At 37.4% G+C, this 132,867-nt stretch overlaps 4 protein-coding genes across 5 annotated transcripts; 3 read left to right on the top strand and 1 right to left on the bottom strand.

The window, feature by feature from the left end:
* The first annotated feature begins 2,615 nt into the window (after positions 1 to 2,615).
* On the top strand, positions 2,616 to 14,590 carry LOC127426504 (eukaryotic initiation factor 4A-III-like). The gene is made up of 12 exons (XM_051673363.1): positions 2,616 to 2,866; positions 5,044 to 5,116; positions 5,192 to 5,258; positions 5,334 to 5,396; positions 5,478 to 5,610; positions 6,015 to 6,095; positions 10,838 to 10,979; positions 12,603 to 12,741; positions 12,821 to 12,936; positions 13,041 to 13,148; positions 14,045 to 14,172; positions 14,374 to 14,590. Exons 1-12 carry the CDS (start codon positions 2,713 to 2,715, stop codon positions 14,388 to 14,390), a joined length of 1,221 nt encoding a protein of 406 aa, XP_051529323.1. The 5' UTR covers positions 2,616 to 2,712; the 3' UTR covers positions 14,391 to 14,590.
* A 9,960-nt stretch (positions 14,591 to 24,550) lies between these two features.
* Positions 24,551 to 39,097, top strand: LOC127426498 (opsin-5-like). Its single transcript, XM_051673357.1, has 7 exons — positions 24,551 to 24,757; positions 24,863 to 25,163; positions 30,581 to 30,786; positions 33,383 to 33,482; positions 33,592 to 33,696; positions 34,110 to 34,333; positions 34,772 to 39,097. Exons 2-7 carry the CDS (start codon positions 25,037 to 25,039, stop codon positions 35,258 to 35,260), a joined length of 1,251 nt encoding a protein of 416 aa, XP_051529317.1. The 5' UTR covers positions 24,551 to 24,757; positions 24,863 to 25,036; the 3' UTR covers positions 35,261 to 39,097.
* Positions 39,098 to 39,615: 518 nt separating this feature from the next.
* On the bottom strand, positions 39,616 to 102,020 carry LOC127426476 (striatin-like). 2 transcript variants are annotated; one of them, XM_051673328.1, is made up of 18 exons: positions 101,644 to 102,020; positions 73,989 to 74,092; positions 70,755 to 70,828; positions 69,289 to 69,370; positions 63,590 to 63,766; positions 61,475 to 61,610; positions 60,921 to 61,083; positions 53,666 to 53,776; positions 51,969 to 52,112; positions 51,751 to 51,887; positions 48,755 to 48,930; positions 48,614 to 48,661; positions 47,494 to 47,615; positions 47,121 to 47,288; positions 46,867 to 47,013; positions 45,283 to 45,384; positions 45,106 to 45,192; positions 39,616 to 43,310 (listed from the first exon to the last, which is right to left on the bottom strand). In XM_051673328.1, the coding sequence occupies exons 1-18, from the start codon at positions 101,851 to 101,853 to the stop codon at positions 43,141 to 43,143; spliced, it is 2,358 nt and encodes a 785-aa protein (XP_051529288.1). In that variant the 5' UTR covers positions 101,854 to 102,020; the 3' UTR covers positions 39,616 to 43,140. The 2 variants fall into 2 exon arrangements, with proteins under 2 accessions (XP_051529288.1, XP_051529289.1); XM_051673329.1 differs by lacking the exon at positions 53,666 to 53,776.
* Positions 102,021 to 106,729: 4,709 nt separating this feature from the next.
* Positions 106,730 to 108,503, top strand: map1lc3c (microtubule-associated protein 1 light chain 3 gamma). The gene is made up of 4 exons (XM_051673387.1): positions 106,730 to 106,819; positions 106,902 to 106,957; positions 107,023 to 107,129; positions 108,008 to 108,503. The coding sequence occupies exons 1-4, from the start codon at positions 106,759 to 106,761 to the stop codon at positions 108,168 to 108,170; spliced, it is 387 nt and encodes a 128-aa protein (XP_051529347.1). The 5' UTR covers positions 106,730 to 106,758; the 3' UTR covers positions 108,171 to 108,503.
* Positions 108,504 to 132,867: the final 24,364 nt, after the last annotated feature.

Below are 132,867 nucleotides of genomic sequence, written 5' to 3'. Positions count from 1 at the left end.
TATTTGGAAAGCTGTTTTGAAAATAAAATTTAATTTTGCCATTACGTTTCGTACATACTTAAATATAAAGCTTAAATACCCAAACTGGAGTTGAAAGTGGTAAATATTCTGTCTGACTTTTTTCTTTAAACATGGTCAAATGATTTGGACTGGAATTGTTCCACTGAAAAGTTTAACACATGAAAGTACTTTACAATCATTGTTTTGCATGTCTAAATCCAAAATTGCAATACTGCTGTGTTGCATTGATATAATTTATTTACTTTGGCACAAACAGTGGTCAAAATGGTTTAATTTAAAGGTAAACAGGTTCCTGTAGCTCAATTGACAGAGCAAGAAACTAGCAGCAACAAGGTCATGAGTTCATATATATATTCATATGTATATTCATGGGAGCACAAACTGTTGATACATCGAATGCTTTGGATAAAAGCGTCTGCCAAATGCAAAGACAAGTGTATCTGCTCCTACAATGAAGGGCTGTATTACATCAAAACAATAACAACACGTTTTTAATGAAGTGATTGACATAACACATTGGAACTTTTAATATATTTACAGTGTAAATAAAAATTTATGGAAATGAATGATTGAACTATTTTGTAAAATAGCTAGAAATTTATTATTAATCATTGTTTTGTACTCAGTTTGGCTATGGTCAGAATAGCATACTAGCATAATATTCGTAATATTCCTGTAGAGTAGTACCAGAGATCTTCTATACTGAGATACTTTCCCATAGGAGAGAGCGTAACGGTCAACTTGCGTGTTACGACAGTAAGTCACCGTTAGCGGATACCATACAAAAGAATGTGGAGAGCCGTAAACTGACACATATCTGTCGCAAAATTGTCCGTGACATCTCTCACAAAACAGCATTTTATCGTAGTAAACTCCACACATAGTTCACTCCTAAAGGATTGTTTAGTGTAAACACATGTTGGACATTAGCGGACAGGCGGTCAGTTCATTAAGTGATGAGCTGTTTCCTCACAAAAACAGTTTATTCAGCACACTGAAGCATCACGTCCATAGACATCCATAAAAAAAAACGGCCTCCAGTCTCCTCGACAGTGTATAGCCCATAGAATGTCTCTGGTAGTACCTCATTATTTGATTGCACTGCTAAGACGTTTTTATAATAAATAATAATAATAATAATAATAATAATAATAATAATAGTATATATATATATATATATATATATATATATATATATATATATATATATATATATATATATATATATAATCATATTATACATACTGTGTCACATATTACATTGCAAGAAATAGTAGGCGGTACAGAGTACATACTGCGAATATGCAGATAGTACAAATAAGAGTACATACAGCAAAAACATGTCAGGGGCTTACAGGAAAAATTACAGGAAAAGTAATATAAATAAAAAATACATTAAATGAAAAATTTAAGCATAATAAACAGTTATTGAGTTCGTATTACTTTCAAATTCCTACTTTTAGAGATAGTTTTCAGATACGTTTTAATGTCAGTTTTAAATTGTTCAATCCATTTGACTTTATGTATATAATAACGAGCTCATACTGCACACTTTGAGTTTGGGATCAGCCAGCTGTTTAACAGTGACGGTCAGCTCTTCAGATATGCAGAATTTTTAGCGGAGTATAATATCCCAGTGACTCCCAGAGACTTCGCTATAGTCATGGATGCAATCCCTTCTGGCCTCTGTATGTTTTTCATAAATATTCACTCTTTAAGGCCAACAGTTCCCTAAAATGAACCTATTGACACACCAATTGGTAATATATGCTTTATTAATAAAAAAATAAAAAAATAAATAAGAAGCCATAAAATAAGAACTGTTTTCCTTGAAGAAATGATCTCTGCCCCTCCTGTAATCTCATATTGGAATAGTTTATTTGATAATTTAAACTGGAAAGTGATTAGGTCCATGCAACAAAAACCTTTTCTTTCAAATAAGGTAAAATAAATATCTTTTAAGCTAATCCATAATATTTACCCTGTCAAACAATTTTAGGGAAAAGATTTAGGCTTGATATTGACACAAATTGCTCCTTTTGTCAAGTTGATGTTGAGACTCCTCTTCATTTATTTTGGTCCTGCAATTATACCGTGCAAGTTTGGAAAGACATTAGTTCTTTTATTTCCAATAATGTCTTACACGGCTTTGTGATGTCACCCAGAAATGTTATTTTTGGATTTTTTTAATGCTGATCCAAATATTTGCTTTATTATAAATTAAATTATTTTTCTATGCAGATCGTATATTCACAAATGCAAGTTTTCGAATTGCAAGCCTGTCTGGTATTCTTAAAAGAATGTAAACATTATTTGAATACTATATCACTTTCGGTTAACAAAAAAGCAATCAGAACATGTATAATTTATTCTCTGTACTGGAATTGTAAACTTTGATTTAATTTATCTGCACTCTTTTCTTTTATTCTCTTCAGTCTTTTCTTTTTCTTTCTTTTTTTCTTCCTTTTGTTGGTTAAGTTATGATGTTAATTATTGTCATATGTTTCAATTAAGCAAAAAACAAACAAAAAAAACAACAACTACTTTGCGTTTGGGATCAACCCGTGTTACGTCACGGCGCGTCTCGTCTATTGTGCGTCACAGCTGCGACACACGCGGCGCTCTTCTGTTCGGCCTGCAGACACGGTTGATATTTTAACGCGTGTTTTTCTATCCAGATCTGTCCTAATCATGACTGCAGCCGCCGCTCCCGTGAGGAAGAGGCTCCTGAAGGAGGAAGACATGACGAAGATCGAGTTTGAGACGAGTGAGGAGGTGGATGTGACGCCGACGTTTGACACGATGGGCTTGAGGGAAGATCTGCTGCGCGGGATATACGCCTACGGTATTAAACACTTCAGTACTGCTTATTAAGTGTTGTTACGCGTCTTTTTAATTTTAAAAGGGTCTGCGCTCGATGTAAACACTGTTGGATTAAGTTACTCTGAAAAGTAATTGATTACTAACTACTAATTACATCTTCTACAGTTTAATTAGATTACTGTACTAATTACTCTGTCTGAAAAGTAATTGCGTTACTTATTACCTATTACTTTTTCTATTAACATTTTTTATTGATTCCTATATTAACACATACAAGCAAGAACATACACAAACAGAATCAATACTTAACCCTCTCTATTACTACCCCCCCCCCCAATCCTACCCAAAACAACATCCCAGTGGTCCCACATAATTATAGACACACAAAAACAAATAATAAAAAATAAAATAATTAATAAAATATAATTATTCACACACAAACTCTACATCTCTCTCTCCACTGTCCCTCCCCGAGAGCCCTCCACAAATATTTGCCCCATTTTCCCATAAACAAGTCCAAATTACCCAATCCTCTAGATACCCCTTCTTCAAACGCTGCCACCCTCCCCATCTCTGTACACCACTCTAGAAATGATGGCGCTCAGTCAGACTTCCAACCCCTTAAAATGACTTGTCTGCCAATAATAACACTTGTTAACCCAATTTGTCCCCCAGATTTATGACAGCTCTGTCACCCAAAATACAAAGTCTGGGGCAAAGCAAAACTTGAGTGCCCAAAACATCAAACAAATAGCTTTGCACCTTCATCCAAAAATCTTGAATCTTAACACCCCCCCAAAAGACATGAGTTGTGTCTCCAACTTCTGATTGGCATCGCCAGCAGTTGGGTGTGTCTTTAAGACCAAGCCTATATAATCTAGAGGTGGTCCAGTAAAATCTATGTAGAACCTTAAATTGCATAAGATGAACCCTTGCATCTCTAGATGCAGACTTGACATTTTTTAGAATCCTAGTCCACACTTCTTCCTCCAATACCAAATTCAAATCTTTTTCCCATAATCTCTTGATAGAAGCTAAAGCTCCATCCCCCAGACTCTGAATTAATAAGGAGTAATACACTGATGCCTCATGACCTTTTCCAAAAGCAGTAATCACCTCTCTCAGAGTATCTGCCACTTTAGGGGGGTGTATGCTGCTCCCAAAAATAGTACAGAGCATGTGGTGCAGCTGTAAACACCTATAAAACTGAGATCTGGGAATCTCAAAATGATGACCCAGATTCTCAAAAGATCTCAACACTCCACTCTTATATAGGTCACCGAGTGTATTAACCCCTCTCACAGAAAGGGGACTTATTAATACATAATTTTGGGTTCAGCCATAGGCTCGAGGCAACATTTAAATAAACGTCCAAATTAAACACTCTGGCCACTCTTGTCCAAATCATGTGCAAATGTGAAATAACGGGGTGTGACTTAACTTCTCCGATTAGTTTAATAGAAAGGGGCAACAACTTCCTGTTCAATAGAAAACCAGGGAGGGGCTCTCTCAGGTGGAAGCGACCAATGAGCCAAAATTCTGAGACCGAATGCATAATAATAAAACAAAATCTTGGGTAGGCCTAGCCCACCTTTGTCAATTGGCCTATGTAATTTGTTGGAATGTAGTCTGGGACGTTTATCATTCCAAATGAAGAACTTCGCTACCTATTACTTTTTAAAACCCTTATCAACCTCGACGGGATGAAAATTAATTTAAATTTCTATTTTAAATTCACTACTGTTTTATATAGAATGATACAGTATTTAACGCAGTTACATCAGAAGTAACTGTAATTAAATTACTGAAAAGTGTAATCCCTTTCCTTTTTTTCAATGAAAAAGTAATTTAATTACTTAGTAATGCATTACACCCAACAATGGATTTATTCTCTGGGGACATTCACAAAGGTACAGTTATTCTTAGTATTTTTTTGTTTTGTTTTTTTTTAGGGATAGGGTTAATTTATAGACCTGTATTATCTTTTTTTTATGTAAACAATAGCCGTCTTTTGTCCCCATGTAGATAAACAAGCTTGTTTAACATGTTGGAGTGTGCATCTATCTGTTGTATGTTCATATTCAACACACATAAGCAATGTGAGTTTGTCAAATAGTATCTTATTTAATTCGTATTTGTTCTGATGTCTTTCCTTCATGATGGAATTGATCTTGATTTATAACATTGTTTATTATTCAGGTTTTGAGAAACCATCAGCGATTCAGCAGAGAGCCATTAAACAGATCATCAAGGGACGAGACGTCATCGCACAGTAAGTCATAACGCTTCTATTATGATTTTTATGTCATTTATTTGAATAGTCTAACACGGTCTGTCTTCTCTCCAGGTCTCAGTCTGGTACTGGTAAAACAGCCACATTCTGTATCTCAGTGCTGCAGTGTTTGGATATTCAGGTATGTCAACGGTTTGACACTTGATGATGTGAACCTGCTTTTCATCTGCATAACTTCTGTTCAAATGGATTGTAGGTTCGAGAGACTCAAGCACTGATTTTGGCGCCAACCAGAGAGTTAGCAGGACAAATCCAGAAGGTAAAATACGAACTGTCGCACTTTTACACTGCCTCCTGTTGTCTGGCTGTGTTCAGTGATGTCACTTCCTGTGTTCTGCAGGTGCTGCTGGCGTTGGGTGACTACATGAACGTGCAATGTCACACCTGTATTGGTGGCACAAACGTGGGAGAAGACATCAGGAAGCTGGATTACGGTCAGCATGTGGTGGCTGGAACGCCCGGAAGAGTGTTCGGTGAGTTTGTTTCTGTTCATCTTGTCAGTCATTCATTTAAAGAGGCCATATTTTTTATGTAGCTCAACAATCTAATGGTGAGAAATGGATTAGAATCTCTTTTTGATGATGTTCATCAAGGTTTCATTCACCAAAAACAGTCAGTGTAGTATTTTATGATCCTTTTCCACCCTCTCTATTGTGTTTACAATTTAACAGGCTGTTTATGCAACTGTACCTTTAAGACTTCTATATGCAAATTACCTCTCTTAGTTTACATTGATTCTTATTCTTCATAAAACAAATTAAGTTGTCAGTTAAAGTTAATTATTACTATTATACATTATATAGTTTTCACTGTAATGTACAATTACATTGTGCTTGATTTTGTCACTCTGATGTGGTGATGATAAAATCTTTTCCAGACATGATCCGCAGAAGGAGTTTGAGAACTCGTGCCATTAAGATGCTGGTGTTGGATGAAGCGGATGAAATGCTCAATAAGGGTAAAAACTTTAAACTTGTAAAAAAATATTTCAGTGCAGTCACAAATGTGAACATTTGAGTCACTCTTCCAGCTCTAAAACAACAAATTATTCTCAGCCGGTGACGGCACGCACAGTTCACTGATTGCCGGATGTATATTACACACCTATTTCTCAATCACACGTCCAATCTGATTTGCTGACATTTTGCAACTTCCTGGGCACTCAGTCCGCCTGGAAACAAATTTGTGGATGTCCATGGATTTGCCAAAAGTTGGTAAATTAAATATCAAATACAGTTATTTATATTCCACTTTGTTTTCTGAGCTATCACAGAAATAATCAGTACCTGTGTCATTGACAAATAAGGTTATCCGAAGTGATAACATTTTTTAAATATATATTAAAAGAAATCTAGATTAACCCTTTAAGATCTGAAGGTGTTTTTGAAGATTCTGTTTCAGTGGCATACCCAAAATTAAAGGAGGGTCAAGTGTTTGGTATCATTGTAAAGAAAACTTTTCAAATGTTTTAAAGATTATATATTATGATACATTCTGAGACTCTAAGCCTGAGAAACTGCTGAGAAATCACAAACAATTTAGACAAAAATATACTTTTTTCCTATTTGACATTATATATCTCTGGCTCTGAAAAACTGCTTTTGTTCCCAATCATGTCAACTGTATCTGAGAAAAATGTTGTGTTGATATGACAAAGCAATCAAAAGTTATAACATTATAAATAAAATTTATCATAGTGTACAAAAACGTCTCCAAACAAATAAAACATAATAATTGTACATAAGAACTAATTACACATGCAAACACAACAATGACTAAAGGTTTGCATAGCATGCAGACATGATTTTAATAATGAGATTTCACAGAATGAGTTTCATTCTGTGTCATTTGAGTCATCATTGAGTCTGTGTCATGTATTTGGCGCCATCTCCTGGTGGTCATTTGTAACATTGTGCTTCATGTGGATTATCTAATGATCTATACATCTGATTATCGTGTGTGTGGGCTCGTTTGGAAGATAATCTCGTCTTATGATATTTTGTTCATTTTATTTTTTGTGAAGTTTTGTGAAGAAAATGCGGCATATAAGCAACACCAACATAATTGTCAAAGACATATACTTATCTATTACTCGCTATATTTTTGTCTGTGAGTAAAACATATAGGCTGGTTGTATTTTACTTTCCAACAACATATGACACATGACTATTTGATCAGTTTGATGTTTTTACTGATTGCAATTAAGGTTGCAAAGGGGCAGAAACTTTCCAGTAAATTTCCGAAAACTTTCCATGGAAAGTAAAGCTGGGGAATTTTGGAAATATTGGAAAAAACTTTGGGCACTTGGCTATATGCTGCTGCATCTTTGTGGCATTCTTAACATAGATCTTTGCACAGTATTTGCAAATGTACACAGCCTTTCCTTATACATTGGCTGAGGTGAAATGTATCCACACATCAGATGGCGCACGTGGCATTGTTCTGTAGAATACGATTAGAAAAAAAGCTTGTAAAAAACACTAATGCAATGCCATGCACAGATGTATAAATAGTTAGCTAAAAAATTGAATATTCTGGAATGGTAAAAATATTTTACAATTGATGAATAGATGAACACTCCTCAATCAGCATGCTAAATCAAACTATAACCTATATTCTTGTATGATAACAGAAAACTGGCTAGCAGAAAAAACAGCATCACAGTTGAGCTAGCTAGCACCATGATAGCTAACCTCTTAAATTGTCAGTGAAATGGTGTTAGCTAGCTTACATGTAGCATATCTGATTTACTGGCTAGCTAGCTATTGTATAAACACATTTTGATTTAGTATTTGCTAGTTAAACTTTAATACCATAGATCATACCCAAGTCATCAAAACTTACTTGACTGGATGTAGTCCTTGGGCTCAATGCAGCAGTGTGGCTTCAGTAGTCCTGCTGTAGTAAGTAGTGTGCTGTAGTAAGTAGTGTGGCTTCAATAGTCCTGCTGTAGTAAGTAGTGTGCTGTAGTAAGTAGTGTGGCTTCAGTAGTCCTGCTGTAGTAAGTAGTGTGCTGTAGTAAGTAGTGTGGCTTCAATAGTCCTGCTGTAGTAAGTAGTGTGCTGTAGTAAGTAGTGTGGCTTCAGTAGTCCTGCTGTAGTAAGTAGTGTGGCTTCAGTAGTCCTGCTGTAGTAAGTAGTGTGGCTTCAGTAGTCCTGCTGTAGTAAGTAGTGTGCTGTAGTAAGTAGTGTGGCTTCAATAGTCCTGCTGTAGTAAGTAGTGTGCTGTAGTAAGTAGTGTGGCTTCAATAGTCCTGCTGTAGTAAGTAGTGTGCTGTAGTAAGTAGTGTGGCTTCAGTAGTCCTGCTGTAGTAAGTAGTCCTGCTGTAGTAAGTAGTGTGGCTTCAGTAGTCCTGCTGTAGTAAGTAGTCCTGCTGTAGTAAGTAGTGTGGCTTCAGTAGTCCTGCTGTAGTAAGTAGTGTGCTGTAGTAAGTAGTGTGGCTTCAGTAGTCCTGCTGTAGTAAGTAGTGTGCTGTAGTAAGTAGTGTGGCTTCAGTAGTCCTGCTGTAGTAAGTAGTCCTGCTGTAGTAAGTAGTGTGGCTTCAGTAGTCCTGCTGTAGTAAGTAGTGTGGCTTCAGTAGTCCTGCTGTAGTAAGTAGTGTGGCTTCAATAGTCCTGCTGTAGTAAGTAGTGTGCTGTAGTAAGTAGTGTGGCTTCAATAGTCCTGCTGTAGTAAGTAGTCCTGCTGTAGTAAGTAGTGTGGCTTCAGTAGTCCTGCTGTAGTAAGTAGTCCTGCTGTAGTAAGTAGTGTGCTGTAGTGTGCTGTAGTAAGTAGTGTGCTGTAGTAAGTAGTGTGCTGTGTGCATGTGATTGAGGAATGCACAGGGTAGAAATTCAACTGAATTTGCATTAAATCTGGTTGTTTTAACCAAGATTATGCTGCAAGATGTTTTTTTTTTTTCAACTACATTTAAGTTCCCTGTTATAGGCTAAATTGCAATTTTGCAAATTTCCAGTTTATTCCCGTTAATTCCCATGGAAAATTTCCAACTTTGAAAATTCCTGGAATTTTGCAACCCTAATTGTAATAATATGTGCAGTGCAAATTATTTTGATAAATGATCAAAACAGAACTCTTCTGATTTGTCTGCAAATTTCAAAGCACTTGTTCAGTTTTGGTCATAATGTCTACATGCATTGTAATGTAGAGCTTCTAAACTTTCAAACGATACTAATTTTGTGTTGGTCAGGACTGTAGTTATTCATGTTTTGACAAATTTTCTCGCGGGGTCATTCGAGGTTAAAAAAATAAAAAGAATTTAAGATGGGACTTTTATCCATGAAGAATTGATTGATATGTGAAAAGTGGGCTAACTATTTGGCTATTGATTAACGCTAACCAATACGCCATGCCCTTGCTGACATCAGCCGATATGGAAAGTCGTTTCAGAAGAGGAGTCACGTGTCAAGTTCATAGACCTGTGATCTGTGAGTTCATGTTGATGTATCACGTATAGCATTTTCTACAAAAAAAACTTTAAAAATGTCATGTGGTGTAACCATCAAGTAAAAGCTTTTAAAATATAGTTTTAAAATAGATTCCTTGCACCTTGAATACATGAGTACACAACTTAATCATTCATTTAAAACAGTTTTCAAACACATATTTTAAGGTGAAAAATATTTTTTACAAATATCATGAATTTTTAAGTAAATAATAAAGACATTTTCTCCTGGTTACACCACATGACCTGAACCAAATGTGCCTTTTTATAAGAATAGAAAAATATTGATATTTAATGATATGACAGAATAATGATTTGTTTTCAAAACTTTACACACAGTCTTGAGGCTCTTCTCCGTTTTATGATTTTTGTCACATGACAACAAAATTATTAACCACATGTCTGATTTGGTGGACAAAACTTTTTCAAATATTAATATTTTAAAGTAAAATTTTCACTGCTTATTTTCTTGATATTAATAAAAGAGTATTCAGCACAACTCATGCCAACATTTCTTGTCAAGATTTCAGCTTTTAATGTTTTTTTTTCTTTTTTTTTTCTCCCCCAACTTGAAATGCCCAATTCCCAATGTGCTTTAAGTCCTCGTGGTCGTGTAGTGACTCGCCTCAGTCCGGGTGGCGGAGGATGAATCCCAGCTGCCTTCACGTCTGAGATGTCAATCTGCACATCTTATCACGTGGCTTGTTGAGCGCGTTGCCACAGAGACATAGCACATGTGGAGGCTTCACGCCATCCACCGCGGCATCAGTGCCCACATCACCATGCGCCCCACCGAGAATGAACCACATTATAGCAACCACGAGGAGTTTACCCCATGTGACTATACCCTCCCTAGCAACCAGGTCAATTTGGTTGCTTAGGAGACCTGGCTGGAGTCACTCAGTACACCCTGGATTCGAACTAGTGAACTCCAGGGGTGATAGCCAGCGTCTTTTACCACTGAACTGCCAAGGCCCCGTTTGTACTGTATTTCTGAATATTAAATGCAATGTTTACACACATTTTCCCTTTTATGTGTGTTTTCATAAAACGGCTCACGGAGACTGCCACGTAATTGAGTACTTTTTTTGTGCTGGTCTTATTTTGGTGTCCATTTAAATCCATTTAAAATAAAATGGCACAAAGTGATCTGTGATTAGTCAGTTTCTTCCTGTCTAAGTGGGTAGTTTTTGACCAGTTTTTTTTTGTCTAATTACCCCAGACTAACGTCTCCTGTATATTGTTTCTTTCCGCAGGTTTTAAGGAGCAGATTTATGATGTGTACCGATATCTGCCGCCCGCCACACAGGTGTGTCTCATCAGTGCTACGCTCCCACACGAGATCCTGGAGATGACCAACAAATTCATGACCGACCCGATCCGGATTCTGGTCAAACGGTGAGTCACGCATGTGTGCTTTCATACAGCCTTACAGACAGGACGAGTTTGAAAACATTCAAGTCAAGTCGCCGCCCTGCACACATTTAAAAGACTCAGTCGCATGTTTTCTGTCATGATGTTGCACACACTACACAACTGATCTCAGATTGGGAGCATTAATAAGACCGTTCTTTTCCAACTGAAGATATGATCTGAAAATTTGATCTGAGATTGTGTCACAGTCTAGTTGCTGACTGGATATATTAGGCGACGAGATGTGGAGTGATGTAGTGTGTGTTTGGTTTCACTTTCATGAGTGACTACTGCTTGGAAACCGTTCATATGAATAGATTTATTAAAAATAGTTTCTGGGTGATTCTCACGAAACATGTGAAGTAATTTCTTGCAGGAGATTTTCATTTTGCAGATAAAAAAAAAAAAAAACCACTAAGCTTTTTTTACATTGTGACATTATTTTCACGATAGTTACACACATTTAACCCCCCAGTGTTCATTACTGCAATACAAAAAAGATGGTCATTATGATACTCTTATTACAGAAACATAAAATGTTTCAATTTTAAAGTATTTGTACATAGTCCCTGGGTGGTTCTGCTTTTCATTTTTTCTGATTTTAATTGAAACCAAAGTACTTTTGAACTGTAATGCAGGTAATAAAATGACTTGCAGTAAGGAGAATCATCACTGAAAACACAGGAAATGAAAAAATGTAAAACGTCTGGATTCATTCCTGCAATACGAATTTTTACATTGAGATTATTTTCATGACAGTTGCACGCAATTTACGCCACAATTCTCATTACCACGACACGAAATGTTTTATTTTAAATTATTTATACATCATAGTAGTACTCCATTGGTACTGATTTTAATAAAAAAAGATTTAAAAAAAATGGTACAACAGCATTTTGTTTACTGTAACAGTAAAAATGACTGTTATGTAATAAGAATCATCATTGAAAACAAGGTGAATAGTACAACTAAAACATTCAAATGTGTTACGGTAATGAGAATTGGGGGGAACATAAATTTTTACATTTTGATATTATTTTCATGACTGTTACGCACAATTTACCCCACAATTCTCATTTCTGTAATGCGTAAAAAGATGATTTTCTCATTACCGGAACAAGAAAAAATTATATAACATTTAAATTGTAAAGAATTTCTCCAACATAATAGTACTCCCCCTCGTTACTATTTTAATTTTTTTTAAATTGCGACTTTTTTACTGTAATACATAAAAAATGACTGTAAAGGTAATTGTCATTGAAAACAGTGGGTATAGTAAAAGTAAAATGTCCAGATGTGTTACAGTACTGAGAAGTGGGGGTAAAATGTGCTTAAATTTATTTAAAAATAAATAATAAGATAATAAAATAAGATTATATATATATATATATATATATATATATATATATATATATATATATAAAATTTATTTATTTATTTATTTCTTATTTAAATACTCTCTTCTTGTTTATGTTAATACATTTCAATGCAGAATTTTTAAACTGAAGCTGTCCTGCTGGAAAATAGTTTCACTTCCTCTGCCTGTGTGTGTGTGTGACAAATAAAAGACTTTGACTTTTGAGTTGATGTGTTTCTTGTTGTCGACAGTGATGAGTTGACACTGGAGGGTATCAAACAGTTTTTCGTGGCTGTTGAACGAGAGGAGTGGAAGTTTGACACTCTGTGTGACCTGTACGACACGCTCACCATCACACAAGCCGTTATCTTCTGCAACACCAAACGCAAGGTCAGTCCCTCTCCAGTGACCCCACAAACTATCTCCATAAACCGCCTGTCTTGTTTTAAGTGTTTAATTTCTGTTTCAGGTGGACTGGCTGACAGAGAAGATGAGAGAAGCAAACTTCACTGTGTCATCAATGCACGGAGACATGCCACAGAAAGAGAGAGAATCCATCATGAAAGAGTTCAGATCTGGAGCCAGGTGAACTCAGACTGACCACAACTACCCAAGAGAAAGTGACTGTTATCAACATCATACATTGAGTGTGTATACTTCCATTAAAACTTGTTTGTTTGTGTGTGTAGTCGAGTGTTGATCTCCACAGACGTGTGGGCCAGAGGTCTGGATGTTCCTCAAGTTTCTCTAATCATCAACTATGATCTGCCCAACAACAGAGAGTTGTACATCCACAGGTACAAACACAGAGAAACCACTTCACCTTATTCAAAGGAATAGTTCACCAGAAAAAAAAACAATCACATTTGATACTTTTCGGATACACCTGAAAATCACTTTCAGGCAGTCTGGGTAAAAGACTGTGATTGAGATGAAAGTTTTCACTCTCTCGCATAGCAACACCTAGCTAAGTGATAAAACATGATAGCAACATGCTAAACATGATAGCAACATGCTAGCGCCATGTTAAAACATGCAAGCAACATGTTAAACATGCTAGCAACATGTTAACGCCATTAAAACATGCTAGCAACGCCTTGCTAAGTGATAAAACATGCCAGCAACATGGTAGCGACATGTTAAACATGCTAGCAACAACTAGCTAAGTGTTAAAACCTGCAAGCAGCATGCTAAACCTGCAAGCAACATGTTAAAACATGCTAGCAACACCTAGCTAAGTGTTAAAACATGCAAGCAACATGGTAGCGACATGTTAAACATGATAGCAACATGCTAGCAACATCTAGCTATGTGCTGAAACATGCTAGAACCGCCTAGCTAAGTGCTATAACATGCTAGCAACACCCTCAAACATGCTAGCAATGCCTAGGAACATGCTAGCAACACCTGGTTAGTGTAACTTCAAACTTTTAAAATGAGTTTAAACTTTCAAAACTAGTTTAAACTTTTAGACAAGACTTTTTCAAGCCAACCTCAAAGTTTGTTTACAAACTTTATTATCTAGTTTAGTTATTAATCAAGTTTTTATTAAATTGCACAGTGATAACTCTGACATTACATATATTACAATTTCAATTTCTGTCAAAGCATGATTTTCTGTAAAGCTTCTTTGAAATGATGTGTGTTGTGAAAAGTGCTATACAAATAAAAATGACTTGTCTTCTCTCATCAGGATTGGTCGATCAGGTCGTTATGGCAGGAAGGGTGTGGCCATCAACTTTGTGAAGAATGATGACATTCGTATTCTGCGTGATATTGAGCAATACTATTCCACACAGATTGATGAAATGCCCATGAACGGTGAGTTTCATCACATCTCCGCTGTATTCTTCAAACATCACTAGATTATCTGTAGAATTTATTACATTAATAACAAATGTGCATCTCATTTTCAAAGTATTTAATATTTTAATATAAAGCCTTTTGATAATTCTGCTTAATGTATATAAAATGTTTTCCTCATTGTATCCAGTATATTAACTCTAACATTTTATTTTTCAGTGGCTGACCTGATTTGAGGTGTTGGATATGGGGTGAAATGATGCAATAACAGTTTTTCATTCATCTTGGTCTTTTTATTTTCCTTTTTTGTAATTTCCTTTATTATTTACTCTAGTATTTGAAAGCGTGCTCCGATGGATATTGTGTTCTAAGTAGCGGTTGTTTTACATCATTGGATTTTGTAAATAAAGAGTCTTTGTTGCCATCTTTGATCTAATCTGTGTTTTTAGTATATTTTTTTTCTTCCAATTCAAAGACATGAACAAGGCAATGTGACAAAAAGAGAATTCATAGTGCAAAAAAGTGTACATTTTGTAAACTAAAGTTTAAATGGATGTGCAGTCATTATTTGTGTTTCAAAATACAAAATTCAGATTTTAAATATTCACAGTTCACCCAAAAGTGAAACTTGTAATCATTTAGACACCCTCATGTAGTTCCAAACCTGTATGACTTTCATGTAAATAGTTTCTTGCTTCTCAGTAAATAATGGAGAATTTTATTTAGGAGTGAACTGTTGCTTTGATGGTATAATATGATCATTTCAGATTATCTTACTTTCCATTTGAAAGAGTATATTGTCATGCCAAGTCTGTGCGGGGGTTTCAAATGGAAATGTTTTGATACCTGATTTCAATTTCAACAAAAAAATCCTAGATTGGAGCTGTATTGTGAAAACAGAAACCGCTGGAAAAAAAAAACAAACATTTAACTTTTTTCTTATTTGACATTATATATCTCTGGGTGTAAATAAGATAACTGCTTTTGTTTTGTTCCCAATCATGTCAACTGTATCTGAGAAAAATTGTGTTGATATAACAAAGCAATCAAAAGTTAAAGCATTACAAAAAATAATTAATCATAGTGTCCAAAAACATCTCCAAACAAATAAAACATAATAATTGCACATAAGAACTAATTACACATGCAAACACAACAATGACTAAAGGTTTGCATAGCATGCAGACATGATTTTAGTAATGAGATTTCACAGAATGAGTTTCATTCTGTGTCATTTGAGTCATCATTGAGTCTGTGTCTCATGTATTAGGCGCCATCTCCTGGTGGTCATATGTAACATTGTGCTTCATGTGGATTATCTAATGATCTATACATCTGATTACCTTGTGTGTGGACTCATTTGAAAGATAATCACCTCCTCTAAGTAATAATATGTGATGTTTTATGTTCCGTTTATTTTTGTGAAGTTATAAGTGAAAATGCGGCATATAAGCAACATCACATAACTGTCAAAGACATATAATTAGCTATTACTCGCTATATTTTTAGTCTGTTAGTAAAACAAATATGCTGGTTGTATTTTACTCTGAGAGCTTTCCAATAACATGACACATGACTATTTGATGAGTTTGATATTTTTACTGATTGCAATAATATGTACAGTGCAAATTCTTTTTATAAATAATAAAAACAGAACACATCTGCAAATTTCAAAGCACTTGTTCAGTTTTGGTCATATTGTCTACATGCATTGTAAAGTAGAGCTTCTAAGCTTTCAAATGATACATATTTTGTGTTGGTCAATGCTGTAGATATTAATATTTAGATTTTTTTTTCCTCACGGGCCTATCTGAGCGAAAAGGATTAAGAAAGTTTCAAATACAGAAAAGTATTTTTTTTTTTTTTTTTTTTTTTTTTTTTGGTTCTTGGTTTAATATCTACAAAAATAATGTGTTTCATCCACAGTGAGCATCTCAAAAGTTCTCGAGCTGCTGTAAATTCTGTGTTTAAACTCAAATTCACTGTGAAGGAAATCCTTCAGTCCACCGTCTCAGTGTCTTGAGGTTCATGTCTGAAAACCTCAGAGAAAATGATACTGAACTCACTTCTCTGTCTTTCATTTACTTTAATAGATAATTTATTTCTTTTGTATTGTCTGCTTGACTGTACAGAGTTCAATCCTCTTAGGAGGTTATTTACAGCTGACAGCAGATTACAGACAAAGACCGCTGATCTGGATGCAACATTAGATTGACCTTTAGCACAGTTTCAGTGTGTTATTGAACCGTGTTTGGCGAGTAACTAAAGTAGAGATGCTGCTGAACTTAGTTCAGCTGTTTTTGAAATACTGTACTGTAACTTGTCCATTAACGAGCTACTTTTACCAACAAATAGTGCTGTAGCAGAACAAACTCAGTGTAGAGTTAGAAAGTCCTGTTGGTTTTAGAGTATCGGTTTGACAAACGAACGATTTACTGATTCAAGTCTCTGCACAGAAGTCCCCACGCTACATTCAATTATGAATTATATAATCTGACTGGAAACCGCTGTTCTTTTTTTTTTTTTATCCCCTTTTCTCCCAATTTGGAATGCCCAATTCCCACTACTTAGTAGGTCCTCGTGGTGGCACGGTTACTCACCTCAATCCGGGTGGCAGAGGACAAGTCTCAGTTGCCTCCGCTTCTGAGACCGTCAATCCGCGCATTTTATCACGACTCGTTGTACACGACACCGCGGAGACTCACAGCATGTGGAGGCTCATGCTACTCTCCACGATCCACTCACAACTTACCACGCACCCCACTGAGTTCGAGAACCACTAATCACGACCACGAGGAGGTTACCCCATGTGACTCTACCCTCCCTAGCAACCGGGCCAATTTGGTTGCTTAGGAGACCTGGCTGGAGTCACTCAGCACACCCTGGATTCGAACTCACGACTCCAGGGGTGATAGTCAGCGTCAATACTCGCTGAACTACGCAGACCTGGAAACTGCTGTTCTTAAAGCCCTTTAGGTCTGAGGGAACCCATGACTCAAATGCTCATTTTCTTCCAAGTTTTAGGATACAAACTTGAACAATATCAGCCAAAAACACTGTGTAAAGACTTGGAAGCTGCAGCATTTCAGTCTTGATAAATTGGTCTCTCCCTGATACTAGAGCCAAAGTGGAGATGGAATAATGGATATTATGGCACAGTGACAACAAACGCTCTCATATTCGGCAGATACACGTGACAGGATGAGCTGTATCCATGGAGACTGAAGCTGTCGAATTCATTTTAATTGTTTAACATGGACATCAATTTATTGACTCTACCTTGCACAAGCTTTTAAAAGTGCACAGTGTTTGTGAAAAGAATCATATAAAACCTGATTTTATTTTTGGGGGTTATTTTCTATGTGCAAATCATCCAAACAAGTTTGCTGTTGAAAGGGGTCATGATATGCATTTTCTTATTATTTTAGTACATTTTTTGAGGTTCACTTGTAATATCAGTACAGTTTTTTGCACAAACACAATCATATATTTGTAAAACACCATCATCCTGACCCTCTGTCAGAAACACTTTGTTTTGGTGCTGCTGCTCCTGTAAGACTTGACAGTACACGCCCACTGTTCTGATTGGCTCTCTGCTTTTGACTGAGCTGCTCTGTCTTTGCCATCTCACCACTACTGGTAAAGGTAAAGTAGGCGTTGATGTGTTGTTGTGGAGGCGGTCAGATGTAAATATCCACCACAGTGTGGAAGCAGAGAATGAGTCGTTTTGACAGATTGGTTTCAACAAAAGCTGTTTTTTTTTCAGTGAGGAGGAAGTTTTGAGGTCTGAAACTTACAGTATGTTTTTGTAGTAGAACGACCTCTTATATGTCAAAAGATCAAGGAAAATTTGATTCCTCATGTCATGACCCCTTTAATGCAAGTGTGCTACTGCTTTTTTTAAGTGGACAGACTTTGAATTTTCACCTGCTGTAAAATATGCAAAACCATTCCATAGACACAATAAAAAGAGGGACTCGAGTCATATCTAGGAAGCAGAATATCACTTAAGAAAAACAATTATAAGATTTCAATTTCATAACAAAATTTCATAAAATTTAATTGAGCAATCTTTAATAAAAAAATAAACGCAATATTAAAATTTCTATAATTTAATAAAAAATTAAATGTGACGGAATTTTGTTATGAAACTGAAATTTGTAAATCTTAAAAATAGGCTAAAATATTTTTTAAGTATGTAGCAACCCTAGCATGGTGGTGGTGTTTTGCACAGGTAAATACTAACATATTTTCTTCAGAAAAAGCAGATATCTAGTTCCAGGTTTACTGGCATTGGTAGCAATCTGATTTGTTTTAAATAATGAATGTACAAATTCATTTTAAATTAATGTTTTTTTCTATAATAATATTGTAGTAACCATGATTGTTTTATGATAACCGTTTTATTATTATTATTTAATTAATTTTTAAAAATGTTTTATGGAAACCATGGTTTACTATAATAATATTGTAGTAACTATGAAAAGTATATTGTATCCATACAGTAACCATGGTTTTACTATAGATTAACCATGGATAACGCAAACTTATTGTGATGGAACCCAAATCTTACTGCGAGGGAACGCAAATCTTACTGCGAGGGAACGCAAACTATTGTGATGGAACCCAAATCTTACTGCGAGGGAACGCAAACTATTGTGATGGAACCCAAATCTTACTGCGAGGGAACGCAAATCTTATTGTGATGGAAGGCAAACTATTGTGATGGAATGCAAATCTTATTGTGATGGAATGCAAATCTTATTGTGATGGAACGCAAATCTTTTTGCGAGGGAACGCAAATCTTTTTGTGAGGGAACCCAAATCTTATAGTGAAGGAAAGCAAACTATTGTGCAGGAAAGCAAACTATTGTGAGGGAACCCAAATCTTATTGTGAAGAAACGCAAACTATTGTGAGGGAACAGGACTGTGATGCAGGACTGTGTACTTACCGTCTTTCATCAGGGCACAAACTACAATCCCATGAAGCGTTGCGAATGATGTCATTGAATAAAAACGATGGGAATATATAAAACTATTGATTTTAGGTTGTTTATTATAAGTATAGAACCAATTTTACGTTTATTGCAAATATTCCGATATGAACAAATATATAAGTAGTTTAAGGATGAAGGTGGACCAACTCAATTATGTCATTCACAGTGCATCATGGGAGCGCGCGGTCACTCAGAGGCACATTTCACGGGTTTCGTTGGCTGTGGTTCTCTGATTGGTGGATCTTTCACTGCTGTACCATGGGTAATGTAGCTGTTTACCATGAATTCTGCTATCAAACACGATTTTTAAACAATTAAGTTGAAATAACGCAGACGGATGTCTTCAACAGAAGCATTTACCATCGATGAACAACCTCGTAGCTCACGGTAGGTCTGTCTTTAAAGTTTAATAAGTTATTGTTAAAATCAATTCATCTATGGGATAAAAGAATGGTATTTTTACTTTCGAAATTAAAAGAGTGCAACAGTGCCCACCCACATTTTCAGCCTTCTTGGTTCCGGAAGTATTTTTCCTAAAATCCTCCATAAAAGAGTTATGAGCCATGAATCAAACCAACCAGCTCCGAGGTGAATCACAACATCACAAACTTTCAAGTTTTTGAAAGTGGGACATAAAGACGAAGATTCAAGAAATGAATGAACTACAATCCCATGTAGCATTGTGAATGATCTAATTAAATCGAATTAAGCACAATGGAAAAAGATAATGATTTGAAGTAGTTTTTAAATAGCGATTTTCCGATGCATCGTGATCTTTGTTTAAACGATCTCGATATCGATTCTTAAATCCCAAGATCGATCTTTCACTTTATGGGTGTGATTTTAAGTAAATCACTCGCATGTGCAACCAAATCTTCGCCTCAGGAAAAAGACAGCAACCGTTCAGAACAAACGCGTTCTTGCGCTACAAAAGCAAGATGCAGCGCTACGACAAGAGCAGAACGCAGACACGCTTTTAACATTTAAAGTTCTTTTTAACTTGACACAGCATCTAAACATGCAGCACTCCTGTGAGAGATTCTAAAAAACAGTAAAAGTGACATAGTGGTCAAAAACATCAATCAAGCAAATGTTTATGAAAAACTATTCAAAAACAGCGCGCGGACGCAAAAAAACTATTGGTATGAACAGCCCCTTATTCTAATGATAAAGTGCCAACTTAAGTTTCTCAAAGTTACCTCTCAAAAATGCAGTATTTTGTTTCAGTTGATTATAGGTAAATATCCACTTTATCGAGCGCTGTTTGTTCATTGTTCTTAAATATGTAAATATTGCTATTTTACTGTGTGAGAAACCGTTTTAAATGATTCAGTGAGAGAGAGGTCTGAAAGAATTGTACTGAATCACAAATCGATTCAGACTATTTTACAAGCCCATTTGGCCAATTCACTGACTTAAAGAATGATACATTCGCGAATCGTGCATTGCTAGTTTTTTTAAACATTCAACAAATTACGGGACACACCTCATGATTGCTGAAATATTCTCAGAGAAAATTATTTTCAGGTCCGTTGGAGAGCTTACGGCAAGCACAGTAAATACAGGCACCACTGTCTCACGCTAAATGTCTGTGATTCGCCACTGGCCAGTAAATGTTCATATTTCACTCAGCAGTGATTGAGTAGTATAGTGGAAAAGAAGTTATCAGCACAAAGTCATTTCACTGCGTGTTGAGAGGAAAAGGTTGGTTTAACTCGTTCTGTGTGTCCAAAGACAAGATCCACATATCCATATGAATAATGTCTCTTTTAATATCCTTTCTGTTTATTACAATCAGTTGTTGATAAAAAACAACAAAAAAAGAAACATTTAATTCTAATCACACATGGATGCACTAAAGAAACCACACATGTCTTCTCTTGTTATAGGCGTGTGATGAGGAGGGCTGTGAGGACACACGCCCAGCCCTGAATTGGGCTAATCAGCCAAGAAGGGGATAAAGACGAGCAGGAGGCGCCAGTTCGGGAGAGAGCCACATGCGGCCGCTGTGTGTGTCTATATATTTGTGTTTAAGTTGATTTGAGTTCATTTATGTTATTGAAACTTACGTTGACTGTTCTGCCGGTTCCCGACTCCTCCTTGCCCATCCCTTACCCGTTACATTGGTGCTGAAACCCGGGAAGGAGGAGGGATGCGCTGTCGCTGAGTCCTCACCGTGGCCGTCTGCTTGGGGACGGAGGGGTCACTACCGGCTGGCGAGAGTCGGAGGAACCGCTGTCATCCGCCGAGAAAGGGGAGGATCCGTTCCATCCGCCAGGAGTCGGTGGACTCGTTGCCGTCCGCTGGGGGAGGAGCGAGCTGTCGTCTGGCAGAGGTCGGAGGAGTGGCTGAGGACCATGTGATGGCGTTTCCAGGGACCGGCGAGCCAGTTTTTTCTCTCTGTCTCTCTCCTCTCTCTCTCTCTCTTTTGCTCCACCTCGCTCTTTCCCTCTCCCCTTTCCCTCCCCTCATCTCTCCCAGGGCTCCAGAAAGGTGAGGAAGACCTGCCGGCAGGCACGGCCAGAAGGGCAACTCCTCCCCCCAGGAAGGGAGGGGAATACATCATGCAGGGGTCAGGTGTGACAAAGAGGAGGGCGGGGCCAGGCCGTGAGGACACATGCCTGGCCCTGAATCGGGCTAATCAGTCCGGAGGGGGATAAAGACGAGCCGGAGGCGCCAGTTCGTGAGAGGGAGAGAGACACATGCAGACGCTGTGTGTGTGTGTGTGTGTGTTTGTGTTTAAGTGGATTTGAGTTAATTTATGTTATTAAAACTTACGTTGACTGTTCTGCCGGTTCCCGGCTCCTCCTTGCCTATCCCTTACCTGTTACAACGCGGTAGTCTTAAAGAGACACTACAGATTTATCATGTGTTCTACATATCAATGTAAATATTGCATAATGTGTACTTTTTACAAGTAAACAAAAATGTTTATATTCAACATAATATATGCAATTTCAAGATATTAACTGATGGAATACACTGAATTTGAATATTTTTCAAAAGCTAAAATGTGACCAATTTGATGAAAAACCGATGACAAAATATGATTGGTAAAAAAAATTATTTTCGAATTGAACTTAGAAGGGTTGCCTAGAAGGTTCCTTTATAATTAAAAGCATTAGCTGAGAGAGAGCGTCTTTTATAAGTCAACAAAATGAACACTGTAACAGAAATGTACCCATATGAAGCAATATCGAATCGAATTGAATGAAATCACGATCGGAATCAAATCGAATTGAGAGCTTGTGAACTGGAATCGAATCTGGAAATCTGTATCAATACCCAGCCCTATTTTTAAGTAGTTTGAGCCCATGGGAGTTGATGCCCTTAAGGTTGAGCTTGACATTAAGTCTTCACGTCCCGGTCAAAGGCCTCCTCAAAAGTGTGTGCCGGCAGTGTTTCAGTCCTCCACAATCCACTGCAAACTTTATACCCTCCAATAAATTGCTGATGAATTAAGTCCCATCCTACATTTTGTTTGTGTTAAATATCCAGTTTCACTTCAAAATACCCCTTATTACGGCTTTAAAATGGGTTGTGAACATCTATTAACTTAAAATTGTATTGGGTGGGCAAATGCTGAAGAGAATTATTCATCACTGTACCTGAGTCACCACTTTAACTCTTAAACAAATTGATTGTATGTCAAGTGACTAAACAAAACACTTCATTAAGTGCAGACAGTGAATAGAGGTTACCAGATAAAAACGCTCTTACAAAAGCCCAAATTGAGCAAAAGGACAGAAAAACAACCCAACAAAAGAGAAAAGGCTCTTTAATTCATCAGATGATTACTCATTGAACAATATGGTGCCTGCTGTAACTGTAAACAACCAGCTGGTCTACAATCTCCAACTTTACCATAATCTGCAGCTAAAGGCTTTTTAACTAAATAATTTGCTGTGATTAGTGGTGTTTGCTTAGGCAGCATCACTATTACCATTGCTCATATACAAAGACCAGAATATCTTGGACTCTTACCAGTGAGTAACCACCAGAATCACTCAGAAAACCTAAGCAGCTACAAATATAGCAATGCTTTGTGGAAAATGTAAAAAGGTATTGCTAGTATTTGTCTGGTAGGTTAGAACTCTGTGAGCCTGTTTGAATGTGTCTAGCAGAGATAATCCCATAGCCTTCTGCTCTTTACATGCACTCATTTACTAACAGATCCTATTAGTCGAGAAAAGTCCACTACTGACCGAGACTCTAACTGCTCGACGACCCTCACAAGCCCTCCATCATGCCAGCTGTAGTTAAAGTCCTGTTCATTTTCACCTCTGAACACACAGGTCTGTGAATGACTCGTCAACTCAACACCAGTCAGAAATACTTTTGAAATTACCAGCGTACATGTCTAACAGTTTTTTTAATTTCAGGATGATTTCCACTAATACTTCCAGTTGAAAAGTCAATGATGCATCTAATGCATCTTTGGTTAAATTTAAAGATATGTAATATTTGTGCTTGATCACCACTAGGCCCTGACCTCCGGTTCAGCACCATGGACAGCGTCAATAATACTTTATCTTATGTTCACTTTAAGTGACCCAAAAATTATGCACATAACCAAAAATCATAAACATAACTTAATGTGACCTTGTTTCATTCAAAAGGAGAATCTTCATTTCAATACAATTAAAGTGAAAGGTGACTGGGGCTGTGAAGTGAGTGCTATATTCCAAGTCTTCTGAAGTCATTTGATAGCTTTTTGTGACAAGCAGACCAAAATGTAAGTTGTTATACCCTGATATTCTTCTCCTCTGCCATATAGCTCTACAATCTCAATCACGAGCCACCTGAGAACATGGCCGGATTTAACCTCCTGCGACCCTGAGTACACATGCGTTGACGTTGTATTTAGGTTGCGCTATAAGCAACGCTAAATTTAAATTCCTTTAAACCGACTGATCTCAGTTCAGGAGACTCTGTGCTGTCAGTAAAGGGTTAAACTTTCGACATGCAGAGTCATGTGACAAAACAACATGGTGCCAATCACAGCAGAGTTTGTCTTTGGGAGAAAAGCCAACAAAACTACATCTGGTCAGAAACCTAATTAAGTTTTTACATTGAAACCTGTTTGAGTCAGAAAGATTAGAGTCTCTAGTTTCATCTGATATGCCACTTACGCCACACTGTTAAACACAATGTACACATGTGTAATTAAGTGCATCTTTTCCTTTATTCACTGGGTATTTCACATTGAAAATCAGTGGGTTCATCCAAAAGCTGAATAATGTGTCTTTCAGAGGCTTTATATGGAGTTAGGATGAAAATAAGGTGCATTTCAAACTGTTCTGAGACCAGTGCAGATAGACAGCACACCAATGAGAACCAATGTGTTCGCTATCACTGACATCAAACCTGGCTAAAAGTGTTTTAAATGTTTTTTGTTATTGTTATGGTTCTTTTTTGAACTTTTGGAAAGTTTTAGCCACCATCATCTCCAGCGTAGGACTGGGACCACTTTTATGATTCTTTATTTGGTGCTTTTTTTTAGCATTTGACAGCTGTAGTCCCCATCCACTTTCATTGTACGTTGTAGAGAAATATGTTGTTCTACAGAAGACAGAAAATCAAACGTGTTTTGAACGACACGATGGTGAGTAAATAATGACAGAAAATACATGTTTGCATCAACTATTCCATTTTGCCCTGTTTAAGGAGATATCTGTCTACTTGATTCTTTGTGTCGCGCCTCTGACAGGACGTGGATTTACTGTAACGTCACATCTCGCCGGTGGGGTGTTTATTTTTAAACGGATTTATTCGGTGGAGCCGGACGGTCTCTCAGCGGGAGATTCGAGCAGAACAGCTTTAACGGAGCTGCAGGAGAAGACTGTTTCCTTCATGTGTCATTAACTGATCGTTGAGTCACAGTATGTCTCTGAAGAACACGTTTCAGGTGGTGAACATCCCCTGGAGGAACAATAACTTAAGTGTGATGAGGGACCCGCCTCTGTCCGATCAGGGAGACACCATCATCGGGATTTACCTGCTGCTGCTCGGTAATTACTGCACAATCTGTCTGTCTGTCTGTCTGTCTGTCTGTCTGTCTTTCTTTCTTTCTTTCTTTCTTTCTGTCTGTCTGTCTTTCTTTCTCTCTCTCTTTCTGTCTATCTGTCTTTCTTTCTTTCTGTCTTTCTCTCTTTCTATCTGTCTGTCTGTCTGTCTGTTTTTCTCTCTCTCTTTCTTTCTGTCTGTCTCTCTGTCTGTCTGTCTTTCTTTCTTTCTGTCTGTCTTTCTTTCTCTCTTTCTATCTGTCTGTCTGTCTTTTTTCTGTCTCTCTTTCTTTCTGTCTGTCTTTCTTTCTCTCTTTCTATCTGTCTGTCTGTCTTTCTGTCTGTCTGTCTTTCTATTTTTCTTTCTGTCTGTCTTTCTATCTATCTGTCTGTCTGTCTGTCTCTCTTTCTGTCTCTCTTTCTATCTGTCTGTCTGTCTTTCTCTCTTTCTTTCTGTCTGTCTGTCTGTCTGTCTTTCTATCTGTCTGTCTGTCTTTCTCTCTTTCTATCTGTCTGTCTGTCTTTCTTTCTGTCTGTATTTCTTTCTCTCTTTCTATCTGTCTGTCTGTCTGTCTGTCTTTCTCTCTTTCTATCTGTCTGTCTGTCTTTCTGTCTCTCTTTCTTTCTGTCTGTCTGTCTTTCTTTCTCTCTTTCTTTCTGTCTGTCTGTCTTTCTCTCTCTCTTTCTATCTGTCTGTCTGTCTTTCTGTCTCTCTTTCTGTCTGTCTGTCTGTCTTTCTGTCTCTCTTTCTGTCTGTCTGTCTTTCTTTCTGTCTCTCTTTCTTTCTGTCTGTCTGTCTTTCTCTCTTTCTTTCTGTCTGTCTGTCTTTCTTTCTCTCTTTCTATCTGTCTGTCTGTCTGTCTTTCTTTCTGTCTTTCTGTCTGTCTGTCTGTCTTTCTATCTATCTATCTGTCTGTCTGTCTCTTTATCTGTCTGTCTGTCTTTCTTTCTCTCTTTCTGTCTGTCTGTCTGTCTTTCTCTCTTTCTTTCTGTCTGTATTTCTTTCTCTCTTTCTATCTGTCTGTCTGTCTTTCTATCTGTCTGTCTGTCTTTCTCTCTGTCTCTCTTTCTTTCTGTCTGTCTGTCTTTCTCTCTTTCTATCTGTCTGTCTGTCTTTCTCTCTTTCTATCTGTATGTCTGTCTTTCTTTCTGTCTCTCTTTCTTTCTGTCTGTCTTTCTTTCTGTCTGTATTTCTTTCTATCTGTCTGTCTGTCTTTCTTTCTCTCTTTCTATCTGTCTGTCTGTCTTTCTGTCTCTCTTTCTGTCTGTCTGTCTTTCTTTCTGTCTGTCTGTCTTTCTTTCTGTCTGTCTTTCTATCTATTTGTCTTTCTGTCTCTCTTTCTGTCTGTCTGTCTTTCTTTCTCTCTTTCTATCTGTATGTCTGTCTTTCTTTCTGTCTGTCTGTCTGCCTTTCTTTCTTTCTTTCTGTCTGTCTGTCTGTCTTTCTATCTATCTGTCTGTCTGTCTCTCTTTCTGTCTGTCTGTCTTTCTGTCTCTCTTTCTGTCTGTCTGTCTTTCTCTCTTTCTATCTGTCTTTCTTTCTTTCTCTCTATCTGTCTGTCTGTCTTTCTTTCTCTCTTTCTATCTGTCTGTCTGTCTTTCTTTCTCTCTTTCTTTCTGTCTGTCTGTCTTTCTCTCTTTCTATCTGTCTGTTTGTCTGTCTCTCTTTCTATCTGTCTGTCTGTCTTTCTCTCTTTCTATCTGTCTGTCTGTCTTTCTTTCTATCTGTATGTCTGTCTTTCTTTCTCTTTCTTTCTGTCTGTATTTCTCTCTCTTTCTATCTGTCTGTCTGTCTGTCTTTCTCTCTATCTGTCTGTCTGTCTTTCTCTCTTTCTATCTGTCTGTCTGTCTTTCTTTCTATCTGTATGTCTGTCTTTCTTTCTGTCTCTCTTTCTTTCTGTCTGTCTTTCTCTCTTTCTATCTGTATGTCTGTCTTTCTCTCTTTCTGTCTGTCTGTCTGTCTTTCTATCTATCTGTCTGTCTGTCTCTCTTTCTGTCTGTCTGTCTTTCTTTCTTTCTGTCTGTATTTCTCTCTTTCTATCTGTCTGTCTGTCTTTCTCTCTTTCTATCTGTCTGTCTGTCTTTCTATCTGTATGTCTGTCTTTCTCTTTCTTTCTGTCTGTATTTCTTTCTCTCTTTCTATCTGTCTGTCTGTCTGTCTGTCTTTCTTTCTATCTGTCTGTCTGTCTTTCTTTCTATCTGTATGTCTGTCTTTCTTTCTGTCTCTCTTTCTTTCTGTCTGTCTTTCTCTCTTTCTATCTGTATGTCTGTCTTTCTGTCTTTCTCTCTTTCTGTCTGTCTGTCTGTCTTTCTATCTGTCTGTCTGTCTGTCTCTCTTTCTGTCTGTCTGTCTTTCTTTCTGTCTGTCTGTCTTTCTCTCTTTCTATCTGTCTGTCTGTCTTTCTCTCTTTATGTCTGTCTGTCTTTCTTTCTGTCTCTCTTTCTTTCTGTCTGTCTTTCTTTCTTTCTGTCTGTCTTTCTGTCTGTCTTTCTTTCTGTCTCTCTTTCTTTCTCTCTTTCTTTCTGTCTGTCTGTCTGTCTTTTTGTCCTTCTTTCTCTCTTTCTGTCTCTCTTTCTTTCTGTCTGTCTGTCTTTCTTTCTCTCTTTCTGTCTGTCTGTCTGTCTGTCTTTTTGTCTTTCTTTCTTTCTCTCTTTCTCTCCATCACATGTAAATTGATTTTATCTACAGTAAAGTACTTTGGCTATATCATGGGACAGTAACCATTATACCTACAATCAGGGGGGTTGATTGTACCCCACCCCCCCAATGTTCAAGCCAAATCTACGCCCTTGTGTACAATGGCTTTTTGATGTATTTCTTTTTACTAAATGGTTACCGTATTCATCTACCATGGTACTGTTTCAAAGAATACCATGTACAAAAACAACATCAAACTACTTTTTGTTAGTTATTTAACTTGTTTGCCAACCACAAGTGTTTGTACAATCAAAAAAAAAAAAAAGAAAAAGAAAAAAAAAAAAAAGAAAAAGATTTTTGCTGCTTGTTCAATTTACTTAATTAAAATGAACTAAAGCAACACAATTCCAGAGCGTTTTGTCACGACTTGATTTCATTGCGTTCTACCCTTACCATTTGAGTTGGGACTACATGGATACTTTTTGTGGTGTTAATGTAGCTTTGATGAATTTTAGAATGCCAATATTAATTATCTATGTGTAGTACAAGATTAAATGATTTCCATTTCCCAGCATGGGAGTTGATAGGGAGAATAAATGTTAAAATTAAGTGTTATTTTGTGTGTTTTTGTGTAAGATGAATACTAAGGGGGATACTTTGTTATGTTTTGATTTAGAAGACTTTCTGATATGTTTGAGTTTTGGGTGGAGCTTGAGCTAATGATGAAGATAGGTAGATGTCGCACATGAAATTAATTAATCGCTTCATTGAGAAAATGCTGTGCTAACCATAACATAGTTACTAACTCTGTAGTGCTTCAAACCAGCATGTACAGTTGAAGTCAGAAGTTTACATACACATTAGCCAAATACATTTAAACTCAGTTTTTCACAATTCCTGACATTTAATCATAGAAAACATTCCCTGTCTTAGGTCAGTTAGGATCACTACTTTATTTTAAGAATGTGAAATGTCAGAATAATAGTAGAGAGAATGATTTATTTCAGCTTTTATTTCTTTCATCACATTCCCAGTGGGTCAGAAGTTTACATACACTTTGTTAGTATTTGGTATCATTGCCTTTAAATTGTTTAACTTGGGTCAAATGTTTTGGGTATCCTTCCACAAGCTTCTCACAATAAGTTGCTGGAATTTTGTCCCATTCCTCCAGACAGAACTGGTGTAACTGAGTCAGGTTTTTAGGTCTCCTTGCTCGCACATGCTTTTTCAGTTCTGCCCACAAATTTTCTATTGGATTGAGGTCAGGGCTTTGTGATGGCCACTCCAATACCTTGACTTTGTCCTTAAGCCATTATGACACAACTTTGGAGGTATGCTTGGGGTCATTGTCCATTTGGACGACCCATTTGCGACCGAGCTTTAACTTCCTGTCTGATGTCTTGAGATGTTGCTTCAATATATCCACATAATTTTCCTTCCTCATGATGCCATCTATTTTGTGAAGTGCACCAGTCCCTCCTGCAGCAAAGCACCCCCACAACATGATGCTGCCACCCCCATGCTTCACGGTTGGGATGGTGTTCTTCGGTTTGCAAGCCTCACCCTTTTTCCTCCAAACATAATGATGGTCATTATGGCTAGAATTCAAATTTTGTTTCATCAGACCAGAGGACATTTCTACAAAAAGTAAGATCTTTGTCCCCATGTGCACTTGCAAACTGTAGTCTGGCTTTTTTATGGTGGTTTTGGAGCAGTGGCTTCTTCCTTGCTGAGCAGCCTTTCAGGTTATGTCGATATAGGACTCGTTTTACTGTGGATATAGATACTTGTTTACCTGTTTCCTCCAGCATCTTCACAAGGTCCTTTGCTGTTGTTCTGGGATTGATTTGCACTTTTCACACCAAACTACATTCATCTCTAGGAGACAGAATGTGTCTCCTTCCTGAGCGGTATGATGGCTGTGTGGTCCCATGGTGTTTATACTTGCGTACTATTGTTTGTACAGATGAACGTGGTACATTCAGGCAGTTTGGAAATTGCTCCCAAGGATGAACCAGATTCGTGGAGGTCCACAATTTGTTTTCTGAGGTCTTGGCTGATTTCTTTTGATTTTCCCATGATGTCAAGCAAAGAGGCACTGAGTTTGAAAGTAGGCCTTAAAATACATCCACAGGTACACCTCCAATTCAGTACACCTCCTATCAGAAGCTAATTGGCTAATTGTCTAAAGACTTGACATCATTTTCTGGAATTTTAAGCTGCTTAAAGGCACAGTTAACTTAGTGTATGTAAACTTCTGACACACTGGAATTGTGATATAGTCAATTAAAAGTGAAACAATCGGTCTGTAAACAATTGTTGGAAAAATTACTCGTGTCATGCACAAAGCAGATGCCCTAATTGACTCGCCAAATCTATAGTTTGCTAATATGAAATCTGTGGAGTGGTTAAAAAATTAGTTTTAATGACTTCAACCTAAGTGTATTTAGCATGCCAACATTCACTTTCACTAGTTTGTACATAAAGAAATAAAAGAGATTTATTTGTTGGATTTACCCAATTCAACTAGGTTATTTCTACTCAGTGTATTTGTGTTTAAATTACATAGTAATTTTAAGTTAAGAAAGATCAATTTAAACATGTGGATCCACTGTTAACTGAATCAAGTTCTGCCAAAGAGCTACTTTATGGAGTGTATGCTTAATGCAGATAATAAATTGGTTAGAGAGTAAATAGCTATATGAATTTATAAAAGTAGACCATTCTATAGCATTTTCTGGACAACAGTATATAAAGTAACTGTTGTCTGTGTGTGATTTTACAGGTTGGTTGTCGTGGTTTGGCAACAGCATCGTGATCTTCGTCCTGTTTAAACAGAGGTCTTCTCTCCAGCCCACTGATTATCTGACGCTGAATCTCGCCGTATCTGACGCCAGCATCTCTGTATTCGGATATTCCAGAGGAATCTTCGAGATCTTCAATGTGTTCAAGGATAACGGATACCTCATCACATCAGTGTGGACGTGCCAGGTACAGTATTTCATATCTAGCAATATTTACTCTAGTGAATAATTCCAGATATGTTTATTTTGAAAGTACATTTCTATACAGACACTAAAGTCTTCACTACAAAAAGCTATTGAACAGGTCCACTTTTATTGGCCAGTTCATGTAACACATTTGACCTATATAGCTCATGTATACCTATATATTTGTCCCGTATATATAGCTCACTATATGGGGTCATGATGTGAACCTGCTGTTGATTGACACTGACTTGAGAAGAATACATAGGCGCTTTTCCACCATCGGGCTGAACAGTTAACGGTTCTTTTTCCACAGCAAATCAGGATAAGAATGGACTGACTGAGAACGGTTGTCTGTCCTGATTCCGGTAAAGTAGCCATGCTGAGAAATCCGGGCCGGGAACGGTTTGTAATCATACCGTACCGAATCATGCTCAAGTTACTCAACATCATCAGAACCGCTTGGCCCGATGGTGGAAAACAGCTTCAAATGTTTCAAGCACTTTTTCAAAGTAAAATAAGCATTCTTCCATTCAAAAAGAATTTTGGGCTATTTAATGGCTTCTCAGCAAAAAATGTAAAAGTAAAAAAATAATGAAACGCACAACAATTATTGAAACAGCAGACAAGATGGAAAAGGTAACATAAAAAAAATGCCAAACTATTATTTTGACCAACAGTAATTATTGAATGGTGTAAAATGGCAACATGTAAAACACATGTGACAACTTGCCCCAACCTGACATTTATGAAAAAATACTCTTGTCCTTAAAAACTAAATCTTTCAGTCTAAATCTACCTTCATTATATAGAAGTTATATATTATATATATATACATTCATGAATGTATTCCAGTGTGGATTTATTATGTTCACGTGTTTACCCAAAATACAATATTGGAATTGTGATTCTGAGGATAAAAAAAAACAAATATTTTTTTTTTTCCAACTAGGCGTTTGAAACCAATATACAAAACCACTGCTAGAGAAATATGGATTTATGACCCAAAATGATGTGACAACACTTGGGACATGGAGCCCTGGTATATAAATAAACCATCTCTCTCTCTCTCTCTCTCTCTCTCTCTCTATATATATAAATAAATAAAGCCTATAGAAATCTGATGTGTTCAACTCAAAAGATGTTCTCTATTTAAAGATGATAATGGACATGAAAGCCTGTGACCCTGAAACCTCCTGTGCCTTTTTCAGTCGTTTTTTTCCGAACACTGCCTTCGAGTCCATCCTGTGAAAACACGCTCGTTAGCAGCCGTGCTTAACATGAGCTTAAACCCATTTGGAGCTCCACACATGCGGGAATGAAGGTGTGGAAACCTCTTTGTACAATTGAAGTAACATTAAGAAAACTATTATTTCTCCTATTACATCTCTGACTTAAAGGAGAGGCTATTAAAAACCATTAACTAATTTCATAATTGCCAGAGTGTCTGTTGAAGCACAAACGAAAATAAAAGGCAGTGATGCATGTGAGGGTGTTGTGTAATTTTAGACTATTTTACTGCTGTCATCCACATTTCAGTCGCATACTTCCTCATGTAGTCATCAGCTGAAATCGCTATGTGCTTACTGAGATTTGAATCACTGCCTCCAGTGGCCAAAGCTGGAAGTGTTGTTGTATTTACTCTACCCCCTTACCCAAAACCCAACCCTAAACCTAAGTGTCAATGGAGTAAAAATGTTAATTTAGAGCGAAAATGGAACCTACGAATTGAGCTCATCATGATTATGTGAGCGTGATTGTTTCCATGAGACTAGAACCAGTCTCAAAATTTACCAAAACGCTATCAGAAAAAGTGACCGTTAGTCGATTTCAGGGTACATGAACTTTCGGAAGCAAAATGTTGATTTCTCGTGTGATTGTTATGTTGTATCGGAACCAGAATTGTTAAATTCCTTATGATTTATGAACTTACAATGTGTCTGTTTTAAAATTAACTTAAAGGGACAGTTTACCCAAAAATGAAAATTCTCTCATCATTTACTCACCCTCATGCCATCCCAGATGTGTATGACTTTCTTTCTTCTGCAGAACACAAATGAAGATTTTTAGAAGAATATTTCAGCCCTGTTGGCTCATACAATGCAAGTAAATGGTGACCAGAACTTTGAAGCTCCAAAAAGCACATAAAGGCAGCACAAAAGTAATCCATAAGACTCTAGTGGTTTAATCCATGTCTTCAGAAGTGATATGTTAGGTGTGGGTGAAAAACAGATCAATATATAAGTCCTTTTTTACTATAAATCTCCACTTTCACTTTCAGGATGTGAAAGTATGTTGGGATATATAGTGAAAAAAAAAGACTTAAATATTGATTTGTTTCTTTAATGTGCCTCTACCAAAGTCATTTAATATCCTGAATGTAGTTCATTTAATTTATTAATGTCATTTAATCTACAACACTGATTCTGATTTTAGGAATAAACAAATAGGAATAAATAGTGTTGTAGATTAAAGAGTACAAGTACAATCCTTATTCTACAATCTTTTTTTTTTATTTTTTTTTTTTACAGTTCTTCCAAATTAATTAGTTTTTAGAAGCTGTTCTGTTTTATATGACCAAATGGGTTTTTTTCTCTCAGATTGATGGTTTCTTTACGCTGGTTTTTGGTCTCGGCAGCATCAACACACTGACTGTCATCAGCATCACCAGATACATCAAAGGATGTCACCCAAATAAAGGCAACGACACTTCAATTACAGATTAATAATTTCACATTTTACAGGAAATGACGCAGTATCTTCAGTGAATCTCTGTACTGATATGAGGCTCTGTTATATATGTTTCCAGCACACTGTATTAGCAACACCACGGTGATGATATGTGTTATTTTCATCTGGATCGGAGCGATATTCTGGTCCAGCGCACCCATCCTCGGCTGGGGCAGTTACACAGGTCATTATGACATCATTCGTGTCACATGTAGCCGGGGGAATCGCACGAAAACATGTTCAGGTCACATTTTACTCTTAATGAAAAAGAAATATTTTTTTTTTATATTTTAGAAAATGAGGCGTATTTTAGGACCATTAAGATATGTTGCATTATGACATAATTTTCATGATAATTATCCATATTTCACCCCCAACTAAGCAAACTATCATTTCATATTTTTTCTTTTGATTTTGGGGTGAAATATGACCTGGACATGTTCTAGACAGGTTTTTTTGGGGATTCCCCCGGTCATTTGTAGGGCATCTGGTTATTAGATCCCTTATTTCCATCATAAACGCATAAAGTCCATCTCTCAATTATATTTTCTGGACCTCATCATAAAGATAATTCAGTTTTCTCACTTTCTTTGACAGACCGAGGATACGGCACCTGTGAGATTGACTGGGTGAAAGCCAATTATTCCACCATCCACAAGTCCTACATCATCTCCATCCTGATCTTCTGCTTCTTCATACCAGTGATGATCATGTTGTTCTCATATATATCGATTATAAACACGGTGAAACGAAGTAATGCCATGTCTGCAGAGGGCAACCTCACAGACAGACAGAGAAAAATTGAGAGGGAAGTCACAATTGTGAGTTTGACTCGACCGTTTGATATTTTTACCTTTGTGTTTATTATGCATGTTAGATACACTACTAGTCAAACGTTTGGACACACCTACTCATTGTTTATTATTTATTTTTATCACATTTTTGGAAAAAGTCAACAAAACTATGAAATAACATAAATGGAAGTAAAAAAAAAAATATTAAAAAAAATTCAGATTTGAACTTGCATCTGTAGATTCCAGCTTTAAACACTTAATGAGGAAATTCGACATTTTTCATAAAGAAACTTTTAATCCAAACATTTGACTGGTAGTGTACTTACAAAAATAAAAATAAAAAAACCTTTCAAAAATGTTTGTGCCAGAATTATATATTTTAGATAGATTTCTCTCTTATGCAAACATACAAAACAAAAACTGAAAAAATCTTTAACTTGTGCTTTGGTTCTATTTATGTCTCAGGTTTCTATTGTGATCTGCACGGCTTTCATTCTCGCCTGGTCACCGTATGCTGTGGTGTCCATGTGGTCCGCGTGGGGTTTCCACGTGCCGAATCTCACCAGCATCTTCACGCGACTCTTCGCCAAATCCGCGAGCTTCTACAACCCGCTCATTTATTTTGGCCTCAGCTCCAAGTTCCGCAAAGATGTGAGCATCCTGTTGCCCTGCGGCAGTGACGGCAAAGACACCGTCAAACTGAAACGCTTCAAAAAGATCAAGGGGAAGGGAGACGCAGCGTCGGCTGGTGCCCCATGGAAACGCCTCAGAGCGGACGGCGAGGAAAACCACGGGCTCCGGTTACAAAAGAATAAGAAAAAGTACCAGCCGGGACAGGAGCCGCCAAACCCCGCCCCTAACCCAGATTCAGGGGTGGGCAGTCATCATGAAACTCCGCCCCCTGTCAACAAAGAGGTGTTTTTCATTGACGAGTCCGAATGCATCAGACTGTAGATTATGAGTGACATACGGATGTTCCAGTTTTTTCTTTACAAAATGTCATGCAATGATTAGCAGCTTAAAAAGCCATTTTTGTAAATGATGGATGTAAATGTGAACTATTGTATGCTTTTTAAACAAACGGTGTACATCAATATTAATAAGGACACTTTTGTGTTGATATGCAGTTGACTTAATAGCTGTCTAGTAATGCAGAAACGAGATCATAAGAGATTCAGCAGTCCTGAAAAATTGCTGATAACTTGCAGAAAATTAAAGAAGGTATTGAGTATTATTAAGGGCAGCATCTTTTTGTGTTTGCATATATTCCCGTAAATAACAGGTTAAATCAAGCAAAGAAATAACCAGTCTCTCAGTTTCCCAGTATCAGTCACGGACGACACTGGAGTGAAAAACAGCCACGAAAAAACAGAGTACGCTCACAAACAGAAATACGTGACTTTGCAAACCTTAAATAAAGCACTAACGCACAAGAAAACACAAATCAATTAAGAATGAGCATGGAAAAATATGTTATGGGGTTTAATATAGTAATAAGATATTTAGAAAACATTCCAAGAGCCATTTTCATTCCATGATGAAGTGATTTATTATGTATGACGATATTGTATTTTTGGCGTCAGGAACAGGATGCATTCGCCACAGTCACTGCTCTCCATTACATCAAATTGCAGAATGACGACCTTTCAGTCACCTTGACTCATTCATTTAATACTTTAGGGTGGAGAGACACACACAGAATATTTCACCTGATAATAACAACACTCAGGAAATATTTTACGCCGTTTTATATTCCTTTAATGGAAACATACAGAACCAGTAATGATGAAAACAGGAAATCTTTCTCTTTTCATTCATGATAAACTATTAAATATTCCCTGCACAAATATAATCATTTATCAATGTGTCCTTCAGTCAGTTTGATAAAGCAGTCACACTTTATATTAGGTGTCTTTAACTACTATGTACTAACATTAAATACAAGACTCTGTATTTACTGTGTAACTACATGTTGTTCTGCAAAACATTTTCTGCTACTGAGGTTGAGGTATGGGTAGGTTTAGGAGTAAGGGTAAGGGATGGGTTAGGGGTAAAGTTAACAGTGTAACTACAAATGTAATTAAATGCAACATGTATGTACATAATAAGTACACTGTATCAAATGGTTAAATATATAGTAGTTAAAGACACCTAATATAAAGTGGGTCTGCTACAGCTTCTGAATCTCTTAGTTTGAGTCCATTTTTAGTGGAATTGTATCGGATCCGTCACACGGAGGAAACGGCCACAATACTCATCGCAATATAAGCACAGCATTTCTATCCAATCTACACTACGCAAGAAACAAATAAAGAGGGCTCGGAGACTTAAATTAGGTTACGTCGGCTAAATATAAAATGAGTCCAAAGTAGTATATATATATATATATATATATTTTTTTTTTATATATATATATTTTATATATATATATATATATACACACACATACTCAATAGAGTCCAAGTGGAGGACTGTCAGTGGAAAAATCAACATGTAGTTTGCAACAGTATGTTAGAAGTATGAACTAATTAACTATTTAAAAAGACTTTTGTTGCACTTTTTTGTTGTTTATTCATTACACAATGAATAAACGAATGTCACACCTCCCTACATACACTGTGCCTACTCTAGACCTTATTCATGCCAGTGCCATCTTTGATTTTTAATGAGAATGACAACGAGGCTAAGGTCTATGGACTTCTGATTTCAGGTCTGGAGATATTTCATGTATATTATAATAAAAATACACTTTCCAACGGTGGTCCAACAAAATAGTTTGATTTCGCTGTACTATTAGTCTGCAACCAAATGTATGTATTGAATGTATGGTAAACAAATGGCAGCAAACTTTCATTTTGAAAGGGAAATCAATGAGTTTATGGTGAAAGGAAGAGTCGTGTCATTATCAAAGTCAAAGTCAATGGGTGGAAGTCCAGACCCCCTTTGAAAATATCTGGGCTACAGCTATTTATCCTCTTGAGACCCGGCGTCCACATGCGTGGACATTAAGTTTTGGCTTCGCTATAGGCTATGCATAATTTAATTTCCTTTAAACCGACTGATCTCAGTTCAGGAGACTCTGTGCTGTCAGTAAAGGGTTAAACTTTCCATGCACGAAGTCATGTGACAAAACAACATGGCGGCAATCGCAGAGGAGTTTGTGTTTGGTTGAAACGCCAACAAAACTACATCTGGTCAGAAACCTAATTAAGTTTTTACATTGAAACCTGTTTGAGTAGAAAGATTAGAGTCTCTAGTTTCATCCGATATGCCATTTATAAAATTTCACAGATTTATCACGAAACGGCCACTGTTAAACACAATGACCACGTACATGGACTACAGGCTCATTTCCCTTAAAATATCCTTTATTTACTGTGCATTATCAGAGGCTTTATATGGAGTTAGGATGAAAATAAGGTGCATTTCTAACTGTTCTGAGACCAGTGCAGACAGACAGCACACTGGAGGTTAAGTCATTCACTAAATAGGGAGCAAGGGAGCATCCTATAACTCTCTATGCAGTTAAGTGCATTCACTCCTAAAATCTGATCAAAAGTTCAGTTTCAGGCTGCAGATGATGTTTGGATCACTCAACATGTTTGACAGACATGAGACAATGATAATCAGTACATAGATTCAGAATTTATAATGTGTAATTTTATTTTAACATGGTTGGCAGTGATTGGATGATGCTGGACATTACTTTGAATCTGAATTAATTATGCTAATTTCTGATGTTATGTCTGTAACGTCTCAAAAACATGAATAATCAACACTTCTGGAAACATCATAAACTATTTGATGAAAAATATCTGACTTTCTATAGCTTGATATTAATAAAAATTTCACAACATAGTCCCGCTGACCACATATGAGGACATACATTTTTAGGAAAACTGTTTGGTCTATTTAGCATGTTTCTTTGGGGCTACTAGTTACTAATGAAAAAGGGCAATGGAAAATGCACACAGCAGACACGCTCGGGTCTCAGAAGGTTAAAAAGTAGTGGATATTTAAGAGACATTTGTTTGTAAATTGGACTACACTAGTCATGTGTTTGAGGCTGGGAATTGAGGGGGGCCTAGGGGAGGTCCCGGACTCCCTGTAAAAGTTAAGGGACCCCTCAAAGGCCAAAAAAAAAAAAAAAAAAAAAAAAACTTAACTTGGGGGCTCCCTGGTGTTTCAACAAACCTGGGATATGAGAAACAGAAAACTGGAATTATTTTTAAATGATTGTGGTGACAACGCAACATTGCCCATGATCTGTACCAGTTTTCATAATGAAAATGTACTTTTCTTTTCGTCTGAAAATACGAAAAACTCACAAGTGCACCTCGTTTTCTGAAGGAATTTACAGACAGTGACTGAGTGACTGGTTGAGCGATGTTTTGGCGTTATTTCACAGTACGCGCCCTTATGAAAATGGAGAGTTCATGGCAAATTTGCCGCTGATAATTTTCACTTGCAAATGAGCTTTGTGGCAAACTTAAATTGTCCATTGTTGCCAAAGGCTTCACCACTACCGGCGAAGAGCTGCAAACGTCTGGCAAACGTTTGCGGCGAATCAAAAGCTCATTTGCATGTGAAAATAACGAGCGGCAAATTTGCGGCTAGTTTAGATTTTTTGTAAGAGTGCTTTTCATGTCACCACATTCAATTTAGACTGCAAGCTCACAACTTAGGTAAAATATGATTTCTTTAGATGTTGTGTTTGCTGTTAAAAATCTCTTAAAAAGACAACTGTGTAACAATGCAGCAACTCTATTAAAAACAGCAACTTCTGCCATTAAATACATAACTCTGAAAACAGCGTGGGACATACAGCTTTGTTTGAGGTGTAGTTTACTCAGTACCACTAACTTTTGATTTCTTTTGAGTTGGTTCAACAAACCACACTAACTTTGTCAAATCCACTGACTAGTACCAAAGTCTCTCTAGTGAGTCAGTCCACTGCCGGTCATCTTTGGGACGCTCTCAGGAGGTTAATTCGTTATGCCAGTGCAGCTCCTATCTACTTGAATGGAGAAAGACCAAAATACACTAATCTCTGTTCATGCCAAAGACTGTCTCAGTTTAGGTGTTTTAGATGAATACATTTGAAATACAGTTCTGGATTAACACAGCACTGACTGCTGTGCACAGATCTAGTTCATCATTTACCAGCATTGACCCACATGGGCTTTTCAGTATCTCCATCTAGTGGTTACACAGATCCACTACACTATTATAGAGATTCATTTTGGTTATTTTCCTGCTGAAAAAACAAAAACAAGGAAACAGATCAAATGACTAAGACCAAAACCACATGAAATAAAACATATTCTTTTTATTATTGTATTATATTGATCCATCTGAGAACAAAAAAAAAAAGAAAAAGAATACAACAAGAAATAAAGAATAAACTGTAATATCCATAATAAAATATGTACAAGAGTAATATAACATTTATTAACACAATCTTTCCAGACGCTCTCTGTACAACCAAAAGGTTAAAAGTTCAGCGACAGTTCTATACAGGCGGACTCTGGACTATATCCAGATCACGAAATTTCCATTATGACATCATAATCCAATCGGTCCAATCACATTTAGAGTGTCTGCATGCAAGATGCGTCTAGGTCAAGATCCACGAATGACGCAAATTCCCATATGAGCAGTATTTTCCCCACCTTGACAGCAGACCAATGTTGATATCTTTCGTAAAAGGGACAAACAGACGTTTAAGAGTCATCTATATCCGATATTTGTGAGTTTATTGAAGCGCGTCAATCTATCAGTAACCAAAGAATCAAACCTCTGTCCGTCAATCATATTAATAATGCAGTGTTCAATAGCACTTGAATATCTTCAGTAGCTGCATCAGTTATACAGGTCCCATCTCTGACCAGCAGGTGGCGCTAACAACACTCCCGCACAACTATCACAAAAATTGGTTAATATACACTGTAATCTGTTCATAAATAGACTGATCAATACTTTAAAACTATACATATTGAGATTCTCTTATATATCTAAAATTAATATGCACCAAAATGAACGAAATCAGAAAATATATTTAGCTTGTACGAAAACACGGATAAGCGCCCATTCACACGGTTCCCTATTAACATCCCGAACCACGAGTTTAAAATCAAACGTGCCTCAAATTTAAAGGCACAGTTCAGCCAAAAATAAAATGGTCATCATTTACTCGACCTCGTGTCGTTTTAAACCCCTTTGACTTTCCTTCGTTCGTTCAATAGTAGTTGATGATGATTTTAAATGCCAAGCTTCAAAAAGGACAAAAACAATATAAAATATAATAAAAGTAGCCGATTCGACTCGCAGTGCGAACATGCAAAAACCTCATGTTACGTTTCATTAGAGAAAAAAAGTCATACGCGTTTGGAACAATGTGAGGGCAAGTAAATGACGACAGGATTCATTTTTAGTTGAACTACTCCTTTAACAACATTTGGTAAAGTAGCAAACGTCCGTCATTTCCGTCCGTCGAGATTTACAGACCTGAAGGAATCACACAAACACCCCAATAGTTTTGTAGTGCTTATGTCATCAGTTAAAGGCAAAACAATTCCCAATAAGAGCAGAAAATCTTTATTCTAGCAGTTAAAAACACGCACGCCTAGATAGTTCAAGTAATCACAAATTCAAATAAAACAAGAAGAATTTAACATAAAAATAAACCTCGACCTGCATGAAACTTGGGTTACGATCTATCTGCAACCTCGGTCACCAATCATACAATAAAGAAGACTAGTATCTGTTCCAACAATTACATATAAAATATATATTTAAATGAACTAAATCTAATCCATAAACCACCACTTATGAAGATAGAGAAGGTCAGATCTGGAAAGTAGGAAACGGATGTACGCACAAACGATATTAATGTAAAAATAATTGTAACTGAATGTGCCGGTCATCCTTTCCTCAGCTCTGACGCTAAATTCTAGGAATCCGTTTGGCTTTACGGGTAAATAAAAAAAGATGAAAAAATAAATATTTCGTTAAACATCAGACAAATATAGAATTTTGAATCATTGTACCTCAAGTACAGCTTGTCGAAACGCAAAACACATTTGGGTTAAGAGTTTTCTGCGTAATCAGATCACTTTGTGTCTTAAAACAAATATTCGAATATGGGTTTAACTCTAATAAAATGATCTCTATTAAAGATTTTATGGGAGATAATCTCGTCTCTAAGAAGAACAATGTTGGCGTTACACAACAGAGATGGGTTACAAAATCTGTATTAAAACAAACAAACAAACAAAACACACTGAAACGTTGAAAAACAGGTGAGGCATTCTTACTGTGGCATGATGACAGTGTAAACGTACATTTTTATTGGATCAAAAAAATAGCCGTTTTGAGCTTAAAGCACCTAAAAACAAGCTTCATATTACTAATCTCATGTAACGCTTCAAGTCAGCAATAAACTGAAACTTGCATCGTGACGTTTAACGGTTTTGGGGCGCTGTTGGTTTAATCTCACAAACCCTGTAAAATAATGTATTTATTATCTGCTATTTTAACTATTGTTAAAAGAACTGAAGTCTATTTTTGTACCTTTAAGATTTGTTGCATGATGACATTATTTATATGACAATTCAAGCACATTTTTACCCCCACATTCTCATTACTGTAATGCAGATTTTTTATTTAATTTGTTTAATATTTATCCATAATAGTGGTATTCATTGTACTGCCTTTCATTTTGCTTTTTGCATAATTAAAACTTTGTATTTTCTTTTGAATTTGGGGTGAAATATGACCTGGACAAGTTTTTAAGAGATTCAATATTACTTTAAATATACTGGACTAAAAACGTATTTTTATTTGGACATGAAGCATTTAGAAACGTGATCATGTTGTGCACTGCAATGGTATAAACGTTAACATGAATCGTTTTTAAAATTGAATCTGGTTTCTTTGTAACGATGTTTGTCAGAAAAGATTCTACACTGCATTTTTTTTGTCCTGTTTTCCAGTAAAAGTATTTTAAAACAAGATACAGTTACTTGAAAAGCATAATAAACATCAAATCTAAACATCAAAAATCGACAAAATTTGGTGCAGTGTATTTCGGAAATGTTGGACACAACGAAACTAAAACGAAAACACACAGGATATTGAGATCCAGTGTCACGTCAAATAAACCCTGTGTGAGAAACTTGACTGAACTTTTACATTCGGTATTAAAATCACTAAAGGTTCCGAACAGATTTGTCGGAAAAATTCACAATAATTTGATGCATTTGGTAACTTTATACATCAAAGATACTACTCTACGTTTTAGTTCCCTCTTTGAATAAAGCGTTGAACTGTTCGCAAGACTGTTTGAAGCAAAAGGCACATCATTAAAAAGGAGAAAACTTAAGACAGACAATCGGAGAGGCTGTAACTGCACACCTCAAATACACACTCGTATGTCAGGAGAAAATCAAAACAATAAACAACTTAACGAAAATGACAGAGGAGTGGGAAGCGCCCAACTTCCTGTGAGGAGAAAAGGAGTGGCCCATGTTCGGTGGAGGGGTGTTTACGGGGTGTTTCCGAGATGTTTTGGGGCCTTGTTTGATTAAGGAACCCGAATGATCCCCTTTATCACCCCTAAAAGGGGCAGAAACCGCCATCCAAACCCCACCGACCGACTGGGGCAGAAACTCCCCTCTGGTGGGGCACAAACTCCCCTCTGGTGGGGTATCAGTTTTCTTGCCCGCATGTACCCAGGCCAGCCCGGATGAGGCGTCGGAAAAAGTCAGGGGTTTACAGGGGGGAAAGAGGGCTTTAAAGCAGTCCATTGAAGCAGTTTTGGTCAAGGTCAAAGGTCATACGAAAACTTTGGCGAGGGCGTCAGCCCCCGCGCTTCCGATGTAGCACTTGGTGGGGTGAAACGCCACGTCGTTAATGGACTCGTCGAACTTCTTCCTGTGAGCCGTGAACTCCTGAATGCAGGTTTTGCTCTCCATGTTCCACAAACGCACGGAACAATCGTGACCTGAGGGAGAAAAATTTGCATTACGTGTGTCGTTGATCTGGGACTTGCGAGGTATGCTGAAATATGTAGGATTTACATATAGGACTGTCAACAGATTAAAATCAATTGTGATTCACTCTCATGAGTTTATTTTGAAATGTAGATTAAAATGCAGAATTTGCTGACATTTTCCTCTAAATACACATTTTTATTAGGGATGCACCAATGTGAAATTTTTTGGCCAATACCGATTTTGACTAAAAACTATAGGCCTATAACGATACCAATATTTTGCCACTTACCTTATTTTTAGGGCAGTCAATTTAACGTGTTAATTCAGTGCGATTGATTATAATAAAAAATAATGTGTTAAAAAAATAACGCAATAAATCATGTCCCCTCCAGGGGGCAGTAAGTGAAACTCCAGCTGTATAGGCAACACACATCTTATACAGAGAACAAACCACACTCACCGACAGCAGACAGCACAAGATGAGAACACGTTCTTGCATTTAAATACAGCTTGATGGAGCGCAAATCTGAACGCAGGGATCTCAAGATATGTTTTTCTAAGTTTCATACTATACTTAACACAGCGACCTAAAAACAGTACATTTATGACGCAACACAACCGAGATGCTCCAAAAGCGTCCGTCTGATGCAGGTGTACATTTACGCGTCCTTAAACAAGCTCTTATAATAAATCTCAGACTGATTGATGAATTCAGTTGCAAAATGGTTTGCTGTGAACTGAAGACCAATGATAGACTTATGTTCAATAATATGGAAATAAGCTTCATTTTTATGCCAAAATAATTAAATGCATTTTAATTATCTGTATTATTATTTTTTATAATATAGATATTTAATTTATAATTATTTAAATATAACTATTTATAATTATTTCATCATTATATATTGAATTACTGTTATTTGAGGGGCTTTCTCAGCAAATATTTATATATGTAATTAATTGCGATTAATTAATCGGCACACCATGTAATTAATTCGATAACAATTTTAAATGATTGACAGCCCTACTTATTTTGTCATCAGAGTTTTACTAAGGAATGCTTAAAAAAATAAGTACAAAAGCTTTTTTACTGTTCTAACAATTGTTTTTGCAGTTTAAAACGCATCCTTTTAATGTGTAGTGATTGTGCAAGGCCATATTTCAATCTTAATTCAATCAATCATACCAATGTCTCAGAAGTCCAAGTCTGCTGGTTTCAAAGTGTTTTGAATGGTTTCCCTCATCATAGGTAAGTGCCGTTTTCACAACCGTCATGTCCGTTTTTTTCCGCATTAACATTCGACCGAGACAAAATAAAAGGAGTGCAAACCCTTCTAGATATTATGGCTATTATTATTTCTGGATTGTGCATTTGAGTTCAGAGTTTTTACAAAGTGCGTTACTAATTATTATAATCTGTTTGTTTTTTTTATATCGGCATGTTCATGCTCATTACTGATATGGTTTTAAATTAGTCATTAATTGGCAGATAAATATCGACAACTGATACATCGGTGCATCCCTAGTTTTTTTTTCCTCTTTCAAGTAAAGGAAAAAAAAATCTGTGATAAATGTAACCTATAATAATAATAATATATAATAACACAAATTGTTAACTGATAAATGAGATTGTGTAATTGTTGTGTATTGTGTGCTGGTACTCCTATTCCGAGCAGTTTTCAGAAATCACACAAAACAGAATGAAACAACTGGAACATGAAATTAGATATGTTAATAATAATATCTATTATATATAATAATTAGATAACATTCATCCAGCATGACCTGTGCTCGAATACTTACTACCAGACATCAAATAGAGTCCGTTTGGATCCACCGCAAGACTGGTCACAGCGTCCAGATGAGCGACCATAGAGTGAATCAACTTGCCTAAGAAGAAACGTCAACATACATCAATAAAACAATAATCAGAATCATTTTGCACCAAAGTGTGAACTGTAAGCAACCCATTTCCGTTACCTGTGTTATTGTCGAAGAATCGTATGTGGCGGTCTTCCTGTGCCGTGATGGTTATCGGCAGTGTTGGGTGACTGAGAACTTTATTGATCTGACACGGCACATCTGTGGACCAAAACAAAACTTAAGGTCAAAAAGGATGCTGTTTTTACTAGGGATGTCCCGATATCAGAATCGGGTCCGATACTGCCCTTATGTACTGTTATTCGTAAAAATGCTCCGATACCAAACATTGATACCATCTGACATATGAATGTCATTAAATAAACATTCAGTGCACAAATTAAAATCATGTCATGTCCTATTGAGATTATTTAACAGCAAAAGCTGCGATTTAAAGTGATAAATATATAGTTTGCACGTGCAGTGTTTTAAATGTGAGTGCTTGTGAATGTTTTGAGCCAGTGTTGTGCTGACATAAAAACACAAAGTGTTCATACCTTTCAGAGATCCTTGACTCATACATGGAAAACACAATTATGAGCATTGCATGCTCTTTTTGTAGCAGATGACAGCAGGCAGAGCACTAATTCACTATGTAGCGCACAGCACATACAGACTACATATTTAAGATTGAGAAGCTGCCACCATTACGTCAGAACTCCTTGGTCAAAACAACACAGAAACACTTCAAAATAAAAGCTTGATATGGAGTTGGTATCGGATTCGGTATCGACGAGTCCTAAAAAAAGTAGGTACTCGTACTCGTAAAAAAAAAAGGTATTGGAAAATCCCTAGATGTTAATGTATAATCAGTGATTGATTATTTGTCGTTAATAATTTTATCACGCTGTCTATACAGTCATCGGCCGCTAGAGGGTGCACTGCCGCTTGAGCGCTTCATGTCACATCCTGTCAGCATCACAGAATAAAACACAGCTTGTAAAGATGAATCTGGTGGTCAATTTTATCATGGAGCATTTCTCTATAGATGAATATAACGTTTACTGCATACCAGAAGTAGACCGATATATACATTTTACCGATTAATCGGTGCCAACAGTTACTTTTTTGGAACTATCGGTTATCGCAAAATCAACACCGATAGTTGCAGATAGTTTTTTGAAGCGTTTCTCTATAGATGAACATAAAGTTTACTGCATACCAGAGGTCGACCGATATATCATTCTTACCAATTAATCGGTGCCGATAGTTTATTTTGGAATTATCGGTTATCTGCAAAAATCAAAGATAGTTGCCGACAGTTTTTTTTTTAAAAATTTCTCCATGTTCCTCTGTGGCCAAAACCCTTCATCTGGTGAATATATAGGCTATATAAAGCTTAATTTGGTGAATATTTACATATAGATATATGTTATTAACACTGTTGGGTATTACACAACATTTTAAGATTAGATGGTCAAATTCTGATTCAAAGTACCACACTTTTTCATTTTGTTTAATTCAGTCTTCTGACTGAAAATAGTAATTTGAAATTTAATCCAAATGAAACTGTGCTCTAGCCAAACACCAAGTTTCCAGCATCAAATCATATTTCTGCTCTCACTGCATCACAGCCAATCAGAACATATCTGATGTTCAGTGTACAACAGTGTGGCGCTCTGAAAAAGAAGCATTCTTTCGTACCAGGTTTGCCTGTTGCCTGCGACTCGAGCTCCAGAACCAGCTGTCGGGTCTCCATGTTGAAGATTCCCATCCTACCATTACTGAACGCAGTCACCATGTGAGCAGGATCACTGCACACAAGATCCACAGACGACGGGATGCCCATTTCTGCATAAAAGTAACAGATAAATGAACGAGACAATATTCAGTGGACATTAAAATGTCTTTTAGATCCCATTTATGAATGCAAGAACACGTCCTGTGTAAACTCGTACCTTTATTCTCGTTGAAGACGGCTGTGGCAGGCGCCGTATCGGCAGCGTTCCACAATCTCACTGTTCCGTCAGCTGAGCATGAGAGGAGCCTGTGATGAGCCGAGCTGTAGACCACTCCCCACACAGCGTCTGTGTGACCGCACAGTGCCCCCCGCAGCACAGACGGCTCTAATACACAGAGACATTTTTAGGTTAATAGATCAAATATTTAATCACGAATAATCTCAGAATATTTTTCTGAATATTATCTCAAATTTTAAATCGCCTCTGAATACATGTGTCCTCATGTTCCCTTAAATACATTTAATAGTGGCAGATTTAACATCATGCTAACTCATAACTCATTAAGTAGCACATCTGAACAGGGATGTACCATATGAGTCGTAGGGGTCGATGTTTGGGTTTGGAGTGTTCCAGCTCTGAATGGTTCCATCCAAACCGCCACTGAAACACTGATCTCCATTAGAACTCATCACCACACAAAGAACCGGACCCCTACAGATGAGAACAGCACAATAACATCAGAACTCAAACATCTAACCACATTTACAACTGTGTCACTTCACCGCCTCAAATATAAAACTTGTGTGACTGTCAAATATGGGACAGCAGCTTTTTTATTCCTGCTAACAGATTGTAAATAGGTGAAAGAGTCCAAATTGAATTAAATTCCAGATAGAGTTTATTGTGCAATCAAAATCCAATAAAAATGAAGATTTGGTGCGCAACGCGGGAATTTTAACTACAAACAAACCCAAAATAAACCGGGGACTCTTATTTTGAAATGTCTGTGCTTCCAGCTCACACAAACACACAAGAGAGCCATTCAGGGAGAAAAACTTCAGTAGTTGATTTTTGCCGTTAATGATAATTCCAAAAGCAACTATCAATGCTGATTAATCGGTTATGCATTTGAACTCCAAAAATCATTGTGATGTTAACAGTGTTGCTTAATGGCGCCTGGGTAGCTCAGCGAGTATTGACGCTGACTACCACCCCTGGAGTCATGAGTTCGAATCCCAGGACGTGCTGAGTGACTCCAGCCAGGTCTCCTAAGCAACCAAATTGGCCCGGTTGCTAGGGAGGGTAGAGTCACATGGGGTAACCTCCTCGTGGTTGCTATAATGTGGTTCTCGCTCTCGGTGGGGTGCGTGGTGAGTTGTGCGTGGATGCCGCAGAGAATAGCGTGAAGCCTCCGCGCGCTATGTCTCCGTGGTAACGCGCTCAACAAGCCACGTGATAAGATGCGTGGATTGACGGTCTCAGATGCGGCGGCAACTGAGATTCGTCACTACGCCACCACGAGGACTTAGAGCGCATTGGGAATTGGGCATTCCAAATTGGGGAGAAAAACGGGAGAAAATAACCAAAAAAAACCCAATGTTGCTTAATTTTATATCACCAGCAAAATCAACACAAATATATTGTGAATTTTTTCATATCGCCCAGCCCTAGTCATAACATAATTAATGACACCCAAAACCAACACGTACCTGTGAGCCCTGAATGTGTAAATGGGTTCCACGTCCAGAGCTGTACACCTGAACAAACAAACACAAGGAGACGTGAACAACGGTTTATATATACCACTAACTCAACAAAGAACAGTTTACAGAGAGAGAGAATGTTCTCACTTCTTGGTCGGAGCAGTTTTCTGTAGATTCCACATTTTCAGCGTGTGGTCTTCAGATGCAGTGATCAGGACGGGCTCCACGGGGTGAAACGCCAGACCGCGAATGGAATCAAAATGGTTCCTGAGAGTGAATTTGGGGTTCCAGGTCTTACGCAGGGTGTCTTTGTTGTTGGTGATCTGTGAAAACAAGAAATTATTTGGGCTTAGATTTAACACGCTAGTAGGGGTGGGCAATATGACCAAAATATTAAGTCACCGTTTTAATCTAAATAATGGTTATGATCTGGGGTTGCTTCAATTGGTCAGGTTGAGGCTCAGCAATGTTATGAGGCAATAAAGTGAAGTCAGCTGACTACCTGAATGTACTAAATGACCAGGTTATCCCATCACTGGATCTTTTCTTCCCTTACAGCATGGGCATATTCCAGGACGACAATGCCAAGATTCATCAGGCTCAAATTGTGAAAGAGTGTTTCAGGGAGCATGTGGAATCATTTTCACACATGAATTGGCCACCACAGAGTCCTGACCTTAACCCCATTGAAAGTCTTTGGGATGTGCTGGAGAAGACTTTACAGAGTGGTTCAACTCAATACCGTCAATACGGCCTTTAGCTTTGATTACGGCGCATATTCGTCGTGGCATTGTTTCTACAACCTTATGCAATGTCACAACATTTATTTCTGTACAAATCTTGTATTAATGACGGGTGAGTCAAACCACTCTGTAAAGTGTTCTCCAGCACATCCCAAAGAATTTCAATGGGGTTAAGGTCAGGACTCTATGGTGGCCAATTCATGTGTGAAAATGATTCCTTATGCTCCCTGAAACACTCTTTCACAATTTGAGCCCCATGAATATTGGCATTGTTGTCCTGGAATATGCCCGTGCTGTCAGGGAAGAAAAAAATCCATTGGTGGGATAACCTGGTCATTCAGTACATTCAGGTAGTCAGTTGACTTCATTTTATTGCTGCATAATGTTGCTGAGCCTCGACCTGACCGATTGAAGAAACCCCAGATCATAACACTGCCTTAAATTAAAATGGTGACTTTTTTATTGGTCAGGCAGTGTATCACACAATAGTATTTTTTTTCATGGAAATCAACAAAAATGGTTTTTTATATTAAGGTGCTGTAAGCGATTTTTTAATAGAAAGGTATGGAAAAATGTTTCCTAGCCCTTACGAAAATCGTAAACCGCAAACTTGCGGCAAATTGTCCATTGTTGACAAAGGCTTGCCGGAGGTTCACCACTACCGGTGAAGAGCAACTTCTGGCAAACATTTGCGGTGAATCAAATGTTAATTTGCATGTGAAAATAACGAGAGGCAAATTTGCGGCTAGTTTAGATTTTTTGTAAGAGTCTCCCTGAAAGACATGAATGAAATAAGTGTTGTAAGATATCTCAACGGTCTCTGTGACAGCTCTAGACTCTGTAAACAGAAAACAAAAATGTGTCTGCGGGCACATGCGCGCTTTCTGCCTGTTAATCATTTTGCGTGTTCTCATAGTATTATAGTTGCAGTGAATTATTGAGGCTTAATGCCATTTTTATGCCATGTTGTTCATAACAGTTGTCAGTTGAGGGCGCTACTTTAATACTGTTGTTTTTGACAAACGCTTCTGCTCGATGTCGGTCTCAATAAAGCTCATTTGGTATCTTCAGAGTTTTTGGGAAGAGGGGTGTGGCTAATTTAAAGGCTCAGTTTGTAGAAATTCTAGAACAGCTAAAATCACTTACAGCAGCTTTAAATAACCATATTGTAATGCCTATTTTTGGATAATCCAGTGGGTCAATTAAATATTTAATAAATGAAAACTACTTCCTCTTATATAATTTTCTCTTCATTTGGAACTTGACAAACATAGTCAAAGTAAGTTCCAAACAAATACTCAACCTGGTTTCAAATCAACCCAACCATTATGCTAAATATCTCGATATCGAGAGAAGCCGGATTGCATAGCGCGATCCCGCTCTGCGCTCTCCTGTCTCTGGAGCACAAATATTGGGAAGCCTGCTGGACTTGCGTGTACTTGCATGCTCCAAAGATAAACACAGATGCGAAACAGACTTAACACTTATGAATTGCCAAACTCATTGAATTTGTCAAAAATTTCAAGGCTGGCAAAAGCCTGTCTATGTTTCAACAATTCTCTCAGTCTCACTTGAAGCCAACTGATAGATATGCATACGCCGCACACATGGATATTTACATATTGCTATATACACAATGTAGCAAATCTCTTTATATCATCACAGCAATATATATTGTCATATCGCCCATCTCTACACGCTGGCACACACAACTCAGGATGCCACAAACTGGAGACACTGGCTATGTTCATAATAGCATCCTACTATACTACTCATGCTATTTCTGCAGTGTGTAGTATGTATACTGTGCATCGTATGCAAACTGACTTCCACTCTTTTCAACCAAAGAATTTCAATGACTTTTCCAGTTGCTTGTGATAACTGGATAAAAACAAGGAACACAGCCACTGTCACATCACTGCCATGACAATCCTGCTTCCACTGACTGAGTGTGTATGAGTGTTAATTAAAGATTGTGTTTGTATATTGACTTTAGCAAGTGCAGCATGAATGAGTCTGTTCAAACAAGTTCAGATCTATCAGTGTTTGTTCAGTGTTGGTTACACTTCACAGTTTACCTCACAAACACATGTGACACTATTCGGTTGGTAACATTTCAAAGGCACCTGATATTGTATGTGCCACATTTACATTTAGAGCACGTCAGTGATTTTACATACTGGCTCATTGCAACATTCAATGAGCCATGAGCCATGAGCCATGAGGCATGAGGCATGTTTCATGTGTAAAAAGACTCTAGAGTTGCAAAATATGGGCCAATACATATAGCCCAAATTTTTAGAGAGGCTTAACTTCAGTGCCTACTACACGTACATCTTAATTCCATCCATCCATCCATGTTATATGTTTTAGTGTTTGAATTGAGAGTTCTGTACTCACGTCGTATGACAGATTCTCTGCTTCGTTGGCGACCGTGAGACCGGCGAGCTCTCCGAGACCCAGTTCACTCTCCAGCGCCTCGTCTGTTCCCATAATAAACGACTTTCCAGAGGACGGAGGGAACGTCAGGGCTTCAACTGCAATACACAATTTACACTCATAAATACAAATCCACATCCACACAATGACACATTAACAGCCAGTTCGGTGATAAATACCCTCGTCTGTGCGTCCAATCTGATGCTCATTGAGGCGGGGCAGACTCGGGCGGACAGGAGGTGCCACCGGCGGCTGAATAGATGACAAATCCTCAGCGTCGCGAAGATTAGCCAACATATCCTGCAGTTTACACCTGTTTGGCCCTACAGCGAGAACAATAAACATATTTCATCTAGTTCATATTGTATATTTGGCCGTTGTTGTGTCAAATCCAACTCCCCAATTGGACCTCTAAATGGGATTTATTGTGCTAATAAAACCTATGGTGGTACCATGGTACAGTAATGGTATCAGATGGAAAAAACATGGTATTTTGATAAATATGATTACCATATTTATGCACCATTGTATTTATATGGTACTTCCAAGAATGCCATGGTACGACGATGGTGCTACCATAGTACCTTTAGGCAATGTTTGGTTAGTGTGATTAGAAATCCTAAAATACTGTTTGTTGATGTGGTCTTAACAATAACAGACAGCCTACTTTGGACCCCCCTCAAGTCCAAAGAGGACAGCATTTTGATGGAGGCTGGACTGGGCACAACACCGGATCTGTAAAACCCAAAACTTCTAAATGGAATGACAGAGTGAAAATGAAGCACTGGAAAATTTTTAGAAAAGTGTGATAATCGAAAGGGTAAGCAAGCAATCTCTATTTTAAAATCCATATACTCTTACAATGGAAGCAGGAAAGAGGTGGAGTTTGTTACACATGGGCATGTCCAACAGAAGAAGGTGGAACAAACAGCCACGCCTACTCTAGGAGCACCAATCAGAAAAGAGAAAGCATAAAACCCATAGAAAGTCAACAGAAGACCAACTAAATGTGCATTAAGGCGTTGAAAATCAAAATAAACATCGTAGGTTTCAAGAGAAGAGAAACGGTGGAAAGAGTACAATTTGTACAAAGCATGATGGGAAAAGAGATGAGTGTGAACAAACAGACTGCAGGTGCTGGACACGGTTATTCAGAAAAGCACTGAAGAACAGAGGAATGACAGAACCGAGAGAAAAGATGAAAAGGGGGGAAATGACAAGACAGTGACAAATACAAACTAAAGAAACAGCGTCAACAGAGGAAGCCATTAACACACGTAAAATGAACGAATGAGTGTTGGTAAGAGTACTGAAGAGAGCTGCTGGTTTTGCGTTTTTATTTTTTTTTTGTCAACCTAACGAATGATTTCAGTTTAGTACTTAAAAGAGAGGAAAGAAAAAAAGATACACAACCAGTCAAAAGACACAGCTACTCATTCTTTATTCTGTCATTTTAATATAATAATAGTATAGTCATTAATACTACGAAATAACAATTTATATCAGTCTACAAAACTTTTTCAAGCATTTTAGCATAAGCCTTTAGATCAAAAGGTTTTTAAGATCATGAGAAACATCAATTTAGTCAAGTGTGATCAAGCTTTTGACTGGTAGTGTACATTAGAAGAAATTAGTGATAAACCGATACATCGGTCAGGCCAATTAATTGACCAATATTTGCCTTTTAGAGATTATTGGTATTAGTCGATAAATGCACCTTGACAGCCGATTAACAAAAGTGATGTTTTCTATTTTCAAATATTTGTAATTAAGCATTTCGGCCATTGAAAAACCGATATCAGTTCACCACTTGAAGTAGAAAAGTAAAGGAGTAAAGAAAGAAAGGAGACAGCGAGCGAGAGTCCGGGTGACTTACTCTTCACCCCTTTCTTGCCCTTGCGTTCCTTCCTGTACTGCTCCTTGAGTTTTGAGATTAGACCTTCATCCACGTCCCAGGCCTCAGACAAAGGGCTCTGCTCTTCCTTCTCTACACGGAGGAAGAGGAGGATATGGAGGGAGACACCGTTATACGCCCTCATTTCATTACGATACCAGTCTAACTGCTACAAAATGACACTTGACGATAAACAGACAACGCGACTATATATTGTGTTGTCTTTGCTGTTTGGACAAATGATAGTACTCCCTTAAGAATAAATTGGCTTTCGAACTACTACTTAGAGCTAGGCCCATTAATCGGTAAAACAGATATATCGGTGTTGATAGTTGCCTTTTGGAACTATTGGTTATCAGCAAAAATCTATGCCGATAGTTGCCAATAGTTTTTTATTTATTATTATACCTCCAATACATATAACCCTTCATCTGATGAATATACAGTTTAATCAGAAGTTTACATACACCTTAGCCAAATACATTTAAACTCAGTTTTTCACAATTCCTGACATTTAATCGTAGAAAACATTCCCTGTCTTAGGTCAGTTAGGATCACTACTTTATTTTAAGAATGTGAAATGTCAGAATAATAGTAGAGAGAATGATTTATTTCAGCTTTTATTTCTTTCATCACATTCCCAGTGGGTCAGAAGTTTACATACATTTTGTTAGTATTTGGTATCATTGCCTTTAAATTGTTTAACTTGGGTCAAATGTTTTGGGTATCCTTCCACAAGCTTCTCACAATAAATTGCTGGAATTTTGGCCCATTCCTCCAGACAGAACTGGTGTAACTGAGTCAGGTTTGTAGACCTCCTTGCTCGCACACGCTTTTTCAGTTCTGCCCACAAATTTTCTATCGGATTGAGGTCAGGGCTTTGTGATGGCCACTCCAATACCTTGACTTTGTTGTCCTTAAGCCATTTTGCCACAACTTTGGAGGTATGCTTGGGTCATTGTCCATTTGGAAGACCCATTTGCAACCGAGCTTTAACTTCCTGGCTGATGTCTTGAGATGTTGCTTCAATATATCCACATAATTTTCCTTCCTCATGATCTATTTTGTGAAGTGCACCAGTCCCTCCTGCAGCAAAGCACCCCCAAAACATGATGCTGCCACCCCCATGCTTCATGGTTGGGATGGTGTTTTTCAGCTTGCAAGCCTCACCCTTTTTCCTCCAAACATAATGATGGTCATTATGGCCAAAAAGTTCAATTTTTGTTTCATCAGACCAGAGGACATTTCTCCAGAAAGTAAGATCTTTGTCCCCATGTGCACTTGCAAACTGTAGTCTGACTTTTTTATGGCGGTTTTGGAGCAGTGGCTTCTTCCTTGCTGAGCAGCCTTTCAGGTTATGTCGATATAGGACTCATTTTACTGTGGATATAGATACTTGTCTACCTGTTTCCTCCAGCATGTTCACAAGGTCCTTTGCTGTTGTTCTGGGATTGATTTGCACTTCTCGCACCAAACTACATTCATCTCTAGGAGACAGAATGCGTCTCCTTCCTGAGAGGTATGATGGTGTGTGGTCCCATGGTGTTTATACGTGTGTACTATTGTTTGTACAGATGAACGTGGTACCTTCAGGTGTTTGGAAATTGCTCTCAAGGATGAACCAGACTTGTGGAGGTCCAAAAATTTTTCTTCTGAGGTCTTGGCTGATTTCTTTTGATTTTTCCTATGATGGCAAGCAAAGAGGCACTGAGTTTGAAGATAGGCCTTAAAATACATCCACAGGTACACCTTCAATTCAGTACACCTCCTATCAGAAGCTAATTGGCTAATTGTCTAAAGGCTTGACTTCATTTTCTGGAATTTTCCAAGCTGCTTAAAGGCACAGTTAACTTAGTGTATGTAAACTTCTGACCCACTGGAATTGTTATATAGTCAATTAAAAGTGAAACAATCGGTCTGTAAACAATTGTTGGAAAAATTACTCGTGTCATGCACAAAGTAGATGCCCTAAATGACTTGCCAAAACTCTAGTTTGCTAATATGAAATCTGTGGAGTGGTTAAAAAATGAGTTTTAATGACTTCAACCTAAGTGTATGTAAACTTCTGACTTCAACTGTATAGGTGATAAAGAGCTTAATTTGGTTAATACTTAAATAAAGATCACTGTATCTGAGCCAAGTCTCAGTCATTTCAAAATAAATTTCCCTGGTGTGGTTCGGGATTGTTTATAGTTAAAAGTCCCACGTTATACACAAATCTTCATTTCATTATTATTATTGGGATTTTGGTAAACAAACAAAAAAAAAAATTATTCATTTTGGTCTTGTAGCCTTTGTGTTTGTGCCTGTCATAGTAAGGAAAGTCTAAGAAATTTTCACATTCTATAAATCAATTTTATAAAATATCAGCCAATTAAGCATCCTTTTCCACCACCTTAGTTGTCGGTATCGGCAAAATCCATAAAAGTCGGTGTCGACTTCTAGTTTGAATGCATAACTTCCATCTCAGATAAGCCATGCAAATTTTCTTTTAAACATCACTGTGAAGCCTAATTTATTCAATGGAAGAAGCCAAACTCTTTTCTCCTGAACGAACAAAAGCACCCTAGGTGAACGAAGCCTGCATTTATACGTGCAGCATCGTTTTAAAATGAGTTTGAGGAGAATAACTAAATAAAGAAGGTCTCGTTCAAACCACACCCACAATACATTTTAACAAATCGTCAACATTTGTCAACTACCCGAGTTCTGTTAGGCCATTAACTTCAGGGATGTGCTCTAACTAAAAAATATCCCAAAACGAAAACCTTGGCAGTACAAAAATGTCAGTACAGTTCTTTTTAGACGATCAACCGTTTTAAAAGTGCTTAAGTAATACAAGTCTACCCAACCGTTCTCAGCAGGGTGATAAATACGGAGGAGCGGCTTTCAATATTCCAGCATGATTTTCTATGAGCGTAATCCCGAGTTTTTAGCTCCAGAAAGCCGACTGATCCGTAGAGGGAAGATGGACACGTGAACAGTGTTTTTGGGCAGAAAAAAATCAGTCCAATTCTCTTCAGGGACTCAACAGTACTGGGATCAGGAGGGTAGGGAGTGTACAGTAGGGCTGGGCGATATGGCCAAAAATATTATAGCAATATTTTTTTTCATATCGTTCCATATCGATATTTATTACGATATACAATGGCAAGAAAAAGTATGTGAACCCTTTGCAATTACCTGCATTTCTGTATAAATTTGTTGATTAAAATCTGGTTGGTCTTTATCTAAGTTACAATAGTGAACAAAAACAATCTGTTTTAACTAATAACACACAAACTATTGTATTGTTCTTGTACATATTGAATACATCATTCAAACTTTCACAGTTTAGGTTTGGAAAAAGTATGTGAACCCCATAGGCTAAAGACAACAAAAGCTAATTAGAGTCAGGAGTTGGCAAGCCTGGCATCCAATTAATGAAACGAGTTTGGAGGTGTGGGTTTGAGCTACTTTGACTTATAAAAAGCACTCAAACATTTTGAGTTTGCTATTGACAAGAAGCATCTGCTGATGTGGACCATGCCTCACAAAAAAGAGATCTGAGAAGACCTACGATCAAGAATCATTGCTGTGCATAAATCTGGAAAGGGTTACAAAGTTATCTCGAAGAGATTAGATATTCATCTGTCCACAGTTTGATAAATTGTCTATAAATGGAGATGATTTAGTACTGTGGGTACTCTCACTAGAAGTGGCCGTCCAGCCAAGATGACTCAAAGGACACACCGCAGAATGCTCAATGAGGTAAAAAAGAACCCTAGAGTGACAGATAAAGACTTGAAGGAATCATTGGAACTGGTTAACATCTCTGATCATGAGTCTACTATACGGAAAACATTAAACAGGTATGGTGTCCATGAAAGGACATCATGAAGGAAGCCGCTGCTTTCCAACAAAAACATTGCTGCACGTCTGAAGTTTGCCAAAGACCACCTTGACACTCCACAACACTACTGGGAAAATGTTTTGTGGACTGATGAAACTACGGTTGAATACTTTGGGAAGAACATGCAGCACTACGAATGGCATAAAAAGGGCACCGCATACCAACATGAAAACATCATACCAACGGTGAAGTATGGTGGAGGGAGCATCATGATTTGAGGCTGATTTGCTGCTTCGGGGCCTGGACCACTTGCCATCATCAAGGAAAAAATTAATTCCCAAGTTTATCAAGATATCCTACAGGATAATGTCAGGGTGGCTGTGTGCCAGCAGAAGCTCAGTAGAAGTTGAGTGATACAGCAGGACAATGACCTTAAAAATCGAAGTAAATCTACTACAGAAATAGAAAATCCACCTTTTGGAGTGTCCCAGTCAGAGTCCAGACCTTAACCCAATAGAGATGATGTAGAATGACCTCGAGAGTCGTTCACACCAGACATCCTAAGAATATGTCTGAGCTGAAGCAGTTCTGTAAGGAAGAATGGTCTAAAATTCCTTCTGAACGTTGTGCAGGTCTAATCCGCAGATACAGGAAACACTTGGTTGAGATTATTGCTGCCAAAGGAGGATCGACCAGTTATTAAATCCAAGGGTTCACTTACATTTTCAACAGCACTGTGAATGTTTAATGGGATGTGTTCAATAAAGACATGCAAGATTATATGTGTTTGTGTGTTGTTATCTTAAGCACATTGTGTTTGTCTATACTTGTGACTTTGATGAAGACGAGATCACATTTTATGACCAATTAATGCAGAAAACCAGCTAATTCCAAAGGGTTCACATACTTTTTCTTGCCACTGTATATTTCATACCATTAATTGAGAAGGAAATGCATTCAAAAAGTTTGTTAGAGCTCAAGAATGAATGTAAACATAACTTGTTTGTCCACAAGTAAACTCCACAGGGTAAGCTACCTTTTAATTTGAAGTTCAAGAAGTACAGTCAGTTTAGTATTTATTCCTACATAAGGTGCGTGACCTCTTTTCGCCACAATTTAATCATCTTCGCGGATATTTGATACTCCTCATGGTCATTCATTTTTAAGTTTCTGCCTGACGCGTGTCATTTCCGTAACATGTACATGACATAATTGCTGTAGCTGAGAAGTCATAACTTCCACTGAAAGACTGTTTTGCCTGTGTCAAAAAATAAGCGGATGTAACAGCGCTATGTATCATGAAAAAGCATTTAAAGAAATAGTACAAGAATAAACAGCAACAGTGTTGATGTCGGAGCTGCTGTTGTGTTCAGTCAATGGCTGTCCTGTATGGTACATAACGATATCATATTAGCCAGATAGCTAGATAGCTAATACTTCTTAAACAGCTGATTTCATAACTGTGATTCAGCTAGATGTGTGAATAATTTAGCTGACCTGCTTGCGTTTTTAGCGACACACACCTAATCGTCTACATGTAGAACATAGGCTAAATATCGAAATTTACTCAAAAGCTTATAATCGATATCAAGTATTTTTTCCCCCGATAAGTATCGAGATAGTTTTATCGCCCAGCCCTAGTGCATGGCACAGATTAACCAGTGTGTGTGAGGAGAAACACACGAGGAGACAGAAAATCAAACACAATGTACAGGAACACTGTGCTCCAGACATTAACACTCGAGTGCATTTGATGTCGTGCAACCATCCTGAATTCACACATTACACTTGTAAACAATGAAACGAGCCATGTGTTGAGAAACACATGCCCTAAACTGTGTCCAATGGTAAGACAAGAAAAGACAAGATTAAAACCACAAAACATCCTCGAAACTTTCTAAATGTCTGGAAAGATCTTGCTGCAAGACAAACAGCACGAACAGTAATTCTCCAAGACCAAAGCTCTGTGGCAAAACCTAGTGGGTGAACCTGACGAAACCTGTCAATGTTCTGGTCGAATACAAAGCAGTACAAAAAAATATGAAAATTATATTCTGCATAAAGAAAATGAAGCACTTAGATTTTTGGCATTGTCAAACTGCTTTCAGGACACTGTATCCAGGCACGGCTCGTCTATATGGGCAGGTAGGGCAGAGCCTGCCTAAATATGAATCCACTTGAAAACATAGATCCATACAATAAACTGCCAATAATGTAATTTGTTTTCCATTAAATGTGTTCAAAATGTTGACATGTGTATTTAAAAGCAGTTTTTATCCTATTTTTTAAGTTGTAATGTTGCTGAAACCTCCATTACACAGTGTTTGAAACAGATATTCAAGCATTTGGGGCAGAGAGTCTGCTACCCTCCTGAACTCCACAGCGCCCCTCAGATTTTCCAATGGAAATCTGTGGTCAAATATGGTACTGCAATGAGCCCTCATTGAGACCCATAGGGACAGAAATAAATCTGTGGTTGAAAAATGCACAGACACCACATGCGTTTGTGTTTGAACAATGAGTTGAACAAGATGAATAATGTTGGGGGGGGGGGGGGGGGTCTGCCCCACCTATATCTGTGGTCACGAGCCGCTACTGACTATATCACTTTTTACCACCTCATTACCGTAACGCATCCGGATGTTTTACTTTTAATATTTCTATTGTTTTCAATAAGGATTCTCATTACCGTAATGCAGTCATTTTTTTATTACATGTATTAAGTATTCTGTTCAGTCATTTTTGTGTGGCTTAGGCTGAAGATCATTCAATAATTTTTTTTGGCAAGAGAAGTAGCGAAAAAACCATCGCAATCAATCATGGATGCCACTGTAATAGGTGGAATTCTAATGTAAGTGGTGCATTCAAATGATCATAAGGAGAATAATCAGAGGAAGTAAGAACAAACATTTCTAAAGTTAGAAGCAAAAGAAAAGTGCATTTTTGAGCTGGTGGTGGTGCTATAGAGTTAAATCAAGAAACCCTACCCTTGTCTGTGGGCTTGTGCGCGTCTCCTGAGCCGGCGGTACTGTGCAGAACAACAAAACGAACTGTGATTGGTTGTTTACATTCCTCAGACGGCTCCAACAGGTGATTCACGGCAGCCTTGAAGCTAGCTAAACGAATCGGCCAAACGGGAAAATTTATCGGCCATTGTCAATAACGTAAAAATACCAAATATCGGCCGATATATCGGTCGACCACTAGTTTCATATGCATTAGGATGCTATCTTAGAAGGCAGCAGACAGCAAGTCAGCTCACTAGGTTTTGATAAAGAACTTTGGTCTCCACATAATTCTCCTGCTGGGATTTCGATATTTCAACACTATTTCTGCTCTAGTATTAATGAAATCTCTTTCCGCATCCATCTGCACAAACAGCCGTTGCACGGATGCAGTTCTTACCCCAGTCAGGTCTGTCTGCAGCGGAGGGCGTTTCAGATGGGCCTTCCATGTCATCACTGTTAGCTAGAAAATCAAAGCCTTTCAGGACTTCCTCTGTGTCCAGATCATCACTCATATCTGCTGAGGAAGAGGAGGGCGAGGGAGACACCTTCCTCCTCACCATCTACACCAGAGAGAGAGAGAGAATTGGACGATAGGAAATGTGTTTCTGATGACAGCTGGTGTGTGTCGAGTTCTGGTGTAATGCTGTAACTGTCATGTTCTCTGTGATCCAGTGTCCCGCTATGAATGATTCGTCCAAGGGTGTAGGTTTGATTTGAACATTTGCTTTTGTTTAGAAAGAGTATAAAATAATTATTTATGTAGGACTTATTTTCATTTTTGGGAGAAGTATCCCTTTAATAATATATAATAACTTTATTTATTATAACTTTTATTAACAATATTTTTTATCTTTGACAGCGTTTGGTCCCTACTGTTCATAATCAAATCTACACCCATGATTTCATGAGATTCTTATGAAGTTTTCTGAATGTGTGATGGGGTTTACTTACGGTTGCAAGGTCAACGATAGTCTTATTTTGTCCCTCGCTATCTTCATCCTCATCTTCATCGCTGAATTCAGCTGCTGCTTTCTCGATGAACTTGAAGGCTTCCAACACCGTAGTAGAGTCCGACATCTCTGGTTTACTGTGGTGGAAAGGGTAGAAGTCCAGACCAACAACGAGTTAGAGATACGAGATATTCTCTAGACAAATGAGAAAGTCAACTGTCGACAGTGAACAAACCTTCACATATGCAGGTTACTCAGACTAGTTCTTACGTTTCATCTATCACATCCTGAGACTAATTCATCATGTTACCAGTTCACATCTCACACAACCTCTCAATAAGCTAATATCAGATAATATATCTTAAAGGGATAGTTCACCCAAAAATGAAAATTCAATCATTGTTTACTCACCCCTGTGTTGTTATAACTCTATATGACTTTCTTTCTTTTTCTGAACACAAAGGGAGAAATTCTGTAAAAATGTTGTGCTCAGTGATGTCATACAATGGCGGTTTATGGTGACCACCTCTTCTAGCTTCAAAAGAACACAAAAGTATAATTCAGAAGTCTAATAAATTATTCCATGAGACTCATGATTGTTATGAAAGCATACGATAAGATTTGGTGAGAAACAAACTGAAATCTAATGTATTATTTACTGAAAATGTTCACTGACCGTTGATCTCCTGTGTGTGTTCATGCGAAAAATCCTTTTGTTTCATTTCAACGTGACCACCAGCGATATTAACAACAGTAAACACAACACAGCTGCACACAAAACAGAGAACAGAACTTACAAAACATGTCTGAAGAGTTTGTAGTCGAAGAATTGATGCATTTCTATGCCCAGCCTTTTTTTTTTAAACTGGAGTCCTCAATCAAACAGAGAGATGGGGCTGAAGGTAGCTACAGTCACACCGTGTCCTACTCAGACGGCAAACGACACACAATAAAAGTTATCTTTTCTATGTTAATCAGAATTTTTTGTCCAAAGCAGCTGCGATGAGCAATGGGACATTCTGTCGATCGCTTGGTTTCTATATTTGGCATCACGCCGTGTAACCCTGTCCGCTATGAACTGGCACTGGTCCAAAATGCGATGTGTGGTGCGAGAGCGATGTGATCGTCTGTGTTCCACAACTGCTTTCATGTGCTTGAATAAGGTATAATGTGCGAGTAAGGGCAGCTGGTGGAGTTTGCCCCCTCAGGTAAGATGGTGCCCCCCTAGGGAGTTGGTGCCCTACGCAGACTGTGTAATATGCGTATAGGGTGCAGCGGTACTGGTGGCTACCTTCAGCCCCATCTGTCTGTTTGATTGAGGACTCCGGTTCAAATAAAAATAAGGCTGGACATAGAAATGCATCAATTCTTCGACTACAAACTCTTTAGACATGTTTGTAAGTTCTGCTCTCTGGTTTGTGTGTAGCTGCGTTGTGTTCTGTTGTTAATACCGCTGGAGGTCCTGTTGAAGCAAAACAAAACGAGTTTTCATTTGAACGCCCAACCTCACGAGCGGCAGCGTAACTACTGTTGCTCTCGTGTAAAGATCTCTAAAGCTCACGTGCAGGCTGTCTCATGAACGCACACAGGTGATCAACGGTCAGTGAACATTTTCAGTAAATAATACATTAGATTTCAGTTTGTTTCTCATCAAATCTTATCGTATGTTTTCATAACAATCATGAGTCTCATGGAATAATTTATTAGACTTCTGAATTATACTTTTGTGTTCTTTTGAAGCTTGAAGAGGTGGTCACCATAAACTGCTATTGTATGACATCACTGAGCACAACATTTCTACACAATTTCTCCCTTTGTGTTGCGAAAAAAAAAAAAAAGAAAGTCATATAGAGTTATAACAACACAGGAGTGAGTAAACAATCACTGAATTTACATTTTTGGATGAACTAATCTTTTAATTGAATACAAAATAGTAATATTGGACGATATAAATTCAATAATAAAAAAGAAGCTAGTATCGGCCAATATATCTTCTCTGTTTTTTTGTTTATTTGTTTTTAATGCAACTATCAAGCGATGTATCTTCACTGATGAATAATTCAGCCCTTGATACTCTGCTGGAGAAACTCTCATGAGCACCAGCTGACTCACTGACCCGATCATGGTGGTGGTGCTGTCCTTCAGAGAGGAAAGTTCGGTTCCGTTCACCATGGGTTCTGGTTTCTTGTCTCCAGGTCTCTCTCCGTTGTCTCCTGTCAGTCCGAGCAACGCTTTGACTCGCTGTGACTTCACATCAAGGATGGTGTCGGTGTATCCCACCTCCTGCAGGTACCTGAGCGAGACATAAACGACAACAGGGGTGAGAGTGACGTATGATCTGGAAAATTATGGGTTATGTCACATTTCCATGTGTTGATTTATGTAACATGCGCTCTGCGCTGGAGAGGGTAAAGGCTGTTATTTTCCGAACACTTCAGACTGCACTTTAACTCACTGAGGGGGCAGTTTGAATTTATATTAATGCATTCAGTTAATATTTATTCAAATTAATAATCCAGCAACAATAACCGTGACGCTAATGATTTCAGTTCCTTTAACACAGCGAGCATCAAAAGAGCATAATTGTGCAGCTCATATTTCACCTTAAAATAAAAAATAAAAAATACGAAATTATATTTTGCATCAAGAAGATTCAGTCTATTTTTAGGATCAATTTCCCCAAGTCGTAACCACAACAAAAGCGTGACATGTTACACAAATAAAGACGGCAAACGATCTTGAAACATCTCAATCGCTCTTTCTTCAGGAGTATTTACAGTACCTCTGATGAGTTAAATTTGAAACTACAGCATTTAAGAGAGATCCACCTGTCCATCAAGACAGTTTGCGTATCAATCACATACCTTGTGTTTTGTAAGACCCTGAACACAACTGTCCTGTAATTCTGTGCTAATGTTCTTGTGGTCTGTTTGCCGGTCTTGACAGAAGATGTTTGATGGAACAGAATATGACAGAAAAGAGAGCGAAAGAGACTTGTGCCCGCTGTACCAGTCTCTCTCCAGCACAACAAACTGAATGAGCTGAAACAATCCAGCATTCATTCAGACTTACTGTCTCTGACACACACACACTCGTTTACTTAGCCGTCTAAATGTGAACATACCATAGACTTTTTATATAAAGCTAATCGTAAGAACTACAGGCGAATCCTAAACTTAAAAGAAAACTATTTGCATGTTTAAAATCTGTTATATATGAATTGTTTTTCAGATGAGCGCATCCCAAATTGGAGATTTTCTTCAGATTTAGCTCACTTCTGTACACAAATTATATCCAGCTAAACCCACATACACTCACTAGTAAATAAATATCTTTTATAAGATCATGTACAGACATCCAGCACTAAATCATTCAACACAAATGCGTCTTTTTGTTCTGTTTTTCTCCTTGAACTACTGTTGAGTCAATGAGTTCAAAGGGATCACAAATGAATTACTCCTAACAACCAGTTATTTTAATGAATCAATCAAAAAGACTCACAAACTCATTAGTTCGAATCAGTCTAATGAATCACTCTTCTGAATCAGTTAGGGTGTTGAAAATGCACATTCACAAGAGTTTTGAGGTAATAAATGGTATTTTACTTACTTAAAACATTAAAATATGGTACTCTGAAATATTAGCATTACCATTCAAATTCTAATGAGGAGCTAGCTGCCTCTCTACTGAATCTATGGCGCAAAAAACACCGCGCAACCTGTGTAGTCCGATTCCCGAACGAATGACTCTTAAGAGCTGGTTCTTTTGAATCTACAGTGTGACCAGTGAAGTCCGATTCCCAAATGAATGACTCTTATGAGCTGCTTCTATTGAATCTACAGTGTGACCAGTGAAGTCCGATTCCGAAATTAATGACTCTTATGAGCCGGTTCTTTTGAATCTACAGTGTGACCAGTGAAGTCCGATTCCCAAATTAATGACTCTTATGAGCTGATTCTTTTGAGTCTACAGTGTGACCAGTGTAGTCCGATTCCCAAATTAATGACTCTTATGAGCTGATTCTTTTGAATCTACAGTGTGACCAGTGTAGTCCGATTCCCGAATGAATGACTCTTATGAGCCGGTTCTTTTGAATCTACAGTGTGACCAGTGAAGTCCGATTCCCGAACGAATGACTCTTATGAGCTGGTTCTATTGAATCTACAGTGTGACCAGTGAAGTCCGATTCCGAAATTAATGACTCTTATGAGCCGGTTCTTTTGAATCTACAGTGTGACCAGTGAAGTCCGATTCCCAAATTAATGACTCTTATGAGCTGATTCTTTTGAGTCTACAGTGTGACCAGTGTAGTCCGATTCCCAAATTAATGACTCTTATGAGCTGGTTCTTTTGAATCTACAGTGTGACCAGTGTAGTCCGATTCCCGAACGAATGACTCTTATGAGCCGGTTCTTTTGAATCTACAGTGTGACCAGTGAAGTCCGATTCCGAAATTAATGACTCTTATGAGCCGGTTCTTTTGAATCTACAGTGTGACCAGTGAAGTCCGATTCCGAAATTAATGACTCTTATGAGCCGGTTCTTTTGAATCTACAGTGTGACCAGTGAAGTCCGATTCCCAAATTAATGACTCTTATGAGCTGATTCTTTTGAGTCTACAGTGTGACCAGTGTAGTCCGATTCCTGAATGAATGACTCTTATGAGCCGGTTCTTTTGAATCTACAGTGTGACCAGTGAAGTCCGATTCCTGAACGAATGACTCTTATGAGCCGGTTCTTTTGAATCTACAGTGTGACCAGTGAAGTCCGATTCCGAAATTAATGACTCTTATGAGCCGGTTCTTTTGAATCTACAGTGTGACCAGTGAAGTCCGATTCCGAAATTAATGACTCTTATGAGCTGGTTCTTTTGAATCTACAGTGTGACCAGTGAAGTCCGATTCCGAAATTAATGACTCTTATGAGCCGGTTCTTTTGAATCTACAGTGTGACCAGTGTAGTCCGATTCCCAAATTAATGACTCTTATGAGCTGGTTCTTTTGAATCTACAGTGTGACCAGTGTAGTCCGATTCCCGAACGAATGACTCTTATGAGCCGGTTCTTTTGAATCTACAGTGTGACCAGTGAAGTCCGATTCCCGAACGAATGACTCTTATGAGCCGGTTCTTTTGAATCTACAGTGTGACCAGTGAAGTCCGATTCCCGAACGAATGACTCTTATGAGCTGATTCTTTTGAATCTACAGTGTGACCAGTGAAGTCCGATTCCGAAATTAATAACTCTTATGAGCCGGTTCTTTTGAATCTACAGTGTGACCAGTGAAGTCCGATTCCGAAATTAATAACTCTTATGAGCCGGTTCTTTTGAATCTACAGTGTGACCAGTGTAGTCTGATTCCTGAACGAATGACTCTTATGAGCCGGTTCTTTTGAATCTACAGTGTGACCAGTGAAGTCCGATTCCCAAATGAATGACTCTTATGAGCCGGTTCTTTTGAATCTACAGTGTGACCAGTGTAGTCTGATTCCTGAACGAATGACTCTTATGAGCCGGTTCTTTTGAATCTACAGTGTGACCAGTGAAGTCCGATTCCCAAATTAATGACTCTTATGAGCCGGTTCTTTTGAATCTACAGTGTGACCAGTGAAGTCCGATTCCCAAATTAATGACTCTTATGAGCTGATTCTTTTGAGTCTACAGTGTGACCAGTGTAGTCCGATTCCTGAATGAATGACTCTTATGAGCCGGTTCTTTTGAATCTACAGTGTGACCAGTGAAGTCCGATTCCTGAACGAATGACTCTTATGAGCTGATTCTTTTGAATCTATAGCACAAAACATTCAGTTCAACCAGCGTAGTCCGATTCCTAAACGAATGACTCTTATGAGCCAGTTCTTTTGAATCTACACTGTGACCAGTGTAGTCCGATTCCCAAATGAATGACTCTTGATCCTGCCATTTTGATCTTGTGTTATTCTTGTTGTGGCGGGGTCGTGACAGTTTCCTCCTCTCAGCTCTCAAGTTGTCCCATGTGCTTGTGTTTTCTTCTCTCCATCGTGTTTCCCCTGGTGCTGCTTGCCATGGCAGCGCTGACTGCTGCTTGTGTTTATGAGCAGCACCTGGTTTCAATCCTTCCTTCCCCATATATTCTCTCCTTTGTCTTGTCTTCCTTGTCAGATCGTTTTGTTTTGTTCAGTCGCCAGTCTAGTCCTGTTGGTTCTTGTCAAGTTTGCCCCGTCAGTTTGTTTTTCTCTTCCTGTTATTTTGGTTTCTCCCTTGTGAGATATTGTTTCCTTTTTATTCCAGTTTTTCTAGTCGGTTTGTTCTTAGTTTATTTAGTTTTAATAAAACACATTTCATTACCATCCTGCATCTTGGCTCCTTCCTCCAATACAGTAACACAAAACTAAACTGGAATGTGAACAATCCTCTCATGTGCTCTGATACATGAAATCAATACTGCACTGAGAACAACAGACTGAGACAACACTAGTTTTCTGTGCCCTCATTAGACAGCAGACACACACAGGTCTGTGAAGACTTTTCCCATGATACCTGTGGGTGACTGCTCTACCTTATGAGATCAGAGACAGTTTAGTTTTTGTCGAATGGAAGATGATTTGTAATCTTACAGCATTTGATTATTTACTCTTTCTGTTGGAGACATCATTAATTTCACGATCTAAGTTGACTCTTTTCTGTCAAACAGCAGAGAGCAACCCAGATTTTAAAGAGCACAACATCATAGATTTTCATGCTCTTTTGATGTAAAAGTTTGATGTACTATAAAGACACAAAGTCTGTTCTAAAACCTAGTGAGCTGCCTACCTAGGCAGCATTTAAGGCATCATTTTAAGGCAGATTTTAGAGAATGATGTTTTCTTTCTGAATGGTCGAGTTACAAACAAGCTTTTCAGTGATGGGAACGATCAATATTACGCAACACATGAGCTGCCCACCAAAGGCAAACACTCGCCGTACAGTGGAGAATTCAGGAGGAAATATTTAAGAGAGTGTGGAGGACCTTTATAATCTGTCCACAGTTAGCATGTGTGTATTAAAGCAGCGGTTCTCAAACTGGGGGCCTTACAATTTTTTCCATTGTAAGTGTCTCACTGGAACACAGATTTGTGCTTTTTTTAAAGAAAAGGAGGGACGGGTTGAAATACATTTTTGTGGTAATCAACATTATGCCATGAATGCTGTCGATTGAGCTGAACTTGTACTGAACCCGGAACATTCAGTTGAACTCCAAGAGTCACTGGGCTGTATGCAGTGTGATGCATTACATTTAAATTCTAGTAATCAGATTACAATGATTAACTTTCAGTTACAAGTTAATACATTACTTGGGTTACACATATATCTAAAATGATCTTACAAGTAATTAGTAAAGTGATTATTGAAGTACTCAGTAAAATAAGTAATCTGATTATAATTTTATAGAAGTAATTTGTAATTTTTAATGGCAATTACTTTTCAGAGTAACTTACCCAACACTGTTTCCATGACCTTTCTAATTATTTGTGATTACTGGATGAGATTTCTTTAAATCCTTCAAATTAGATTGATTCACCAGTGAATCATTCAAACCAGTTTATGAACCCTTTCCACGGATGCACTGAAACGAACTATGGTTTCGCTCGAAACAAGCTCATTTCTATAGCCGATGAAGCATAAATAGAAATAAAATCTATTCACGATATACATTTCCATGACATTGACAATTTTAGCTATTTCAAAGACTTTTCAGGCCTAGAAAAAAGTTTCAAAATTCCCTGATATTTCCACGTTTTTTGAATGACTGTGGAAACCCTGCATCCCTAATATATGTTCATGTGTGTGTGACTCACTTTCTCAGCAGCTGTCGTCCTTGTTTCCAGTTCAGTTGACTGTTGGGTGGCTCAGGAAGTGCCTCGTTCTCATTGCCGTCATCTAAGGTCAAAGGTCAGACACAGGTTGACAGATTAGTGTGACTGACAGTATGTTCACACACACACACACACACACACACACACACACACACACACACACACACACACACACACAAAAGGCAACACTGCCTGAAATTGGCAGAGAAGCTTAGTATTAAGTTTAGTGATATTTGGCCATATTGTGATTATCGGCTTCACGATAATGAAAAAGGACTTCACGGCAAAATAATGGACGTGTGAAACTGAAGAAATCACGACAGAAATATATCACTACTATATCCTTGTGCGACCCCGTGTCCACATGCATGGACCTTGTATTTTGACTTCCCTATACGCAACTCATAATCAAAATGAATAAAAACTGAAATGCAAAATTCACACAGCAGTCACACTCACATCTCAGGAGATTAAAATATATTCCACTACAGATTACAGAACACATGCTATAAAATGTCATTTGTACTGTACTCCATTAGTGTTGTTTCTAAAACAAGAGAAAGAAAATTGATCTTTTATGGATTTTTTACTGGAAAACAATAAAAACAATTATTATCAAGAATATGATTTTTGCCCTAATATCAAAGGTCTTCTTAGAAAAAAATAACATGAATTTTCTTGATATAAAAATATGATCGTGTCTGGTAACATGCATGTAAAATGGCTAGAAATAGCATTTTATCTTAGCGTAAAGCTGACAATTTACACAAGGTTTATTTGTATTTCTGCTGCTCCAAACTTACTTCAAACTTACTTCTCTGTCTGTTCGTATGAATGTAACACATCATAAGAAAGTGTTTCACTGCTGTTCAAATGCACTTTGGATCACATCATTTATATGTATAAATGTTTTCCATCTGAAAGGACTAAATATGAAATGAAACAAATGACAATAAAATGCAAAGTAATCTCTGTTGTTAAATTGTATTATGTTTATTGGCATTTATATCGACCATCCTGCTCTCAAGATATGGGTATCGGCCATTGAAAAACCCATATCGGTCGACCACTAATTACGTTAACTAGGTATCCATGAGCAAAACTGTATATTCTACTGTGTGTTTTTTTTAGTTACGTCTGTGAAATAAAAATAACTTTTTTAGCAATTTTCTGTACAAATGTTCACGAAGTCTGAATTCTTTTTTTCCACACAAGTGTATTATTGTGGTATAATCTATTTCCGATTATTCACGTCAAGTTAAAAAGTAAACAATGCGTTTCATTTTTGCAACTTGGTTACAGTGTTAAACAGTTGCATCAAGACCTCCATGATGCAAATGTACTGTGGTTCAGAACCAAATATTGGGGCAGAACTGAACTCGGGTTCAGACCAAGTACTTGTACTAAGTGTTCAGCTGTTTAGTAGCAGGATGAAGTGCCACATTTACCTGAGTCGTAACTGGGCAGCTTCATGTCGCCCTGGTTGAGTTCCGTTCCGTACTTGAGCTTGTGGTATTTGGCCCTGCGGAGGAGAGGAACACAAAGTGCAGGTTTAGCAGTTCTGTTGCCATGGTGCAGGTTACAGCACCTCGTGTGATCCTGGAGTTGCCACACACACACACAGACCCCCCCCCACACACACACACAGACCCCCCACACACAGACCCCCCCACATACTCACACACACCCACACAGACCCACACCCCCCCCCCCCCACACACACACACACACAGACCCACAGACCCCCTCCCACACACACACACACAGACCCCCCCCCCCCCACACACACACACACACAGACCCCCCCCACACACACAAACCCACACACACAGACCCACACACACGTGTAGAATGATTTTATAAATTGCTTGGAATGTGAGAAGTGTTTTCTACAGTATGAACAGTACGACACACAACACTGATTGGATCAGCAGAGTGAATAGTTAAAATACCACAGTAAATGACACTGAACTCTTGTAACCTTGAGAGCACAAAACATCTGTTTCCTACAGTCTTTAAAATATAAAAATATGTAAAAACTAGCTGAGAACTGAGATAAATAAAATAGCGTCAGCAGAGACATTAACAATTGCTGTAAAAATGTTTCTACATCTGAAGATTAGCACTTAACCCTCAGAGACACAGCACCGCAGAGTTTAAAAAACTCATTTAAAAGCAAAGTTTAAACAAATTCAATAATGTCTAATTATCATTAAATTTGAGTAAAAACTACACATATCCACAGCTGACTCTGAACAGTATCACAACAACAGTTTTGGCAGGAAAACAACTGTGTATTAACTAGAGGTCGACCAATAGTGGATTTTACCGACACTGATAACTAAGGTTTTGAAAAAGGCTGATAACCAATTAATCGTCCGGTAATTTTTAAGCTAATTTTTTTTTTTGAGAATGTTAAAACATTAGTCTTTCCTTACTGTGATGGGCACAGAGATGCTGCAAGAGTCCAAAACGAGTACAGTCCCAGATGTGTGTTTGTTATGCATCTAAAATCCCAATAATAACCAGAACAAATTCAGATTTGGTACATAACAAAAGATTTTTAAATATAAACAAGCCCAAAATGGACCAGGGACTCTTATTTTGAAATGTCTTTCAGTTCACACATGCACTCTTCCAATCATCTATAATGTATTACAATAAAATCACTATACAGTAAACAGTGTCATATGTGATAATACTGTATGAGCAGTAATTAATCAACAGTAGCTCATCATTCATCAATAGTAGATCATAAGCCATTGCTTGTCAATTATCATGTGTATTTTTTATAACATTTTGCATTAATAATCATGAATTCATCCATAACCAGTGATGGTGACAGAGTCTTCGATCCATTACAATGCCCTTTATGTATATGCACAAAATTAAGCTTTTTGTAGCCTATATATATATTCACCAGATGAGGGGTTTTGGCCACAGAGGAACACAGAGGAATAAAAAAATAGAGCAACTATCTGCGGCAATTTCTGCTGATAACCGATAGCTATCGGCACAGATTAATCAGTAAAACTAATAAAGGCAATGATTGGCATAAGTGCTCAAACATTTTCAGAGTTTCCAGTTACTCATAGATAAACTATTCCAGCTGTTTTTTGTGCTGTTCCATTATTAAAAGATATTTGTTTCAGGGTAGTCATGGTATATTAAATATACTACTGTATCTATACTGCAGAAATGGTAAGAGTAGTATGACATTCTGAACTTAGCCATACTGAGCACCAGTATACATACTATCTACACTGCAGAAATAGAAAAAGCAGTATGGTAGTATGCCATTCTGAACGTATCCATAGTGTGCACAGTATACTCTACATACTGCAGAAATAGTAAGAGTAGTATGATAGTTTGCCATTCTGAACATATCCAGAATGTGCACAAAATACTTACTACAGAAATATTGAAGCAGTATGGTAGTATACCATTCTGAACTTAGCCATACTGTGCACAGTATACATACTATCTATACTGCAGAAATATTAATAGTATGGTAGTTTGCCATTCTATACTAAACCATCCTATGCACAGTATACATACTACAGAAATAGTAAGAGTAGTATGGTAGTGTGCCATTCTGAACGTATCCACAGTGTGCACAGTATACATACTACAGAAAGTGAAGTAGTATGATAGTATGCCATTCTGAACGTATTCATAGTGTGCACAGTATACATACTACAGAAATAGTGAAGTAGTTTGATAGTATGCCATTGTGAACATATCCATAGTGTGCACAGTATACATACTATCTGTACTGCAGAAATAGTAATAGTATGGTAGTTTGCCATTCTGAACGTATCCATAGTGTGCACAGTATACATACTATCTATACTGCAGAAATAGTAAGAGTAGTATGGTAGTTTGCCATTCTGAACGTATCCATAGTGTGCACAGTATACATACTATCTATACTGTAGAAATAGTAAGAGTAGTATGGTAGTTTGCCATTCTGAATGTATTCATAGTGTGCACAGTATACATACTACAGACATAGTGAAGTAGTTTGATAGTATGCCATTGTGAACATATTCATACTGTGCACAGTATACATACTACAGAAATAGTGAAGTAGTTTGATAGTTTGCCATCGTAAACATATCCATAGTGTGCACAGTATACATACTATCTATACTGCAGAAATAGTAAGAGTAGTATGGTAGTTTGCCTTTCTGAACATATCCATAGTGTGCACAGTACACATACTACAGAAATAGTGAAGTAGTTTGATAGTACGCCATTGTGACCATATTCATACTGTGCACAGTATACATACTACATGTACAGCAGAGAGAGTAAAGGCTAGGATACGGACTGCGCACTATGACTGCTTTGTGATACTCTTTATCAGGCGTATGCGTCCGTGTGGATTGTGCTGATGATGAAATTTGCATTACACACACTGTGCATAAGACATACAACACATGGAAAACTGAAGTATACTTTGGCCTTAAGAGTCGTATTGTAGTATGCAATTCCAAACTTAGCAATAGTGTGCACAGTATACATACTATATACTCCATAAATAGTATGAGTACAGTAGAATGCTACTCCGAGCTTACTGTGCTATACTTTGCACAATGTACAGTACAGTACTGTAGAAATAGTATGAGAAGTGTGGTAGTATGCTATTGTGAACACAGCCCATGTGTGATTGTACTGACCTCTCTTGTTTCAGCGCATATTCCAGCATCTTGATGCGTCTCACCAGATCTTTCTTCAGGTTCTCCTGACCTTTCCTCTCACCCTGTAAGAATGCAATCTGAGCCTGAAACACACACAAATACAAACACAAATTAAGTAGACTCATTTACAAAGCACTTTACATCAGCTGGTGCAACACTACCCAGGAAACAACATTAAAATATGACTATTCACTCATTACATCAACCAGCTGTATTTTAAACCATGTTGTCTTCGACAGCACTTTTAGTTCAAAGCACTGGAATGAAATGTTACTAAATTGAGTAGAATTAATTTGAACCACTAATCTCAAACATACAGTCCAGAAGAGCAACTCCATGTGACATCATCACCTGACTGACAATTCTTATGAACAATTTCCCAGTTTTCTCTTGTTGACTGTTGTTTTGTTTTCCTGGAATGTCTGCGATATTGCACTGTCTCTTAATGGCATACTGGGCAAACGGCCTGTTTGTGATTTAATGTCATAATGCAGAAAGTGATTCAGGACTGCCACTGCGTGTCATACTCGTCATTTTTAATTGACGAGAAATAGATGATTCTTTTTTCTATATGTCAGTACTCAACTGCAAAATTACTCGAAATGCCCATTCGTAGTTTGTGACATCAAGCACACTCAAACACGCAAAGTGCCATGGTGTGGTGGAGACCAAGGCCAAAACAAAGACAGCAGCTGAGTCTTGCATAACACACATATTTGCATTTGGAATGTTGTTGAGATGTGAAAAAACCTCCCGGTGAGTTCTCAGCTGACTGACTGAGAAACCGAGCGATCCGCTCAAAGACTGTGTTATTTTAAGCAAGCTTAAACACTGACTTTGTCTCCATCTCTGTAAAAGAGACATATATAGGTGAGAAACCATGTTAGACGTTCTCCTCAAAGAGATTTCAGCCCTGAAAGGCACATGATGATGTGAATGAATCAGCTTACACTGGGCTTTACACACACACTTAACGACCGACCTTTTGACTTCACCAAAGGAATCGAATTAAACCGACACTAAACCAGTTTAAGATTTGGCTGTCTTAAACTGGAGTGAAGCTTCCAGACAGAATATCCCTTTAATGACCATAAATCAATTTACAACTTCAAAGAAAGCACTATTCTTTAATTTAAACAACAAAGTTTAGAGGATGAGATAAAGCTGCAATTCACACACACCACACAAACGGAGCAGCACTGAGTGATTTACTATTTTTAACTGCAGACGAGTCAATTATAATCTGATTATATTGTGAAAGGAAGGCAGAACTCAAGAGACCATACAGCACAAAGACACTCTTTCTAAAATATGTTTCTCTTCTTAATGCATACTATTTGTCTGTTTTATCTTTTTTTCAATTCTGTCTATCTTGGTATTAATGCGTTGCTGGATGGTTTCCACCAAACCATGATATAGTCTCACATGTTAATGTTTATGGAGGTTTCTTTAACTTCAGGCACTTTAAACATGTATTAACTTTTATTTTTATAGTTTAATATGCAAAGCCTGGGTGAATCCTTGGATTTAATAACTGGTCGATCCTCCTTTGGCAGCAATAATCTCAACCAAGTGTTTCCGGTATCTGCGGATTAGACCTGCACAACGTTCAGAAGGAATTTTGGACCATTCTTCCTTACAGAACTGCTTCAGCTCAGACATATTCTTAGGATGTCTGGTGTGAACGTCTCTTGAGGTCATTCCACAGCATCTCTATTGGGTTAAGGTCTGGGCTCTGCCTGGGACACTCCAAAAGGAGGATTTTCTTTTTCTGTAGTGGATTTGCTCTGATGTTTAGGGTCATCATTCAAAGCGTGTGCACAGTCACACTGACAGTATCCTGTAGGATATCTTGATAAACTTGGGAATTCATTTTCCCCTCGATGATGGCAAGTGGTCCAGGCCCCGAAGCAGCAAAGCAGCCCCAAATCATGATGCTCCCTCCACCGTACTTCACCGTTGGGATGATGTTTTCATGTTGGTATGCGGTGCCCTTTTTACGCCATACGTAGAGCTGCGTGTTCTTCCCAAACAATTCAACCATAGTTTCATCAGTCAACAAAACATTTTCCTGCAGAAAACCAGCTAATTCCAAAGGGTTAGGAGAGATTATACAGTATCAGGCTGCATGTGGGGACTCTCCCGCTGCAAAAACACAATTCTGTAGAAAATCCTGTATTTCAGAGTACTGCTGTCTTGATTAACCTGGAGTTTCCAAGGAAACCCTCTCCATCTCTGCTGGAGACCACAGGTAGCACATGGGTGAAATTACAGGACAGAGCGCCGAACCTCAGCTTTTTACTTTTAATTAATTCCCCCACAATGTTCAGCACAACAGAAACGCCAATTATGGTTTGATATCCTGCAGATTAACACTGAAATTCTGCAAAGATGAATGCTCTTAGACTGACGCAACTCCAAGAGTAACACGTGCACTTCCATAAGAGCAATTGGCTTGGTGTCTGTGGGCTGTTTTCTGTCAGTGCTCAGTGTTGTTGGAGACAGGCGTTACTCCAACATGATGTCCTACATGCAGGGGAATCAGGTTAAACTATCTGATTAACAGTCACACCGGACACCGAAGACCAGAAAATGCTTTAGAAAGAGACAACTGTCTGTCAAACATGTTGAGTGATCCAAACATCATCTGCAGCCTGAAACTGAACTTTTGATCAGATTTTAGGAGTGAATGCACTTAACTGCATAGAGAGCTATAGGATGCTCCCTTGCTCCCTATTTAGTGAATGACTTAACCTCCAGTGTGCTGTCTGTCTGCACTGGTCTCAGAACAGTTTGAAATGCACCTTATTTTCATCCTAACTCCATATAAACCCTCTGAAAGACACATTATTCATCTTTCAGATGAACTCTTATTCTCAATGTGATAATAACTGAAACTGAGCCTACAGTCCATGTATGTGGACATTGTGTTTAGCAGCTTGGCATTTTGTCATACATTGCTCAAATTTGATAAATGGCATATCGGATGAAACTAGAGACTCTAATCTTTTGACTCAAACAAGTTTCAATGTAAAAACTTAATTAGGTTTCTTACCAGATGTAGTTTTGTTGGCTTTTCTCCCAAAGATAAACTCTGCTGTGGTCAGTGCCATGTTGTTTTGTCACATGACTCCGCATGTCGAAAGTTTAACCCTTTTCTGACAGCACAGAGTCTCCTGAACTGAGATCAGTCGGTTTAAATTATGCGTTGTGTATAGCGAAACCAAAACACAATATCCGCGCATATTTAAGGCTTGAGGGTTTAACTAGACTGCATAGCAATGCCACAAGCAAGTTATTTTGTGAAAATATTATTATTATTAGCAGCAGCTATCGTTACCATTAGGTATTTTTGTAAGAAAAATTTGATTGCTACTGCACACATACTGTCTGTTGTTATTTCCTTCTTCCTTTTGTTTTAACAATTTCCCCATGTATATGGAATGACTAAACAGAAACCAGGAAAGGCTGCTATCTACTATCTAAAACACACAAAAATCTTTTTTGTTTCTACAAAAGTAAAAGTTGTGTGTACATTTGAGTAAATGTTATGCCAAATAAAAGTTAATTAAATTTTTAGCGATTTTATGTACATGTCATTTACTATGCATGATATCATATATATATATATATATATATCAGCTTTATATCAGCCTATTGGCCATCCTGCTATGACTTTGAATCAGACTTTGGCTGTCGATGTGAGTCACTAAATGTTCCTTTCACATTGGCACATTTGCTGAGGCCATTTGTAAACGCATGACTAGGGAGACTCCTCAGCACAGCAGAGAAAAGGAAACAAGGAAACACTTTTATTTTCAACAGACAGCTCCCAACAGGCAACACCAGTGGAGGCGTTCCTTCCAAAAAAGGCTAGTTTGTACGTATTTTCTCGATTGTTTACGAGAAAATGCTGGAAATGCAAGAGATTAAGAGCGAGAGAGAGAGAGGAGAAAAGTGATCGCATTCAGAAATAGTTCAGTGACGTTGGCACGGCCCACACGCATCCCCAGAGGTGTCTCTTGACATGCCTGTCGAGCTGAGAGAATCGCTCAGACTCAACATCAGCAGCTCTGAGGCAACACAAAGAGCAAAGAATTAACACTTCAGAATATGAATATGAAAATCAGAACAAATACAGCAGAGTTTCAGCACCTGCTGTACATTTCTGAAATCCAAAAACTAGACATAGGTATTACACCAACTAAAGTGCAACATGTTTCACATATTCTTAATTTCTAGTTTCAACATTATTTGCAATGTGTACCTTAGTTTTGTTGGACAAGAAAAAACTAGCTATATACCCACATTTGGTTTTCAATTTTTGGATGGAGCCACATTGAGAGCCACATACTGTATCTCTGGGATATAAAGATATAGAGCCTTTAAAATAAGGATCCAAAAAGGCAAGTTTATTATAAACCAGGGGGCGTATTACAGAAAACATCTTATCTAAAGTCTTAAGATCTGATCAGTTAAGTTAGGATTTTTCACAAATTTACATAAAAGTTTTGATAACTTTATTATCATATTTCGTGGGAGTCTGTAATTATTTTTAGTAGAGGCAGACTGATGTATCGTTTTACCAATTAATCAATACCGATAGTTGCTTTTTGGAACTATCAGTTATCTGCCCAAATCTGTACCGATAGTTGCTTTTTGGAACTATCGGTTATCAACCCAAGTCTGTACCGATAGTTGCTTTTTGGAACTATCGGTTATCAACCCAAGTCTGTACCGATAGTTGCTTTTTGGAACTATCGGTTATCTGCCCAAGTCTGTACCGATAGTTGCTTTTTGGAACTATCGGTTATCTGCCCAAATCTGTACCGATAGTTGCTTTTTGGAACTATCGGTTATCTGCCCAAATCTGTACCGATAGTTGCTTTTTGGAACTATCGGTTATCAACCCAAGTCTGTACCGATAGTTGCTTTTTGGAACTATCGGTTATCTGCCCAAATCTGTACCGATAGTTGCTTTTTGGAACTATCGGTTATCAACCCAAGTATGTACCGATAGTTGCTTTTTGGAACTATCGGTTATCAACCCAAGTCTGTACCGATAGTTGCTTTTTGGAACTATCGCTTATCAACCCAAATCTGTACTGATAGTTGGCGATATTTTTCTTTAGAACCTTGTCATGGAGCAGAGTAACATATATCGATTTTAAAAACTATCGGCTGATTAATCAGTTATTGGCCTTTTCCACAACCTTAGTTATTGGTATCGCAAAATCCACTATCGGTCAACCTCTAATTTTGAGGTGTTTTGTCATATATGGATCTTCCAAAAGTGTTTCCAACATGAAACATCGCTGTTCTGCATTTTGTATCACGAATAAATGTAACGCCATTCTCGGGCAGTGCTATAGTTATGATACTGTACATAGTATTGTAAGGTGACTAATCGTTGGCTTTCAAATACGTTTTCAGTTAGTACGCCAGTGGGGTTATCCTAAAGTTAAGACATTTTTTAAAGATTTTTGGAAAGTTAGGATGAAAAAGTAATACTATTTTCCTATCTGTAGTTAAGATAATATAGTGCACTTAGAAAATGTTGTTCTGTAATTGCTTTTGTCCTAAATGAGATCCTAACTGAAATTGCCATGGTTACCAAACAAATAAGAAAGGATTCTAAAGTTACTGGAGTTCTGGAGTTATAGGCATTCCAACGTTGGAAAAACAACACAAAAGTGTTTTATTTTTCCCATTTTTGGACTCACACCATTGGCATATAATGAAACAAGGGGTGCTGAAGTCAACTGATTTTAATAATAGACCTATTTTTCTGACCTGTAATTTTGCTGGTCATTTTGACCACCACTCTACAAAATAATGGATTACTAAGTAAATACTGATTCATGAAATTTGGGTCATTGACAAATAAGGTTGTCTGAGGTGATCAAAATGAGAAATCTTATAAAAAAAATCTATTTTAAAACACGTGTCAACTATGTAGAAATGTAACCTTCATGTTGGTTTCAAAAAATTTATTTAATGAATTAAAAAAAATGTTGTGGTGTAACCATCAAGTAAAATGTATTTAAATACTTAACTTGCACATTGAATACACGAGACTGTACACAACTTAATTATTAACTATAAACCATGATGGTTTAAAGATGTTTTAGGTCACTTGACAACAAAATGGAAACCTGAATGTTGTTTACACCACATGACTTTGATTTGATGGACAAAAGTTTTCAAACAATCCCCTACAAAAAATCTAAACTAGCCGCAAATTTGCTGCTCGTTATTTTCACATGCAAATGAGCTTTTGATTAGCCGCAAATGTTTGCCAGAAGTTTGCAGCTCTTTGCGGGTAGTGGGAAACCTCCGGTAAACCTTTGGCAACAATGGACAATTTGCGGCAAGTTTGCAAAATTACTTTGAATTCAGTCATTGACAACATCTTCATTGTATTAGAGGTGTTTTCAAGTAATTATTTTGTATGAATTGATTTGTAATGTAATAGATATGGGCATGTCATTGACCCGTATAATATTTTGGCTTTCATCATCATGTTTATCTCACACCAGTAAAAAAACAACCTCCGGTTGAGTGTCTTCAAGGTATTTTTATTTTTTAAAATTGCAATTAAATTAATTAGCAAATTACTGTATTACAGTAATGGGGTGTGCAGGTCAAGTTGGAAATGTACATTCAGTCATTTACTCACCCTCATATCATTCCAAACCTATGTAACTTACTTTCTTTCATGGAACACACAAGGAGATGTTGGGCAGAATGTTCAGTCTCGGCCACTACTGAACATTCATTTTATGGAGAAAAAAAATACATAAAAAAAAAGAAAGTGCATAGTGACTGAGGCTGTAATCCTGCCTAACATTTCCTTTTGTGTTCCAAAGAAGAAAGTAAGTCATACAGGTTTGGAACGACATGATGGTGTGTAAATGATGACAGAATAAAAATTTGTAGGTGAACGATTCCTTTAAGCATCCACTGTAATTTGGCAATGCACGACTAGTGTTAACCAAAAGCATTAAAACAAAAGTGGTTAAGTGTGGCATATAGTCACAGTGCCAGCACTAACAGCGACTTCATGTTGTCCCACAGACACAAAGAAGCTCACTGTGAGTTTAACCGTGTGGAAAGTGGGACGTTGAGCAACAGAACACAGTGTGTGAATTCAGCAATGCAGCGACAGTTTAATTTCGCTTGAGCAAGGTGGAGGGGAGGAGCTGTGGTTTGTTTGTGTGGTTAGAAACGACTGAGCAGCCGACTGTTCCCGCGCTCTCAACGAATAAAGTTTTTTTATATATGTGTGTGTGTTTAAAAGCTTCGCCGCCAGCAAGAGAGCAATTTAAGAAAATGGAGAATTCACTCCAAACTGACTAAGTTGTCATGAGCCATTAGCATCCCATCTAGAGGGGGATTTTTACTGGATGCTGATATCTTGCCTACATAAACAAATTTGAGCATTTAAAAGGTGGTTAAGAACTGATTATAGTCATTTGGACAAACATTAAGAGAGATCTCAGTAGAAAAAAGAAGATAAAATGCTGAGAGTCTTTTAAAGGAGTAGCTAGTTCACCCCAAGATGAAACTTCAGTTATTTGCTCACCGTCATGTCGTTTCAAACCCGTATGACTTTCTTTCTTCCAGGGGAAAAAAGGTGAGTAAATGATGACAGTATTTTTGGGTGAACTATCCCTTTAAAAACCTCTACAGGCGTAAGCTTGCATGAGACCACGACTAGTTAGAGAGGATTTGAAACTAGATAATAAACTCTGTGTTTGGGTGCATCTGTTGTTTGACACAGAGGAATCAAACCGGCCGGTTGAACTCCTGAAAGATATAAATAAAGTCTCCCTGAGGAAGAAACAACTCTCAGGTGGATCAAGTTATAAGTTGAGTGATGATGTCATTTTTGATACCACAGAAGGCAACATCGTTACCAAAAGCCCCTTCACATAAAATATAATAAGTAGAGGTTCACTGATATTTGATTTTGCAGATAGCGAGAACCAAAATGTTGGAAGAAAACCGATTAATAGACAGATCTTTTTTAAAATCGATAGATATATTTAATGTTATAAAATGTATAGTCTTTGCTGGGACTGGATAGCCCACACATAAGAGGCTACAAGAGTTCAAATTGAATTACATCTCAGATAGAGTTTGTATAGTTTTATTTTTTTCCCCATATTTCGTTTTATTTTATAATTCTGGGTTTTAAAGAATAATTGAATTTTGTAATCAAAAAACTGTCAGATCAAATGAAAACAGAACAATTAGAGTGTTGCACAGTCCAGCATTACAGTATGAAAACATAAATACAGTATGTTGTATTTAGTACAACAGCACTCTTGCTGATTACATTTTACTATACAGTAGAAATATATTTCTGTCACTTTTTTACCCGTCTACTTAAATCGAGCTTTTATTTTGGTGGAAAACGGAATGAAGCACTTTCAGCTTGTATGTTTTTGACGACAGCTTCACACCTCCGGATAAGCGATTCGCTATATGGCTTAAATGTGCATATTAAATCATAAAAGGCTACGATTTAATTATGTAGATATATAGTCTGCATGTGCTGGGCACTTCAAGGTTAATGCACGCTCTCCCCTTTGTCATTTATTACACACACAACGCACTTGACGCTCATGAAGCGTGTAGTTTACGAGCAGCTGGCTTCACACATTAACATATATTAATTTGGCAGAAACTTTTATCCAAAGCGACTTACAAGAAGAGGAAGAACACAACATAAGCAATTCATCTTAAGGAGACATTAGTATGAAAAATGCTGCATTAAAAAGTTTAAATTGCATAACAAAAAATACAATTTAAGCAAGAGATTAGAGTGCAACAAAAATAATATACAGTTCAAGTCAGAAGTTTACATACACTTAGGTTGAAGTCATTAAAACTCATTTTTTAACCACTCCACAGATTTCATATTAGCAAACTATAGATTTGGCGAGTCATTTAGGGCATCTACTTTGTGCATGACACGAGTAATTTTTCCAACAATTGTTTACAGACAGATTGTTTCACTTTTAATTGACTATATCACAATTCCAGTGGGTCAGAAGTTTACATACACTAAGAAAATGATGTCAAGTCTTTAGACAATTAGCTTCTGATAGGAGGTGTACTGAATTGGAGGTGTACATGTGGATGTATTTTAAGGCCTACCTTCAAACTCAGTGCCTCTTTGCTTGACATCATGGGAAAATCAAAAGAAATCAGACAAGACTTCAGAAAAAAAATTGTGGACCTCCACAAGTCTGGTTCATCCTTGGGAGCAATTTTCAAATGCCTGAAGGTACCACGTTCATCTGTACAAACAATAATATTTCAAAGCGATGTGCGCGTCAGGGTAAGAAGGGAAGCGCATGAAGCACCCGTCATGTATAGTGCCCACTATACAAGCCTCTGGAGGCAGTGTTATGATCTGGGGTTGCTTCAATTGGTCAGGTCGAGGCTCAGCAACATTATGCGGCAATAAAGTGAAGTCAGCTGACTACCTGAATGTACTGAATGACCAGGTTATCCCATCAATGGATTTATTCTTCCCTGACGGCACGGGTATATTCCAGGACAACAATGCCAAGATTCATCGGGCTCAAATTGTGAAAAAGTGTTTCAGGGGGGACGAGGAATCATTTTTACACATGAATTGACCACCACAGAGTCCTGACCTTAACCCCATTGTTGGGATGTGCTGGAGAACACTTTACGGAGTGGTTCGTCTCTCCCATTATCAATACAATATCTGTACGGAAATAAACTATTGCGAGGGCACGCAAAACTATTGCGAAGCAACGCAAAACTATTGCGAGGGCACGCAAAACTATTGCGAAGCAACGCAAAACTATTGCGAGGGCACGCAAAACTATTGCGAGGGCACGCAAAACTATTGCGAAGCAACGCAAAACTATTGAGAGGGAACGCAAAACTATTGCGAAGGAACGCAAAACTATTGAGAGGGAACGCAAAACTATTGAGAGGGAACGAAAAACTATTGTGAAGGAACGCAAAACTATTGAGAGGGAACGCAAAACTATTGTGAAGGAACGCAAAACTATTGAGAGGGAACGCAAAACTATTGAGAGGGAACGCAAAACTATTGCGAAGGAACGCAAAACTATTGAGAGGGAACGAAAAACTATTGCGAAGGAACGCAAAACTATTGTGAGGGAACGCAAAACTATTGTGAAGGAACGCAAAACTATTGAGAGGGAACGCAAAACTATTGAGAGGGAACGCAAAACTATTGTGAAGGAACGCAAAACTATTGTGAAGGAACACAAAACTATTGAGAGGGAACGCAAAACTATTGCGAAGCAACGCAAAACTATTGCGAGGGCACGCAAAACTATTGCGAAGCAACGCAAAACTATTGCGAAGCAACGCAAAACTATTGCGAGGGCACGCAAAACTATTGCGAAGCAACGCAAAACTATTGCGAGGGCACGCAAAACTATTGCGAAGCAACGCAAAACTATTGAGAGGGAACGCAAAACTATTGCGAAGGAACGCAAAACTATTGAGAGGGAACGCAAAACTATTGCGAAGGAACGCAAAACTATTGAGAGGGAACGCAAAACTATTGAGAAGGAACGCAAAACTATTGAGAAGGAACGCAAAACTATTGAGAGGGAACGCAAAACTATTGAGAGGGAACGAAAAACTATTGCGAAGGAACGCAAAACTATTGAGAGGGAACGAAAAACTATTGTGAAGGAACGCAAAACTATTGTGAAGGAACGCAAAACTATTGAGAGGGAACGCAAAACTATTGTGAAGGAACGCAAAACTATTGTGAAGGAATGCAAAACTATTGAGAGGGAACGCAAAACTATTGCGAAGGAACGCAAAGCTATTGCGAGGGCACGCAAAGCTATTGCGAGGGCACGCAAAGCTATTGCAACTATTCATTTGAATAGACACCATTTTTTTTTAAAGCTGAATTTGAATTAAACTCCAAAACATGGAATTCAGAAAAAAAAATAAAAAATGGAAAACACAAGATTTTGGAAAAAATAAAACGCTTCATAGGGCTCTACTAAAAAAAGAACTTGAAGCAATGTTTACCTAATTTACATAACACTTGAAGGAAATGTGCAGCTGTTTTAATTTATTATTTACATTTATATTTAACTTAACTAGGCTTAAAAAGACTATTTTTAATATCATATTATCAGTTTTTGCTGTGGTCTCGAAATTGGTATAGAGAACAGTGAAACGGTATTGGTATTGATAACCTATCTTGACAACCATAATTCTAATAATAACCAGAAAATAAACAAAGATTCTGTGCATAACTCTGGACTTAAGTTTTCTTATCTGGCCCCTGAAATATAGTTGAAGAGCTGTGATATAAAACATCTGCAGCAGCTTAACAACTGGCCCCAATGGACATCCATATCACACCTTTAAAGCTGTCACAGGTGGAAGACCTTAAAAGAGCCCACAACATCCAGTGGGAGCTGTCAGTCCATGCCGAGAGGCATTAATGGAGGATTTTGTGAGGATGAGTTTAAATCGGCATGTAAAAGATAAAGAAACTGCAAGTCCTATATGCGTCTAATATTCAACACTAACATTCAGCAGGGAATAATTCTGCCTCTCATCATCTTGGAATGACATGATTGTGTGTGTTCATATTTTGGTTATCCCTTTAACTGAGCCTAATTAACAAAATAACAATGAGTCAATCAAACTTCAGGGCGAGTCTGTGCAAAACACCCTACAGCGAGATATGAATGAATGAGGTCGCCTTGATTTTCACGTTCAGGATTGCCAAGAGAGAGACACACATGCAGCACGGCAGCAAACAGACCGCCTGATAGCCCAAAATAGACACTCATTAGGTTCTCCCGTACGGCCAGCTACACAGGATATCCTCTAATGGCTTCTGTACCCTAGAAAGTGCACTGTTTAGGGGGTCAGTTAATGGCTTGAGCAGTCTAAACAGTCGACTCACTTCCTATAAAAAGCTGTTATGGATTTATTTGTGCGCTCCCCGAGGGCAGGTGTTTTGCATCAGGCGAGTGGGGGTGGATTACCGATGTGTCATCTTGGTTTTGAACATGTTAAACAAAAATGGCACATCTAAAGGGGCTTCACCAATGCCTGAACGATCATTTAGCAATTCAAATGAACGTTTCTAGGTTTTAACGGTATGTTGCATTGAATAGAACACCCACATGTATTTCACCCTATGTGAGGGAAATCGAGTCCAGAGAGCGTTTGAGAGAGGTTTTGTGAAGTGCAGCAAGAGTTATTTATAAGCATGCAGGGTTTTCGAAATATGGAGATAAGTGCGGTCATTGTTTGGGAATTGGACTTCATTAGTAACACTGTAGATTCAAAAGAACAGGCTCATAAAAGTCATTTGTTTAAGAATCGGACTACACTGGTCAGGCTGTGTGTTTCGAGCTGTAGATTCAAAAGAACCGGCTCATAAGAGTCACTCTTTCAGGAATCGGACTACACTGGTCACACTGTAGATTCAAAAGAACCAGCTCATAAGACTCATTCTTTCAGGAATCGGTCTACACTGGTCACACTGTAGATTCAAAAGAACCAGCTCATAAGAGTCACTCGTTCAGGAATCGGATCTTCACTGGTCACACTGTAGATTCAAAAGAACCGGCTCATAAGACTCATTCTTTCAGGAATCGGACTACACTGGTTGCAATGAATGTTTTGGCTGTAGATTCAAAAGAATCAGCTGATAAGAGTCATTCATTTGGGAACGGACTACACTGGTCACACTGTAGATTCAAAGGAACCGGCTCATAGGACTCATTCGTTCGGGAATCAGACTACACTGGTTGCGCTGTATGTTTTGCGCTGTAGATTTAAATGAACCGGCTCATAGGACTTTTCCGAGTCCTATGACGACTACAATTTCGACTACACTTGTCACACAGGTCTTGGTCTTGCAGTGATGCTGAATGTTTGCGCTGGTAACACTGTCAGTTTATTTTAGTATGGTGTCCCGTCCACACTGAACCAGATGGAACTGGTTCTAATTAAGAACCTGTTCTCGGTTCTCAACTCTAGTTACATTTAATTCATTGTAGCACATCTCTGCAGAGCCATACATGTTCAAAAGTCAAAATAGTTCCCTTTTGGCCTTAAAATTGGGTCATTTATCCAAATGTGTAAGTCATGAGTTCAATCACGCCACATCGTGTGTCACATGACCGTGATATGGCCCGGGATCTCTCTGATGTCATGAGTCACTGATGTGGACCACGTTATACATGCATGAGTTACCTACCTAAAAGGCCAAAATAAACCATCCAGACCCAGCTCTGCTCCAAAACCAAGTAAGCAGCCTACATAACAGCATTTTAAGTTGCATTTAACAATATGCTGCCTTCTAAAGGCTAAAGTATACTTCGGTTTTGCACAAACGTTTAACAGATGCGTACAGGACTCATGACGTAAATATCTTCATCAATAGAGTGCTCGAGCAATGTACACGTGTGGCCCGATTTTTCTAACCGCATACGTTGAACACTCAGTATGCGCATACGGCTGGAATTTTTTTGCACTATTTAGTGGGTCCACTACTCGTTTTTGGCGCCACCCTGTGGACATTTCACACGGAACCTGAACCTCGCACGTGCCCATATGCGAGACAATACTTCAAGCTTCGGACACTTGGGGCAGTGATTCGGATTTCGGTAAGCACAGACCGATTTCAGCTGGAGAAATTTCAACCAACAGTTCTAGGGGTTTCTGATCACAAGAACACGTCCTGTGTGAATGGCCTCTTAAAAGGTAGCCGCCTATCTAGAGACAGCAAGTCAGCTAATATGTCAAATGTCAGTCTTGGAGAGTTGGGACGGTAAATTGTTAAACAGTCATACGGATGAACACAATCTCTACTCATCTCACTTCCTTTCAACGGTGTGAGACAACAAACTGTCAGTGAAGAACAAGGTGTGACGCAGGGTGTTCCTTCAGCATTTACCTGACAGAACAGGCAAGCGGGAATACTGCATACCTTCCCATACAAGGCCAGACTTGCTTTAACAGGACATGAGCCGTGAACGCAAGCATGCAGGGTGGCATTTCTCAAACGTCTTAGGATCTAAAGCTGACGTACTGGTTCTCACAGGACAGACGGCTTTCCAAATGACCGCTTTTCCCAGCAAACAAGCTCACGAGGCTAAAAGTGCCAAAAGGTCTCATTTCACAGCTAAGAGTTAATTGGTTATTAGCCGGAAATCCAAGTACATAAATTGAGAGTTTTTACTGTCAGGAATTAGCCAAGTGAGCAGATTACAGCAAGATTAGTACACTAATTTGGCCATGTAAAAGGAAATAAGGGCATTTGTGATTGATTTAGTTCAGGAGTAAAGGAGCTTTGCATCAAGCATAACTGTGGGGCGAAATATTTAATATTCAATATTCACCATATATGAGCAATGATTATGTTGGCAATATAAAATTAAGCGATATGGTGAATATCACAGTTAGTGATAGACCGATATATCAGTTAGGGGGATTAATCGGCCAACATCTGTTTTATATTAATGTGCAAAGTTTAAGCACACTGTGTTTATATGTGTTTTGTTTCACTGTAGAAATGTTGTGTACATCTCATTTGCTGTTAAGTTGTATTATTTATATCGGCCATTCTACTCTCTTGATATCGGCCATTAAAAAACCCATATCGGTCAAACACTACTTTTAATGCGCTTTAATCGTCATAAAGTTTCCAGAAAGATTATGTCACTAAACTAGTTTCACAATCCATCTGGTCTTGTGAGGTTGAGAGCATTAAGATGTTTGAACAGCATCTCTCATTACAACGTCATGAACGAAAATGGTTTTAGTATTGGTAAATTTTGCAGATTTGTTTGCATCATCACTCATAAAATTGTCACTGAGGTCTCTACATATTTCAAATATTAAAAACAGTAATATATAAATGTACAGAAAGATAAATATAATACACAATTCTACACATTTTACCCCAGAATTCTCATTAATTCTCAATGTGAAAAATGATGATCATTATAAAATTCTCAATACTGTAACTTGACAAAATTATATATCATTTAAATGGTAAAGTATTTATAAATAATAGTAGTACTAATATAATGTAATTTTTTATGAATTGGTTTGGAGTTAAATATGACCAGGACATGTTCTTAAAGGGTTTCGTGATTGGTGCATATAGATGAAAATAATTTTTCGGTAATATCATTTAAACTAGATTTTTACTAGGGATGCACGATAAAAAAAATTATCTTCCAATCCGATACCAGTGTTGTTTTGTTCTTGATCAGTTAAGAATATCTTTAACTAACTGTGCGGAACTGATTGGAAATACTCTTTTATATGTAACGAAACACAAACTACACATTATTTCATTATAAAACAGAGAAAACAAAAAGCGATTACATAAAAATGTGACACCTATTAAGAAAAACTGTTTTCTTAACACTATAAAGATGTGTGCATCAAATATGACACACAACGTTTGATGGCTCCTGTTTCACTCTCTGTTCAAGCTCATGAGCCAAACAACATTTGGTATGTAAGTTTCACATGTTTATGACATCATCTAGTGGTTATTTGTGAAAACAAAGTGGTTTCAATGTTTATATTGATCTATTTAAAATGACAAGTGACTCTTATGTTGGGATAAATGACAGCTTATTTTAATAAAGTAAAAGTGACAGTAATGATTATATTGTTACTGATATTTTAAAATGAGTATTTGCAGAATATAAGCAACTTGTGCTTGATTAAAATTTTGAATATTATTTTATTGAAAACCCCCTATTGAAATCCATGTATCAAAAGGCTTTTGAGGAATATCTCTCAATCATCATTACATTCATGCACACCACAAAAAACATCACAGAGCTTTGAAAATTCTGACATGTACATGTTATAATATATAAAGTGTGAACTAATATTTCTGTGTATTTTCATATATGCAGTCTGCTCTGTCATTATACATTTCTCATTATTTTACATTATAAGCTATTATGATGTCTTCTTTCCATAAGTTCCTGAGACCCAGTGAAAAAAGATTTACAATGTTCCTTTTTTAAATGTCAATATAGTGTTTGGTGCATTAAATACATATGATTAAAATAGTTATAAAAAAAGAATATTTTTCTCATATTGTATTTGTACAGTGATACATTTCAATCCATATTTATAGACTAAGGAGAGGAAGCTGTCATGGCCAAACTCAAACATTTGGTATCTCTGAAAAGCCCAGAGAGTCCTCTGATAATACCCCAAGATTTACCTCTGTAGAAAAACTTCAATAACATATGTCCTACACAAAAATGAGGATAATGACCTTTAAAGCCTAATGTATCAAATATGATACAGAAAAAAAAAAAAGAAAATACGATTTCTTTTTATAGTTTGTCTAGTTTGGTACTAAAAACAGTTTGATGTCAAAAAATTATAATTTTCGGACAATTCTTTCATATGTGAGACTCTACAGGGTAAATAGTCTACTGGATAATGCAGCAGCAAAACTAACAGTAATTTCAGTAAAAGTCTTTATTAGAAATGAAACCAGTTCTCTTTACACATTTTTTTCAACTTGTATTAGGACTCTGTTCATTTTAGGTGTAATAGGATATCAGTCCACTTTTCAATGACACAGTTATTCTTTTGGATTTAAATATTATTGTGATTTAATATAAATAATAAAATAATAATTATTATAATTTTTATTGTTTTGTATATTCAATAATAACAACATTAAAAATAATAAACAATAAAAAAGTTATTATACAATAGTAATATATTTCAGTTGTAATCCTGGGGCTTTTATTTTGACGGAACACTCCAGGAATACGCTGACCTTACAGTGTCTGATTGTGGGCTAGTTAACAGTGAATTAATATAAAATTTGTTTTCAAAACCTGATGAATTGCATGCAAACTATATATTTAATTTATTACAAGGAGATATTTGAGATTCACAAAGCTATCGTAAACTTTACATTAAATGCACAATTCATATGGACTACTTTAATGGTGCTTTAACGAATTTTTGGAGCTTGATGTTTTGACCATTACATAAGCATGGTATTGGATTTGGATTGGGCTTGTCAGACCAATGGCTGCATCCCTAAACTGTATTTTAATTCTTGCATTAAATATTTTCAAATCTACTTTGCAACAATAGCCATTTGTAGAAATTAATGATGAAAAAGCAACATAATAAATAGACAAATTAAATCATCGTGACATCAAAAAGCTGAAAAAGAAATATTTTTTTTTACTATATTGCCCAGCCCTAGAAGGCAGCTAGAAACTCATGTACACAGGGCGTCAACCTACCACACCCGACAACAATCCTCGAGCAAGGAAACTTGAGAAAGCAGGACACTCAGGCTTGTGTGAATACGATTGGCTGTTTCAACAGGTCTCCTCTGCATGCAGCTCCGATGGCACACACAGATGGGCACGCATTCACACGCTTGAACACGTCCATGCATACACAAACCCAACGACAGCAGAGGGAAACCCAGACCTGGATGAATTATTTACTTCTGCATTTGTCCTCTGGATGAACATCCTGTCCTTCCTAATGGTTCACAAGGAGAGAAACTCGCTGCTCTGAAGAATGACGACAAACTTGGAGAATCTTAGATTAGAATCGAATTACACAAACGCATCAAATAAGGGGAAAGTCACAATTATTGCTCAGTCTCTCACGATGTTCTGAATGCAATGTGTGCTTACTGTGCAGTTTATACTCCATACTATTTTTTTAAACCGCATGCAACAATAAACATTTTAAATAGCATTATGCTACACTCATCATGACGTTACATGTTAATTCTGGCATCCACTTACTGTGCCTAAAAGAAATAAAAGAAAATAAATGGTTATTTAACATTTTGATGTGATTATGTGTACAAATGTTTTCACTTTTGGCCATCTGATCAAATAAGGAGTGAAGAAAGAGATGGTTGATAGCTATGCCATTCTGAACATGCTCTATATTACAGTTATTATGTCCATTTCTGAAACTTTTTTTTTTCAAATTGTAAAAAAAAAAAAAAAAAAAAAAAAAAAATTGTTTACTCAAGTTTAATTTTTTACTCTTCTTACTAGTTTTAATTAAGTTACTGTTACTCTCTAAACCCTAAAGTTGTCATTAATAAATACAATTAAGTGGTCCTAATTAAATAGTACTTAAAATCTCACATTTTAGAATCGCAACTCAAATATATACGTTCTTTAAATTTTGGCTTTGAGTACTACTAACTCAAAATTATGAAGTACAAAATTACATCTGTGTGGAATACCCATAAGCCCTTGCACTTGAATAAATTATGCATGTTTGGTCAAAACAAGGGAATTTATGAAAAAAAAAAAAAAAAATCATTGTTATTTAAAAATGTATATGGTTTTAATTCTTATGATTAGTGTTGTTGTAGCTGGTTGATAGTTGTGATTTGTGTGAAGTAGAGGTTGACCGATATATCGATTTTACCGATTAATCTGCGCCGATAGTTGCTTTTTGGAATACTGGTTATCGGCAAAAATATATGCAGATAGTTGCGATAGTTTTTTTATTCCTCCGTGTTACACTGATAACGCGAGGGCATGCAAAGAAAAATGCGACTTTATGGAAACGTCCCTCATCAGCACATACGTGTGTCCAACTTCATATATTGTGAATAATAATAATAATAATAATAATAGATAGGCTATAAAAAGCTCAATTTGGTCAATATTAAATATAGAGCACTGTAATGGAGCCAAGTCTCCATCATTTCAAAATAAGAGTCACCGGTGTATTTCAGGCATGTTTAGAGTTAAAAGTCCCACATTATACACCCAATCTTCTTTTTTTTCCTGATTGTTATTGGGATTTTGGTTAAAAAAATAAATAAACTACATCTGGGATTTGATTCATTTTGCACTCTGGCCTCTATGTCCGTGCAGACTAAGAAAATTTAATATTCTATAAATCGATATTAAAAACTATCGGCTGATTAATCGGTTATCGGTCTTTTCCACAATCTAAGTTATCGGTATTGGCAAAATCCTCTATTGGTCAACCTCTAAGTCACCATTAGGGTGATTAGTGTTACCTCTGCTGAACTTGGAGATGCTAAATTTAAGCCATTCTTCTTTACTCAATTTTACTTTACAAAAGTGCGGATTTATGTGCACTAAGAAGTACTGAGGAGAATCAAATGTGCCATACGGCTAACCGAGATTCCTGTCATAATTTCCCTTATACTGTATAAGACATGCTATAACTCAATTTTAATAATTAAATAAAAACAATGATACCTTAATCACAGATGAGTTAAGTTTACTTGTAACTAGTTAATGTTACTTAAAAAAATTAATTTCAGTTTACTTCAGCCAAATACTGTAAGTACGTTTACTTAAAAACGCATGCAAACCTTAAAAAAACAAACTACGGTCAACGTATTAGATTTTTAAGAGTATAAAAGCAATTTGACAGCTGTCAATACCAGTTTCAATACCACAACACAATACTAATTACATTGAGAAAACATTTCAATGTTCTCGAGTAATTAAGACAAGTAAACAGAATGGACGATATGGTTATCACATGATTCAGTTCAATATATGATATGAGGTTCACGATTTGATATAATCTTGACTCCATTTAATTACACTTTAATAAAATATTACAGAAAAATTTTTATTTTCTGAAAGATTTTTTGAGCAAAATGCTCATTATATTTTCTCATCAAAATAAAGTTCTTTAATACACAATATAAATGCACAAAGTTTATAATAAGAGTTGCTCATATACCTTTTCCTATAAGAAAAGATCACAAACAAATAAACTTTCATAATTAGTGGGCTACATTCAGACTGATCAGGTGCAGAACAAGCAACAGAATTGAACAGAACATGTCCTGAAAAAAAGTGTTATAATGTATATTTTATCTTTTAATAATTTGTCTGTCATCATTATGATTATAAAAAATGTACTTTGTAAAAATAAAAAAATTCTACATTATATAAATTAACATTATATCATGAAATTATGCGCTATCACTGTTTGAAATAATGTGTATAATTTACTAGTAATAACACTGAGTTTACATTCATTTGTATAAGAAACACTAAAAATGTTACTGTCACTTTAAGAGTTCAACAAGCAGTTCACAGTGTTCCGCTTCAGCAAACATTAACGAGAATCTCTCGGTTTCATAGTGCATCCATGCTGCATGAGATTAAAATTAATATTTCTTTTTACTTTTTTATGTGACTGTAAAGAACAGATTATATTAAGACATTATTCAATGAAAGTGGAGTCGCCTCATCTTTGATGGACACACATTACACGGAGCTTTAATCTCAAGCACTTTTCATCAAAACAAGGTGATGTTCAAGGTATTCCAGTACTTACACGTCTAAAAGCACTTTAATGACCTTGTGTGAACCCTGTAAACAGTGTAGATAAAAGTGCAGTAGTGGTAAAATCACATGATAGAGAGATTATGATGTTTGATGGGTCATTTCATTTATGATCACATGCACAGAAAACAATGTTGCAAATTTCAAAATATCGAGTTATGCCACGCTCTGAAATCATCCACCATTCGTTAAACGAAAGTTTGTTTGCAACCATCTGAAAACTGCTATGGACACCAGGAAGTAGGAAAAGCAGTTTCCTGTGCACACACACAGGGTGAATTTAAACAGTAAGTAAAACGTAGTGTGCACATTTCTGTGAGTGGAAAGAAAATGGACATCCAGACGGGCTGACACCAAAGCAGACGCTCATGTGGGCTCAAATGACGATAACTGACACGAGAATATTAGACAAGTGTTCCTCACGACTGGACGCACACCTCACATGCTGTCCAGACATCACTGATGTGGCCAGTCAAAACACAGTTGCACAAACTCTCTGACAACATTTGCCTGTCTATCTCGTACACCTGTATTCAAATGTTGTGGCCTCCCATCACCGCAAACACACCAAACCATGTCAGTGTGACCTGTGCCAACATCCCCAATATAAAGACTCCATGGAACAAAACATCAAGCTACATTTTTACGCCCGGCACTGTTACGTGAAGATCAAGCGTTATAACTAGAGGTTGACCGTCATAAATATCGGTTTTACCGATTAATCGGTGCCGATAGTTGCATTTTGGAGCTATTGGTTATAGGCAAAAATCAACACCTACGGTTGCAGATCATTTTTTATTTTTATTTTCTCCATGTCGCTCTGTGACCAAAACCCTTCATCTGGTGAATTTATAGGGTATAAAAAGCTTAATTTTGGTGAATACTTACATATAGAGTATTGTACCGGAGCCAAGCCACTGTCACCATCACTGGTTATTGACTGATTTTACAACTATTAATACGAAATGCTATTAAAAAAAAAGACACTTTATTAAATGGTTATTTATATAACCTTTATTGATTGTTAAGTTCATGTTGATTTTGACTGACAGTGTTACTAGGAAAAATTTAACAAACTGGATAAGACAGTAAGAACGGCAGTAAAGCTGTTAACACCGAACATGAAATTGAGGTATTGGGTGTTGTGTCGATCATTTTTCCTTCAACCATTTACAATGTTACCCCAAAAAAGAAAGGCTGTTTAAAGAGTTAGTTCACGCAAGAATGAAAATTCTCTCATGATTGACTTACTTTTAAGCCATCCCAGATGTGTATGTCTTTCCTTCTTCAGCAGAACTGAAATGAAGATTTTTATAAGCACATTTCAGCTCTGTATGTTTATACAATGCAAGTTTGATGGTCCAAGTCATATTTAGGCAGCATAAATGTAATCCACACGACTCCAGTCGATCAATTAATGTCTTCTAAAGCAAACCGATAGGTTTGTGTAAAAAAATAATTCAATAATTAAAACTTAAAACAAATAAAAAAATAAAAAATAAAAATCGCTTCCTAACAGTAGTTGATGCATCAGTGGCGTAAGCGCTATGGCACGTTCACGCGAAAAGTCGGAAGCGTGTGCTTTGTACACAACAAAGGAACGAACGTCACGCAAGAGTTAGGTCATTTCAAACAGCAACGATTTCAAGTTAACTGGAGTCGTGTGGATTACTTTTATGCTGCCTAAATATGACTTTTGGACCATCAAACTTGCATTGTATATACATACAGAGATGAAATGTGCTTATAAAAATCTTCTTTTCGGTTCTGCTGAAGAAGGAAAGACATACACATCTGGGATGGCTTAAAAGTAAGTCAATCATGAGAGAATTGTCATTTTTAGGTGAACTAACCCTTTAAGACATTTACAAATGCGCTCCTTGACGCCAAATCTGACGCAACATGTCAAACGACACCATATTTGATTTGCGAGCTATAGTACAGTGGAGAGGAAGATTATTGGTATTTAGAGGTCGACCGATATATCGATTACCGATATTAGGAACTATTGGTTATCGTCAAAAAATCCACACGGACAGTTTTTCCCTGTTGCGTCTGGTGCTGGGAAGGGTCCGCTGTCATTATACAGAATGAGAGCGGTCTCTAGAGGCGAAATAAAAACAATCACTTCACTGATGCCTTGTGCTGTTTGTTCTGACAAGTGAGACTACAGAGCGAAAGACTTCAGATGCGGATTTAAAACATCAACAACGAAAAGGTATGTATACAGTACACTACAGTACACATTGTCATATCATTATAAAGTAATTAATTTGCTGACTAGATGCTGCATTAGTAGAAAACAGCAGTATGATAAAGCCAACCTCAAGCAGTTAGAACAACGTGACAAAAATACATGCAAGTCCTACCCAAATGTTAAATGTCACGATTGTTACCATCTATTACCATCTATTTGCATTAGTTTATATCCAGCTGCTCATGTTTATGCATTTGTTAGTCAGCTAAGTTGCATATTTAAAGCTAGTGATGTGAGAAAGCAAATTAATATCTTCATGCAGCCGAGAGAAACGTGTAAACAAATCAGAAACGCGTTTGATTTCAATCCAATTTTTTTATCCTCACTGATTTACGATGACTTCAGATCGATCACATTCTTGCACTACAAAAGGCTAGACACAGTGCAACAAATAGAGTTTAACAGAAAGCAGGTGTCTCAATATGCTTTTCAAGTTCTTTTTAATTAGACACATCATTATAAAAACAGTGCTCCTGCATGAGACACTGAATAAAAACAAAGGGAAACAAAGAAGAATGGATGGTTGCAAAAGAGTTCAGTGTGAACAGCCCCTTACAGTTGGTGGAGGTCTTTGGCCATTGCATCTTGCTCTATTATAAGCGTTTCTCAGATTAAGCAATGAGTTGTTTAAATGCTTTGTCAGGAAAGATGTTCAACTTGGAAAAGTGTGTCTCGAGATCCTCGTGTTCGGTTACAGTCTGTTGTGTTCTGTCTGATTGAACACCCCCTGACCTGTGCTCATAGTCTGAGCCACTTCACCACCGAGTTCAGCCGGATACCACTGCTATCTGTGAATATTGCTACTCTACATACAACTGTACTGAACAAAAAACAATGTGGTATTTTGCTGTTATTATGAAGCTTGAGTCTGGAGTAGTAGGAATCAGTGCAAGTGTTACACCAGGTGAACTGTCTATTGAAGCATTTCCCCACCCATTTCACTTTTGACTTGTCATTTGAGAATGTGGAACGACTAAAACTTTTTATTTATTTATTTTATGCACATTAGTTGAAAATGAAATGCTCTTTTTTAACAGGCAGGATAGGAATGTTCTTTGCAATAATATAACGGTGCTGAATGGTTTATGTATTTATTGCGCCCTCTTGTGGACTAAGGAAACAACGTCAATTTAAAAATGAGCTGACTTTAAAATTTGAATATTAGTTCATATATATTAATATTTATATATTTATTTAATTTTAAAAAGTACAATACATTTTCATGGTTCAGTCAGTACTGTTTATTTTTGTAATAAAGTTCAGCATTATTTTACTTTGAGTGTTATTTTTTGATTCAGTATCTATTTTAAAAACTATCGGTTGATTAATCGGTTATCGGCAGGTACTGCCCAACTTGGTTATTGGTATCAGTAAAATCCACTATCGGGCGACCTTTATTGGCATTTAACAACTTTAATTTCAATATGTTCATCAGACGAAGCTATTGTATCTTATCGTATCATGTTTTTTTTTAATCATTTTTAATCTTGACAGCTTCAGTCCTCATTCACTTTCATTACATGAAAAACTGTGGACAGGGTATTCTTCAAAAATTCACTGTATGTGTTCCATGGAAGAAAGTAAGAGGGTCAGTAAATAGACAATTTTTTTTTTATTTTTGGGTGACCAATTCCTCTCTGGTAAAACCTGGCATTCCTGAGAAAAAGAGAGAAAGAGAAAGAGAGAGCTGAGCCTCATCAGCAGTGTGAGTCACCGACATCATCTTATAAACTCAACAGATTCTGTTCAGTACCATTTCTCAGAATCACAGTAACTCCAGCACTGCCTACACACAACACAAGCCTCTTGCACACTCGTTTGTGATGCTAATGGGCCTTTAATTTTACACCGTGGTGTCTCATACTTCAGGTTGCATGCTACACTGGAGTACTACATGCAAACAGAACAAATTATATTCATTTCAATTGAAAGTGCCCAAGGGCGATTTCAACATATACCGGCATCTCCTGCACGCTCACCAACTCTGAGCTATGACAGTTAGGCATGCTAGTTATGAAATAATTATTAAAAACAGCTGATGACAGAGCAGTCAGGGTCGTTAATCTGCCCCGTGTTACACATTAAAGGAACAGTTAAATCAAGAATGAAAACTCTGTCATTACTTACTCACACTAATGTCATTTATCTGTAAGACGCAAAATAAAAATGTTCACCCTAACCTCATGAAAGCGAGTTACATGTTCTCCCAAACATGAGTTTTTTTTATTTATTTATTTATTTTTATCCCCTTTTCTCCCAATTTGGAATGCCCAATTCCCACTACTTAATAGGTCCTCGTGGTGGTGCGGTTACTCACCTCAATCCGGGTGGCAGAGGACAAGTCTCAGTTGCCTCCGCCTCTGAGACCGTCAATCCGCGCATCTTATCACGTGACTCGTTGTGCATGACACCGCGGAGACTCACAGCATGTGGAGTCTCATGCTAATCTCCGCGAACCACACACAACTTACCACACGCCCCACTGAGAGCGAGAACCACTAATCACGACCATGAGGAGGTTACCCCATGTGACTCTACCCTCCCTAGCAACCGGGCCAATTTGGTTGCTTAGGAGACCTGGCTGGAGTCACTCAGCACATCCTGGATTCGAACTCACGACTCCAGGGGTGATAGTCAGCGTCAATACTCGCTGAGATACCCAGGCCTCCACTTTTATGATGTTTTTGTCACTATTAAATCTTGACAGTCATGGTCACTATGAACGTCATTTTATGGAAAAGAGCTGCATGAAGATTAGTCAAAAATGTTCCTTTTGTATTTGGAACAACATTATGGTGGGTATTTATCATTTTTGAGCAAACTATACCTTTAAGGAAAATTAGGGGCAACCACTGCCTGGCCAAGAGAAGTCAACTATCACATGACCGGTATAATGTCCTCTTGCACATTCTGGTTTGTCCTCTATTCGACATGCATAATAAAACACGTCATTTGCAGGGAATGACTGTATGGACATCAGGGTAAATGGCCCATAAATGCCACGCACATTTCCACATCATTCATTAATCAATCGCTGCCTTTTAGGTCTAAATATCTCATCTCATTCACTCTGTATGAGCAGTAAATCGTGACATTGTACAAGGATACACAAACGTTTACCTGCCACTATTAGGCTACTAGACCAAGGCTTTAAGATGCTTTTACATCATGTTTAGATTTATTCCTGCCGGTTTATCTTATACCACTTACACAAGCATAAGCGACTGATCAAAAAGAGACAATACAAGTATTACTCAATTGAAATTTGGTACAGTGGCTCTATGGAGTAGGCACAAGGGAGCATTAATCACTTGAGATTTCCTCATAGTTGCAATGATACATTGTCATGAAGCATTAGTGAGTTGTGCAGATAAAGCAGGCCAATGGTGACACAGAGCTGCAGGTTTCGTCTGGAAAGCTCTCAATAACCCCTGATGTCACCAGTTTTTGACTGCTTTTGTCACGCAATAATGGAAAACAAAGGCTGATATTTCAGAAGCAGAATTAAGAATTCTGCATGTGCATTTTTGGAATTCCATCGCAACACAAAATCAAAGTAAACGATTCAGAATAAATGTCATAAAGGGAAATAAATAAAGTAACAACCGATTCAATGTCTAACAAACATGTCCAGGTCATATTTCACCCAAAAAAAATCAAGAGTTAAAAAAGAAAAAATCTGAAATTTTCTATTTTTTGGACCATTAAGATTTTTGCATTGTGAATTCATTAGTGACATTTTCAAGACAATTAATGCCCAAATGTTTTACTTTTTAGTTTGTTTGTAATTCTCATTATTTTTAATCATGGTACTTATTATATTCACGTTACTGTACAATAATGAAAACTGGGATGTCACCTGTTTGGACACAATAGGACAAAAGTCACTACTAGAGGTAGACCGATATATCGGTTTTACAGATGCTTTTTGGAACTATCATTATCGGCAAAAATCTATGTTGATAGTTGCCGATAGTTTTTTCATCATTTCGTCATATCAAAATAAGAGTCCCTGGTGTGTTTCGGGCTGCAAAGTCCCACGTTTTCTTCTGGTTATTATTGGGATTTTGTGTTGGACAAAAAACTGCATCTGGGATTTTATTCAATTTGGACACTTTACCTTTGCCCGCCATAGTAAAGATTTTTTTGTTGACATTTAATAAATCGATTTTAAAAACTATCAGCCTTTCTCACCACCTTAGTTATCATATCGGCAAAATCCACTATCGGTCGACCTCTAGTCACTACAACCAATGCTACCATGATTTAAAAATACATTTTTTATTCAAATATATATTTTTTGTTGTTGTTGTTGTTGCAACAAATCAAAAACAAATTCAATTTGCAACAGATATTAATAGTGAAAACAAAACAAAAAAACATTGGCCTTATTGTCTATATGCAAAATATAATTATTTTTTTATATAAATGACCCAAAAATGTTCTTGTCAGGCTTTGTGAGATTCACCCTCATACTGATGCATGTAAAAAAACATTTCTTTTTAGAAATTTTGCATGCATATTTTTAGAATTCCAAACATCAATGCATGCAGAATTCTAATTTATGTTCTGGAATTCAGAATTTTACATATTGCATTGGAATTTCAAAACGGAACATGCAGATTTCTAAATTCTGTGTTTGAAATGTGTGTGTTTGTGTGTATAGATCTATGTGTGTGTGTGTGTGTGTGCAAATTAATGATTTCTTTCTCCTGTTAGTTTTAGTCACAGTACATGAATGCAGATCTCTTGATCAGCCGCTGAATGCGATGAAATGGATTGAGTTACAGTACAGAGAGAAGTTTTTGTGCTGCTGCGGTGAATGTGGAGGTGTTGTGTGTATGTATGTGTGTGTGTGTGTGTGTGTGTGTGTGTGTAGTAGCACGAGAGAGAAAAACAAGCCCTCAATGTGTGTGTTGCTGACTTTTGGCGGACTGCGTTTAAATTGCCTCAGAAAATAACGGGCAGAGAAAACGCGCATTACCTGCAGTTCGGCCCGTTCCACCTCCCATTGCGTCCGCTCCACCTCGAAACGGGCCCACTCGTGCTGCAGAAAGTGTAAAATCCCCGGAATACTGTACTGAGCGCGGGCCGCCTCTCCGCCGTCACCCGGTTGTGGCGCTTTCGGTCCGCCGGAAAGAACCGAGTCGTTATTGTTGTTGAAAAACACACCAGGGCCCGCCTGCTCGTCCATGGCTAGGCCGGGAAATCGGGGGTCTGATCGACCACACGGGCGCTGTGTTTCGTCCGATCACTCCCTCTCTGTCCGCTGTAATATCCGCCTCAGAGCTCGAAGGGAAACGGGCGGCTGCAGCTCTCAACTCACCGAGAACTGCTGCTGTCTGCTGTCACTTCATGACGTTTCCGCTAGCGCCGTCCGATTCGCTATTAAATGATTCCTTTGAGCCGAATCATTTGAAAGATTCAATAGAGCCGATTCGCAAAGCGTTTGTGAATCACTGGCAGTCACAAATGAACTTTTTCATTAAAAATAGAAAGAAAAAATGCTCCTGATTTGATTTTCAGGAGCTTACATTTATGAGGGCATTATTTCCCCAGTCAAAACAAACTGAGTCTCATTTATCATGTCAAATACGTCAATCAATTCATTAAAAGAAATAAAACAAAAAGATTGCCCAACATTAATCCAACAAACTAATATAGCCTACCACAATATGTTTAACTAGAAAATAGTATATTTTTTAAGAACTATAGCAGATAATTTATATATATATATATATATATATATATATATATATATATATATATATACTAATTAATAACGAGAAAACATTTTTGCTGCCACATTTTTAATTTTAGGGGCATTTTTGCCCCCAAGCCTCCTTAATTTCTCACCCTGATTACCAGTGCTTCAGTACCAAGATGATACTAAATATAAATATACATTTATTAAATAATATACAATATATACTGTATATAAATATATTTATTACCTGCTATAGTTCTTTAAAAATATACTATAATCTAGTTAAACATATTGTGGTAGGCTATAATTGGTATGGTAGTCAATATAAATATACTTTTACTATATAATATACCATATATATATATATATATATATATATATATATATATATATATATATATATATATATATATATATATATTAATGATACTGAATATCCACTGATTAAAAGGGCAGTTGACGTAAAGCATAAGCTATGTTTGCAATAGCATACCACTGTTATACACTTTCTCCAGCATACAGATATGTAGTATGACAGAATAGAGTGTGCAGTTCAAAACATTACAATGCCACACAATCATTAACTTCTTCTCCTTTTTTTTTTTTTTTTTTTTGTCACTGTCAAGTTTTTAGCTTAAAATATATAATATGTAAGAGAAAGTTTGTTTTTAGTGACATATTTTATATTACATTAGATGTATTCACTGTTGGATGAGTTACTCTAAAAAAGTAATTAATTACTAAATACTAATTACATTGTCTACAGTGTAATTAGATTACTGTCTGAAAAGTAATTGCATTACTTAACACTAATTACTTTCTAAAACCCTGATCAACCTCGACCAGATAAAAAATACAAGGATAGACATGAAACAGTTCTTTTAATTCTTTCAAATAAATCATATAAAATCAAATAAATTATTCATGAACTGGCCAAAGAATTTAAAGGGGCAGCGTTAAATTAGAAAACATATATTTTAACATTAGACATTACATTTCGATTTTAAATTCACTATTGTTTAATATAGAATTATTTAGTATTTAACACAATTACATCAGAAGTAACTGTAATTAAATTACTGAAAAATTAAGTGTAATCCCTTACTTTCTTTTCAATGAAGAAGTAATTTAATTATAGTAATTAATTACTTAGTAATGCATTACACCCAACACTGGTTATATTCTATGTACAATATTCTATCATATGTCAAATACAGTTATTTTATTTAGGAATTTAGAGAAAAAACAGTTTTCGCCATTTTTAACCTTATATTTTGCAGTTCACTTTTGTTCTGTGGTGTGACAAATAAATTTTTAAAAGTACAAATATTCCAAGTAATCTCTCGCTTAATATGACCTTATAAAACTGTATGTAAAATACTACACAATGATTAGAAAATGTTGTTTAAAAGTAAAAATAAAGCATGTCACACTGCTGTCACTACTTGAAATATATCAACCACCCAAAAAATGCATTGTTGACATGATTCTTTTATTTTAAGATGGTATTGTCAGGCACAAAACATGATCAGGACAGTAAATGTAAGGACATCATTACACTGGAACACATAAGCTTAACCTAAACACTTTAACATGGTAGTGGAACATTCTGGTTTATGTAACTTAATCGAAAACATACAGTTAAACAGCAGTATCTAACCAAACGTTTACTGAACAACATAACGCCTTAAAACGTCGTGATAGAGTCGAGTAATGACTCGAAAGAATCAGTGAATTGGTGAATCAGTTCATTCAAGCGAACCATCCGAACGTACCAACTCGCTGAAATGAATCGGACTTCTCAACGCTGGTTTCCGCTCAGCTCACGCCCACAAGCAGGTCAACAGATCGCTGTCAACACAAAACGCGCCGATTGGACAGAACAAACAACTCGCAATCTGAACAGCCAATCAGAGAGCAGTACGCTAAAGTCACCCTGCGCTGAGCACGCTGGGACTTGTAGTTTAGAAGCGTTGTATTTAGTTTTACCAAACATTCTCATTCCAGACTTACTGTCTATTGTTAACTGTTAACAATCCTTAAATATCTAAAAACACAAGGAAAAAAATGACAAGCAAACATGATAAGATATTGTAGATGCCAACTACTAGATTTTGTCATTAAAATGTTATGTAAAAGAATAAAAGTACAAATTCAATAAAACAATAATGCACGAAATAAAGGCAGGCAATGTTACATCGATTTATTAACATTTATTAAGAAACAACCAAATGCTTGTGTCATCATTTCATAATTGCATCATTCAGGAGGTGCAAGTTATGTCATGCAGGAACTGTTATACAGCAATACAATACAAACCTCTGTTTTATAACACATCCATGCATCCATTTATCAGAAGAACCCATTGAAAGCACAAAAAGTCCATTCAGACATGTATTTACCTGCAACATTGTAGGAATGTGTAACTTCATGATCCTTATATAAAAACATAAGCAAACAGTTACTATCAGTAGCCTATAGGCAATCCAGAAAATTCTTATATTAAAATAACGGATCACAGCATTTATGTATTTTTTTTATATTTGTGTGTGTGTGCGTGTGTGTGTGTGTTTTACTCCTAATTTAGTTCCTAATTTGGTTTTATTTCACTCTGACAGTTAAAAAAAACAAATGTTTTTATTGTAAAACAATAATCAGTACAAGCATTTTAACAAATAAGTACATGCACTTGGTAAATTTAGACATAAATAAAATAGAATTAAAACACAGAATCAGAATAAGAATGAGCTTTATTGCCAAATATGCTTACGCATACAAGGAATTGTTCTTGGTGACAGAAGCTTCCAGTACACAAACAATACAGCAACAAGACAGAGATAATAATAATTTAATAAAAAAATAAAAAACAGAATAAAAATAAAAAGTGAATAGAAAATAAAGTATAGGCGAAACCTTATGAAGTAAAATAATAATAATAATAATAATAATAAAAATAGAATAAAAATAAAAAGTGAATAGAAAATAAAGTATAGGCGAAACCTTATGAAGTAAAATAATAATAATAATAATAATAATAAAAATAGAATAAAAATAAAAAGTGAATAGAAAATAAAGTATAGGTGAAACCTTATGAAGTAAAATAATAATAATAATAATAAAAAAATAGAATAAAAATAAAAAGTGAATAGAAAATAAAGTATAGGCGAAACCTTATGAAGTAAAATAATAATAATAATAATAATAATAAAAATAGAATAAAAATAAAAAGTGAATAGAAAATAAAGTATAGGTGAAACCTTATGAAGTAAAATAATAATAATAATAATAAAAAAATAGAATAAAAATAAAAAGTGAATAGAAAATAAAGTATAGGCGAAACCTTATGAAGTAAAATAATAATAATAATAATAATAATAATAAAAATAGAATAAAAATAAAAAGTGAATAGAAAATAAAGTATAGGTGAAACCTTATGAAGTAAAATAATAATAATAATAATAATAAAAAATAGAATAAAAATAAAAAGTGAATAGAAAATAAAGTATAGGCGAAACCTTATGAAGTAAAATAATAATAATAATAATAAAAATAGAATAAAAATAAAAAGTGAATAGAAAATAAAGTATAGGCGAAACCTTATGAAGTAAAATAATAATAATAATAATAATAATAAAAATAGAATAAAAATAAAAAGTGAATAGAAAATAAAGTATAGGTGAAACCTTATGAAGTAAAATAATAATAATAATAATAAAAAAATAGAATAAAAATAAAAAGTGAATAGAAAATAAAGTATAGGCGAAACCTTATGAAGTAAAATAATAATAATAATAATAAAAAATAGAATAAAAATAAAAAGTGAATAGAAAATAAAGTATAGGCGAAACCTTATGAAGTAAAATAATAATAATAATAATAAAAAATAGAATAAAAATAAAAAGTGAATAGAAAATAAAGTATAGGCGAAACCTTATGAAGTAAAATAATAATAATAATAATAATAATAATAAAAATAGAATAAAAATAAAAAGTGAATAGAAAATAAAGTATAGGCGAAACCTTATGAAGTAAAATAATAATAATAATAATAAAAATAGAATAAAAATAAAAAGTGAATAGAAAATAAAGTATAGGCGAAACCTTATGAAGTAAAATAATAATAATAATAATAAAAAATAGAATAAAAATAAAAAGTGAATAGAAAATAAAGTATAGGCGAAACCTTATGAAGTAAAATAATAATAATTTAAAAAAAAAGTACAAACAAGAATATACAATATTTTATGTTCAGAAGTCAGATGTGGCTCCGATGGTGTGACGGTGGTAATAGGGCGGGTCGTACACGATGACGTCAGCACCGGTGCAGTATTTAATTAGTGTTAGACGCGCTTCTGAGCAATTAGTGTGCGCAGGCCAGAGGTCGAACACGACATGCCTCCGTTTGAGAAAACTGAACTTAACCCCAAACCTTTTAAACAAAGGAAGAGCTTAGGTACCTTTCTTTATATCACAAACATTAAACCATCTGTTTAAATCACGTGAAACTCAGTGTTGTAATATTGTTTACTGTTCAGTTACGAGAAAACAAGAGGTGGTGGGAATCCGAACCAAGTTTCCGACCAAAATCCCGGTAAGAAACATCTGTCTGTAGTTTAAATATTTCAGGCTGTTTGTGTTTAATTATCTTTATTTTAGGTGATTATTGAGCGATATCAGAGAGAGAAGTACTTACCGCCTCTGGATAAGACCAAATTCCTCGTTCCTCAGGAGCTCACCATGACACAGTTCATCACAATCATCAGGTTTGTACACTGGAATACTACCGTACTGCATACTCGACACTGCATACTGTATACTACCTCACTGGAACTGTCTGTTGTGTGTTTCTGAATTCTAATTGTAAGTTTATATTATTCAAAACTTTTTTAAATGTTAAAATCAGTTAATATTTGGCTATTTGAGTAGAAGTTAATGATTGAGTGCATTGCACTGAGATCTGATATTCCACGCGGTGTATTCTGCATTTGTCAATGTTTTCCATACAGAGAATTTACATACTAAGTTTATACATATTGCAGTATAGTTATAGTCCATTCTGAAAAATATCTGCCAAACCATTCAAAGTAGGTGTTGCTGCAGCCCGTCAGTTTCTGAGGTTTGCGCTGGGCGGAGCAAACATGAATATTAACGAGTTTCCGGTTTCGTGTTAAAGGGACACTGAAAATATTAGTGCCTGCACCATCTAGGCTATAAATTGTTGTGAGGAGATGAATAGTTAATCTTAACTTCGTTTGCCGATGAAACTTAATTACCTTTCCGAAAGCGTAGATGAATGAACAATTTTCAGTGTTGCTTTAAAAGGAAAAAGGGGAAACTCATGAATATTTATCTTTGCTCCGCCCAGTGCAACCAAAAATCTCAGAAACTGAATATTTCAGAACACTGGAGATCGCCAGAAGAGGGTGGGGTAACTCCTGAAGTGGGCGGAGTTACTCCAGAAAGGGGCTGGGCTGACTCCAATGTTCAGAGCTCCCGCCCCTTTTTTTGAGCTCGGCTTGCAGTGATATCCATCTCAAACCATCCGTAAATCAGCTGATAAGTCACCTGGGTGGATTTTAGAACTTTCTCACGGTGTGTAGGCCTATGGGGAATTTTTCTCACATCTGATTTGATTCCTCAGGAATCGAATGACCCTGATGCCCAGTCAAGCTTTCTACCTGCTTATCAATAACTCTGGCATCGCCAGCATGTCCGTGACCATGGCTCAGCTCTATAAGGACCATAAAGATGAAGATGGGTTCCTATACATGACGTATGCCTCACAGGAAATGTTTGGACACTGAAAATATGGAATGCCATAATAGGTGAACGTGTCCCGAATGTTTGGGGAGGGTTTGGCAGGTCCAAGAAGTACACTGTGATTAAATATTTAAAGTCGTCTTTGTATATAGTGGTAGCTTTTTAGATTTATAATATTCCCCTTTTGTAATGAATTTGGATTTTGTTTTAATTGTCCAAGTAATAAATTCTTTAATTCTTGTATCGGTCTCTAGAGGGCGACATTGTGGTGCAGGACTGTCCTTGAATATGCCTGCAAAAAATAAAACCACATTTAATGTCGTAGCTTTCATTGGTTAATCATGTGATTGAAAAATAAAGACAATGTTCATGTTTGATACTGCACACATTTGTATTTGATCTGGTTATTTAAAGACTACAACAGCTTTAAAGAAATATTGTCCTATGTGGTACATTTAAGCAGAGTATATTTAGCAGAGACAGGCCACTTCTATTTAAATTAATGGGAGAAATTGGAACTCTACCAGAAGCTCCAGCGGTAAACAGACGTAGAAAGTCCCGCCTTCCAGGTAAAAGAGCCAATCAGCTTTTAGATGCAAGCATCGACTGTCAATGAACTCTATAACGCGCATGCGCATTAGCTATAAAAGCCGGGAAATTGGCTTTTTTTTTTTTTAGCGTAATCTGATGTTATGAATCCCAAATTATCAGATTTACTCTGCTGATTTGGAATATGTTCTTTGATCGTAATCTTGACCAGCCGTTTCTGAGATGGGCGCTGCATTCCATGACTGGACATACGCTCCCGAGAGCGTCCCAAAAATGACCGACAGTGGACTGACTCGCTAGAACGACTTTAAGGCAATTATATAGTCATATTTCATACGCATTGGTATTTCAAAGCACTTTACACAATTGCTGAAATAATGTAAAGTTTATGGAGTTAAAATGTGTACTAGTGGTATAAATTATTTCTATTTAGCAAAACTAGTCTACAGATTTATGGTTACTGTTATTGTTAAATTCCAAACTTTTTGTCAGCTTAACCCCTTTGACATGTTGAGTAACGTTATATTCCTAAAGCTGAATACATTTCATGGCGATTCTAATGCATTTTTCTTATGATTATATTTTAATGAACCTTGATTACGCCCATTGTTCGTTTATCTACTATTCGTGCATTTTTAATTCCATTGGTATTTCTACACTACGGAGCCCCTTTTTTCTGAAATAGTGTTGCATTCCCTCGCAATAAATTTACCATGGTTTTACTACAGTACCCATATTTTACCCATGATATCTGTATAGTGAAACCACAGTGATAATACAGGAAAATGAAAACTATGGTTATAAAAAAATCATAATTTTTACTGTGCAAATACAATAGTTTAACTATGGTTTTACTATAGTAATATTGTGGTAATACTTTAAAATAAGGTTACATTAGTTAACATGAACTAACAAAGAATAATACTTTTTTACAGAATTTCTTACACAATAGTAAATGCACAACTAACAATGAACAGTTGTATTTTAATTAACATTAGCAAAGATTAATAAATATCGTAAAACAATATTCTTAGTTTAATGACACCTAATGTACTAATGTTAACAAATGTAACCTCATAATAAAGTGCTATCAGTATTATAGACTGTAGTAAATATAGTTTTTGTTTTCCTGTATTATTACTATGGTTTTACTATGAATCTCATGGTTAAAATATGGTTATTTTAGTAAATCCATGTGAATTTATTGTGAGGGCACGCAATGCTATTTCAGAAATAAAAAATTCTCCATACCATTTCAAAGAATGTACTAAATATAATCATCCTTCACCATGGTAAAATCTCCACACACACACAAAGAAATAGTAAAGTGGTCTAATTTTATAGTCCGAGGTCCGTGTTGAGCCACTTGAGTGCACTGCAGTTTCACTTTTGTCCGCAGTCCAATTATAATCCCAGGCGGCAGGTGTCGCTCTTGTGCTGTTTAAGAGAAAGGATTCCTCCTTGCTCATTTTATCGCAGTAACTGGAGTCTGGTTTCTTACCTGTAGGCATATTTAAAGATTTACAAGTGAATTCACTTAACATCAGCAGAGAGGTCAGTTTAATTTGGGTCTCATTCTGGTAATGAAGATTATTTCACTGTTTATTTCATGGTGGATTATTATAGATACCTCCAGGATATAGATTAGTATGATGGCCTAATAACAGTAAATCTCTGGAGCTGTTTCTCAGAGAAAGATTAAATCTAGCGGTAAGCCATTTCCCTTTTATAAGTGTTTTTCTGTATTAGGAACTGCACAGGCCTCTTCATTAGGCATATTTGTCATAATCATTTCGATACATTTTAAATTTTTAGTGTTTCTAATTAAAACATTTTCAGTTGTGTTGGATTATAACTCTTGGGAGGCTCTAAAATATCTATATCTACAAAAGTACCATGGTATTACCATATTTTTGGACATGGATCATAGATAGACAGACAAACAGATCAATAGATAGATAGATAGACAGACAGATGATAGACAGACAGACAGACAGACAATATATAGAAAGACAGACAGATAGATAGATAGACAGATAGATAGATAGATAGACTGACAGACAGATAGATAGATAGACAGATGATAGACAGACAGACAGACAATATATAAAAAAGACAGATAGATAGACAGATAGACTGACAGACAGATAGATAGACAGACAGATGATAGACAGACAGACAGATGATAGACAGACAGACAGACGATATATAGAAAGACACAGATAGATGATAGATAGATAGACAGACAGAGAGACAGACAGATAGATTGATAGACAGGCAGGCAGATGATAGACAGACAGACAGACAGATGATATATAGAAAGACAGATAGATGATAGATAGATAGACTGACAGACAGATAGATAGACAGACAGATGATAGACAGACAGACAGATAGGTAGACAGACAGATGATAGACAGACAGACAGACGATATATAGAAAGACACAGATAGATGATAGATAGATAGACAGACAGAGAGACAGACAGATAGATTGATAGATAGACAGGCAGGCAGATGATAGACAGACAGACAGACAGACAGATGATATATAGAAAGACAGATAGATGATAGATAGATAGACACAGACAGACAGACAAATAGACAGAGAGACAGACAGACAGACAGATAGATGATAGATAGATAGACAGACAGAGAGACAGACAGACAGACAGATAGATGATAGATAGATAGACAGACAGACAGAGAGACAGACAGACAGATAGATAGATAGACAGACAGATGATAGACAGACAGACAGACGATATATAGAAAGACAGACAGATAGATGATAGATAGATAAACAGACTGACAGACAGACAGATAGATAGACAGATGATAAACAGACAGACAGATAGATAGATAGATTGACAGATAGATGATAGATAGATAGACAGATGATAGACAGACAGACGGATAGATAGATAGACAGATGATAGACAGACAGATAGATACATAGATAGATAGATAGACATGATAGACAGACAGACAGACGATATATAGAAAGACAGACAGATAGATAGATAGATAGACAGATAGATAGATAGATAGATAGACAGACAGACAGATAGATAGATAGATAGATAGATTGATAGACAGACAGACGATATATAGAAAGACAGACAGATAGACAGACAGATAGACAGACAGATAGATAGATAGATAGACAGATAGATTGATTGATAGATAGATAGATAGACAGACAGACGATATATAGAAAGACAGACAGATAGATAGATAGATAGATAGATAGATAGATTGTTTTAAGTAGGAATTCTACTTACAAAAAAGTACTATCAAGGTTTTTTGGACATGGTTCCATGGTAATACCGTGGTATTCTTTAGAGTACCAATACAATACCATGGTACATTAACATGGCTACATTACCATCCAGTACTATGTTATTACCATCTGATTCCATCACTGTATCATGGTACTGCCACAGTACTTTAAAATGAAAATGAACATTCGCCTATGTAAATAGTGTATAAATCGTTAAAGGGATAGTTCACCCAAAATTATGACTCTAGTGGTTTAATCCATGTCTTCAGAAGTGATATGATAGGTGTGGGTGATAAACAGATAAATATTTAAGTCCTTTTTTTACTATAAATATCCACTTTCACTTTCACATTCTTCTTTTGTTTTTGGCAATTCGCACTCTGTGCATATTGCCACCTACTGGGCAGGGAGGAGAATTTCTAGTAAAAAAGGACTTAAATATTGATCTGTTTCTCACCCACAGCTATCATATCACTTCTGAAGACATGGATTAAATCACTGGAGTCGTATGGATTACGTTTATGTTGCTTTTATGTGCTTTTTGGAGCTTCAAAATTCTGGTCACCATTCACTTGTATTGTATGGACCAACAGAGCTGAAATATACTTCTAAAATCCTTCATTTGTGTTCTGCAGAAGAAAGAAAGTCATACACATCTGGGATGGCATGAGGGTGAGTAAATGATGAGAGAATTTTCATTTTTGGGTGAACTATCCCTTTAAGTCTTTGAAGTGAATTACTGGTCTGTTGTTGCTATGGCTGTAAGATCTCTGCTTAATGCCGCATGGTAATTAACAGCAGCTTTAAAACTCAGACTCTTAAGTTAATGAAGCCCGTCATTCTATCCTGCAAACTTCACAAAGAGCCATTTGAACTTCTGGACCGATAACAGAACCAGACAGCACTGACATCACCACACAAATGACACATGGCTCTGTCCAAAACCTAGTGAGCTGACTACACAGACGGCATTTTAAGGTGTCACAGGCATGCTTCAGACACAAAGATGTGTTTACATGCACGATCTTGCGCCGATTATGCTTAATAAGCTGAAACGTGTGTGGTCATGTAAAGGCAATAAATGGTTTTCCTGTATCGGTGTAAGGTCATAAACGGTTTCATCATAAACCGATCGACACATTACGCCGATTTCACCTTGCATGTAAACAGCTTTACCGGCGTTCTTATCACCCATCAAATGTGTTGTGCACGTTACTTTAACGGTTTGACGTCAAATGCAGAGAATACCTTGATTATTTCAAATCTTATGTAAATGTGGTTTTCTTGCTTTGTCAGATTTTTTAAATAAGCTGATTTTTTGGGAGTTATCAGTGTTTTGGTGTGGATGTAAACACACTTGGACAGAATAATTATGCAGCCTTCTAGGATACCTTGTTTTGGCCCAATTCTAATGCAGCATCATTACACGTTGCATGCAATCTAATTACTGACGCAGGACGTCCTGTTGTGGTGTGAGATGTGATTTTTCAGGGTTGTTCCAGGGTGTCACACTCTTCCTCTGGTTGTGGCATCCAACAGGAATCTGACAGGTGACGGGGAAACTGATGGCCCGGCGTGCCAGTCTGAGAACAAACGCTTCATTGTCTGCAGTGCCAGCTGGCCACACACTGTCATAATTAACAAGCTGTCGGAGTCGTAATGCCAACCCTTTAACGAGAGGGCAGAGAGACCACTGACAGCCATAATATGAATGTGTGCAACCTTAAAGCAACAGTTCATCCAAAATTGTGAAAATGTTTGAGAAAATTCTGTCATCCTTCACACACCCTTGAGATTTTCCATATCTGAATGACTTACTTTCTTCTGTGAAACACTAAAGGAGAAATTTTAAAAAATCAGTTCAGTGACCATGTCTGTTAAGCTCCAAAAAAACAAAACATAAATGCAACATAAAAGTATCATCAAGCGATAAGAGTGATAAGTCTTCTGAAATCATATGAGAGATTTGTGTGAAGAACAGACCCAAATTTAAGTCATTATTCACTAAAAATCTTTATCCTTATACATTAGCACTAGGCAAAGGTAGGCAACCATCTAGGGCTCCCAGAAGCCAAGGGCCCCCTAAAAATACAAATAATATTCTTATTTATTATCATTAATGCTACATTTTAAATATCACTGTTACAACACCGATATGATTGATATCACTGTTATTTTCAGCAGCATCAATACAAGCAACCCCTCCCCCCTCAGATCAGGCTGTAATGGAATATTCCAAGGTTTTATGCATCTACACAAGCTCATAAAAAGGTGAAAGTGAGCCAAACCGCTTGGACAGTTTTGTGTGATTTCACCGTATACTCTGTTGTAAGTTACAAGCTAAGCTACATTGTTGCTGGTTCAGTTTGAATTGAATTTGTGGAGAGAAAACAATTAAACGGAATCAAGACTTCCTAAGGTAACAGTGTCTTTCTAAACGGATCAGATTGCTGCACAGCATGCACTGCCACCCGCTGCTGCTCCCACGAGCACAGCACTCACTATAGTCACCAATACACAGTGTTGATGATGATTATGATCTGGGCATTGACACTCATGAATAAGAAAACTTTTTTTCTCAGACTGTTGACATGTTTTTGCCTTAGTTAGCAGCATAAATCTAACTAACTTTTTTATGTTTTCAAATGTAAAAGTTTATCAGTGCCTTCTGGAAACATGCAAAGTCAACTTTTACATAGAATTTGGATGTCGTTAATTCAAGGTCAAGTTGATGGAGGAAAAGTGAGAGTGAGAAAGAAAAAAGGTATTGTATGATATTTACAGTATTGTAGTTCATAGTAGCCAGATTGTGTTTTTTACATAATGTGTATGTATTAACGTGTTTACATTATTATTCACTCCTTTTTAGAAATATGGCATAACCAGGGACATTTTTGTTTGCTGTTTGCACAGTCTAGTGCTGTCACATAGGCCGATGAGGTATCTCAGGACACTTATTGTATTTCAGTGATATCTTTCAGGATGAAGGAATATTTTCTCCATACCATTCCATATATATATATATATACTGTATATTACAGCACCTATAAGAGAAAACCGACATAAATGTGTGTCATTGAAGAGGGCCCCATCCCTGTACTTTGCCTAGGGCCCCCAAATCACTAAATCCGGTAATACAATTATTAATATATAGCTGCAAGCAGCAATTACAGGGCCAAGCACCTAAATGGCTTACAGGCCTGTCTGACCTACAGGACTCATATGACCCAAAGTGTGTCTAGAGAGCTATTCAGATGGCAATTGTTTATCAGGCTGACATCTGTAAAAGTAAATTTGCATGGCTCCTCTGTGATAAAACTCATGTGTTCGGATGGCAATTAAATCACGGGTGATCATCGAGACTATTTGTCGTTCACATGATTCCAGTTGTGCTTGTTATTTTAAAGTCCTCAATCCACAAACATTGACCCGGCCACTTTTCTGGGACTAGTCGACCCGTATAAAGGAGTATGCAAGCCCAATGTTTAAATGTGTACAGTACACATTTCTGTATAAAAATGTTAGATAATTTTTTTTATATATATATGTTGCTTCCATAATAATGGCCCTTTTCAAAAGTTTATGTGATCTGGCTCTCGTTTTTCTTTCCCTTCTACTTAAAAGAGTTCCCACTCACTGTGGTGGAGCGGTGACATCATTTTATTAATGTGAATTATTTCAAAACGTTTCTTTTATACAATCCTCCATTGTTCACAACTGTACATAACTGCCAGAGCTGTTATCGTGCGCAGAGCAACCGTATGGCACTTAGCAGTGGTGTATAATGGATTTTGGATTATAAACTCAGAGATGTGGATTTGGAAGATATTTAAATTACCACACGACCATGGTGTTTGTAAAAAAACAGTAGGTAATTCAGCTGAGAATTTTCTTGCGGGAGGTGGGAGAAAAACGCAGACATTTCGGATTCGGACGGCAATAAAATCACCGACTACCCCATATAAATGCTGGAATTACCTCACGTCCCCATGTAAAATAATTGCCGTCTGAATAGGGCTTGTAACATACATTGTTAATACACATTACTTTATGAGTTTCACCAAGTAGGGTTCAAATCTTTACCTTTCCTATTTCAAGTCCAGTGCACAATCCACTGCACTATATAGCCACATAATTAACCCATAGGAATATACTATGTTGAGATTACAAAACATTTGCTGAGAAAATGTTATTGTTAGAGCTAAGTGGTTTGGAATTGAATCAGGAATGATGCAGTGAATGACGGCTGTTGTAGTTATCCTACTGTGAAGACTCAAAGGTCAAAAGATGTACAATTGTTTAACCATCCTTTGCTGGATTCGAACTCACAATCTTTGGACCTGTAGTCCAGAGCTTTAACCACTGCGCTACACAAACAACAAAGTTTAAACAACACCAACACCAACATATAAAAATTATATGCAATTAAAGTCATTTTTTTAAACTGGTGATGGCACTATGGAGTTTGGTGTAAAGATAAGGGGTTATTCATTCCCACCACTATCAGTGTGCCAAATAACATAATTTTACGATGTACAGTTCATAGCCTTAAAGTCCCATTGGGGAGAAATAATAAAAATACCTGCAAGCAGAATTGATCAGTTACAGTTATTTATTAAGCACAATACAAAGATCTCTAATTCAACTGTATGACTTACCTAGATGGGAATCAAACCTCCAACCTTTGGAACTGTAGTCCGGAAATGTACACACTGCGACACTCAGTTGACATGCCTCAACAATGGCAAAGTGACATGCCATGTTTGAAGTCAGCACACAAAAGTTTTGGTTAATTATCTTTTGAACAATAGGTGGTGCTCTCTCCAAACTCCTCAAGTACCTTCAGGACATGATGTTAATGATGCATACCAATTTTATTTTAAATCAGATAAAGCATTCCAAAAATACATCACTTTTTACTAAAATTAAAATACTGCCAAAATCATCATATGGAATCCATAGACACCAAGCTCATGATTTTAGGACATACGGCTCAAAAGTTACAGGCAAAAAAAGCAATTTTTGACATTTCTTGATCCATAGGTGGCGCTGTTACCAAAATTTGCATGTACTCTGTAATGAAACACTCCAAGTTTCATTTTGACAGGACAAAGCATTGCCAAGATATCATCTCACTTCTTGCTTCATGACCTTGTTAACTTTACATTGCCGTAACTTTTTACATGAGTTTAAAGAAATAGTAGCGGAAAAACAGAACATGCTGTTATCCATGATGGCGGCCACTGTAATGGGCTTGGCCGCCAATGCAACCTGGTCTCGTAGAATCACGTTAATATACCAACATTTTTGCTAAATGGTTTTCACGTGGCTTGTTGTACATATCACTGTCGTTTCCTGGTGGAATGAACACTAGACAACAACAATAACTATGTATCCATCCAAGGATTTTTTGTGGAAAAAGTTTTAGCGCATCAAAATAAAGCTGATGGAAACGCAAATTATCGCTAAAATTTCACAAGTGTCGACATAATATTTTTCCGTTTAACTCTAGCGCATAAACTCTATGTCGATACTTCAAATGTCGTGAAAAACTGGTTTGGAAACACGTTTTGTCGAGAAAATTGGCATTAACACAAAAATATAGTGTCACATGACAGAATTTGCCCCAATCGTTAGCCTGTGTTAATCATGATGACAGTATACATCCTTGAAAGCTAATTTATTGTATGTGATTATGGACTGATCTAAATGGCATAAAGATCCGATCACTGCAATCATGACACTTCCAGGAGTGCCAACACAAATATCTTGTATCATTCACATCGACAAGTGCAAGGAGAACAAATGAATGGCCACTGTTTGTGATTAATTTAATCGCCGTAGCCATCCGTTTATTTATTAAAGCTGCTTCTACACACCATTCAAAATAATAGACGGCAGTCACGGAATTAGCCCACAATACAAAAGACATATCATTTCTGTGCACAAAGATGTTTAAAATTAAAAAATAAATACACAATACTAGAAGAAAAACATCAGTGTGCTTTTTTGGAACACTAACATATAACCCAATTCTATTAAATAATTGTTTATACTTTTGAAAAAATGCAGGCAAAATTCCCTGTATTAAATTAATTAAATTGCCAAATGAAAAAATATATATTTTTAGACCTATATATGCCTTTTCTTTACACAAACTTAAATTAGCTTTACCCAGTTCTGTAGATGAATAAAGTCGGCTGAATGACGTTCTCAGAATGTTCTACACTTCAAGACTATAAACTATCAGAACTATTTGTCCAATGCTGAGTTAACTTTCAGAAAACGAGCTTTTGAACATTTTAAAACGTTTAAATATTTTAAATCTAACTCTCTTTACCTCTGATCGCATATGCTGAGCTTCTTCAGAAAATGTCAATTGTATTATGACACTAACATTTATTTTAGATGATAATCGAGTTCAGTTGGTCGTTAAAAGTTGCTGGACAAATATGCGGGACATAATGCAGTTGTGATGGCGATACTTTAGATTAGATGATTGTTCAAAATAGCCTATTGAATATCAGGAGTGTATCATATGTAAACACTGATATTACACTGCATCAGTTTTTCTTTAATAGCTATGCACACAGCATATACATATCGATGGATGGTCCTTATACTAAGACTGAAAGTTTCCCCCACTACTTGATGCAGGTTGCCAGCTTGAACAGGGCTATGAAGACTCGCTTTCGGGTCGGAACCGGTGACAACCTGCGATAGGCGCAACATCAGGACCAATATTACAGTCCTATCAGAAGGGCGACTGCTCCCTTTTGACTGCAATTCCTCGTCTTCTGATTGCATTTATTTGTGAAATTAAAATGACAGTAAGCTGGCTAATTTCAATGAATTGTCTCAATACTCTCCCCATTTTACCAAAACTTCGGAGGAAAAAATTAGGGACATCTGGGAGGCGAATTAGCGATAAACACACATTTCTGTATGGAAACGGCTTCAGGGTAGATTTCTTTAGCGTTAAACTAAAACTCATGTGACAACGTGTTTTTTTAGGCATGACATCATCACACACACCATTTGTATCGATAAAAGGTCATCTAAATGGAAACAGGCAGCAGCGGCAAATTTAGCAAAACATTTTTTACGCATTTTCACTTTGTCGATAACAAAATAGCGCGAAAAGTGGATGGAAACTAGGCTAATGACTACTATTTACTTTCACACAAATCACAAGTAAAACAGCAGATTATCAGTTCATAAACACTCTCCTTTCACCCTGTTTCCTCACACAATTCTATCTTATGACATCTAAACACTTTTACTATAGCACATGACTTTATTTTAACTTTTGGATTACATAACTACATTTACAAGCTTGTTCGAGTGCAATCAAATTGCGCGGTTGCTCAACTGAGATGTGAGCCGAAGGTGTCATAGAAGCACCACTAAATGACACGGTTGCACTAAGAGCATCGCAATTGCATTTTTCATCTCACATTTGCTTTTTCTGACACTATCGGTTAGGTTTAGGTTAGGTTTAAGGTTTAGGATAGGGAGGTCGGTTTTGTTGATTTAAATTTCGATAGAGCATTAACCTTAAAAACCTCATTTTTAATGCCACACGGTGGACATTTCACCTCAGAACTGCCACGATACGTGTAATGAACTGCGTAATATCTTTTCATATCAACAAACTGTGATTGGTCACTTTACGTATCATTCAGGCTCCTCCTGTCGTAGTGGGCGGATCTTGGCCAGAATATGTTACAATGTGAACCGGACTTCATGTTGATAGTCAAGTCTAGCTCCACAAGAATAGAAAGCAACATTTTGTTATTGACATATTGTCAGTGGTTATCATAAACAATCCATAGGCTACACCCAGGTCATTGTGATCTTTGCCCTTTACTCTCCTCAACACAAAACAAATCATTTTAACAATAGATGAGGACCCTCACAGACCACAAACCTATATGGAGGACAGCAGGAGACATTAATAATTCACTCTTTTTCCTTGAGAAAGATAGACGGTGACATCATCACAATATCCCAGCATGTCTCATGCCCCTTTCAGACAGACAGCACGGACTTATCAGGTGACCGCAGATTTTTTTTAGATGAATCTGAGATGAATGAATATTTCATAACCATCTCTGGAGCTCCATAATAGAACACATGATTATTTAATGAGATTCAGGGTTAATTGAGACATTCTGTGTGGATGATGTAAACGCTTCATCAAACTCTCGCTTTAAGTGCTTCCTGAACGTCAATAATGCGTAACATCATTAAGAACAAGAAAGTGATTGTCATCAAGAGAGTTCAGTGTGTGTGCCTCTTTAAGCTGGTCTGGATTTAAATAGAGTTTGTGTTACTGTTTGGAATTAGTGGATTTTAATGCTTAATGGACCAGAACCAATAGAATGAATGCATGTTTGCAAATAGTCAGAATGTCTTTTGAACTTTACACGTGTTAGCAGATTATCTTACACTATACACACCATACAGAAATAACCATTATGTACACTAAATGGTATATTATTCAACTATTGTGAACAAAAAAGGACCCAAAACAGTGTATTATAAAAATAAGTAGTAAGATTAGTATGTTGGTATAGCCTACTATTTTAAACATAGCCTGGAGCCCGTGTTCACCCCAAAGCATGTATGGAGAATCGTCTTTAGGGGGCAGTTTTGCTCCAGGAAAACAACACTCTGATTGTATACAGTTTCACTCTCTCTCATTGACTTAAAACCAAATGTAAAGACACCATATTGCACACAGTGACTTCAGAGGAGTCCCTTTGTCTAATCTTTGAATGTTTACGTGATGTGGGATGGTACATAAGCGTACAGCCTCCCCCCATCCTCCCCTTCCTCAATCACTTACACGTTTTTGACAGCGAAACGGGAGCATTAATGGAGGCTGTTAACTCGTTTTTTTCTTTGGGTGCTGAATCAGAGAAAAACTGTGCCCTTGTTTATGTGAAAGTGTAGTCTAGTGAGACATAGCAGTGTTGGGGAGTACCTAACTGTTACTAACTTAAAGGGACAGTTCACCCTAAAATGAAGATTCTCTCATCATTTATTCCATCCCAGATGTGTATGACTTTCTTTCTTCTGCAGAACACAAATGAAGATTTTTAGAAGAATATTTCAGCTCTGTTGGTCCAAAACTTTGAATGTTCCAAAAAGCATGTGAAGGCAGCATAAAAGTAATCCAGACTCCAATGGTTTAATCTATAGCTGTGTCAGAAACAGTGTACCATCACAGTATGTACTGTATTTAATGAAGGACGCTTACTGTATCTGCCAGCAAAACAGTATGTTCTTTTAGGTATGCGTGCGAGTAGTATGAATAGATTTCGGACATACTTCATCTGGGGACGTGGGTATTGTCTTGTGACCCAAATATATTACGTAAGAACAACAACTGTGAAGTCTATCTGCTCTGGTTTTGTTAAACAAGCACCATTTAAGCACAAGGAACAATTATCTTGGTATATATAGCACTTACATTTGAGAAGAGCCATCAGCCACACGATACACCTCTGTTCCTTTAAATCCAGTATTTTGAACATGATGTCGCCTCAGCTCCCGAAAGTGTCCAGTCAGTCCGCACTTCAGAATCTCACCAGAAATAATAGGTCCATTGGCATACTGTTTTTGGCATACTATATAATAGTGAAGTATGAATATTCAGACGCAGCGCATGTCTTCTGAAGCCATCCAATCAGTCTTGGGTGAGAACAGACCAAAATGTAACAGCCTTTTCACTATAAATCAGCAGTCTCCATGGCGATCATGATTTCAAGCTCGATTACACTTCCTATAGCGCCATCTAGCGCTCTGCGCATGCATCAAGCACCAGGAAGTGTAATCAAGGTTGAAATCATGAGACTGCAATGCCAAGATGTTATATTTTGGTCTGTTCTCACCCAAAACTGATTGTATCGCTTCTGAAAATATGGATTAAACCACTGGAGTCGTATGGATTACTTTTATGCTACCTTTATATGCTTTTTGGAGCTTCAAAGTTCTGGTCACCATTCACTTACATTGAATGGACCTACAGATCTGAGATATTCTTCTAAAAATCTTCATTTGAGTTCTGCAGAAGAAAGAAAGTCTTACACATCTGGGATGGCATGAGGGTGAATAAATGATGAGAGAATTTTCATTTTTGGGTGAACTGTCCCTTTAACTTTATTTTTCAGCAGCATTACCGACCAGCGAACCAATGCAATAATCAAAATATGTGACGTTTGGAAGTCTGATTCATTTTAGACTCATTTCACAGACTCATTTGAGTCTCTTCACAGAAGTCCCTGTATCTTCTTTTTGTAGCAAAACATTTAGTTGCTGTTCATGTTTTATTAACTCTTTTAGATTAAAATGATCTGTTCAGTTTAATATTTCCCCTCATTTAGATTACTTTGTGCCAGATAAATACTGCTCTTATTGTAAAATCATTTACATAATCTTACATGTTATATTTATAAAGATATTGTTCCCCCAAATAGCTTCCAAATACCACAGGTCTATAGTTTCTAACAGATAAAACTGCGGAGAACGTAGAGAAGTGACAACTGTGCACTGGAATGCCTTGCTTGACCTCGTGACCTCTCACCTTGCTTTATTGAAATCATGTGAAAGAGAGACAAAAACTAGAGGATAACATGAGGAAAACATGTGGTCAGACAGAAAATGAAGCTATGAGGAGGGGGTTGATTTGGGAGGAGGATACCTGAATGACTTCCTAAGATATTAACATTCCAGACACTCAGTAGTTTTTCACATAATGTCAGATGTGTGGAAGTCATGAGTTGAGAGTTCTTAAGGTTCTTGTTCTCTAGTAAAACAACTTAAAAACAACAATTCTAAAATGGTCCCGCTTCACTAATGGACGTTAAACAGGAAGTTAATTGGATAGTTTGTGACTGAGAAAATATTAACACTGAAAAACACTCTAAAAACAAGACTCCTTGCTTCTCAAGTATACATATCTTGTTTAAGGATGTTAAGATATTTATACTGGAAAACAAGTAAAAAAAAATACTGATTAATAAAAAAAATTTTTTTTGAATATTGTGATTGAAACACAAACCGAAAGCTTTAGTCTCTGGTCACAGCGGTATCTATTTCTCCTGCCTTCAACTCATGATGTCACCCGTATCCCATGAGGCCGTGGTTCTATTTCACCATCACTTCAATTATTTACAGTGTTTAATTGAATCAGTGGAACTCGGGGAAACCGGATCTGAGTGCTGACTGCCCTTCTGTGAATATTCACTCATGGCAACACTGATGCAAGATAAATGACCGAACAACATTATTTTATAATCACACATGCATGATATTTGCCATGACATTATCTAAGCCAAACACCCATAAATGCATGAAAACTCTCACATATGTGCACGCAAAGCCGCAGCTGTAAACATAAATAAATACACACACATGTGCAGCCACAAACAAACAGAATAAGATGCATTTAAATGTGCTTGTGTACAGTATACTGTATAAAAACACACACTGTCTCTTTTCCCCCGATTTTACTTTAACCTCAATGTAATATTGCCAAGCAGGAGAAGAAATCTTCTAGAAAGTAGTACTAATAAACTCTTACCTGCTTTAATTTATCCACAATCACCTCCCTCAGGATTATAGCTCCCTCCATTGTATGAGTTGGTATCGTCCAACTAGTGTCGTACAAATCCCACTCTTGCATAGATGGCGGTGTCATGTGGTGCCTGTTACTTTTCTCAGTGCTGGCCAGAATGGGCCAATCACAGTCATTTATTACTCTATGGACCCTCCAGCAGGTCCAAAGGGGGGCACTATATCGCGAAAAAATGTACACTTAAAACATTAAAGTCTCCGTATACAGAAGTCAGCCATATGAGATATCATTTGAAAGCTTAGAATCTGAACTTTTCAGAGATAACCATCACTTCTGCATTAATGTTATGGAAAATAACAAAATAAGGCCTCAAATCATTTGCAGTGAAAATTAGCACCCCTAGAGGTAATGTGGTGGAAATATTTATATAAAAATAAATGTCCTTCACATGGCACCTTAAAGTTCTCATTTTCAGGAATATGAATTATTTTCTCCCATTTTTCTCCCCAATTTGGAATACCCAATTCTCAATGCGCTCTAAGTCCTTGTGGTGGCATAGTGACTCACCTCAATCCGGGTGGCAGAGGACGAATCTCAGTTGCCTCCGCGTCTGAGACCGTCAGTCCGCGCATCTTATAGCGTGTCTTGTTGAGCGCGCTACCACAGAGACATAGCGCATATGGAGGCCCAAAATATTCTCCACGGCATCCACGCACAATTTACCACATGCCCCACTGAGAGTGAGAACCACACATTATAGCGACCACGAGGAGTTTACCCCATGTGACTCTACCCTCCCTAGCAACTAGGCTAATTTGGTTGCTTAGGAGACCTGTCTGGAGTCACTCAGCACGCCCTGGATTCGAACTCACGACTCCAGGGATGATAGTCAGCGTCAATACTCGCTGAGCTACCCAGGCCCCCCAGAATAAAATGTTTTTGACTACTGATGATAAAATTATATTATATCATCACAAAGGGGAGGATCTCAGCTTTCTAATGACACCTAGATTGAGCTTCTAGTCCACTCAGAGGCTGAAAAAATGAGACCAATTGGTCCACAGTATGTGTGAATGGTGAGCTTTTAAATGTTAGTGTGAAAAATTGCGAGTGGCAGCACAAAAATCCACCAGAGTTTAAGGGGTTACTGGATGAGGATTTTTAAAAATGCTTTTATAGATAATGCTGAGGTGGATTTCCATTCACAGGTATGAATCCTTGCAATTATCAGTTTTTTATTAAAAATAACTATCAAGTGTAAAATGTGTCCAAAGGAATATAAAACGTCCTGCATCCCATGCAGGAATAAAACTTTGTGTCTCAAAAGACACAGTCAGTGGCTGACAACATGTGCAATTTCAGTCTGTAGGTCTGTTAATCACACAAAACTTTCGGATGAATTTACAAAACATGAAATATATCACATAAGCCATATGAGGAGTCATTGAAAATGTTCAAGGCGTCCATAGAAAAGATCAGTTGTTTAATGCTTTTTCTGAATGTTTGACATAATACACAGTGTATACACTGATCAGTCACAACATTAAAACCACCTGCCTAATATCATGTAGGTCCTCCTCGTGCCATCAAAACAGCTCTGACCCATCGAGGCATGGACTCCACAAGACCTCTGAAGGTGTCCTGTGGTATCTGGCACCAAGACATTAGCAGCAGATCCTTTAAGTCCTGTAAGTTGCGAGGTGGGGCCTCCATGGATTGGACTTGTTGGTCCAGCACGTCCCATAGATGCTCAATCGGATTGAGATCTGGGGAATTTGGAGGCCAAGTCAACACCTTGAACTCTTTGCCATGTTCCTCAAACCATTCCTGAACAATTTTTGCAGTGTGGCAGGATGCATTATCTTGCTGAAAGAAGCCACTGCCATCAGGGAATACCATTGCCATGAAGGGGTGTACCTGGTCTGCAACAATCTTTAGGTAGGTGGTACGTGTCAAAGTAATGTCCACATGAATGCCAGGACCCAAGGTTTCCCAGCAGAATATTGCCCAGAGCATCACACTGCCTCCACATCTCTTCCCCAGGTAAATGTACCTGTACACGGCCGTCCACATAATCTAACAGAAAACGTGATTCATCAGACCAGGCCACCTTCTTCCATTGCTCCATGATCCAGTTCTGACGCTCACGTGTCCATTGTAGGTGCTTTTGGCGGTGGACAGGGGTCATCATGGGCACTCTGACCGGTCTGAGGCTATGCAGCCCCATACACAGCAAGCTGCGATGCACTATGTGTTCTGACACCTTTCTATCTTGGCCAGCATTACGTTTTTCAGCAATTTGTGCTACAGTAGCTCTTCTGTGGGATCGGACCAGACAGGCTAGCCTTCGCTCCCCACACACATCAATGAGCCTTGGGCGAACCATGACCCTGTTGCCGGTTCACTGGTTGTCTTTCCTTGGACCACTTTTGGTAGGTACTAACCACTGCATACTAGGAGCACCCCACAAGACCTGCTGTTTTGGAGATGCTCTGATCCAGTTGTCTAGCCATCACAATTTGGCCCTTGTCAAAGTCGCTCAGATCCTTATGCTTGCCCATTTTTCCTGCTTCCAACACATGAAATTCAAGAACTGACTGTTCACTTGCTGCCTAATAAATCCCACCCCTTGACAGGTGCCATTGTAACGAGATAATCGATGTTATTCACTTCACCTGTCAGTGTTTTTATTGTTGTGGCTGATCAGTGAAAATATTTAAGAGTATAATATCATGCAATGAGTTTCACTCACAACGTGCATCATCACAGCTTCTCCTCACCCCCCTCTCTTCCTCTCCTCACGTCCCCATTGAGATCAGGTTTCCAGAGGCCTAGATGAAGTGAGACAGACACACAGTATCACAGATACGGGTCGGTTGGCTGTCTGCTTTCTAATGGAGTCATTTGCCATTGAAGCCATTGAACTCATTCCAAGCTGTTTAGAAAGCAGGAATCGAGACATTTGATAAGCATTTTGTAAGCTACATTCATTGACGAAAAAGCACCATGGTACTTCCATGGTCTTCTGGACATTTACCATGGCAATATCATGGTATTGGTTGAACTTTCCTTTTAATAATGTATAAATAACATTGCTTTTTGGACATGCATTATAGTACTAGCATTCTGTTTCCAACAACATTATTAACATTATTATGTGTCCAACACATTATTAAAACCTGGAAGGATAGTGGTGAACCATCAGATTCACAGAAGAAATGTGGTTGGAAAAAAATCTTGAATGATTGTGATCTGAGATCACTAAAACGCTTTCACATCATAAAAAATCGACAGTAGAACTCATGACTATATTTAATAGTGAAAGTAAGAGCATTTCCACATGCATGAGACAAGAACTTACAGGATTGAGACTAAACAGCTGTGTGGCCACAAGAAAGACACTTGTTAGTGAGGCTAATCGGAAAAAACAACTTCAGTTTCCTAGGGAGCATAAAGATTGGACTGTAGAGCAAAGGTCATGTGGTCTGATGAGTCCAGATTTACCCTATTCCAAAGCGATGTGTTTGTCAGGGTAAGAAGGGAAGCGCATGAAGTGATGCATCTGTCATGCATAGTGCCCACTGTACAAGCCTCTGGAGGCAATGTTACGATCTGGGGTTGCTTCAGTTGGTCAGGTCTAGGCTCAGCAACATTTTGTATATGTCAGCTGACTACCTGAATGTACTAAATGACCAGGTTACCCCATCAATGATGTGCGCTATAATCAAAGCTAAAGGCGACCAGGCAGTGTATTAATCTTTGCAATAATGATCCAAACATAGGCTCTTAAGTGTGTGCTTATTTAAATCCAAACGGCGACTTTTATTTTTGGCCAGGCAGTGTATTTAAAGAACAGTTGGAATCAAGAACAGTAGCTTGGAGAACGCAAGGATTTTTCTTTCTCTCTCTCTCTTCAGGAAAGGCATATGTCTGGCCCAGCGTCAACTCAAACACCTACAGCACTCAGGAGAGTGAACCATAAACTTACAATTTCCAGAAAACAGACTTTCTTGAAATCCCCATAAGCTTTAACCACAAAATGTGTCTGGAACCGACCAGAAAGTATAGCTAAACCAACACACACACACACACACACACACACACACACACACACTTTCCATTCATAGTAACTGGAGTTAATCCACAGTTCATGCGCGGTCAGTCAGTTAAACAGATCACAACACAGACTCGACCGTAATCTCTGTCCTGCACGCAAAGCCTGAGCTGAGAGAGAAACAGAACAGGGATAACAGCAGTGTAAAACTGTTCTATTACATCCCATATGAGTCGACATATCACAAACCTCCAGCGAACGTCCATTTCCTGTTGTGTGGGCAGAGAGTTGTGCTACTATTTGCTTTATAAAAATAGTTCACCTAAAGTTGAAAATCCAAGTCTGTATGAGGGTGAGTAAATAATGACAGAATGAGTCAATAAAACGTGTTGAGGAGAGTCAGTGAACAACATTATCTCACATTGTATCACTTCAATTCAATAAGATTTGGAAGACGTCCACAGACATGACCATAAAAATAACTGTGGGTCATTCCTCCACAGACTGCGTGTGTGAGAACAGACGGTGAGAACACAGTAACTGAACGTGTTTGCTGTTCTCCGTCCTTTCCAACAAATGCCTTTGTGTTCTGATGGATTATTCCTGATTTAAACGTTGAACAGCTGAGCACTTTATCAGATGTCTGAGTATTGAATGACAGAGTCCACGCATAAAGGTCATGTCCCGCTAGGTAATCGTAGCTAATGGAAATGCCTCAAGCACAATGAATCAATAAACTCCAGCAGCGTCATGATCAGACATCCTCAGCTTCCAGGAAAACACTTCCTAAATATCTGTGATGAAGTTTCTAGGGAAACAAGATCATGAAGTTCTGGATATTACTCAGAATGACTGCAAAGGCCAACCAACCAATGGATGCCATTTCACAAATATATAACTCCTTATTTCGGCTTTGCACACACAAGCATGTATCCCCACATTACTTCACATATGTTCCTGACATTTAATCTAGCAAACAGTTAAGTTTAAGGGGTCCGCAGACACCACGTCTACTATGTCTCTCTCAACAAGTGTTCATTCAAATGCATTCACAGGTGTCTTGCAATACCTAATCGTAGGGAAATTCAAAAACACATCTCCCTACATGCAATCAGCTCACCATCTGTCTTCAGAATATTTCACCGTTCATACGCCTCAGTTTTCCACGCAACATATTCTTTCTGCCAACATCCATCCCTTCTATCCATGGACCACTGGAGCATATTCCTGTGTGAGGCTGCCTCCACTGGAGAAACCCACTCCAGATCCATTCCCCTTTTCACTTTATCCCCCTTCTTTCTACTATCTTAATCTTCCCTTCCCAGAAAACATTCCCTGCGCGAGGCTGCCTCCACAAGAAAACCTGATCCCAATCCCTTCTCAGTTAATGCCGTGTGGGCACACGCTCGCGTTGAGCGAGCTCAGTAAATGCAACATAAACCATTTTCACACGAATCGGATGCTGTCCCATTGAAGGCCATGTGGTCCCGCGCTCAAGGATCACAGCCCGTTCAAATCACAAAAAAGGGAGGGTTCTCATTTTAAAGCAACTCTAATCACTTCATTCGAATGCAGCACGGCTCTCCCATTCAAACGCAGCACGGGTTCTTTTTTACATTTTTATTTATTTATTTATTACATATTTTATTTCTATTTTACATTTCTCCCAAGTTAAATTCCCTCTCAACAAAGCAAAACAGACGAAACCAAAAGAGGGCATTACATTTTCATTTTCAATCTGCCCGCTCTCATACAGCCCTTCCAATTGCTAGCACACTATCTCAACTACAGAGGGTCCCAAGCCAAACCCCTCTCGACCCACTCTTCGTCGATGACAGAAAATCAAGTAGTTTCCTGATTCTGGTTCCAAAAACACCTCAAATCCGTACTGCTTAAATCCGGCATCTCAGAAAAACTATACTCAAGCCATTCCTTCCATATCTGTGCTGAGACCACAGCAGCACAAAGGCCTGTCTGAGTACCAAATACGCTTACTTGGCTGTTGGTCATCTGACGCTTATCTCAGCTATCTGTACTAACCATCTCCACATCAGAAAGGCACAACAAGCCCTCATCATCTAATCACAAGGCATTCATGATCAGGGTCAGAGGGACGCTTGCTTCATCCTCGTCAATCCACTAGGCCGGCCCCACCATTTAGACGCTGTGGGGGCCCCTCTGGCCAGTCCAGGAGCCCCATCTCAAATTGCTGGATAGGCCCCCCTCAAGCACTCAAGGGTTCTCCCATTCGAATTGCGGCAGGGGGTTCTCCCATTCGAATGTGTGCGAGCTAATTCACGTTTATTTGTATTGTGGGCTCCCCGTTCGAAACGCAGTGAGGACTCCCCCATTTGAATGCAGTGAGGGCCTCCCATTGTGTCTGGAGGGGGCCTAGGTTGGTTCCGATCAGCTTGGATTCACGCCTCCGCTGGGGGCGATCCCGCCTGACCGTGGGGGTGGCTCCCGCGGCTGGGCGTTGCAGACCACTCCAACACAATCACATCAAGTTCGAACTGCAGTGAGGGGTCTCCCGTCCGAATGCAGTGTGAGCCACCCACATTTATTTGTATCGTGGGCTCTCCCGTTAGCGGCCCGGGATGACTCCCCTGTCGAATGCAGCGAGGACCCCCCATTCAAACACAGGTTGGGCTTGCTCACTCGAGTGGCCACCGAACCCTTTCCACGGGGTTTGCCCGCTCACCACACAGGCCCATCCGTCGAACCAACTGCATCTGGAGGGAGAATTAAGGTTATGCCCGGATGGCTTGGATGCATGCCTCCATTCAGGGCAACCCTGCCCGACCACAGGGGCGGCCCCCGTGTTCAGGCTTAATGATCCCTCCAGCGCATAACAGCTCCCGCTAGAGTAATTTCTATTTAGCCGTAACCACTACTGTCCCTTCAGTGCTTCATTCTACATTCACTCTCCAATCTCTACCTATCCTGCATCTCCCAGTTTCCTATCCCCCGAGCGGACCCTAGCGTGAGTCTGCCTCCGCTAGGAGCCCGTTTGTTCTATCTTCTTTGGCACAGCTGCCCATCTCACACAGGGATAAGCAAGCAACGCCCCCCCCCCTTATTTTGTCGCTTGCGATTCGTCTCCATTGGGGGAAATAAGAGGTCTCGCATAAATTTGATCTCTTCCAATGAACTACAAGACTCCGTAGCTAAAGACTCGCTGTCCTACTTCCTGGCATCTTTCGGGGGTATTCAAGTTCGGGTCAAGTCTCGAGCCTTGAGCCCTTCGCCCCGGACAGCGTGCCACACATGTTTACACTATCCTCAGTGCAGGATTACATTAACTTAAAAACTACTGAAATGGAGTTTCATTAACAAGGTTCGGAGGAGCAAGTTCATTTAATTCTGACCAATCACACTGCCAGTGTAAGCGTATATAAACAGCTGCTTACCTCTATGTGGCATCGAGTCTTCCAGCATCCCGGAAGATTTAAATCATTATTTTACAGATTTCACTGATTATTTCACAGATTTCAATCATTATTTGAATGATTTCACTCATTATTTTACAGATTTCATTCATTATTTTAATGATTTCAATTGTTATTTGACAGATTTCACTCATTATTTCACAGATTTCACTCATTATTTTAATGATTTCACTCATTATTTCACTGATTTCACACATTTTACTCATTCACACATTATTTTACAGATTTATCTAATTATTTCAATAATTTTCCTCATTATTTTACTTATTTCTGCAATAACACTCTTTGCTGATTTAACTCATGACTTCACTGAGGTTAAAGGAGTTTAAAGGATTTCACAGATTCCACTCTGTAATTCACTGATTTACAAATTATCTCCCTCAGTTTACTCATTAGTTCACTTTCTTTCATTGATTTCAATAATTATCTGACTGGTTTCTCTATTTTACTGTTTTACACATTATTTCACTAATTTCACTCCTTTGACTTATTTCACTGCTTATTTCACAGATTTCATGACCTCTTCTAGTTTAGCATGGCTCTTCATCGATCAGAATTCATTACTGCTAAACGCATGCCAGTTAACCACTGTCTTAGTGACCCTGTGACCTCTGCCCTTAGTCAAATGGGTAAGAGGTCATCCAGACGGTACCTGGAGCTTTGCTAATCTGATTTAGCTTCAGTTAGCCTGCTAATCTTAAGAGCAATTGATTGTGCTGTCAGTCATGCGCAAGCTCTCTGTCAAACAACTGAGTTATTGCGGTAAGGGGGTGAATCCATCGGACTCTTTCCTGGTTCCTCAACCACTTTAGGACACAAAATTTACATTCAAGCAAGATCCTTATTTTCCGATCCTTATTTTCTTGAATTTACTTCAAGTTAAATTTAAGGAGAAACTCTACAAATAATTTCCCCCCTCATGCAACCCGTTACGTCCATCTTGGCCGGAGTCCACGGAAAGCAAGATGAACCCAAAACGATAAGACACAATGAGCCATCCGATACGTTGTGAACGGAAGAGCTATCCAACTCTCTTTGTGCTGATGCAAAGCATTCTGAGAAGTTTTGTGGGGGTGGGGGGTTGGAAGTGAACATTCGGAGGATGAGGGGTCCAGGGATTCAGGCCAAGAGCTTCTGAGAAGGAACATTTGTTTCTCATTTGGCCGGTAAGCTTGAATGAGTTGAGCGGATACTCACATTTCTCCAGTTACAGGATCTGTCCCGTTTTGTTATGTTCCAAATGATGAAGAACTATAGACCGCACAAAAGCCAACCCCCAAAACCGAGCCATTACTCAGAAAAAAAAGAGACATATGGAGAGCTATTGGATTAAAGGGCGATTTTAAAGAATATACAGCCGAAGCCAACACAGACAACATTTTGAGAGGAATTCCGCAAGCTTTCCAAAGCAAAAACATTTCCTTAAATATGAGGAGCATAACAACTCCAGTTCAGTAAAGGGTTATTATAGTTTGAAAGTTTTATTTTATTTTCCATTTTTCCTTTTAATTTAGTTTAGTTAATTTTCACTTTACGGCTGATAGTTTTAGTTTAGTTTTAATATATTAAAATTAATATGATTAATATATTTTTATTATATTTGCACAAATTTAATTTTTAATTAAAACTTACAGAACTTTAAATAAAAATGCAATAAAAAATATTAAAATCATTAAATCTTTTTTTTTAATTAAGTTAATTCTGGAGTCATGACAATGTATTTGTTTTTTTAAGTTTGTTATGATAAGTTTTGTTTTTATTTCAGTTAACAAAATTTGTTCATTTAGTTTTAGTTTTCAGTATTGACACTGACAATATTTAAT

Source organism: Myxocyprinus asiaticus, chromosome 35, assembly GCF_019703515.2.
Source record: "Myxocyprinus asiaticus isolate MX2 ecotype Aquarium Trade chromosome 35, UBuf_Myxa_2, whole genome shotgun sequence".
NCBI lineage: Eukaryota > Metazoa > Chordata > Actinopteri > Cypriniformes > Catostomidae > Myxocyprinus > Myxocyprinus asiaticus.
The sequence above is the reverse complement of the archived record's forward strand: the minus strand, read 5'-3'. Positions and strand labels throughout refer to the sequence as shown.

Coding starts and splice junctions, on each gene's coding strand:
- map1lc3c (XM_051673387.1), top strand. CDS start 106,759: ATGCCTCCGTTTGAGAAAACTGAACTTAACCCCAAACCTTTTAAACAA. Junction 106,958..107,022: donor AGTTTCCGACCAAAATCCCG/GTAAGAAACATC, acceptor TCTTTATTTTAG/GTGATTATTGAGCGATATCA. Junction 107,130..108,007: donor CAGTTCATCACAATCATCAG/GTTTGTACACTG, acceptor TTGATTCCTCAG/GAATCGAATGACCCTGATGC.
- LOC127426504 (XM_051673363.1), top strand. CDS start 2,713: ATGACTGCAGCCGCCGCTCCCGTGAGGAAGAGGCTCCTGAAGGAGGAA. Junction 5,397..5,477: donor TAGCAGGACAAATCCAGAAG/GTAAAATACGAA, acceptor TGTGTTCTGCAG/GTGCTGCTGGCGTTGGGTGA. Junction 13,149..14,044: donor AGAGAGTTGTACATCCACAG/GTACAAACACAG, acceptor TTCTCTCATCAG/GATTGGTCGATCAGGTCGTT.
- LOC127426476 (XM_051673328.1), bottom strand. CDS start 101,853: ATGGACGAGCAGGCGGGCCCTGGTGTGTTTTTCAACAACAATAACGAC. Junction 52,113..53,665: donor GGGCAAGAAAGGGGTGAAGA/GTAAGTCACCCG, acceptor TTCTCGCTGTAG/GGCCAAACAGGTGTAAACTG. Junction 45,193..45,282: donor ATTCTTCGACAATAACACAG/GTAACGGAAATG, acceptor GTTTCTTCTTAG/GCAAGTTGATTCACTCTATG.
- LOC127426498 (XM_051673357.1), top strand. CDS start 25,037: ATGTCTCTGAAGAACACGTTTCAGGTGGTGAACATCCCCTGGAGGAAC. Junction 25,164..30,580: donor GATTTACCTGCTGCTGCTCG/GTAATTACTGCA, acceptor GTGATTTTACAG/GTTGGTTGTCGTGGTTTGGC. Junction 34,334..34,771: donor TTGAGAGGGAAGTCACAATT/GTGAGTTTGACT, acceptor TTTATGTCTCAG/GTTTCTATTGTGATCTGCAC.